The sequence below is a fragment of the Hesperophylax consimilis genome, chromosome 8 (assembly GCF_061612785.1).
Source record: "Hesperophylax consimilis isolate HC1 chromosome 8, BYU_Hcon_1.0, whole genome shotgun sequence".
Classification (NCBI taxonomy): domain Eukaryota; kingdom Metazoa; phylum Arthropoda; class Insecta; order Trichoptera; family Limnephilidae; genus Hesperophylax; species Hesperophylax consimilis.
The window spans coordinates 1,426,532-1,548,427 of NC_142843.1; the positions used below are offsets into that span (position 1 = coordinate 1,426,532).

The 121,896-nt window shown below is 34.4% G+C and overlaps 2 protein-coding genes and 1 non-coding gene across 3 annotated transcripts; 1 reads left to right on the forward strand and 2 right to left on the reverse strand.

Moving 5' to 3' along the window:
- Window positions 1-51,541: 51,541 nt before the first annotated feature.
- On the forward strand, window positions 51,542-121,488 carry LOC149421381 (uncharacterized). Its single transcript, XM_089634369.1, has 3 exons — window positions 51,542-52,216; window positions 110,262-110,457; window positions 118,614-121,488. Exons 1-3 carry the CDS (start codon window positions 52,135-52,137, stop codon window positions 118,789-118,791), a joined length of 456 nt encoding a protein of 151 aa, XP_089490495.1. The 5' UTR covers window positions 51,542-52,134; the 3' UTR covers window positions 118,792-121,488.
- Rsph9 (Radial spoke head protein 9) lies at window positions 106,379-107,188 on the reverse strand. The gene has a single exon (XM_089634674.1). It carries the CDS (start codon window positions 107,186-107,188, stop codon window positions 106,379-106,381), a length of 810 nt encoding a protein of 269 aa, XP_089490800.1.
- TRNAE-UUC (transfer RNA glutamic acid (anticodon UUC)) lies at window positions 113,674-113,745 on the reverse strand. Its single transcript has one exon. It is a non-coding gene; the product is annotated as a tRNA-Glu (tRNA).
- Window positions 121,489-121,896: the final 408 nt, after the last annotated feature.

A 121,896-nucleotide genomic window follows, 5' to 3' on the forward strand; every position in this document is an offset into this window, starting at 1 on the left:
CAGCTAGAGTGAGATGGATAAGAAATAAAGGAAGGCATTTCCTCACATCTGGCAACTGACGGAGGAGCTAACTTATCAGCAAAACCTATAATAATTTCTTCTGGAATATGTTTAGAACGCTGCGGAGTATATGACGAACCGAATTTTTTTAAATTGGACCATACGGATGACTGGGGAGATTCAGGAGACAAGCGTTCACAGAATTTTCGCCATCCAGACCGCTTTTTATTTTTCAAAACGCGTTTCGCTTCTGCCTGGGCGCGTTTCACAGAAAGGTAATTTTCAAAAGACATACATTTACGGAAAATAGAAATTGCTTCTCTTCTGGATTTAACGACACTAGTGCATTCTTCATCCCACCATGGGGTGGAATGTTTTATCTTAATGTTAACATTACGTTTTTTAAGTGTTTTTTCTGCAGCTTTTATTATCATGTTAGGAAATAATTCACATTGTAAACTAGTGTTGACAAGGGTAGACTTAGATGCTTGAACAATGGAGTCTAATTCTGAAGAAAAATTTCTCCAATTCGCGTCTTTCGTTTTAAAATTAAAACTATTGTTTATCGAAAAGGAATGCGTGGAAGATAGATGGTGGAAGGTAATTATTATAGGAAAATGGTCACTGGAAAGGGGATCTTTAAGAATGTTCCAAGAACATATGGGAATCACCGAAGATGAGCAAAGAGATAAATCGACTGCACTTTTCCGATGTTGAGGGGCAGTGAAACGAGTTGGAGATCCGTCATTTAGTATACATAAATTATAGGTATCCATAAAATCTAATAGATTATGGCCAGAACGGTTTGTTAACTCACTGCCCCAAGAAGGAGAATGAGCATTGAAGTCCCCAAGTATCATATACGGGGGACGAATCTGGGATATAAATGTTGACCATTCGTTTTCAACAAAAATTGTAGAGGGAGGGATATATATTGATAGTAATGTAATATCAGATACAACAGCTGCTACTATCTGAAAATTATTGGGGAGAGTGAGGAAAATAATTTGTTTAAAAGGGATAGAATTATGTATAATAAGAGCAGTGCCACCTTTGCCATCCAGTCTATCATGTCTTAGACAATGATATCCAGGAATCTTAAATTGGTATGAGGGTTTTAACCACGTTTCGGAGATGGCAGCAACTGAAATATCATGTTCATCAAGTAACTGTACAAGATCAATTTTGTTGGCGAATAGACTTCTACTATTCCATTGAAGTATTTTGCTCATTTGCGGATACATCGGGAAGGCTAGAGAGTAAAGATTTCATATAATCGGCAGCGTTGGACGGTACTTTATTGTTATTTGAAAGGATCGTGATTAATAGGGTAATTAAAGTTTGAATAAAAGAAGAATTTTCAATCATGACTTTAGGTAAGATATCGGAAGTGGAACAGTTTTTTAAGGCAGTCCCATTGGGAGCCTGGGATTTATTATTCCCATTCGGGTTAAGTAAAAGATCATTATGTAGTTTTTTATCGAAAGAAGGAATAAATTTTGGATTAGATTTTATGGGTTTGAAAATTGTTTCTTTGTGGGAAGATGATAGAGGGGATTTAGGGGAAGAAAAATGAAAGATAGAAGCGTTAGACGTTATCTCTGCAAAAGATTTTTTCGTAGGAGAGAATAATTTAGAAGCCTGAAAGTAGGAAATGTTGTCTGCAGCCATTGACTGTTTGATATTTCTCTGTCTAGATAACTCTGGACAGGCTACACTAACAGCAGTATGGTTGCCCTTACAATTAATACAAATAGGGTTATTCGTTGTATTTTGACACTGTTCAAAGGGATGATCCTCTCCGCAATGGAAGCAACGAGGAGGGGAACGACAAATAGGTTTTGAATGGCCAAAACGGCAACAGTTGAAACATTGGATCGTCGGGAATCTGTATACTCCAACGGAAAGAGCGTTATAATAAATAAATACACGGGATGGTAATGTTTGACCTTCAAAAGTAATAACAACGGATTGGGAAGGTTTCCATATAGTGGTGCCGGTGGAAGTATCCTTGAAATTCAAACGACGTGCTTTTAAAACTTTTGGAGTTAATTGAGAGTCATTAAGAGCGTCTACTATTTCTGTTTCTGATAGATCGGTTGGGATACCTCTTACTCTGCCCATTCTGGTAAAATTGAAAGTAGGTATGAAAGATTTAAATTTATTATTTGAAAGAGAACCTATTTTTTTAACAAAATCATTAGCTAATGTGGCTGATTTAAATTCTATGGATAGTTTGTATCGACCTTCCGGTTTTATTGATCCATTTATAATACCGAGGTTATTGAGTTTTGAGCTAAAAAATAAATTTACCAAAATCCAGAGGATGAATTATTTTCCCCTGTTCAGTCCTTTGGACATTGACAATAAATGGAGCTGAAGATGAAATAGAATACATAAGCTCAATGGCTTTTGCTTCTGGAGGAATGGTATCATTATAACTTCCATGAGAGATTGGGGCTTCGTTTGATTGTGAAAGGGATTTAATTTTAGGAGGTACATTAAGGCAAAGCGGAGGACGTCGTTTTCGTGAAGGAATGGTTACAGAAGTCTGGGTATCATCAGTATCGTAGTCGTCTACAATATTAGAAATGGGCTCAGGGTCCGGAGGTCGATTTTCATCTTCCTCCATTATAACCAATTTAAAACAAAAAATTAAACAATAATTATTATTTTAGAAATAATAAATGATAGAAATAATACACGCAACTTCGTCGCAAACCAATAACACAAACAAAAATAATGAATACGAAAAGGTAACAATAAATAAATCTTATCTGTACGCCGCGCCGCCGTCAGTAAGCCGTAAAACACAGAGCACTGGTAAACACGACTGCACACTACCGTGGTTCGGTGACTAATCCAAAAAATAGGTTCCAACTTTGTGAAATTAGTACAAATCAGATTTGGCCTCCAACGCTCTAAAACCGAAATACTTGAAACTACAAAACCGAGTCTACCCACATCGATTATCGCATTCTGATAGTGGAACACGTTTCGTCAAGTTTAGTTCGCTATAGCGCCTATATTGCATATCTATTTATTTATTTATTGCATCTCACTATACATCAAACACTTTTTATTTCACATACAAATCAACCTCACTAGGACTAAGCCTGTATCGAGGTTAACAATTTACATTTGAGTGAAGCAAACATAAGAGTATCACAAACATAAAGTAATTCTACATACAAACACAAAATATTTCAAAATTAAAGAAAAAATAAGTGTTACCAGATGGGTAATTTGACAGTATATTGTAACAATATTTGAACCATAACTAATCATTAATCAATATTCAAAAGAAGAAGCAAAGTAGATAATAAAGACAGATAGGGTGACATTCAGTTTTTAGCAAATGGGACTTATATAAAATCTTATTATTTAAGAAAGGACAAGGATGAAAAACATCTGTCAATACATAAACCTTAATTAACTTTTTAAATTTAACTAAGGAATTGGTAGACTTAATATGATTTGGAAGAATATTAAACATAAGTAGTGCCTGATATAAATAATTTCTTTGACCAAAAGAAGTTTTAGTATGTACCGCCATATATCTATGGTTTTTAAGCCTCAGCATACGCTGTTTGGAATTGCGATTTGGGTAACACCCTCCTTTTTTAGTTTTCACAACTGCGCATAGGGTTTTGATTGTCGCTAAGATAGCAATTTTATATATTTCACTTCTTGCGTTTGCTACATCTGTTGATATTATTGAGAACTAAAATTAATTTTACCAAAAGTTGGACATACTCTCCAAATTCGCCGTGCATTTAACGGCAACACGTAATAAGGGAGTCCGCCGGTCGTTAGGTATTTGGTACTTGATAAATAAACTTTTATTTCGGTGGACAAATACTAGCGAAGTTACTTGAACTGGACGCGCGCGGGACTTAAAACGTCTACAATTCTCAAACTAAGGATATTACAGATTTAATTAATTAAATCTTTTTTATATTAAATTAAAATGTAACTTATGTATATACTTTTATAAAATTATATACATAAGTAAATAATTACATATTTATATACTTTTATAAAAGTATATACATAAGTAAATAATTACATATTTTAAAAATACTTTTAATGGTTTTAAGCTTTTTATATCAACAGGGTTTGAACTCTAGGTTCCTCCTAAGGACTTGTAAAACAGAAGACTTTTTGTAATTATATATTTATTCATTTAAACAGTACAATAATTTTAAATAGTTATCTAATAAGTTTGCATTATAACATTATGAACTACAATCTACCATTACGACGTATATGTGCTGACGGAAAATCGGCTCTACTCGGAAATAAAATCAACAGAACTCAGACTTAAGGCGAAGCTCAATTAGTGCTAAATAGTGATTTTCCATTAATCTTTATAACGAATTTGTTTACATTATGAGTACCAAATAAAATGCTTTACATAAATTGATGCTTTTCTTATCTTTTCTCTTGAGGAGAATTCAAATGAAAAAATTATTTACTTCATATAAAATATAAATGTAACCTACTAAAAAATGTATTTATTCAATAAAAATGTACGAATGCACAAATGAATCAACTTTTAAAAAATAACATATTATGTGTAAGATTATTTGTGACAGTTTCCTTTGATTAATTTTTTGCGTACTTATAAATTTTTATACAAAATAAATAAAAACCACTTTTGCGCATGAAATCGAGTGTTTCTTGAATCCATTTTCCAAGCGATTTTAATGCCTATTACCTGTGTATTCGTCACGAAATAAGGCAAACAAAGAATATACATATTTTTGGCTTGTAGCTTCCTCTTAAGACGCGGCATTCTGCATTTCGAATTGTAGATGGGCGACGACCACCACTTTTACTTGTCATAGAGTTTGTATAGGGTTAACAATCCATTGTGTTTTTTTCCTATAGAACAATATTTTTCCATAGAAAAATGTTTATTTATCCTTTAGTTTATTTACTTACTTACCTGAAATCGACCTTAAAGCGTTGGAATTTCGAAAAATTAACATTTTATTTTTTACTTGTATAATCACGCAGAATTAATTACCTGCATCCTGTGTGGAGTTACGTAACAAAAACATCATCATCATTTAATGGCCAATACAAAACAAACTTACTCGGTTTTTACAGTTATCAATGCATTAAATATGTCTAAATGGACGCAATCTAAAAAATAATATAAAGTATAAAATTATAAAAACAACTTGAAATAGTTGAATATGTTTTGTAATACAGAGTTGTCCCTTGAGGATAATTTCTAATACTCTATTTTTTGCTTTACTTCACTTTTTTCTTTTTTAAATAAAAATTGAATTTCATAAAGATATTTGTAAATTTTATAAAAGTATACGTGATAGATACATTTTAATTAAATATGTTATTCAAAATATTTTTTGTTGTTGTTTTAAACCACTTTATTTTGCTATACACCTCGACCGGTTTCGTTTGATCTCAATCTACTACTATTTCTAATGCTTCTATATTATTAAGGCGTATTCCTATTTTATTTTTATGTACAATTTTGACTCCTGTATTTTTATCAAAAGTATGTTTAGTATTAATTAAATGTTCGGCAAAGTCTGAATAACCAGTATTTGTTAAACACCTGACGTGTTTTACTCTAATATTTCCAGAGTGGCAAAAAACGACTGCGGAATTCATTCAAGAAATAATCTCACAGTTTTAGAACAATCAGCTTACATCGCCTTGTGGCAAACGAATTTTTGGCGAATAGTACTTTTGTACACAAGCCGCGGCCTTGGGACATTTAATTTATGTTTGTTAATTATTTTTCAATTTTGTAAAACAATATTATTTAACCGATAAATGCAATATTCACGTTAAATAAGCTATTCAAATTAAATATTATTTACAGTAAATCACGTAATTTTAGATGCCAAAAATTCTGACACACGTCCACTATGCCTGCCGACTGCGCGGGACTGATGAATGTTTGAAATGGTCTTATGTAAATCAGAATGTTAGAGAGAGCGCGCTAATATTTAAAAGGATTGGAACGAACAGACGTAAGCGACTGCTGTGAAAATATTTTATGAAACACGACTCATTTGAAATAAAGCAAAAATCTCTCTCCAATGTCTTTAGTTGCATTTAAACATACACTCTGAATTTTTTCGTGCTTATAACATATTAAATAACAGAACAAAACGTATTTTTAATAATTTTCGGAGCTTACTTTGCGATTTTTTTCTATCGAGGGAATTTCAAATAATTAACGTTTCGGCAAAACAAATGTATGGATATTATCTTCAAAAACAACATTTTTTTTTTGGAACTCCAAGACTTAAGGAGTTAGCGAGAAACTTGATATAAAATCGGTAGAAATTGAAAATGCCGGGTCTTAAGAACGCAGTTATAGAATTTTAATTTGCGCTTGGATATCATTTGCTGATTATTCTTTAATAAATTATTATTTAATCTGTATGTGAGTCATCAGTCAATGTCATCACTCATCAGACCATAAATGTATATTGAGGTAAGTACCTATATCTTTCATTGATTTGATGTACGTTTGCCAGCCATATCGAATTCTACAATGCACATACAATCGGGCTGCAATTGGACCCCAAATAATTTGATGTGGTCCTTTACAAAGCTATTCAACACATTATAACAGCAGTCGTTATTGGTGACCTCTGTAGCTCTGTGCGGTAATTGGGATTCACGGATTACTGCTATTATACAAAATAACAAAACATTCAGGGACAGGAAAAAACTGCAGTTGATAATAAAATCCTAACTGTTCAAGACTACACAATCAATTTACTAAATGTTGTACTGTCGTATTATTTACTTATCATTTTTATTGATAGATGTATTTAAACACTTTTTTTTCTTTGACTGAGGATTGAACTGTCCTCCTCAGGGACAGTTCAATCCTCGTGAAATTCTAAAATTAAAAAAATATATACATATATTGCGACTGAGGGTTGTACCTTCTTCCCAGGGACTGGATTAAACCGCAAACAACCTCGCCAAATGCCGATCAGGTAGGACTGACATTTATTTCGTATATTAACTACTGTGATGTCATCCAACTTCAGAGAAATGTGATTGCCACCTGCATGCATTATTATCGACAACGAGTCTATCTGCCGTGTTACAGCTCGATCGGATATTGGGAACTGGGTTAATTTTCGCTTCCAAAATTTGCATTAATTAATTCATTCATTCCCAAAATTAAAATTCCTCCACTCCGAAAACATATAATAGATTTAGCCAAAACCTTTTACTCCAAATTAGAATCAAACCCGAAACCCTCACACTCCAACTTCGGCCGCTGGAACCCCAGCACCACCCAGCACCGAACCCCTCACACTCCAACTTCGGCCGCAGGAACCCCAGCTCCACCGAACCCCTCACACTCCAACTTCGGCCGCTGAAACCCCAGCACCACCCAGCACCGAACCCCTCACACTCCAACTTCGGCCGCTGGAACCCCAGCACCACCCAGCACCGAACCCCTCACGCTCCAACTTCGGCTGCTGGAACCCCAGCACCACCCAGCACCGAACCCCTCACACTCCAACTTCGGCCGCTGGAACCCCAGCACCACCCAGCACCGAACCCCTCATACTCCAACTTCGGCCGCTGGAACCCCAGCACCACCCAGCACTGAACCCCTCACACTCCAACTTCGGCCGCTGGAACCCCAGCACCACCCAGCACCGAACCCCTCACACTCCAACTTCGGCCGCAGGAACCCCAGCACCACCCAGCTCCGACTCCGCCCGAATTCCATCTTATACCTTCCCTTACCCCAGTAAGTGGGCTTATATAAAAGATTTCCACAAACACAAAAAACGGTATATTTCGCTATAAACATTTTAGTATAAAATAACATATGTACAAAAAAGCCCTACAGTAGAAAAAGGCAACCCGCTCACCGGCATAAATATACCACCTCACCGGGTAGAAAAGATTATCTCCTCATTTATGCACCTCTACCCCCAGCTGACGCAGGAAGAGGGACGACGCGACATCATGACGACATGTTCCCTGCCACTATAAATTTGCTGTAAGTGACAAAATCACCTTTACGTCAATTTCAAAAACGTTTCGATATTGGTCGTGGAAACTTCTACATTATTTTAACAGATGGCAGTGTCGTCTAAAATCTAAAACGGATTGCAACATTGTTGATGCGACACATTACGATAACATTTTAACTGAAATTTGTGAACAGATGTAAAGTATTTTCGTATTATAAAAATACGTATTATATTTTATATCTCCTCTTGAACTGTCGAAAAATACGTAATTGTAAGTTGTGTGAGATTGCATTATCATCTTTCTTTCTTGATGCGATTCATGCATAATTCCATACCGGATGAATAAATACTGTCTTTAGTTTACTTGCTTGTTATTGTTTTTTATAATAATTTGTTCACAGAAGTCAAAAAACATGCTTAGGAGAATTTATAATATCATTGGGTTGCTAAAACGGTTTATAAAAACGTCTTTAAATGTTTTAGTTAATTTAAAAAATTCATTTTTTGGAGGTTCTCATACAAGTTAGGAAGCTGATTTGATTCAGTATCCCGGCCTTATTGTGATCTAGGAGGTTTTGGTTGGACCCGGCACCTGTATCAATGTTGATTGAATATTATTGTTTAATTTCATCGTTCAGTGATGCTTTTGAATTATTGAAGTTAAATCCAAAGACGTTGATTTTTAAAAAGCTAGCATAGTATGTATTTCTACACAAAAGGTATCTCCATAGTTACGGATTCCAGTGTCGCGATAAGCCTCGCCATCGAATGCATCTTCTGTGGGGTTCACTTTGTGTGCAACGGTAGTCTATTGGGTTAGGTGCTAGGTATTATCAGCGCCTTGACAATTCGGCGCCCGAAGCGGAATGCTCTAATGGCGCCAGCACAGGGCCGGCCCTGCTCATAAGCAAGGACAACTTTGCCCTTATGTATGACGCAACGTGGCATTTCATAGATTTAAAAAAGCAGTATCAGATTAAATTACAATTACAGTAACAACAAAATAAATATTCAAAGTAGATATAAAACTAGCCTGACCACCATAGAAATTGTTCAAAAACTCATAATAAAAATAATACTAAAAAAACCTTCAGACTTCCCCACTGAACGCGTATTCGAAGAATTCAAAGTTACTACATTTAAAAACTTATTTATGAAAAATTCAATTATTCAAATTATAAAAGAAAAAGATAAATACTCATTCAAAACTGAAAATCTAACCAGACTTAAATATATATTTGCATGTCCTAAATTACACATTTCTTTTGCCCGGTACCATTATACCCACCAAGGAAAACATTTCTTTAGTAAATTACCAGAAGAAATCAGAAGCATTAATGATAAAAAAAAAACAAATATTGAAGCATATAAAAAAATATTTTAGAGAAATCATTCACAAAAAAACTGATTCCCCTAGTATCACTTGAAAATCTCACGAATTATCCTACAATACTCTATTTATCCTCCATAATATTTTGTTTTCTTCTTTCCAAACACAACAATTTGTATGGATTTTAATTTCGTAATTATTTTTTAATTTGTAACCTAGTTATATTATTTTTCGCAAATGTACACGCCTCTTCCATCCACAAGCAAATGCTTTTAATGGAAGTGTAGTATAAATTAAAACAGTATGACTTGTAAACATTGTATAGTTATTGTACACAAACATAAATATTAAACAATATAATAAAATAATGAAAAATGCAGGTAGGTAGGTACTTAGGTACCTAAGCGTAAGCGCCTAATTTTTTAAACAGGTTAGCTCATATTCCATGTAACAGTAAGTAGGTAGGTATGTGATAGTTTTTTTTTAGCTGCTAGGTTTCATAATATGTATTACTGTACAAAATGTGAACACAAAATTTGTTATCCATAGAGCCGTATATAGTGACCCTAATCTACTGGGGCATGCAGAGGGCCCGTAGCATTAGGGTGGATTACATTACAGCACAACTTAAAAAAGCGTATTTTCATAACGTTAACCTTTAGGTTAAACTTAACGTACGTTATAATCTACGTGTTCATAGATGGCGTTAACTTAATTATTTTATGAAAATACACTTTTTGCAAGTTGTGCTTTATGTGATTGCGCTCTTACATACGCAATATGAATATGAATAGTTTTGTCCGTAAAAAAATCAATTCTTTTAAGAAAGGCATACAAATACAATATTGTATCGGTGATTCAATCCAATATTAATACCTTTCTTGAGAGAATTGAATTTTATATACCTAATTATTTACCAATTTAATTCAGTGGATAGTAGGTAATTAATTACCTGAAAAATTAATTTAAGAGTCCTGACTCCTGATATTAAAAAAAAAATTGTCTGATAACTTTAGAAAAAAAACCATCTCCTCGGTCAAACTAAGAAACGCTCTCGATTTTTATCTGAAATTTTAAAGAATATGTTAAGAAATGTTAGTAATTTTTGGCGGCTGATTTAAAAGTTTGAAGACAGGTAAGTAAGTTTATCGCGACACCCTTTCGAAAACAGAAAGAAAACTATTGATCATGACGCAGCAATAAAAGAATGTTGTTGATTTATAGTCCAGTCAGTGGGGAGTTTTACCTTGCAAAAGGTTAGGTAGTAGCGATTTTGATATATGTTGTTAAGATTGGGACTCTAAGGAAAAAAAAAAGTTTTCGACCTTGGGAGGGTCGAGCTCGACCCGCCATCTTGGATTGAAGGTGCCAAAATTTGTTTTTTTCAAAATAATTGTGAAGTGGTCGTTTTTACAACCAAATTGTCAATCGCAAACTTAAAGACAACTAAATTACCTACATTTTTTCTATAAAGTATTTTTTTGTAAGTCTAGTAGGTAACGAGTTACAGTGGCGGAAATGTGAATATTTTTCTAAAAAATGATGAAATTCCCAACTTTGTAATTTTTTCGGGTTATTCATTACATAATTATAATAATTTTGTAAACTCATTTCCACACCACCATGAGGTATAGAACATGGCGCATTTTTTTATTGTGGTATCTCCAGTAGGTCTACTCCACAGATATACCAGCGATGGTAGATTTCGAAATTATGTTACATTACTATGAATTATGTTACTATAAATTATGTTACTTAATAACAGTCTTCGTCACCAATGTCATCATCTAACTCATTGCCTGTGATACTGAGATTCTGGGCTTTCATTGACAAAATCTCTTCTTCTTCGTCCTCGACATCGATGTGAACCTCTAGCGAATTTCAGCATGTTTGACCATTACAGCACCCACATACAATAGAACACTTCAATCCAGCTTTCGTGCAGCTACATGCAACGCCGCATCCTTTTTTACAATTGCATGAAATGAATTTTAATAAAGTCTCGGGTGCTGGTTCCTTTGTCATTCTTACTGGAACAAGCCCGTTGGTGTCACGTTTCCAGCCCCAGTTTCTGGATTTTTTTGGATTCCATACCATTTTTGGACTTGATGGTACGTTCTAAATGCATGGTACCGTGCAGCGTCGTTCGTTGGTGGCAAAGAGGCAAGATTGAATTTGCTTTTTGTTGTCGACTTTGCGAAACGTTTGTAGCGGACTTCTTCCAAGGTTTTCTTATCCATGTCACCCCCGTACAAAGCAACAAGAAAGCGTGTTCTTGCAACTGCTATGTCTTCTGGTGTTGCATCATGTTGTTTTAAGATTCCTATCATGGCATTGAGTCTTGTGTCGTTTTGCACAAGCGAAAAAAAATTTGTTTTTCCTTGGTTGAAGAAGGACGATGTTGTATCGCAGCCGCTAAATGCCTTAAATGCCATGAAGAAACAGAATATTCTCAGCCGCCTCTTTGTATTTCACACTATTCGCGGAACACAGTCTTTCAAAAGTTTTGCCTCTCCCGGGTTTGCGAATATATATACTACTTTTGGGTGGTGCTAATGCTGTCAGCAGAACTAGGAGATCAACGTCTTCGCCAATAATGAAAACAGCGTCATATAATGAACACAAGGAAATCGCAGTATTGACAATAAACTCATCAGCATCTTCTTCAGCCTGCTTAACCTTTCCTCATCTGTGGTGTGTATTTACTACACATTGCTTCTAATAACTTTAATAACTCTATAAATATAATAAATTCTGGGTTCAGATTTTAGGTATTCCTCCGTTATACATTTATGCACTGAATTAAAAAATAATATATTACATAGTTTTCAAATTCAATTAAAAATCAGAGTTTTTTGTTAAAAATCGGGAACCAATACACCAATACAATCAACCGTGTGATACTAAATACGCGAAGAGTGTGCGGGTAAATGACACGCTATTGATGTCCCGCTTTAATTCGCTATGCGGGAATATGAGATATCCACACGTCTGCATTTGTCTTTTCATTTAGTTCATCGATACCTACGACCGCACAGCTGTGTTTGTGTTAGCCAGTTGCCAGTCGCCCGCGAACCGTCGTTAGATGTGGACCCCTCGCACGTTTTTTTAGCATCTGCCGATGGTTTTTTCATGTTTTCAGCAATTTACTTACAATTATCATCACTTTTGATATAAAATATAATATACATAAGCGATAAGCTATGAATATTCATATTTTTCCGATATTAAATCGCTTATTTTGAGATGTGTATTGACTACACAGCACCGTAACGCGTGTATTTTTTTAGCACAGTAAGGGAAAGGTTAACTGTAAAATCATCCTGTACAAATTACTTTGTAAGCATCGAAATCAGACGGACTTTGTTATTTTCATTGGCTAAAAATCTTTCTTGTGAAACTTGAACTGGCATTGTTTCATCGAAAAGAACATCTGCAGACATGAGCATCCAGGCAACGTCCTGTAACCAGGACTCAATCAGTGTTGCCAAGTCAGCTGTAGACTAGGATCCCACTATAACAAATCAACGTCATCGAGTAAACGGATGATGCTATATAAGTATATTGTAACGTAGAAATACGTTAAAATGATATTGTGTAATATGTTCGTACAAAATTTATCAAGAAAACTGGAGTTTTACAATTTTTTGTCAAAATTTTCTTCTTTCAACCGCTGTAACTCGTTACCTATTAGACTTACAAAAAAAAAATCTACAAAAAATGTAGGTAATTTAGTTGTCTTTAAGTTTGCCTTCAACAATTTGGTTGTAAAATCAACCACTTCATAATTATTTTGAAAAAAACAAATTTTGGCACCTTCAATCCAAGATGGGGGATCGAGCTCGACCCCCCCAAGGTCGAAAACTTTTTTTTTTCTTTAGAGTCCCAATCTTAACAACATATGTGAAAATCGCTACTACCTAACCTTTTGCAAGGTGGAGCCCTTTTTTATCCCCCACTGGACTATTACAATATTTAGTGAAGTTAGTGGGCCGCACGATAGTTTGTTGTGATTGTGTATCACTGGTGTGTAGCAAGCAAATAATAGGTACATATTATAAAATTTGTCGGTTGCCACCGTTACTCAGCTCAATAGCTTGTGAAATGTAATTTTCTTGCATCCAATCAACTCTGCACCTTTCTCCGCATTATGTGAGAGCAGACAGCAAACACGATTCTCTTCTTAACCAATAAGCCAACCATTACTACCTGTTGCAAACTAACTTGACAGATGCCGGCGACATGGAACAGAACAGGCGAGAAAGTAAAACGCAAACTAAATTCTTTCTAGGCTAATGTAAATTCTCATAAATTTATTTATTTTTATCATCATTAACGCTTTTCAGCTTTTACATAATTTAACTTACAGGATAAGACATAAACTAAATATGAGCGTAAGGATCTTTTTTAATTCAGGCTGCTTCAGGCCGTGCTGTAGAAAATGAATTGACAGTTAAGGCGATGCACTACGTCGTGTAATGTTTAAAATTGAGCCGCTATTAATAACAACCCTTACGTAGATAGCAATAAGGTTTAAATTCCCGCTTAACATCATCCACCTGTTTTCATTTAGGCATGAAAAAACATGGCCAAAAAGTGCCTTTTATTTTATTTTGTGGATGTTCAGGCATAAAATTTTTTTTTCGATCATTTTATAAATAACTTAATTTGCTACATTATACAATAAAATCATAACCGAAAATGGGTTCGTAAGTAGGAGATTTTGAACTTTAAAGAAGTTTTCATAGGCCTTTACATTATTTTTTTCTTGGCTTATAAATCTAAAAAAATACTCGATTTCTCGACTCAAAGCCCAAGATGTATTCTACTCGCAGTATTTAATTAAAGCATCTGAAACATTTCTAGGCGACCAAATTTTCAAACCAAAAACAAATGATTTTGCATTACTACGTATGGCATCCCCTTAAAGAGGCCTGTTTTCGGACTTTTACACTGGATTTCGCAGAGTTTAGTACCTACCCCTCCTACTACCCTATACTAACTAGGTTATATGCTAACTCAACACAGTGACTATTCAACACACTTTTAAAAAGTGATATAAAGTCATTAAAAACGATGAAATTTTTTTAACCTAACCTAACCTACTTAACTCAGTTAATAAAGTTTTTGTTTCATCACTTTCCATGACTTTATATAACTTTTTAAAGATGTGATGAATTATCATTTTGAGCACGGCCTGTATTAATAAAGATGGCGGTGGCGTAAGTAACATAGTTGTGAGAGTGTGTGTTTGTTGTTATTTTTGTGTGTGTGTGTGTGTTTTTTTTTATTTATGAAAGTAAAGGAATATAATTTTACTATGGATTGTGTGTGTAAAAACGCGCTGGAAATATTATCTGTGATTAGTGGATAGATTTGAATAGCAGGGTATTTCCCGACCTTGGTCTTCTTCTCCTCATTTGTTCTGTCTCACAATATTTTTCAAATTGGGTCTCTAGGGTGGTAATCAGAAAATAAAATAAAGGTGACACAGAGGGTTGGTTTTCGCGTTTCCTTAATTAATTAAGCGCTTAGGCTAATGAAAAATAATTTATAATTTTTTGAATGTTCGATTATTCGAAGGAATAATTGCTAATTGAAATATTGTTGCAAAATGAGCGAAGGTATAATTTTTTGGAAACATTTTTTTTTGAGATGCCGTTTAGTGTACGTATGTTTTTTTAATCTCCAGGGGGTGATTAGAGACACAGTTTTAGTTTTAGTGAGAAGAAAAAAACAATTATTATTAACCCTTAATTCGAAACATAAATCATTAATTAGGTAGGTACCTGATTAAGATCGTTGACTATTTTTGAGAAATTTTTCACAATTCAAAGACAAAGTATTCAAAAACTTTTATCCCTGTGTAATCATTATTTTTGTATCATTATAAATATATATTTGTAAAAAGTTCTATCTAACAATATAGAACGAGTTCAGCACATTTTTCTTAGATTCCTAAATTTTAAGCTCAAAATTCCAATTGAATACATTAACAACTTAATTGACAGCCCTGCCATCGTCGCCACTATTAAATTCCACGTACGGAATTGGAACTCAAGACAAAATTTAACACTCTTCTGCAATACATACACAACAAACTATCGGACACACTCACTAACCGATGGGATTCCTGGTCTGGGCAACAAGTTTGGGGGGACTATTGATATATTTGCTGACTCCATTTATAGAATTAAGCACAATCTATACCGGCACTTTGTTGAATCCTACAAATTATTTTTATTTTATTTTATTTATTTGAAAAAATCAACAGATTATTTACATATATAAGAGTAAGCTAAATAATAAAGATAAAATCCAATAACAGATTTTCACTTAAAATTATAATAATAATAAAGAATATTAAAAAAACTAAGAGTTCTGTACCCGTGGCCTGAGAGATTTACAAAAAATACAATATTGTAAATAATAAATAAAAAATAATAGTAGATGTAAGAACACAAATAAATAAAAATTTAAAGTTAACTGATATACTAATAGCCAGCTAAATTTCAAAAATTTAAATTTAACTGATATACTAATAACCAGCTAAATTTCAAAAATTTTAAGTTAACTGATAGCTAAAATTCAAAACATAATGTATCGTAAAATTTCAACACAGCAGCAATCAATAAAAGCACTACACAATACAATATAATAAATGTATACCTACAACTAAATTGAACACGAGTATAAATTGGAAGGTAAGTAACTGGAAAGGATTCAAAGCAACAACATGATAACTTCCAGTAGAATATTTTAAATTATTTAATGTTAGTTATTACATATCTTTTAAATGTATATTAGGTTGGTAATCTAGTTTTAATGATTGATATATGTTGTATTGTTCTAGATTCTATGTTATTTTATGTTACTGTTGCATGTTTTTCTTGTATGGTTTCATGTTTAGTTTATCAGTTGATTTAAAAACTCGTGTATAATTTTCAATAGGTCACTAGGTATATTTTGTTCTTATAACCCATGTAAAAACCCAGCTGGGCGTAAAACCAAATAAAATGATATTATATGCTCGTGGAAATATTATTATCACGACTAGTGTTTAATGGGTGTTAACAACGAACGCCCACATAAAGCACATTTTTCTCCATTGTTTAAACCAGTCTTTCTCAGAGTGGTCGATAACGCCCCCTTGTGGGCGCTGGAGGCTTTCAGGGGGGTAGTAGAAGGCTCAAAGATAATTAGGGGGCGATGGATGGCAGAAAAATTTATCTATGTAAATCCGACGGAATCTCGCTGTATTAATAATAATAGTTTGTTTTACTTTCTTATAACAAAACTAGGTATTCGCCACTTTGTTAGTTAGTTTTAAAAAAAACTTAGTATTTGTGTGAACGTGGATTTAGTGCTGTAGCAGCGTTGCTAAAAAAGAGAAATCGGATGGAAGTTACTTAACGCGGCGACTTTGGCTGTTTTTGTGAATCCGAACCTGATAATAACAAACTCGTTGAAATGCATCAGATGCATCCATCACATTAATTAAAGCCTTATTTTAACATTAGAAAAAATTAAATTAAAAATTCCCTGCCCAAATTCAAACGTAGCATCATGTCAATAATTTAAACTGTTTAATGCGCATACATATACATACACACACTCACACACACTTACACATACATTACACACACACCTATATACTACACAGGTCACCTGGTAATTAAGAAATAAAAATACCACTTAGCAGACAAGGAAACATATCACATGTACCCAACATGAAGTATCTTATATCTGTATATTGTTTCATCTATGTAAATCATGTACGGTTTGTTTCTATAACATAAAATGAAATAAAAATGCTTCTAAATATGATTAAGTATGAGTTTCTCCTCTCATCGAAACATTCTTTGAACTCAGAAATAGGATATGGGTATAATACATGTTTAAAACATTATATTTGTGTTGGGAAGTGAGTAAGCTAAGAGCTTCATAGATGCACTCATAGAGGGCAGTGCAAAGAGCTTGCTTGGAAGTCCGTAAGATGGCAGCTAGTAGTCAGTAGTCGCTAGGGCCAGTTAGGCTGCTTCCAGACAAACATGGTGTTTGCAGGTTTCATGTAGCCAGCTCCTAGTTAGGTCGACCATCGAAGTCACTCTTGTAATACGCGAAGTATTGATATAAATATATTTAATATAAAGAACTTATTCACTAAAATCTCCTTCCACGACTAGTTGGAGATAACCGTTTTTAAGATACGCAACAGATTGAAATGTAAAAAACTAAGTCCTAAAATATGGGGGGCACTAGATTTGAGAGGGCGGTGGCCGCAATAAGTTTGAGAATCTCTGGTTTAAATGTTATCGGGGAACTGTATACGGTGGAAGCCACATAATGATGGAATATTTCATAAAAACCTTGCAAACGTCATTATCATTGAATCCGGTAATTCCGCGTTTCATTGTAAAATCCGAGCGGCTGCCTGTGGGTGGGTTGATTCAATGTGCATAATATCATTGTTATCGAATAGCCTGCTTGTCGGTTCATAGCACTCACTAGCTATAGCCAATCAACTCAAGAAGATTAGTTCAATTTAAAATTAAGATTAGTAGAAACTTACTTACTGTAAAATAAATATTTATTTGGAGAAATCAATTGCAAAAACATTAATTGTAGATTTCCTCAGTATGTCACTACTCAATTAATTGGAAGAAAAAGTTTTTGAGGTAACTAGAAGTAGGTAAGTACCTAATTTAGGTAGTTACTCGAATATCTCCGATCTAGGAACTTGCTGGTATAGGCAGAGGCGGATTTGCAGTCTTGGCCGCCCTAGGCCCCAGACCATGTAGCCGCCCCTTTCTCAGTACCCATCATATTAACCAGGAGTATCCAAACTTTTCAGTAAGTTCCTAGGGTCAAAACCGTTTTAATTTTCCTGCCATTATCACTCATGGTTCATGGGGTGAGATTTGTCCAGGTCTTGGCGGCGGATACGTCTGCCCACCTGCTGCGTGGCGGGCCGGATCGAGAGACACTGGGTGAGGGAGGCCTTTTGACCTTTCCAACCTGACTATCTTGACCCGTCGCCTTGCACCGCAGTTGGAGGGATGTATTCATACGTATCGTCACTCCTGGACACACTAATCTCCAGATTCAGTCCCTAGCGCAACTGTATCACGGTAGGGATTGGAAATACGCGAGCGGGCGAGCAACGGAGCATGATAGGTGTGGCGAGGGCGGCTGCGGGGCGTGGGGGCGCGCTGTGTGCTGTGTGTGAACACGCTCTTGCATATCTCTATTTCGTACGTAGAATATTTTGGTACTTAGGAAGTAATTTCTTGTTATCATCTGTGACTTTTTTGTCACGATTGGCCGCCCCTAATATCTGGCCGCCCTAGGCCCGGGCCTTCATAGGCCTAAGGGCAAATCCGCCTCTGGGTATAGGTGAATAATTACCATTTAACTATCTAAAATACATTTAAATATACATAACATACCGTACTTGTATTTATTATTCAGCAACGGGTCGAGTATCGTTAGGTACTATATTTACAATAGGTACAGTCCATCTGGGCCATGCCCCTAGTATATGTTGGCCCAACGCATTGGGCCAATGTTGTCGCCAACCCGGCAACGTGTGAACGTTGTTGGCGGGTTGGCTCCAAGATTCTTTCATGTGTGCTCGAAAACCTACTACACGGGTTGGCCCCGTGACCGGTCAGCGTTGGCGCCAGTTGTCCTGTACACGGAGAAAAATGATTATTCCTAATTTATTAAGAATCTCTACAAATTATTCGTAATCCGGCTAAACACGGGATTACAGGCCTTTAACGAATGAATTAACAGGTTTTCGGAAAAACTTTTAGTAAAATACGAATGTATAGGGTTTTCCAATAAGAGGTGTTATTTTGAGTAGCCCGCTATTTCAGTAGATGTTACTTTTGAAGCTGTCATTTTTTGACATTTGACAAGTAAATACTACGCCATTAATAAAAATGGAAGGATACACTCTTCAACAAAGCATTGAAATTATTAAAAGTCACTTGAGTGAATCAAATGCAAATCATCTTGAGTGATGAGGCCCATTTCCACCTCGGTGGCTTCGTCAACAAGCAAAATTGTCGCATCTGGGGCTCGAATATTCCAAAAGTTATTGTTAAAAAGCCTCTCTATCCTCAACGTGTGACTGTTTGGTGCGGTCATTGGACCTTACTTTTTTGAAAATGAGGCTGGAGCAACAGTTATGTTGAATGGATTGCGCTATCGAGAGATGATTAATGATTTTTTATGGCCGGAATTGGATGGTATTGATCTGGACAACGTTTACTTTCAACAAGACGGCGCTACGTGCCACACAAGCAATGAAATCATTGATCTTTTACGATTGAATATCAAAATAACACCTCTTATTGGAAAACCCTGTATTATCACGATGTCGGAACACGTGTTCAAAAAATTCTAAAATGTTTTGTCATTCTACATTATCAAGTCAAATGCATATGCTTTAACAATTGTTTCGAAATTTTGTAAAAGTATATTAGGAAACCGTATGAAATGTTATTTTTAACTAGATTACCATAATTTGAATAGATTTTTAATAGATTGTGTGAACGCTGACGGCTTGTTGGCGGAGAGATCTTTAATAATACCGTCAATAATCGGGTTGGCGGCCAACGCGTGCATAAGCCAAATGGTCTCGTACACGTTGGGCCAGCGCATTGGCCCAACGGTCAACGTGTACTAGGTCATTTAAGAAGGTATACGCGTGTATCAGATAAAGCAATAAAACAATGAGTTATTGTCCAAATATCATTGCTTTAAATATTGTGTGTATTATTACCTTATCATTGACCCCAATAATGTGCTAATGAAATGGTTTGATTTTATTTAATTAGTCATTTTTCAATATAATAAAACAAGCAACAATTTTCAACGTGATTTTTTAACTAAGTTATTTACATGATATGATTTGAGATTTTCACGGCCAAAAGTACTACAGTGAATTATTTTTTGGGATATTACGCCGTGTTACGCTACCTTTTTTAGCTAACGTTTCGGACAGTATTACAGTATATATCATCAGGGCAGACGTGCCAAAATAATCACTATAAATCTCACATCTTCGGATCTACTGGATCTGCCCTGATGATGGACACTGCAACGCTGTCCGAAACGTCGGCTAAAGAAGGAGTTAGCGCAACACGGCATAACACCCCAAAAACAAACAACAAAAACTATAAATGTTATCTATACATATAATGAATTACGACGAAAATTTGAAAGTTTTTTTTTAGTGCCATTCCAAGTCGACAAAATTTAGTTAAAAATAATAATGTGCATTTCATGATACTACATGACTGAATGGCAGAAAAGTCGGGGATGCCCGAGGAAGATATGAATCAAATAATTATTTGTAGTAAAATTATGAACGAGGAAAGAGGAGAAAGGAGAAGTATGACTTGGAAGTGAACGGTTTAAGAGATCGAGAACGCCCGACGAAAACATGGCACGATCATGTAAAACAAATACTAATTACAATACAATAATATTATTTCTAACTTAAAAATGTACCCAGCTGTCAGGAACTCTACAAATCATAACCTCAAAACATTACCCCAAACCATCTATTGCGTTGCTGTCGCTCAGTCTGTCTGTACAGATAGAGAAACAATATGGCGTGTTGCTTTTACCTCCAACAGATAGTGCTGTTTTTCATCAAAGCACATTTGCCCTATTTAATAAAAAAACATATTTGACAACTATATAATATAGTTATGTACAAACACACTCGTATTCAAATGCAACGTTGTTTAAAAAATATCAAATTTTAAATCAAAGCAATCTGTGAAGAACTTTAGGAGATTTAACATTTTTAACAAACTAGATAGATACATAAATGTTGAACTTTATAAAGCGCCGTTTTGTCATAAAATCAAGCCTTCTTCTGAAGAGACATGTTCTTTTTTATTTCAAAGATACTTTGCGACCTCGAACCAAATGGAAGGTCATTTTTTCTTCATATTTTTTTACAAACATACAAATTTTTTTTGCAACATAGTATTATTATTGATTTAAATTATAACACAAGGATAATAATAAAGGAAAACGATTAAATAACCTAGAAGCCTTAGAAATAAAGAAATCCCTTCAAAATGTCCATTATCAATAAACAAAGAATATTATCTTAGAGTCCTTTCTTCAACATGTTCCCCCCACTCTTCCATCCCCTTCCCCGCTATTCCATCCCCTCCCCCCCGATATTCCACCCCCTCCCCCCAACCTTCACTAATCGCTAATCACGCCCCAACCCCCACTTCAACATCCATTGTTTTGTAATGTTAAGTTAGTATATGTTGCCCTGAGGAAAGAACGGTTGTTCCGAAACCGGTCGGCGTTTATTATTAAGAAAATAAATATGTATATACTGGTTCAAACAAAGTTACCTTGTTTCATTTTTTTATAATGGAAAACTACGAAGCTATGGCCATTTAAAAAGTATCAAATGTTTTAAGATAATATTCTAAAAAAAATAATTTGCTACATTATACAATAAAATGATTACCGAAAAGGGGTTCGTAAGCAGAAAAATTTGAACATGAAAGCAGTTTTCATAGGCCTGACACTTGATTTTTTTTTCTTAGCATCTTATTAAAAAATGATCGTTTATTTCAAAGGTGTATTCTACTCGCAGTATTTATTTAATTAAAGCAACTGAAATATTTCTAAGCGATGAATTTCCAAACCGTAAACACACGATCTTGCATTAATTCACAGTTAATTAATTACTCATTATTTATGACCCTCCCTGTTTAGTTTTTTGGTATCATAATAATCGTGGGAATACTTTCAGTTTTTCTCATTTACGGTTACAAGGTACCTTTGTAACATTTGATAAGATAAAACACTTTTAACCTTCAACTCGTATAAAAATCAAACAACTTAATACCGTACCTGCCGGTGCTGGGTACAGCGGCTGTAGTCTGCACGTTTACGAGGAACTTGGCGTTTTTCTTCCGTGGACAACGTTGAGCAAGTTGAACAATGTTGGACAATTTGCAATATTATAATAATTTATTGCGGAAGGCAGGGGAACTATGCCGTCACCCGGTTGGGCAGCGTTATAAGTCGGGTTAGGGTGGGGGCTGTATGAAGAGACATGCTGCCGGCAGGCGGGCGGATTTCGTTTGATTTGTATACAAATCTAAAATATTATTCCGAGATTGATGCAATTTTGCACACTTGACCTTCAAAAATAGAGGAAGGTCACTGTTTAAATCTGATTTCGAAAAACTCTGTGTAAAGCCAAGGGAACGACGCGCGAAGAGGACTTCCAACTAGTTGTTTATTTTTACGTAAAAGCCAATGAATTAGATGGTTTGAATATTAGCACGAAAAATTAAAACATTTAACCAGATATTTATTTTCAGAATTACAAATATGAATTGCGCAATGGCAATTATTTACATAACAAAATAACCAACGAATAACTTTTCTTTATTTAATTAACAAAATATTAAACAATAGATACTGAACTTATTATCAATTTATGTTTTATTTTACATAATGGAATGCGAAAACCAATAATGTTTTAGTAAAACACAACAACTACCTACTGTTAGTAGTACGCAATAATTTCCACTGGGTGATAAGCCCGCCTATGGCAAATATTATGTACAAAAATGTAAAATATATTGTATTTTGTAAAAGACTAATTGAAAGTAAAATCGGCCATGTTGGTGAAATCGAAGTTGAGACAAATTTTAACTTAGCGTTCGCTCAGCGTAGTTTGTGAAAGCGGTCGTCAGTTTCTTAACATAGACTTGCCCTAACACGAAATCTGGGTATAATTTCGACGAGCTGGAGGTAAACCACGTGACCACATTTTTCACACCAGAAGAGTTCGACAACGCTTTGAATAAACTCTAACATCATTCGTACACTGACCGCCGAAAAGCGCACATTGAAGTAACCAGACAATGCGCAGAAAGGTGAAGTTCGCCAAAGTAATAGAAAGATTTGCAGCGCTGTCCATTGCGGGACTTTTCTGCGAAAAATATGATCGCCTCGAAGTGTCTCACTAAATAATGTAACAAAATATTACATTTTGGAAACAAGCCCGAACATTTGTTATATACCCGATTTGGGATATGTACCTAAGGCCCCGTAGTAAGCGTTCAAAGATGGTTTGAAAGGGAGATACGAAAATACTAATGTTAGAGGGAGCGCGCTAATATTAAAAACGATAATAATTAAGCGAAAATGGTGGAAAAATTTAATAAAACACGATTCGTTTAAAATAGAGCTAAAATCTCTCGACAAATGCTTTAGTTGCATTTAAAGATACACTGTGAATTTTTTCATGCCTAGAACATAGTAAATAACAGAACAAAACGTGTTTCTAATAATTTTCGAATCTTTCTTTGCAATTTTTTTCTATCTAGTGAATTTCATGTAATTAAAATTTCGTCATAACAAACGTATAGATATTATCTTCAAAAATATCATTTTTTTGGAACTAAGAAACATAAACATACGAGTTACTTGTTATAAATCAGCAGAAATTGGGTAAGCGGGGGTTTAAGTTTTTTAAGCAGCCCGCAAATCGCGTGTCATTGTAAAAATAATTCCCATTGTAATATGAACGAATGGTGACATTACAATGCGAGTTGCCTGTATACCGTCAGATTCAATTATTGACAAATCACCGAAAGTGGTTCGCCCGCTTTAATAAAAGTTTATTCCAAAATGTATGAAGGGGTAGTGCAATGCAATACATTCCATAATTTGAAATAACAAAAAAAATATAGATATAATAACAATACATAGAAAGGTACCTACGTAAAATAAAAGACAAAACCAAAGAAACGAAATGCGGAAAAGAAATGAAAAATGTATGCAATAATAAAAACGTCAATTAATTTGGATATCCAGGGATTTTTAGCAGAAATTGCATACATTGATTTTATTCACCAGTAAGCCAATTTATATGCTCTTTTGGCACAGAAACATTGGTATGATTTTTAAAAATGTCCGTATTGAATAATATATTTTTTTAATTCTTCATATGTTAAAAACCTTTTTATAGTATTGTTTTATGAATAATCACTTAAGGCACATTACAATATTAATTAAATTTCCGAGTAATTTCCTAAAGAGACCAAAAATAATTAAACTTTGATAAGTAATTATTTGATTTCAGGTATTTATTTTTGTAGGTACCAACTTACATAAATTCGTTACAAAATAAATTCAATCATAGAATAGATATCGCATTGCAAAACACATTTCAGTACAAAATCTATCATTTGGGACTAGTATTATTACAACCTAAAAGTGAGTCGTGTTATTATTAATGTAGAAATGTTTTATTGAATTTTGTGTTCATTCCATAAGATGTGGTGAAAGTAGATCAAACGATTTATAAATAAGTACTTTATTATATAATTTAATCTATCTACCCAGGCACCAGGGTACTTATTCGGAACAATCTCATTTGTGCAGTCGATAAGTTTTGTAGTTCGTTAAGGTTACCTTATGGTCGCATGTGCAGAAACATTGTAAAATTACAAATACAAGAAAGTAAACAAAGTTTTGGATTATTTTTTAATGATAAACTAATGTTTATAAGATAAGGTTTTTATGCATATCTCTATGCTATGCATAAAAATCTTGTCTTATAACCATTAGTTTATCATTAAAAAACAATAATATTTGACATGTCAAAATATTTCACCAACAAATGTAGATATAATATGTCTCGACGCCATCTAGTGGGAAATTTAGCACTAACAAAGCCTTTCCTACAAAAATAATTTTGGTTATTTACAGGTGAAAAAATATAGTAAGCAGTAATTGTCGATTGAAATACTTGTACATATTGAATTATTTGGCGGGTTGGAAATAAGCCGACGTAGCTCAATGGATCAGAGCACCTGACCGGACATCAGAAGTTGCGGGTTCAATTCCCGTCGGCGGCATTTATTTTTACTCGAGAGATATTTTCAATTTATATAAATATTTCAGGCGAGTAATTAATGCTTATAATAAAGTATTGAAGGTGAACTGGAGTACTAAATTATATATTTCCAATACTCAGAGTACAAAAATAGTATTCCTGAGAATTTTAAAGAGATATACAAACAACACGACCATTGCTATAAAATAAACAACACGACGGGAAAATTCCGCGTATGTGTTGCCGCTGAGAGCTTCGTTGCAACCTCACATTCTATTACAAGCTTCGTTTATGAGAAAGAGGAAGATGCTGCAATGAAGCTATCAGTGGTATGTCTGTACATTATCAAATGCAAAGCAGTGTAAAAACTTGTAGATTCACTTTATTGCAAAATAAATGAAAGGACGATGTCGGACGTGCGGTATTTTTTTCGTTTTTCTTATTTTCCAAGAACATTATAATATTATTGACTTGAACTCTTGCTTTAACTCGACCGTTTGGAATTTCATCTACCTGTAAAATTATTTGTACATTCCATTTCCGGTTTAAAAAATCTGCTGCATTCACTTTATTATTCAAGCAAGCCTAATTTTACGAAATGACTACCTTTGATTGATCTTTTCAATGTTATGGTACCTACCCCACCTGCCTAAATAAAGTTTGAAACAAGAATTGTCATTAGTAATGACATTATTTCTTTTAATAAATTGTATCATCCCTTATATCAAAGTTCGTAGAAAATGTGTAAAATACAATTTCTACAAACCTTTGCATAGTTTGAAAAAATTGTACGTAAATATATATGCTTTATAATTAAGTGGGTAGGCATTTAAGTACCTACTTAAAAATCTTATGATTTCAGTGGAAATTTTGGTTTGAATTTATTAAATAAGAGAGAATTACACGCAGAAATTTGACTTTAAAAATATTGCTAATTTATTAAAAACCTCTTCAAGTTATTCGTATTCCTGTTAAAACGGGACTGCAGGCCTTTAACGAATTAATTGACTGATTTCCTAATAAACTGTAAGAAAAACACAAATATGTTAAGGCGATGTCAGAACACGTGTTCATATATTTTGTTATTTGTTTTTGGGGTGTTATGCCTCCTTTTTAGGTAGCGCTTAGTTAGCGCAACACGGCATAAAACCCCAAAAACAAATAACAAAAATACTTTTGGCCGTGAAAATCTTAAATCATATTTGACGTGTTCATATATTCTAATATTTTCGCATTATATAATAACAGGATAAACGCAGCTGCATGAACAAGTGTTCCGATATATTGTGAAAGTACTAATGGTTTGTTGGGAAATTGCATGCTATTACCTTTTAACATGATTTTAATAAATCAGCAATACTTTTCTCCGTGTAGAAACAAACATTTTTGAAAGCGAGGTTCATCACTGTTTACAGAACTAGTATATCCCTATTGCGGATACCAGTTAATGGTTGCCAGTAATCTGTTAGCAGTTGGATGGTTAGCTATAGGAGTTTGTTAAGCATGACCAAGAACTCGTTTGTCCACGTTCTATGTAAAGCGGGAGTATTAACTCTAGCCCCTTCCCTTCCCGTACTTCCTCTGCATTCCCCGGCGACGACTTTATCCATCATTAGCTGTTAACTTTCTATACGATACGATGCAGCGGAAACTAGTTATTGAAATACGCGCAAAAGTCTCGTTCTGGCGGATAAACCAAAGCACAAATGCGCGGAAATTATGAAATGCTTAACAACTATAATTATTACTACCAGCAGTTAACGGCCACTTTGCTAAATCAATAGTTCTGATATAAATTGTAAAATATGTATACATATACATGGAAGTAGGTAGGTATTTATTTAATTTTTTATTTAAGAGGAAGCTACAAGCCAAAAATGTGTATATTCTTGGTATACCTTATTCGTTCGTGTCTTACGCTCGTAACGGCAGCCCGTCCCACGGAACTGTCTTCGCGCTTTCGTTACACCGCAACGTAACACTTTCATGACGGTAGAAGAGTTGTTGAGTACGCTAAAAAATGAAGTTCAAAAAATACAAACCGTTAAAGACTCAAAAACCAAAACAAACATCGAAAAAATTATTATCGATCTTGACAATGAAGTGAAATCTGAAATATTAAAAATGCAACAGCAAATAATTCAACTACAAGACAAACTTATCGAAAAAAACGACCAGCTTGTGGGAAACTTTGAAAAAATAATGAAAAGCGCAACAACACCATCATATGCCCAGAAAGTATCAACAACCAAAGTTACTCCTCGAGAAGAAGAGAGATTCTCAATCATCATTTCGTCGACCAAAAATAATGCTAAAGCAGAAGAAATTGAAAAAATAATAAAAAAAGAAATAAATTTAAGTAACATAAAGATAGGAATAAATGGTTTGAGAAAAACAAAAGAAGAAAAAATAATAATATCATGCCCAAAAAAGGAATATGCAAATACCTTAACAGCCGAAATAAAAAAACTGAATATCGATTTAGTGGTAAATGAAATTCAAAAGAAAAGACCAAAAATAATAATAAAAGGATTAAAATCCAATCTTACTGAAGACGAAATAGTTTGCGGAATAATTACCCAGAATGAAGGAATTGAAGATGTTTACAAGGAAAGTGAAGACAACAAAATCACACTTATAACGGAGATAAAAAACACAAACATAAACGAAAAGCAGCGCCAATTCACTAGCTACATCATGGAAACCAGTGGCAAAATGCGAAAAAGTCTCCTTGCACTCGGTAAACTAAATATACAGTTTCAACGAGTAAAAATTGAAGATTGCGATCCATTAACTCAATGTTTTCATTGCTGTATGTTCATGCATACGGCTAAAAGATGCCTACACCGAACCAGCCCTCCAATTTGCCCACACTGCATGGGCGACCACATCCTTTCAAAATGTCCGGGAAGAGAAAAAACAGTACCAGCATGTGTAAACTGCACCAGACAAAATTCTAAATATGGAGAAAAAAACACCACGGACCACGCAGCCAACAGTATTAGGTGCAACTATAGAAACAAAATGCTGAAAATTGCGAGGGATCGCATCGATTACGACTAATGATGCATATCATTAATTACAAGTCTAACGAAAACCTAAATAAATTGCACAATATTTCAAAAAAATATTGCGAAAAGCCCTCCCGCAAAGTGTTAACACGCAGTGATAATATAAAAGTCAACACAAGTAATATTATAATTGCAAATGTGAAGTGTATTCCCAGCGCCAACATTATTGTTAATTTTTATTACTACCTCAAAATGAACGACTTTATAATAAACGCAATAGATAATTCATATAAAATAGACGTAAGGATTTTTGACACGGTAAATAATACAAACGATTTTATAGATATAAAACCTACAGCCAGCCTAATAATAATACACATGAACGTTAGATCTTTGGAAAAAAATTTCGAAGAATTTCTAATAACTATTAAACAATTAAATAGACTTGACTGTATAATATTATCAGAAATGCATTCATCGAGTGAAATTAATTATAATATACCAGGTTACTCGTACTATACAACAAAATATAAAATTAACAGAATTTGCGGCGTCGCCATATTTGTATCAAATATTTACGCTGTCACAAGTGTAAATGAAATAATGGTGAACAATGTCAATATATTAAACTTGGAGATAAATTTTATGAATTATTCATTTAATATCATTGCTATTTATCGGACACTTAAATTATTTAAATATGTTAGCAGAATTAAATTACATTTCATGTATAAATTCATACATGAGATTCATAAGAGATTTTGTTACCAATTTATTTTTTGTTACCATTGTGTTTTTTTTTTTTATTCTAATAATTTTGTTAATATTTATTTTCTTGCTGAAACTAATGTTTCACTCGGCGAACACTTTTTCTCCTCAAATACATTTTTTCCTACAATTATATTTCAACAATACAATAATGTCAAAATCAAAAATTTATTTTTCTATACTCTTAAAACACTACCATGTCTGACTCATTATTTGAAGAGATAGACTCATCTTTTAATATTTCGGAAAATATTTGTCTAACTAGTGTTGAATGTAATAACACATTATTAGAAATAGATTCTCTAAAAGCATTAACAATCCTTCACCTAAATATTCGAAGTGTCTCGAAAAATTTTGATCATTTTACACTTGCATTAAATGAACTCACTCATAAACCGGATTGTATTGTGTTGTCTGAAGCCAGAATTAGCGGCTACTCAGGTACCTATAATTTACCTGGTTACAAATACTTTGTCACAACTTACAAAATAAATCAAAACAGCGGAATCATTGTTTTTGTAAAATCTATTCATGAGAATATTTCCGTTAATGAAATTCATATCGATCTTGTAAATTGTCTTCATATTCGAATTATTATAAAACACACGTTTTATGATATAATAGCATTATATAGAACACATAACTCGAGCATTAGTAATTTCACCGAGAATCTGAAATCTATTATAAATACTAATTGTTCTCAAAATGCATTTGTTGTAGGCGATGTTAATATTGATATATCTAACGAATTTGAAAATAATAGAAATAATGAAAAAACTGAATATATCAACACATTAACGGAACTAAATTTTAAACCATGCATAAAAAAATATACGAGAGAATTTCATGGTCAAAGGCCATCATGCATAGATCATATCTGGTGTAATTCTAATGAAACTGAAAAAATAAAAACAATTATTTGGAAAAATAACATTACTGATCATCACACATGTATTGTAGCTTTTAAAACTGACAAAATAGATGTGAATAATTACTCCCGCAATAATTTCCCAAAAACTATTATTAATTACGAAAAATTACAACAAAACCTTAATATTGAAAATTGGGAAACTGTTCTATCCTCCAATAACACCGACTTATGTTCACTAAATTTTGAAGCAATCTTGAATAAGCACATCAAATCTTCCTCTTCCATTATAAAATACTCTCCAAAAACTAAATTTAAAAAATTAAAACCATGGATCACTCAAGGAATCATAATTTCAATTAGACATAAAGAAAAAATTTATAAAGAACATAAAAAGTTTCCAGAAAACTATAAACTATACGAATACTTTAAAAAATTCAGAAATAAACTATGCCACATTATTCGGAAAACCAAAGAAGATTTCTATAAAGAAAAAATCAATATTGCTGGCAACAATAATAAAAAGATATGGCAAACTATAAATGAAATTATCAATAAAAAACCAACAAAATCTAACATAAACAAAATCACAGATATTGATAACAAACTTTACGATGTAAACACGGATCCAACGAAATGTGCAAATATTTTTAATAGTTATTTTGGGTCAGTTGGTGAAAAATTAGCACTCAAAATAAAAAACACTGATAATAATGAAAAATTAGCACTTAAAATAAATAACTCTGATAATAAAGATCTACCGTCACCATCCAATAATAATTGTAACAACTTGAGTCAATTTCAACGAACTAATGTTGATGAAATTAAACAAATTGTTAATGAATTAAAAGGTAATTCTTCCCCTGGTTTTGACAATATTTCTGTAGAAATACTTAAAAAAAATTCTGACTCACTCTGTAAACCATTGGCTCACATCATAAATACAAGTTTTGAAAATGGCAACTTACCCTTTACCTACAAGAAAACTATTATTTCCCCAATTTTTAAATCTGGGGACCCCAATCTAAGTAGTAACTATAGGCCAATTTCTCTCACCTCAAACATTGCCAAAATATTTGAAAAAATTGTAAAAAAACAAATATTTAAATTTGTTAAAGAAAATAATATTTTAAATGCACATCAATATGGTTTTAGAGAAAATATGAGCACTCAAGATGCTATCGTTGACTTAACATCTGAAATTTATAAATCTTTAGATAGTAAAAAAAAATGCATTGGAACATTTGTCGACTTAAGAAAAGCATTTGATAGTATATCACACTCTAATCTTATCTCGAAACTAGCGAAAATTGGTATAACTAACAATGCTTTAACGTGGATTGAAAATTACCTATTTAATAGAGAGCAATTTGTAAAGTTAAATGGCTCTCTGAGTGATTCGCAGACCACAAATTTTGGCATCCCGCAGGGAACTGTTCTAGGTCCAATTCTTTTCATCATTTATGTCAACGATATTTTTAATCTCTCAATTATGTCTAAACTCATTTCATACGCTGACGACACAGCAATTTTAACTGAGGGATTAACTTGGAATGAAACCCAAAGAACAGCAGAGTTAGATATAAACATACTAAAAAAATGGTTCGATAATAATTTGTTAACACTTAATACTGAAAAAACTTTTATAATACCTTTCACCATTAATAAAAATTCATTCCCTGATAATTTAAAGATAAGTATACACTCATGCAATTGTAATAGAATTTCAAATTTATGTAAACCTGACTGCTCTGTACTTACTGTTAAAACTAATGTAAAATATCTAGGTGTAATTATAGATAGTAACATAAAGTGGAAATTACAAATCAATGCAATAGTAGAAAGATTAAGAAAATTATTGTACATTTTTCTTAGAATACGAAACATACTCAATTTTAAATTATTAAGAACCATATATTTTTCACTAATTCAATCAGTATTACAATACGGAATTGTTGGTTGGGGTGGAGCATTCAAAACTTCTCTCTTACCTTTAGAAATCATCCAAAGAATATTAGTAAAAATAATTTTGAAAAAACCGTATGATTACCCCACAATTAGATTATTTCAAGAATTTAAAGTCCCTTCACTTCATATTATTTATAAAAAAATAACTCTTCTTCAAATACATAAAGATTGTTTCAACATTGACAACTTAATAACTTTTTCGAACAGCAATAGACAAAGTATTCTTGGCTCTATAACTATCCCGCGCTGTAACACCACCACAGCCCAACAATTTTATAAATATTTTGGTGTCAAATGGTTTAACCAATTACCTCTTAACTTAAGATTGGAAATGAATTATAAAAAATTCAAAAGCTCAATAAAAGCACTATATCAATAGCATATTAAAATCGTTTATACTTGTGATGTTTTGAATATCCACAAAAATAAACGATAAATAATAAACGAACGTGCTCAAAAAAATTTATTGTTTAGACAACGACGGAAGATTTATTGACAGACAGGCCTGGAGTAAACAGATTCCCACGGGAAAGGAGAGACCGGAGGGACAGTCGAGTTTTGAACTTGGGTGCATTGACAGCCCCGAGAAATGGATACAAATCAGAAGTGTTGTTTGAAATTACAGTTAATTATTGAATTCAAATGGTATTAGAGAATATTGCGGAATATTGAATTAAAGTGAAAGATTATTGATCCGGTGTTTGTGTGAAGTGAAAGTGGTCCGACTCAGTGGGAAAACAATTAATAATAATGACAATAATAATAATTGGATAATTTGTAGAGCGCCGTTTTGTAAAAACCCACCTCAGGGGCGCCAGGTGTTGTGCAATCGCGATTGTGTTATAAAGTTGTGTTGATTTAAACGTGATTTCGTATACAGTTCGAACTAGATTGCTTGTCTTAAAAACATGAAAATAATAAAATAATGATTGCGTTTTTAAAACAGAGTGAATGTACTTAAAGGCAGGAAGTGTTTAATCGGGCTAAGTTATTGATTTGGCGAGATGGCATTCTATCCACGGAGACCGAAAACCAGAGAATCAAATAGATTATTAACTGTGGGTTCGAATCCTAACAGATTAGGGAGGTACAATTTTATTTACAGGAATATTTAATTACCCTTTTATATGCGTAGGGAGGAGGTCGAAAATTAAAGTGATTTAGCTATATAGTGTAACCAGGTAAGCTTCACGCTGAGAATGAGAGGTGCCTAACTGGGTGAGTTTTTTATATTATTTATTAAATTTCAGAGGACCTTTTTAAAAGACGGATACAACCGAGGTACAGGAACTAAGTTTACGACACCTGCCGCCCAAATAATGTTATCATTAACAGGGATGTGCTAGGCGAACCGTCAATCAGCTGTGAGCGAGAGACGAGTCAACGACCTTTTCATATATAGGACAAGGCGCGGTGTACAGTCAGTCAAAGGGGAAGTTTTGCTAGCGTATGCCGTCCCAAATTGAAAGCGATCGGATGCAACCAGACGGAACAAAATGAAAACTTTTCTTCTGTTATTTGACTTTCTAATTTAATACTTTTCATCTATTGTTTGACTTTCTAAGTTACGAATTGGGATGCACAAAAACAAATCTAAAGTCAAAAGAGGGAGATGGTAATCTCCGAAATAAAACTACCAACCGAACAACTTTTCTCAACAGGTACCTTTCGAGAGGTAGGCAGCCTCTTTAAATTAAATGCAAAAATCAAACCAATTATCCGTTTATACCTACCTGAGAGGATAGGTATTCAGTAGGAGTTACCCATACCTAATACACGAGGATGCTAGTAACCTCATAAAATAATTACTAGAACCGAATATTAAAATACAGACAGTCCTCATCCTAAATTTGGCATTTCGAGTAGACCTTACATATATCTCACATGATAATTGGCTGAATGGGTAGGCACACAACCTATCGTTAAAAAGCGGGCTAAATGTCGACAAGATCGTCGTGTGTTATCTATGTATTGACCTAGAAAGGGATGTAAATCCCCGACGGCGTGGGAGTTACAACGTTTTCTGGAGGTGGCACGTAACTTAGGACCTTGCGTGTCACATTTTCGCGACTAGATTCGTGACAAGGGATGTCATGGTTTTCCCCTTCTACACTCAGTAAAGTAGATTTTCCTGGAGGTGTTTGAGATTGGGGCAATTCTGAAATTGGTGATGAGACCTGGTTTTCTTTATTCTGGCGTGAAGGTTGCCGATTTGGAACAAGGGGAGACCCGGCCGGTTGTGATATCCAGACACGCAGATATCGATCGCCTTGCTCAAATTATCATCCATCAGTTTTGTTTGGTAAGAGGAGGAGTCAATCTTAGCTTGAAAAAAATTCATTTCCTTTCCTCTCCTTCCCCTCCCAAAATATATACATGGATGGCGCCGACAACTAACACCATAAACTTATCGTATGTATATCACATATATAAAATCTAACACTTTATTATATTCACATTACCCTACGATAGGTAGAATCGAGTTTGGTTAACACACTGTTTTTCTTTTTACAGACACTGTAAGCACTCTTATATATTTGTGTTTACTAATTATCTCTCTTACTTTACTTTGTTATCTTATTCAATACTTACTGTCCTCTTTACAGACCATGCAGATCTTATTTTTACACTTTTACTTTTGTTTTTACTTATTTACCGTTGCCCTTATGTGGCACTTTTTGGATTGATTATTGTTTTTCATTTTTCCTCTTATTTTCTCTTCTTTTTACATGTATTTTTTCCGGTTTTCTTTTCTTTTTTTTTTAGTAACAGCAACGAGTTTACAGGCGAGAACTGAACTCCGTTGTCTGTTTTGTTTTGTTTATTTTTCCCATTAGGGGTTGGATAACGGGCCTCGTCCCCGCATGCACGACTGGAGCTTCTTATTATTCTTTCTTACCGGGGGACTCCGCCAATCACCTGCGCCACCCCTGATGAGCGTTGGTGGTCAGAGGGGTGACTGTGCGGGCTGGGGTAACCTCCACCCTGCCTCCGACCTCCTGACGCTTTCCTTTCCTTAGGTTCTTTAGGGTTTTATCCCTCTTTTTCCAATACTTATCTTCAGGGCACCACCGGGTGGTCGGCTAAGGGGTGTGGAAGTCCTGACCTGCACCAGTCGCCCCAACCACCACCAATTTCGCAACAGGACTGCCAGTCGTGGTTCGGCGAAACTCCCCCGTCACTCTATTGTTTACTTTACTTTTATGTGTTTACAGGTACTGGAGTGTGGGTCCCCTCCACCAACTATCTGCCTGACACTTGAACTTGATTGTTTTGTTGTTTATTTTTCTGTGTTGTCCTTAGTTTAGTACTTGTAAGCGCTTGCATACCGCTTCATAACACCGTATGCGGGGACTTTGAAGGCCTAGCTTCATTTATATAAATTGTAGAGCCGTTTATTCAAAAAAATTAGATTCATGCGAGAGCTCCGAAGGGGTGACCATAAGTCACCTATACCGGGGTGGGACAGGGTGGGTGTACCTTCAAAGGTAGAATCGAGTAGCTAGTGGGGGGGGAGCAGGCGACTTAGAAGATAAGGTTTATAAAATGGTTTTAAAACACAGCGGTAATGGATTCAACTCACTCTATCTCAAAAGAACCAAGGGATACCACACATACATAAATAACTAGGTTCCTAAACCGAGAAACAAAAAACCAACACAACGTTCGGTGAAGCCTTTTTATACTGAACCGTCACGTGAAATGAGTACGTTCAAGGTCGTACGTCACGTAGACAAACTAGGATGTACACTCTTGAAGGGGTGTGTAATAAAGAAAAGACGGCAGGGAGGACCTTCCCTCCCCGGATATATATATAACCAAAGCCTTATGGAAAAGTTACCTACGGGACTTAAGGAAAATTATCGTAGAAAGAAGAGAAGGAAAAGTTTGAAGTAAAAAGGGAAGATCATTACATACTTAAAAAGACAATATAATCTCTCAATTATTATTATATTGAAATCCTTTTCTCTTATTTCTTATTCTTATCTCTTTCTTTCTTTTACATCCTTTTCTCTTTTCTATTTGATAAAATTTTGTTACATATAAAATTTTTATTATGTTATATTAAAAAATAAAAATTCTTTTCATTATCATTACACTCTCTGAAAAAATATGTTAAATTACTATTTACACGCGTTTCTCCGCCTTTTTAACACGAGAATTTGCTCTAAAAAAAGGTGTATCACGATGTACTGTAATAAAAAGAAAATAATCTTAATGTAATGTAATAACATGTAATTGTAAATTTAATATTAAATAAAAAAAATATCGTAGGTAATAGGCATTAAAATCGCTTGACAAACGGAGTTTAGAAACGTTCTAATTCTGTAGCAGTCATTTCCTGCCCGCTACAGAGCATTAGCATCATTCACTGCCCATCTCTATTTACAACTTGGCATCTATGGCAACTCTGGACAACGGGAGACGGGGCTCGCAAGCTAGACGCGCACCTCGACAATTCAGTATTCAACTGGCTGGCCTTCCGGAACATCGCTTAGCAGAGAGGACACGAACCGCACCATGATGAGCTGACAAAATTTACGAACGGTGATGACGCCTCAGTTTAATAATTTACCTTGGTCATCCTTCGTTCTACATAAAAATAACAGCAATGCTCACCGCATCGCTTGGCGCCCATTATTACTTTCATCAGGTTAGTTTATAATAAATGTCACCATCCTTTTGTCAATTTCAATGCAATATTTAAATTAGCAATCGTGCTCTCTACCTTCGGTAGTAGCACACGCCTGAGATAAATGTCACTAAATATAGAGTTCTCATGTTATTTAAAGGTTAATGAAGTGTTGTAGAAATAAATGTTGTGTCATGGAATTCATTTCCCTTATCTTTTATTTAATACACTGTTGTTACATACATTCCTGAGGCACTCACGCCCAATGTGGCAATAACCTAACGTTACAATTCAAGCAAGAAACTGGTTTTTATTTATTTTGTAAATAATTTTATAAGAAAGCAAAAAAGTAAATCAAAGTGAAACTGTCACAGATAATCTTAGCTATAATACTGTATTTTTTTATACATTTCTATTGAAAAAAAATATTTTTTTTAGTACTTTGCATTTATATTTTTTATTGAATAATTTTTTTTTATTTGTATTCTACTCAAGCGAAGCGATAGGAAAACCTTCAATTTATCTATAGCATATTTTTTGGTATTCATAATGTACACCAATTCGTTGTAAAGATTAATCAAAATACTGATTTGGCATTAAGATGTATCTTCTTCCTCACACATGTAAACAATATCTCTATCTGAGTTCGAGAAGCAGGTTACCGACACTATCACACTCACTCATCAAAAAGTGCACAAGCGCCTTCCTGAAACTGTCATATTTGACAATTGATTTGAGGAGCAAGAAAATTATATTGTGACTGTGCCATTGAGGTTCTTGTTCCTGGAATAATATAGTTGGATTGGTTGGAATATCTTGTGTTAATGGGTGATTCAAATTTTTTTTTGCGTATGTTTGAATTTTTAGTAGGAGGATAAGTGTTTGATGTATAGGGATTTTATATTGAGTACTTTGAAGTCCTTAAATTAGTCCTTTCGTGGGGTGAATGTAGTGTACTTTGTAGATTGTCCGCATAATCAATTTTTGACCCTAAATTAATTAATTATATATACGCAGACTTGATGTCCTATCTACTCAATGTATTATTTATTATCTATCTATCATCTTTAAATGATGTCACCACGACCGGTGTTTAAAAAGCTACCTTTCAAACTAACAGTGTGCTTAGTGCATTGGGGTATAACTCCGACCGTAAATTGGAACCGAAATATTGTGACGTCATAGGATTGCCTAACTATATCCACCAATGAAAAACTCCGAAAGTCTATGGAATAAGCTTTTAGAGTGTTTCATTGGTGTATAGTATAATAAGTAGGCTCCGAATGAGAATTTTACTATCTATATATTGGCATATCTATGGTTATTTAAGACCAATTGGTTTCATGCAAAAGAGACAGAAGATATCGACCAAGTGAATGGTTTATTTATGGCTCAGTGTAAATTAATGCCTCAGACAGGAAGGATTGATGTGTGATGTAAAGAAGACCGCGGATAATATGTAATTTAGCCATCATACACATGGCATACTTTGTGGCCCCAACTGCGACGGGTGAGTCCCGTTTTCTCCTATATCCCAATCTGGGCTTATATTATGTACCAGAAGCCCAGATTTAAAATATTGAGGAATTCTACTGTCCACCGAGCTTAGCGAATGCGTACAAATTAATTTTCCCATGTAACATAATGCCAGTTGACATAGTTTTGATCCTTCGAGAGTGTTCCCAAGGCAGAGGCGGATTTGCAGTCTTGGCCGCCCTAGGCCCCAGACCATGTAGCCGCCCCTTTCTCAGTACCTATCATATTGACCAGGAGTATCCAAACTTTTCAGTAAGTTCCTAGGGTCAAAACCGTTTTAATTTTCCTGCCATTATCATTCATGGTTCATGGGGTGAGAGTTGTCCAGGTCTTGGCGGCGGATACGTCTGCCCACCTGCTGCGTGGCGGGCCGGATCGAGAGAAACTGGGTGAGGGAGGCCTTTTGACCTCTCCAGCCGGACTATCTTGACCCATCGCCTTGCACCGCAGTTGGAGGGATGTATTCATACGTATGTCACTCCTGGACACACTAATCCCCGGATTCCTACCCACCCCTCATACATTTTCCTTTTCAGAACTTCCTATCCTTCCCTTCCTTAAAAAGACCCTCCACACAGCATCACCTAAGATGACATAGGTCGTGAGGGAAAATATTTTCCTCAAAGCCTCCTGTGTGGAATTAATGTAAAAAAATACGCTTGCTAAATTCGCTAGTTCAATTACTGTATAATTGTCGATTGTCGCAGGCCGTTTTGATGACATTGGCGGGCCGTTGTTTGGAGACCCCTGATATAGACTATAGACTACATAATGAATTTACTTTATTGACAACTTTTATCGAAATCGATTCAGAAATTTAGTTAACTATAATAGCTGCTAGTTTGTAATACTTTCTAAGGTTTCAAGGATTTGAATAAAACATTTAAAACAGTTTTAGGTTTAATTTATTTAACTAGTTTCAGGTTTATTCTCATACAATAATATATATTATAAGTGTTTCACAGTTACAATTAGGGTTGCCAGATACGGGCTGGATAGAAAGTTATTATTAAGTCTCCAAACAAATAAAAGAAATCAGCACCTCTTTTAAATAAAAAACCAACATAAGGTACATATTCGAATATAATAACTAAACTTAAAATACAAATTAAAACGTTGGTAAAAAAATTTACGTAAAGCATTATCTAACATAAAAAAAAACTGAACTCAAAACAAAAATCTGGCAGTTACAACTCTCGTCTGCACTTAAGTGCAGCAAAATCATTAATTAGATCTTCGCAATCCAATTTCTTAAAAAATCTGCTTCTATGTTAAGCAAAGCAAGATTGTTCAGCCTTTGCTCCCCCATTGTTGTGCGTAAATAATTTTTTACACGTCGTAAACAAGAAAATGATCGTTCTCCAGAACAGTTACTGGCGGGAGTACACACACACATTCGAAGAGCAATATCCACGTTTGGATAAATAGTTTGAAGATCTTCAGTTCGTAACCATTTTAACAAACTGACAGCATTGTTTCGATCCTTATTTTTCACACTGCAGTGAGCACGAAAATGGAGACATTCTTCTGAAAAATGGGCTTCTAAATCACTAGAATAAATCATTTGTAATGATTTTGCCTTTTCTTCGACTTCAGACGGGCTTAGTTTTGTCAATTGAGTAATAAAATTAAATTTATTATAAAGTGATTTGTAAGCACCCAGTCGTTTTTTTAGTTCTGCTGATAAGGAATCGATTATTACTAAAAAAATAGGGATTCTGAAATTTTCGCGGCCGTTTTTTTGTTGCATCTCTTCACCTGTATTATTCTCGCCAGGAAGTAGCTTAGGCTTTCGATTGCGTCGAAAATCTCTTTCATATTCCTGTAAAAAGGACAGTTTTTTGGCTTGGTTTTCGAAATCATCGAAATTATTATGATGTCACAAATCCGAACTCCGTAGGCTACTTATAACAATGCTAAAAAGAAATAAAAATCCTTTGCCTCTTAATCCTATTCCTACGTTCCTCCAACCCCCCCCTCCCCTTTGTCGTAGATTTTAACTAAAAATATATATTTTTTTATTTTTTAAAGAAAATACCTTTATAATGTCACACTTTATTATTCACTCATCATCATCAGTGGAAAGTTCATAATTGGCATAAATAACATCTTATTATTGTATTATTTTATAATCTCTGATTTATTTATTTATTATAGCTCTGTGTGAACACGCTCTTAGAGCGTGTTCACACACAGAGCTATAATATGCGTGGGATGGCGTATTTCGGCATATCGCTCGGCGTACATTCCAAATTGGAAAGTATGGCGAGCGATATGCTGAAATACGCCATCCCACGGATATTATAGCTCTGTGTGTGAACACGCTATTATGCATAACAATACCTAACGCGGTTCAGTCACTAGCGCAACTGAATCACGGTAGGGATTGGAAATACGCGAGCGGGCGTGCGACGGAGCATGATAGGTGTGGCGAGGGCGGCTGCGGGGCGTGGGGGCGCGCTGTGTGCTGTGTGTGAACACGCTCTTGCATATCGCTATTTCGTACGTAGAATATTTAGGTACTTAGGAAGTAATTTATTGTTATCATCTGTGACTTTTTTGTCACGATTGGCCGCCCCTAATATCTGGCCGCCCTAGGCCCGGGCCTACATAGGCCTAAGGGCAAATCCGCCTCTGTCCCAAGGGCTTCCCTACGCAGCACCTTCTAAAACTAACTTATACAGAGAAATCGCAGTTTGGCTACAACAATATTAATATTGCACTATTATTTATCCAAAAAGTGACAAAAAGGAGGAAGCGCAACACGGCAAAATAACCCAAAATTAATCACGATAATACATTCTTTTGACCATGAAAATTACAAATCACATCCGGTAACGAAGTTTTACAAAATAAAAATAAATTATCTTAGAATGTAATTCTTCTATTCAATCGAAATCACAGGTAGACTTACATACTCGTGATCCTCAGATGTATCTACGTTAGTGAGATAAGAATTAATTATACACGAAAACTTTAATTAATTTTTTAATTATATTATTAGCCTCGCGTTTGCGATAGCGTCAATTTAGATTCGAAATGCAAGATTTCACAATTTTCCACCATTTTCAGATTTTCTGGTAGGGACATATTTTGAAATATAATATGATTTAAATAATTCTTTGTCATATTTTGACAAGTTTGATTTTAAATAGGTACCCAATTTAATATTATTTAGGTACCTAATTATGTACTTTTTAAATCAACCCGTGAAAATCAAAATTCTCACTACGATAAATCTATTTTATAATGTCTTTAAAAGCTTTTTTTTGGGATTGGCTGAGGATTAAACCTTCCTTCCCAGGTACCGACAAATCATGTAGGACTGACATTTATTTCGTATATTAACTGCTGTAATAATAATAATATTTGGCTATTCATATAGCGCCGTTTTCGTGAAAAATCACCTCAAGGGCGCTGTACAAATATATTTCTTAAATAATTAATATTAGAACTAATGACTTAAACTATCTTAACGACATATATCTTAACATGTGTAATATCATCCGATTTCTTCCGAACATTTGTGTGTAAGTGATTACCACCAAAAGTTGATAAAATGCATTGTTCTCAACAACGAGTCTATCTGCCTAGTTTCAGCTCGATCGGATGTCGAGAAGTGGGTTAATTTGGTCTTACAAGATTTGCAGTCACTCATATCGAACGCAAAAGTGAAATTGAAATAATGTTTTAATAAAAAAATATTACTAAAAAATTGCTGCCGACCTCCCAAAAAGTTAATATAACATCGCTTTTATTGCAAAATAATATCGCTTTTCATTAAATTTCACAAAAAATAACTAAAATATTCAGGTTCAAATAAGTATTTATTATGCATAAAAATAAAATAACCGATTGAAATATTTTCGTATGATTCATAATCCCATCCAAGAAATACCTCCTCGCCTTCTTTCAGCTTACTTCTAAATGTATACGCGGAAACTGAGCCGTTCCAGAATTCATGGTATTTGGTGTTGGTTGGCTTTCCTAGTAAACACGTCAGGGCAGACGGTTCGTAACAGACATTCTCGGCTCAAATTCATGCATAACCACCAACTACCATTATATAATACACAAATATACCATTATACTATAACATCGCTGAGGACTATCGCCTGTATAATTCGCTTTCTAACATCTACCTGCCTCCCAGAATACCTTTGATATTACATATTGCACAGCGGATATATGGATACTATACGGACTAAAACTAAAAGATTGGCGTGGCTCATTGATGTATTTTGTCTATGGCGTGGCTATATCGACCGGTTCATGAACTCATTGTACATTGCATGCCCCCTCTGAGCCTAACATAACCTAACGTATTATAGAGTATCTGGGATTGACCAAATAGGGCATTCGATGGTACCCACCAGTTTACGGAACCGTTTCAAGGATCTGATGGGTCCCTCTATCGGTTCCCAGGTCAAAAATCTACTTTAAAAAATATAAAGCTACTATTACATAATTCTAAAAGCCTGTCTCTACACGGTATAACATAAATTTATAGATACCTACCTACCAAAAACGTTTACGTGTTTTCAACCAAGGCAGTTTTTTTATTTATTTATTAACCAATATGTATAATACATAATATATAATATTAGTGGTAACAATACCTCCCTAATTGAGAAATTCTCGTGTTTAGGGAGGGAGCACTATCCAATTGACAGTACTATACACACTTATCAGTTGTTACAATTTGGATGCATGAAGGACTACTTTTTTTAAACATAATGAAAATATAAGTTGAAATTACAAAAAACTAAAAAAAAACCCTAAACACAAATACCTCATCGGGAAATGAACTGATATCAAACAGAGCAATTAAATATCTACTAAATGAGCTAATCTACCCACTGACGTACCTTGTAAATCTTTCAATAAGAAAAGGTATTTTTCCCACATGTCTTAAAATTGCTACGATTATTCCAATATATAATTATTTAAAAAAGCGGTCCCAAAAATGATATATCTAACTATCGACCAATTAGTCTATTACCTACACTATCGAAAATATTGGAAAAAGTAATAAAAAACAAATGGTTAAATTTTTGGATGAAAATCTAATATTATCAACGGAGCAATACGGTTTTAGGGAAAACCTGGGTACTGGTGATGCTATAGCTAAAGTAACAAATACAATTATAAAAAAACTGGATGAAGGTAAAAAATGCTTGGCAGTTTTTATTGACCTTCAAAAAGCTTTTGATACAATTGACCATGAAATACTATTTTTTAAATTAAAAAAAAATGGAACAACACAAACAACTCTAAATCTAATTAAAAGTTACTTAACTGGAAGGTATGTACAAATTGGTAAAAAAAGCAGCAAAACTCTATCAATCAAGTACGGTGTCCCTCAAGGAAGCGTATTGGGTCCAATACTATTTCTCATTTATATTAATGACCTTATGAGTCTTCCCATTGAAGGAGACATAATGAGCTTTGCAGATGACACTGTCATTATATTCTATGAACAAAATTGGACAAGCACACATAAAAAAGCGGAGCAAGGTCTGACTGCACTCCAAAACTGGTTAAAAGCAAACTCCCTTACATTAAATGTGAGTAAAACTAAATATCTAACATTCTCTAAAACCAAAAGAGGTCCACCAACGAATGAGCATACACTCAAATTACATGAATGTCTAAACAAATATCCGCAATGTTCTTGCCCGCATATAGTCCAAACTGAAACAATTAAATATCTTGGGATCGTAATTGACGACAAACTTCATTGGGATGCACACATCGAAGGAACCTCAAAAAAGCTAACAAAACTCATCTATTTCTTCAAAAAATTACGAAATATCTTGTCAACTACAGATCTAAAGAGAGTATATTATGTTCTATGCCACTCTCTACTGGAATATGGCATAATAGGATGGGGCTCAGCATCATCAAACCATCTTAAACAACTAAAGAAAACTCAAAATTGGATCATAAAGACCATATTAAAGCTCCCCGTAAGGAAGCCAACTACTGATATTTTTAATCTGTTTGATGTTCCAAGTTTACAAAAAATCTATGCTAAAAATATTCTAGTTCATCACTTAAAAAATAAACCAGAGGCAAACCCCTCTCACGATCATGAAACCAGAGCCAAGCAAACAGACATGCTAAATATTCCTAAATGTAATTCTACCTTTGGACAAAGAAACTCTGAATTTTTAGCAATAAAATTATATAATAAACTCCCTCTCAACATCAAACAAAGGAAAACGAAAAATAACTACATTAAGGACATCAAATCTTGGCTTAAGGAAATATCGGAAGGAGAACTAGCTAAAATATTTAAAACATCATCTTAGTCGCTGAAAACGTATACTAACATATATAGTCCCCCTCAGCACAGGATCTCCTAGTGAGGAGGACTTCAATCATCTGTTTTAATTTTATATATATATTTTATTTCATGTGCCATACAAAAATGTACCTAATTATTTAAAAAGTAACTAAATATATATTTTTTTTGTACATAATGAATTTTTTTTATACACAATGAAAAATATAAGATGGCATTTGTTTTGCACATAATGGAAATATAGGTTAGCACATCGTAACACATACTTAGAAATTATTTAATAGTAAAATGTTTTTTGAGTTTTTGTTTAAAAATTTCATAATTCCTCTCGGATTGTATTTCTATAGGGAGTTCGTTAAAGCATTTTATTGCCGAGTATGTGTAATGATGTTGGGCTGTTGTATTAAGTTTAGGGATTATTATTTGTCCTAAGGTTCTCCGTCTGGTGCTGAATGACTTTATTGTTAGTTTGTCTTTACGGATTTGTAGTAATGCGTTTTTTGATAAATTTTATTTATTGGTAATACTTTGAATTCATCGAATAATTTTTGGGTTGAATAGTCTAATTGTTTCTTTAGAATTATTTTGATGAGTCTTCTATGTACTATTTCAAGTGGGGTTAAGTTGGTTTTATACGCTCCTCCCCATCCTATTATTCCGTATTGCAGAACTGATTGGGCTAATGCATAGTAAACCTTTAGTAGCAAAGATTTATGTAATATATTTCTCAGTTTGAGGAATACGTAATAAAGTTTACGTATTCTATTTACAGTTTGTTCTACTGTGCTTGAATCTAGTGGAGTGACAACATTTATAAAGAAGAACATACTACATTAGAAGAGGAAAGTAGAAAGGACAAATAACAAACATGTTCCCACGGCAGCTTACAACACAAGAACAGCAGTTACAGCTTCTGACAAGCCACAGGTAGTCCAAACGAGAAACAGTAAGCAGTGGAACGGGAAGATGGTCATTGGAATCCTTCACAGGCAGTACAGTGGCCAGATGTGACTCCTATAAAAAACGGTGGGATAGTGAAGAAGATACTTCTGAAGAACCCTCGGGACTAAGTAAATAACTCCAGCCGTCAGGACCACAAGAGAACGGAAGATCAGGATCGAAGAGAAACATCCCTTTGACTGTTACCACTACTTCAAGGGTGGCGCAGTGGATAGTGCACGAAACTAAGCGCTTACAAATAAACATGTTGCAATCAAATAGTTACACACATATCCAGCAGGTTATCGTTGCGAATTTCTTTCTATTTTGCGGTTTTAACACTGTTTATGAGAGAAACTAGACATTAGTTTGTAGAAAAACGATGTGGTTACCTACAAGCAGGCCCGGACTTATTCATAAGAACTTAGATCAAGTAACTCCGAGCGCTATCTTTCTGAAGCGCTGTATTTATCAAGATATTATTATTTTATTTTATAACTATCTACAACTGTGCTAACTTTGTAACGCGCCCAACGACCTTACTCGTATATTCGATTAAATAAATACCCACTCGAGCGAATTTTGACATATTATGGCAAGTTTGGAAAAAAGATTTTGAGCAATCGCTTGTGCCAAATTTATAGAACCTAAACATATGGGAAAACCGGTAAAATCTTGATGGATTTATGGGCTTTAAATCGCAGTGGGTAGTTTGAATATTTATATATTAATATTAATTAAATAACTTGGTGAATGAGTGGATATGTGCGAATCCAACCCGTAATTTTCGGAATCATCACAGTCAAATTTATCGACCACTACACTGTGAAGGTAAACCCTATGGAGGAGACCATTACCGAAGAAGCGGCGGCATCAGCGAGCACCTCAGCGCCCCTCGTATACCTTTATCTATTGTGTGAACAGCAATATTCATCATACTGCTTTGTGAAACCGTGCAAAGCATAATACAATACAGTACAATACGATTTAGAAGTTACAACTGTACGGAAAATAGTAAATATATATTTATATATCGTAATATGGGGCGACTTTTGAATCGAGAGAAAACTTTGATCATCGCGGGCATCAATCTTAGCTACCACTCAGAAATTACTCGCTTCTTTCTAATGATTTTTTTCGGGCAACGTGAACACAATGATGATTAAAAAAATCGTGTAAAATTAGTTAATTTCTAGTTACAAAAAATATTAAAAATATGTTGGGTCAATGGGGTTTCTCACAAACTGTCTTATTAAATAAAACTCCGGCTCCAACAAAACACTTGTACTTTTAATATGATAGATTGACAACGGGCTCTAATATCTTAATTAGCAGGCAGTTGGAATAATATTGACCCCATCCTCGAGGTTCCCACATTATTTACTATCCACTCGTACTCTACAATAGTCTACAGTTAACGGCATATATGGGTAACCTAATAGACTACCACTAGTGCCATCTACGGATTAGATCTTACATTAATATGAGTGATATTAAAACATCGATGATTGAATTGTGAAGCTGTTTTTTTAATGTTTGCGGACAGAGAAATTAAAAATACAGTTTATAAATTCCTCGACGATTATAATAGTTTCGGTCACATAAAAAGTATGAAGTGCACCAGTCTCTATCGATATATTTATACAACTACTTGAATATTCGAGTTGGCATTTTTTGTGGTTTGGCGTATCGTAAAAAATGGTAGATATATCAAAGTCACCCCACTCCAAAAGGAAACTGTGATGACAGTTTTTTTTTCTATTTTTATCACTTGTATTTTCGACAAGTGTTAAACATACTTATTTATGTATTTAGAATTAACGGTACAAGTTCCATTTACAGAAATCATAGTTTTTGACAGTCATCTATCTTCTATCTATCTGTCTATGGTGACCGGATAAATCATAAAATTTATAAATCATCAAATTTAAAAAAAGTTATATAAAGTCATGGAAAGTGATGAAATAAAAACTTTATTCTCGGTTAAGTAGGTTAGGTTAAGTTTTTTTTTTCATCGTTTCTAATGACTTTATACCACTTTTTAAATGTGTGTTGAATTGTCACTGTGTTGAGTTATCATGGAACCCTGGCTATATAAATAAAAATGTAAATGTTGTTTTGGTTCGCTCCGTGGTCGAGGGGTAAAGTTTTCGACTAGCAAGCCGAAGATCGCGGGTTTAAATGCCTGCGGGCGCAAGTAAATTTTATTTGATTCATTTTTATTATTTCAAAATTTATTAATTTAAAATAATATATAATATACTTGTGGCACGTTTCGGAGTGGAAGATACTCTCAGAATCGACCTAAAGACGATGTTCAGAATTGAAACGTTGCTTGAAATAGCTTTAGCCGTGTTTGGTGACCAGAACTGAATTGCCAGATACTCCCACAAACTCCTCTTCCCCGTCTCCTTCCCCTCTCCAATAACCTTCAGCCTCACAACATACCCAAATTTGGGATGCCATAGTCTCACTGGCTCTAGAGGGTTGGGAGCAGTTTGGACTCTTGTGCGATATTCATATTAAATATCCCGCAGCCAAGTGGGGGAGTAGATAGTTTCCAAAATTACTATCCTCCTTATATTAGCTTAATTACTTGACAAATCATTTTAGTATAAGTTACCATTAATAATTGACTGAATAATTGGGATTTCTATAGTTTAAAAGCTCATAAGACAGAAAAATGCATGGGGTCGTCGGAAGATCCACTGGGTTACAGACGTTTTGTTTGGCATCTTGGCCTGTCAAGAGTTAGAAAATTGAGCAAAATCACCCTATTTTACGGTACTTACTCTAATGTAGTTGATTCCCAAAGGCGCTTAAAATCTAATAATTGCTCGAGGCGCCATTAATTTGGCTTATGCCGGGACTGCGTCCTACGTGATTAGAATACTGACTTCGCTGTGGGACTGATTTCACATTATTAGATAGATATCAATGGTGATATTTGACATAAACCACACTGCTAGAGCTAGAAATGAAAAGGAAACGCCAATCTCCGCAGCTGCCTAGAGTGTGAATGACACAGATAAAATGTTTTACCTAAGCTAAGTGCAAATATGAATAAGACTTTAACAGTTCATAACTTACCAGCTCATTTACACTGTTGATGATGATTGCGGCCAATATAGGAATTAAAGCCTTTGTTCGTAATTCGTTCAGTTATCATGATCACAAAGTACACATAATTACCATGATATAAAAACGTGTTTGATTACTTTTCTAAGACAGATAAAAACAAACTATGAATCAGTTAATTATATACCTAGCTATCAAGATGTATTATGTCTCTAAGGAATGTGATAATCGGAAGTACAAGACTCCGACGTTGATAGTGTTTGATACAACGTTATCAGTTTGTAAGACTGCCATGAAAAGGGCATGTTTGTGCCAGAAAAATGTTGACTTAACCCAAATGACTAATAAAATAAAATAGGAATAATTCCGAACGTATCCGAAACTAAAAACATTTTTTTGAAATGTGATGAAATATGTATATAAATTTTATAATCAAAAATCTACATAAATAAAAGTGTAAATGTTGTTTTGTTCAATATCTTAAATATCCAAAAGTTCTTTTCACCGATTGCTTTGCAATTTTAAGACAATGTTGCATTCCATCTGTTGGACGCAAAAGCAACATACGCTTTGTGTCTCTATTTGCACAGACAGAGACACTGCAATGGGTGGCGGGGTACAGCTAGTAATAATATAATTTTTGAAATATTAAAATTTTGAAAGCAAACATAAAAAAGTACGTTATTTCGTCGAAACTCTGAACTAAAATTACTAATAACGTAAAGAAAAAATATTTTACTAGGCAAATATATTAGAAACGTCATTGTTACCTCTTTTTTTCGTTTCATATGAATATAATTAATAAAAAACTAAGGATGTTTCGTAATTTTTTTTACTAATTGCGGTCGAAACCTTTGGTTTTATTGAGATGTACATTTGATTAATTCTGTGGTTAACTTATAATTTGAATATAAAGCGTGGTGTTTTCTCTTTCTAACACGGTTTAGATCATATTTCTAACCATAAGAGTAAAGGAGACACAACGATTTCTATGAGACCATATGAGCTGTTCCTAAAAGCGAACAATTTAGCCCGAGGGGTTAAATCTCAAATGTAATCGTGGTCATTTCAAAGATCAATTTCTAATTATGTTGTCGCTGATACAAGCATTATGCATTACATACTATGTAACAAGCCTGTAAATGTAGGTACAGGAAGTATATGTTAAATTGAGCGATTCGTTGCGACAAATGACTGAGCGGCGACCAGAACCACCAATGTGTTTTAAATAGTACCGTAGTAGTATTTAACACCGTGAAATCGATAACTTTACAACATCTGATCGAAAGGCGTAACTATCGACGATCTCGAGCACGGTAGCGCTGTTGATAAAAAACAGATATTGATAAAGCAATAAATCAGAAATCAATATACGCTGGCAACACTGGCGCATCTCTCTATGAATTGACGTCCTTAAACGTCAGACGGCCATGTCAAAGTTAAATATACTAATAAATAATTGGCAATGTTGAATTGAAAAATTAACCTTAATGTGCATTGGCAGTCCGCGTGTACTTTTCGACACTAAAAATGGAGTTAATTAATTCATGAGGTCATTAGTCACAAGTCACAACTTTCGTTTCATGAAGCTGGAACGGAATCAATTGATAGATAAATTAACGAAGACGGTGTACAGATTTCGTTCAGTTAGTTCATCTTCATTCAATAATAAGTCAGTTATTTTGCATAACGAAAGTAACGAACAAAAATGAAGGCATGTTGACAGCTTATTGGAGTAGGAGGCCCCGCTAAGAGCAGCGGCTTTTGTCTACCAACTGACGGAATCACATTCTGACAGTGCTCACAAATATCGCTAACTGACCACAGACGGATTTTGTCAATATCGTATTGAGATAGGGTTTTTATCGATCTACCGTACTAGATACCCAGTTACTGAATAATATTATATAAAGTTAAGTATTTAGGAGTATGTATTCGTAGATACATTTCATTGGTTTTTTCTCATTTGTAATATGAAACGATTAAAGTTAATTTAACCAGGTATTTCCCATGAATGTGTTGACTGCTTAAGAACAGGTATCTAAAACGAGTCGTAAAATTTCAATAGATTCCGAGTTCCTAGAAATACTTGGCATTGTTTTGAACAAGGAAATTAATCTACCGCTATTCTGGCGCAAAAATGAGATATAGATAGGCTAGGAATATATTTTTTTGAATTTATCAAAATAAGAATGAAGATGAATTTATCAAACGGAATCAAAAATACTAATTTCGATTGTATGTGCGTCCCGCGTAACGCTGGTTCAATGAACTTAAATTTTCTTTAAATTGAAATGTTATTTTAAAATTTGATCTGATTCTGTGAAGAATTCACACACGCGTTAAAGTACTTAACTATAATACATTATTTTTAAGAAAAAATTATTTTAATTATAATTTTAAATTGCAACTGATTTGTCTAGATTTCAGCCTATTCCGTGATTACTCACGGGCCTGCGCTGGCAGATGGCATAAATATCAATTGCGTTTCAATGAGTAATACCTTAAATTGTAATATTTAATAATTGAATACAATATTACCGACTCACAAAAGAAAATTACAAACAGAAAATCAGACAAAGATTCGGTCGAAACAAAGAATTGAAGCTCAGTCTAGCCGAGGCTAAAGCTCTTTTTCTGTTTCAAATTTTCATTTGATGTCAGATATGAAAATATCACATTGAAGTTATTTATCAGCTTAAGACAGTAGTTTTTGTAAGGTACTCGTGGAAAAGTTTTCTAAAACCTAGAGAAGATTTTCGATGGTCAAAAATTTCGCAAAAACAAAAGATAATAATTAACACCACCAAGCGTTGGCTTGAACAAACATTGGTTCAATACATATTTGCTTTACAACAACGTGCAATATGTGGATAGTTTCAATCATCGATATACTAGGTCGATGAGTTCAATGTAATATATAGTATTTGTTGTTGGAATTTATAGTTTTATCAAGAGTGAAAGGCGTGACGATGTCAGATAGCTATTATAGGGCTCTCCCTTTGTTAGTCGCCTGCCCGGGTACTTACTCAGTACTCTCTGTACCACGTACCACCTGACCTAGCTGCTTTCTCCTCGTCTAACCACACTAGCTAGTAGCTGCTACCAGTCACTCCTCGCAGTGCAGCGAGAACCAGAACCTATACCACCACACCACTTGTCGCTTCATCGCTTCTCCGGCGACCTCCACACTCCGCCCGGCGCCCGCAGTGGACTGAGGACTGTAGAGTATTGTGGACCTATCACAGAACTGGTAGCTCGTAGCGCCTACCGCTTTGTGTCAACTTTAAAGTCAATCACCCGTAATTTGATAATATCGCGTATGGAAAGTATTAGATTGAATCCCGCCTATCTACGCGTATATTAACTCTCCGCGCGCGTCAGCACATTTTATAAAACAGCGTGTCATTAAATTAATAACCGTGCGTTGATAATAATACTAGTGTTTACCAAACAATAACAGCTGCCAAAGGCTGCTTGGAGCACTGGAGAACGCGGAGACTGCTGCAACAGTTGGCTGCCAGAACTCAATGGGAATACAACTAATATACGTCTACGTTGACGTTATAATGTAACAGACATTACGTGCACTTTGCGAGACTGCAAATAGTTGATACCTGAATAGTTTATGATTGATTTAGTGGGTTACTACCATAGTACCTACTTTTGTGGCGCGCTATAATAATTCAGTGAGAGTGACGTGTTGCCGTGTTGTGTAAATGTTATAATTGTTGTTTTTGGTGGAAAACTGAAGTTATTTGACAACTTTCCGTTTTTGTGAACCTCTCTAATATGGATACCATCCTGATGAAAGACGTGTCACCGAACGGAGGCTCCTTGTTGGAAAATACTGCAGGAAATACCTGGGAAGATGGTAATTATTTATAATCATTTTAAACAATCTTTATATATATATTTTTTTTCTAACTAATTGGCTACAAACTAACGTTAATATTGACAAGATGATAAGATCTTTCTACCTTATCAATAATACGCTACGCTTGTTATTGATGTAAACAATCAGTGTTTGAAAAAAATGTGCCTAAAATCTTTTAAATCTTTTGCTTTTGATAAAAACCTACAGTTTTATTCCGAGATTAGTGAATTTTTGCCCACTTGACCTTCAAATCGAGAGTCTGCACTTCTCTACACTAGAATTTTAATAATTCTTGACGAAATTTTGCACACTTCAAAACAAGAGAAAAATCAATTTTAAAAAAATAATGTTTTTTAAAAACTATAAAACATCTATTTGAAAATATATTTTAAAACTTTAAAAAAAGGTTTGACTTGAGGATTGAACCTAACTTCCCAGGGATTGTAGTCAACCGCACTAAAACTGAGTAAAATCGCAACGGGGTAGAACCGACATTTATTTAGTATATTAACTGCTGTAATGTTATCCGATTTCAGAGAAATCTGTATATGTTCGCGTGTATGTATGTGATCGCCACCAAGAGTTGATAGAATGCATTGTCATCGATAACGAGTCTATCAGTGTCGATTACAATATTTGAATTCAAAAACCCGAAAATAAAAGTGAAATTTAAATAGATGCATTAAAAATGGCGCGAAATTACTGTCTGTCTACATCTGATGAAAAACTCTGTGTAAAGCTAGTGAATTATATAATATATGATGTTTACTCATCTGCCCTGATGAGTGACAATGTTGTCCGAAACTTTGGCTAAAGAAGGAGGTAGCGCAACACGGCATAACACCCCAAAAATAAACAACTATAATGCTTTTCGCAAATCTCAAATTATATCAAAACCTTCAAATATTTACTCGGTAATTTCGTCAAACCGAACTTCTGCAAATATTTACCCCTTATTAATTATCAGGTTGAATAATGACATCACTAAACATAGAACTCTTTAAATTGCCCTGTCGATTTTATTTGCAAATCCTTAGTGTAGTTAGTAGTAGTAGTTTATAGTTTCAGCGTTTAGAATAAATAGTGTTGGGCATAATCGAAAAATGTTGATAAACGAGACATTTTTATATTATAAATATGTTGATGAATAATCGATACAGGTTGACCACCTAAACATGTTCATAAACGTGTAGATGAATGTATTTAAATCACGTTAGTACTCGTACTATGTTGATAAACTATCACGTTGATAGCAGATAGCATAAAAACATGCGAATAAACGAAACATGTTGATATTTCAACCACGTTAATAATCGAAACAATGGTCAGTTATTCCGCTAAGTATGTAGCGCGTGATTCCGAGTATCTACCGCCTAGTGATAAAGCTACATCAATTCGATTATTTTCCCCCTGTAACCTGGTAGATAATTCCCAGTATTGAGGACAAGTATTTTATTTAAAAAATCAATGTAGGTATGTAACTTTTTTTTTAAATTGGTAGGTACCTACTTCGTCTGCTTCACATAAACTACAAATTATTTTAAAACGTTTCAACATAATAACTACAAGAACCAACTATTTCCTTGGTTAAGATGGTAAAAATGCAAAAACCATTTTTTTCAATCAAAGTTCAAAATTTCCTGTGTTTCGGCACCATGTTTGATCTTAAGATATGCCGTTTGCCGCTTCAATGTAATTAAATATGCAAACTTTATAAATAACCCAAACTAAGAACCTAACAATTTTGCGCGTGTTTTTCCGTCTACCTGACGTAAATAGTTGTTTCTTGTATTCATTTTGTTGAAACGAAGTATTATTTCAATAATTTGGGCGTAGAAACATGAAAAAAATATTATAACATTAAAAGTTCAACAAATAAAAAATAAAACATTTTTATTTTTAAATTGTAAATATATTTTAAATGTCATAATAGTTTTGCATTGGAAAATGTTTCTATTTGTTACAAAGCAATGCAAGCCACTGGTTGTTACCTACTAACTATTCAACCGAATTACGAGTAATATTAAATGGTAACTCTGTAATATCTTTCGATATTGTTGTTGTAAAAAAAATAATCGATCATATTGAAAGTGAATTTATAGGTATATGCCAATCGCAAATTTACATTCCTTCACTTTTAGCTATTGCACCTGCACGGACTAGTACACCTATTCTAATGCCGTGCATAAGTTATTTATCTGCATTGTGTTCGCAGATAACGATGTCATTATTACCATTATTAAAGGCAACCATTATGCACTATTACTATTGCTATGGTACTATTATACACAGCACGGTGACGCTGATAAGAGGTAAGATAAGTATATGGTTTTACCTGTAAATTAAGGGCTCGGGTGGAAGGTGGAAAACTGGATAATACCACGTCACCGTGCAAGAATTGCAATGGAGTTCAGTTTGACTTACTTTTACCTTAATATTTTGCACATATTATATAGCCTAAATATATTTAGACCGGGCAGTAGGTTGCGTTGGCATCGCGTCTGGGTCTCACCAAGGCGTCGAGGCAACACTTTCCTCTTACTGTGGTGGTAGTAGGAGGTTTTCAAATATTATTATTACTATTCGTAACCCGGGAATGTTTGTATTATTTACTTATTTACATTTCTTTTACCGATGGCGGTGCAACTCTTCGTAAAATCTTATGAAATGGAAGATTATCGGCAATTGTTATAGTTTTTGTTAATTTGTTCGCTTTTGGTCTCATAGAAATCGTTCTCTCCCTTAGAGTCAAGGTTAGAAATATTATCTAAACGGTGTTAGAAATAGAAAAAACTACGCTTTATATTCAAATCTAGAAGTTTACCACAGCAGAATTAAAATGTAAACTTCTACGAAACCAAAGATTCCGACCGCAATTTGTAGAAAAATTATGAATCTTGATTAATTATTTTTATACGAAACGACACAAAAATGAAGTGGCAGTAATGTTCATAGTAAAATGTGTATTTTTCAGTGTTACGGCGAAAACACGTATAAAGTAAGGTAAACGTAAAAAGAGAATTAAAACATATATATTTTTACAATGAAAGGAAAAAATGAGGTAGCAATATAATACATTTGCCTAATTAATTGTATGTTACCAGTAATATTAGTTCAGTGTTTAGACGAAAAAACGTTAAAAGCCATTTAAAAAAAAATTATGTTTGCATTCAAAGATTTAGTACATAAAAAAATAAGAATATGCCAGAGGCCTGAGGGGTTAAAATTAAAATACATCACTTTACATGGATTTTACCACATTTATCGAGTGAATTATAATTAAAAAAAACATCTAAAAAATTAAGAAACATAAACTACGTTTTTTTCTCTTTCAGCCCCTTGCTTTTAAACTTAAATCTTAAATATGTACCTATAAAATTGAATGTTTCTTTGTCTGTCCAGTAAGCTTTTCAATATCATTCATCCGAGTTCGTTCTTATTAGTGCCAGGAGTGTTTAGAGAGTTTGAATGGTAGGAAAAGTCGGGGACGATCGAGATATGGCATTATGTCTGCGCTGGAATGAGATATGAATGAATGTTGTTTTAACAGTGTCAATGTGGATTTTGATTCTACACGAAATGAATGGTAGCAAAAAGTCGTGGATGCCTGAGGTCATGCATCAAATAATAATTTGAACGAAGAAAGAGGTAGAAGGAGAATGTATGACTTGGAAATGAGGAATACATGGCACAATCATGTGAAATAAATACTCAGTTACTCTCACAACCTCAAGACTTTACTCCAAATCATCTGTAAGTCACCGTGCAACGCCGGGTAAACGCCACCTAGCGAGTGATTCACAAAAATTCAATGAAATTGAATCAGCTGAATTCAATTGGAAATGAATTGTTTGTTTGTTTGAGCTGACGAAGCAGTGTTCATTGTTCACGTCCTTGGCGGATTGCTGGCGAATACTTCCCTGTAGAAGTAAAGCAAAGGTTGGAGTATCGCAATGAATCTGATTTGGAGGTTGTTTATATTTTTTGCACGTATTGTTGATCAATTCATCGTTACGGACAATCTATGAAATATTATGTGCTCGAGTATGAGATTAGTTTTATCGCACCGGCATTGAATTAATAGTTACGAAATGTAAATAACTGCAAAAATACATTTGGTTTTCAATATAAAATAGGCGAGTTACACACATCTAGGTATTATAATGATATTGGTAGGTAGGTACATCATTTAGGATTTTATTTAGCTATACATTTTTAAAACTTCTTATACCTATTCTATAACTACTCTAATAATATTCTATGACATGCGTACTAAAATTTGGACAAAATTGAGAAAGGAGGGAGTTATAGGAATATGAGTAGAATAATAAATTATTTATCCAGAAGACATATATTTACTATCCAGAAGATGTACATTTATTATCCAGAAGATGTATTATTTTCAATTGATATACATTTATTATCAAGAAGATATATATTTACTATCCCGAAGATGTACATTTACCATGCAGAAGATGTACATTAATTATCCAGAAGATGCACATTTATTATCCAGAAGATGTACATTTATTGGAATGGTTAAAGGATAAACAGATTAAAGAAACAAGGACAAATACATTTTGTCATTTGAATGTTTTTTTAGTAGTAATACAAATTAGCAAATTTTATTAAATAGTTCTAGTCATATTACACAATAAAGTAAGATCTAATCTTGAAAAACAAAATTACAAAGGGGACTTACTAATAAACGTAATAATTTAAACGTTTTAATTTTATACAACTGATAAACATCCATATTCAGTCGTATACGAGCATGTTGTAAGCTTAGTTCTAAGTTTGTCAAAATTATCCATTCTGTTATATTTATGTGAGTCATAATATATAAATGTTTTTATGTTTTCGTTAGGTATACCTAACAAGTTTCTATTTAATGCGACAATAATGACTTGACGAAATGTAACGTTGAAATTATTTTCTTCAAATGTTTTTGGCTTTCACTCTGTTCTTGGCCATCATTTCAAAATTATGGAGAGAAAGGTGTAAGGTGAATTTAAATATTAATTTTGTTTAAATTGGCAACTTTCAAAATTATATGGAAGATTGGAGTCGAAATTAGAAGCAATAAGATGTAGAATGGAGGGAAGGTAATTTTAGATAGAAGATAGGGTATATGTTTAGAGAGGGACAGCAAAAAATAAGTGCTCTAAAGTTCCCACTTCTAGACCACAGAATATATATATATATCTGAGGAGTCAAGCATATGAATTTTAAAAAGGTGAGAAGGAACCGAACAATGTCCAATCCTCATTCAAATAAGTGAGGAGATGTATTTTTTGGAGAAATGGGGGAATTATTGAAATCAAGGTTTTGATGGTATAATCGTTTGTATCGAAGCATAGCATGCTCTCTTGGATTGACTAGCAATGTGCAAATACTCTGCCCAAACATTGCGGGATCTATTTTTGAGAATGGAAAAAATGTCAGATAGGGGAATGTGGTTTACGAGGGTAACAATAGGGTTGGATGCTCCTTATTTTGCTGAGGGGTCCGCAATATCATTACCCACAAATAATTATAAGCAATAACAATTATTTGCCTGAAATATCAATACAAATTGAAAATATCTCAACGGGAATTGAACCCGTGACTTCTGATGTCCGGTCAGGTGCTCTGAAACCACTGAGCCATTTCGGCTTATTTCCAACCCGCCAGATAATTCAATATGTACTAGTACCTCAATCAAAAATTACTGCTTATTATATTTTTTCACCTGTAAACAACCAACTTTATTTTTGTAGGAAAGGCTTTGTTAGTGCTAAATTTCTCACTAGATGGCGTCGAGACATATAATTATCTTCATTTATTGGTGAAATATTTTTACTTGTCAAATATTATTATTTTTTAATGATAAACAAATGTTTATTACACAAGGTTTTGCGCATAGCATAAGGGGTAACATCAATACAAATTGAATATATCTCCCGAGTAAAAATAAATGCCGCCAACGGGAATTGAACCCGTGCCTTCTGATGTCCGGTCAAGAATTCTGAAACCACTGAGCGGTTATTAATAATTTTCATTTTTTTATTCGTTTATTATTTTTGATTATATATTTGAGAGATAACGTTGTATGTTATTAATCTGTCTTTTTATGGCTTTGATATCTGAAAGTCATGTTCCGGCTTCTATTCAATATTAATTTTATCATCGCGTTTTGTTTCAAGTGTAATTATTAAGTAAAAGTGAAAAGTGGAAGTGGGTTTTCTGTCTGGTTTCCAATTGAATAAAAAAGTATTATGATCATAATATAAATTTAACAATATAATTCGCGTGAGAAATCTTTCATATTTTCGGATTCACTGCTTAAAGTGACAGACTGTTATCCAATAATAAAGCAGAAAGAAGAACGAAGAGAATGGTAGGTACCTATCTAGCTACACCGGAATAAAGCAATGGCAGATTGCACTAAAACATAATCAGTAGCATTATGATCAGTAACATAATTGTTTATATTTACAGTGTAGCACAGCCCTGAGGAATACGAGGCCGTATACAAAAGTAGTTATATTTTAATCATTTTATTTGCATCAATGCAAGTTTATTTTAATTTAAATATGTACAATTTCTAGCTAGGCAGATTGTCTGTTTTAAGGAACTCATTAATCTCTTTATTATAACTATCTACCAAGTTTAACCATACATACATGCATAATAAAATAAAATTTTACGTCCCGACCAGAAATACGAGGCAAAGTCTTTTTTCTGAAAAATTTAAAACCAACTATGAAGCTCATACACCTATAAATAGACTACATCATTTTGGCAATAAATTTGGGAATATTGTAGACATGTTTAAAGATTCCGCATTAGTTATAAAACGAATCCTTTTTAATCACTTTACTGATATGTATGAATTAACGACTCCGTAGTGAATACACTTTTATTTTTATATTTCTATGTTTCTTTATATATAATTTAAAATTTACATTAATAATTTACCTTAATTTAATCATAAATCATTATTTATTGTTAACTATGTACCGAACACAACTGTATTACTATTTACCAGAGATGTGCTTTATTTAAAATAAATCCATTTCAAATGGAAATGCAAAATGCAAAATGGGTATTTTCCATTTTAAATGCTTTTCTAAAAACCATTTTGCATTTAAATGCTTTTCTCAATGCATTTTCCATTTTAAATGCTTTTTGCAACATTCTTCCTACTTTCTCCACTCATCTTTTTTTCATAAGCCCCAAATATCAGTCGGTCCTCAACCTCGCTATGAGAGATAATTTACATTTGTCAAGTTGCTCCCTGGTAGGAGCCCTGGCAATTGAGTGATACCATTACAAAAAATACTGATTCAAATACTGAACATGGGGCCATGACGCTGTAATATTAAATGTTAGATAGCAGTTTCTATGTTTTTACGTTGGCAACATTAGTCCCACGCAAATTTTTTGTGGTTTCATAATCTGTAGTGGTGTTTTTGGATTTACCATCATGTAATATGTTTGTTCTACATTGATGTCCATTGTTAAATGACAAAATTGTTTAAAAATTCTATAATTATTTTAATTGTTTGAACTGAGAAACCATTTTGCATTTTCAATTCATTTTGAAAATAGGTATTTTGCATTTTGCATTTGAAATGCTTTTCTAAAAACCATTTTGCATTTTGCATTTTCAAATGGAAAAGTTTTGACCCATTTCCATTTTGCATTTCAAATGGTTTTGTGTACCCATTTTGCACATCTCTGCTTGTTACCTATCTTTGTAAAAGCCCCTTAGGGCGTAAATAAATAATGTAAACTACGTTATGCTATTACTCACATTAATATTGATCAAGCCAACCAACACCTCTGCCAAAGGTCACCCCAAGTAGTTCGCTACTTTTGGTGATTAGCAGGAGTGCCCAGGTTCATCGGACGAGGTGTGTTCAGGATGCGCCTGCCCTCCAGTTGCTTGGCGTGCCGGATCAGGAGAGGCTGGTTTAAGGAGAACCTTTGACTTCTCCAACTGGTATCTCTTGGCCCATTGATATTTTTTTCAATTTGCATTCGTAACCTGTGGTTTCATAAAAGTGCACATTTTAATTATTTTATGGTTTCCTTCTAGATTTGAATATCTCTCTCTGGTTTCAATCCTGGGATTGGTTTGCAGCAATTTCATCTAATCTCCTCTTCCATTCTTCCCTGTCTTGTGCGGCTCTTTTGACTTCTGCACGTCCACCAGCAGGTCCTCCAGGTACTCTCGGCGTGGGCGTCCCCTAGAGTTGGTCCCCTCGGTCATACCCTCTATTATGACATGCAAGAGGCCTTCTTGTCGTATAACATGGCCGATCCATCTTGCACGCCTTTCGGACAAGGTCCTGACCAGGTGCCTTCTTCCTTTGATTCTTTGGAGAACCTCCTCATTTGTAATATGGTCTCTCCAGGAAATTCCTAACAGTCTTCTATAGGACCACATCTCAAAAGCCTCTAGTCTCCGTTTATCTCTTTCGGATAGGCACCATGTTTCGCAGCCGTACATCAAGATACTCCATACATAGGTCTTGATGAGGAGTATTCTCAGTTTTAGGTCTATATTATTCGATTTGAATATAAAGCGTGATATTTAACCTTTCCGACACCGTTTAGATCATATTTCTCACCATGACATCAGTAAGGGATTTACAAAGATTTATATGAGACCGTATGAGTTGTTTCCAAAAGCGAACAAATTAGCCCAAGGAGTTAATACTTAGAATATGAGTGTTATGGTTTTATTAAATTATAATATATTTTATTGATTATCTATAATTGCTAGCAAATACCTCGAATAATCAAACTCTGAGATTTTTTTTGTGCATACAGATTGCTGTAATCCTATTACAATACACATGAAATATACAAAACTTTAAATGAAACATTTTACAATAACCGATATTTTAGAGTTCTTACCTAAAATAACTTTTGGAATCTTCAAGGCCAATGTTGAAAATGTCAAGAGACCTGGAGGTATCATTTAGCAGCACCATACTTCTTGTCATGCTATGCTGGGCCAGAACGTCCGTTTGGAATACATAGCAAGTCGTGGCGTCGACCCTGACGGTAGCTGTTCGGTACAAACAATTTGGGCAGTCATTTTTTTTCAATTTGTTCATGATTTTAAAAGCTTTTACTTTAAGGATCCCAATTTTCCTAGATTGGAGACTTTCGTAGTGCGTTTCGGAGAGCAAATATATCTGATGCATATTCACCATGCGTATAAAGATATCTTAGATTTTTTTTTTGAATTTGTTCTAATAATTCTATGTATTTTTGCTGGTATGGGGCCCAGACAGCAGAAGCGTATTCTAATTTAGATCGTATAAGGCAGTTGAACATCGATGTCATTGCTTCGGGCTTGGATAATTGTTTGCTTATTATTATCACAAATCCAAGAAGTTTTATAACAAGATGATACCAATCCCACTATATGATCTGAAAGAGTAAGTTTAGGATCAAATGTAACCCCGATGTGCCTTATAAATTTTACTGATGACAGTAGATTGAAAGGAACAAAGCAAGCCCTTTGTTATTGGAAAATGCGGAAAAATCTTATCTCCACCATAATTTATTAATGAACTTTCTGTTACTACCAGGCCACAAGGACTGCAGGATTATTGTGGCATTTACTGTGATTACATATTATGCCATTTGATGCATTCTGTGCAGGGTGTAATGCGCTGTAATTAGCACTTACGCGCAGCCAAGGTTAATTAATATATGCAATTATAAATTATGATAATTACTACTACTAATCTAGCTGTGTCAATGTTGATAACGTTATATTAAGATAGGTGATTATGAAATCAGAATCAATAAGGCGTTTCAAACAATGATAATTAACCCTTCATTTATTAAAGACCCATTATTGAATATGTTGAAAGAAAGGCATTGATCGTGTGAATGGTACATAGAATATGTCAAAAGAAAGGCATTGGATCGTGTGAATGATATATTGAATATGTTGAAAGAAAGGCATTGATTGTGTGAATGGTATATAGAATATGTCGAAAGAAAGGCATTGATCGTGTGAATGGTATATAGAATATGTCGAAGGAAAGGCATTGGATCGTGTGAATGATATATTGAATATGTTGAAAGAAAGGCATTGATTGTGTGAATGGTATATAGAATATGTTGAAAGAAAGGCATTGGATCGTGTGAATGATATATTGAATATGTTAAAAGAAAGGCATTGATTGTGTGAATGGTATATTGAACGACGATAGAACGGTAGGATCGAATTGTATGAATAAGTTTGTAATGATATTATTTTTTTTTTTTTTTTAATTTTATATTAGCTCCACACAGGAGGCACTGAGGAGTAAAATGATCGCCCTCTGGAATAATAAAAGGGTATCATGCCTCTGTCTGGAAATATAACAATAAATAGTGTACAATCAATGTACAATTTTTGTATGCTGCAAGTATTTCCGCCTAGCCTGTGGGGCGGCTTTTAGCTTTGGCTTACATGCTCAACCCAAATAGGTATAATTTCAAACAGGAAATATGTCATAATTATCAAAACAAACACGTCTTTTGCATTTGATTTCAAAACAGATTTCGTTTTAATCGACAGGACAAAGATTACCGACACCACGCTGCAGCGCGCTGATCGAATCTGTAGAGATTACAACGTTATTGTTCTGATCACGTCTTAACGACATTTTTAAATCTGAGTTGAGGACTTTCCAGTAGAGAATTATGTGAGATTATTGTGAAAACAAAACAGTGGAGTACACAACTGTGTCTCCGTATTGGAGTTGTCGCAATAATACGGTAGATATTGCCTCGATGTTTTTTTTTGTTTATAATTTTTTTTAAATTACAATTTTGGTGATTTTCTCAACTACTAGTCTCATGCCCATATTATGGGTAGTCCGTGTTTAAAAAATGAGACTACGGCATTCATAATTGGAGTATGTTGTGGGGCTGAAGGTAGTGTGGAGGGAAAGGAGACGTGGGAGAGGAAGGTGGGTGAGTGCCTGGCTATCTGGTCACCAAACATGGCTAAAGCCATTTCAAGCAACGTTTTAATTCTGAATGGTGGTCTTACACCGAGGCGATACTGAGAATATCTTCCACTCTGATACGTACCGCAAGAACACAATATGTAAACGATATTTTTTTTCAACCTTTACATGGTCAAATCACGTCATACGCCGATGATACAGTATTAATAATAAGTGATAAGACTTGGGAAAAAGTAGAATTAAAGGCCACAGAAGACATCAACACGCTCAAGAATTTTTTCGACACCAATTTATTGTCACTTAATAATGAAAAGACATTTGTAATTCCATTTGCAATCCATACAAATGATACTCCTAAAAATTTTCACATTGTCATACATAATAATACTAAAATTCACAGCCAAAACTATTGCAAATCAAACTGTACAGTACTAAAAACAACAAATGAAATTAAATATCTAGGAGTAATTATTGATAAAAATCTGAAATGGAAGGAACAAATATGTCAAGTAGTAAAAAAAATTAGAAAATTAATATATATATTTTTAAGAATTAGAAACTTTCTGTCGATAAAAAATCTATATTTAATTTACTATGCCTTAGTTCAATCCACTTTACAATACGCTATTATTAGTTGGGGATCCGCGTATAAATGTAACCTTCTTCCAATTGAAATTATACAAAGAACAATTATTAAAATTATATTAAAAAAATCCTTTGACTACCCAACAGAACGCCTGTTTGAAGAATTTCAAGTACCTACATTTAAAGACCTATATATTAAAAACTCATTAATCCAAATTATAAAAGAAAAAGATAAATATCAATTTTTAAATGAAAACAGAACGCGACTTAGACATGTTTTTCTATGCCCAAAACTAAATACGTCTTTTGCACAACATCATTATACTTACCAGGGAAGAACTTTTTTCAATCGTCTACCAGAAGAAATCAGAAGCATTAATGATAAAACCCAAATACTGCTCTCTGTCAAGAGACACTTTAAAAATATTCTGAAAAAAAAAACTACTGTCACTTAATTAATCTCACAAATATCCTTAGTTTTCCATAACCTTCTTTCTTTATTAAAATTTATTATATTAATATATTATCCTTCACTACTATCAAAAAAAAAATACTACAGCAAACATACATTTATGTACAATGAATTATCTAAGTACTAACTAACAACAACATTTATGTACACTCCCCTTCCATACACAAGCAAATGCTTTCAATGGAAGAGTAGTAAAAAAAACCCAAGATGTAAAATGAATTATGTACCATGTAAACTTATTATTAAAAATAAAAAATAATTAAAAAAAAAAAAAAAAAAAAAAAAATATATTATTTTTAACGAATTATGAAATAACACAAATAAATCAAATAAAATTTACTTACGCACGCCGGGATTCGAACTTGCTAGTCGAGAGCCTTACCCCTCGACCACGGAGGGCGACATTTACGTAAGAATAACAAAATAATATTTTGTAGAACAAATAATACAACACAAGGGAAAAGGACGTGTTATGGTAAAACAAAAATTAAAAAAATACATTAATTATAGAAACCTTATCAGAAATAAAAATAAAGATTAAACTGATAAAACGATAATTTAAATAAAATAGAAATACATATCGTAATTTCAAAAGATGATTAAATAAATGCAAAATTATACCTATTTCTCTTTAACACGGGTTAATCATGATACGTACTTATCTACAAATATGCCTGTTTATATTGTCCCATTTGAATTTAGTGACATAAAAATAAAAATGAAATAGTGTAAAAACTTTTTTTGACCTATGTCTTTAAAAAAAGCTCGGCGAATATCTAAGACCCTAATTTTAGCAAATAGTTCGTTTGAGGGGTGAATAGGTTGGCATTTAAATATAATTCTCAAAATTAGTTTTTGTACTGTAATAACTGGAGTGATAACATATTCAGCACAACCACACCATCCTACAATACCATATGTTGCTACGAATTGGAAAAGAGCAAAATAGACGCTTATTAGAGTGTCCAAGTCTAAGTTTGACCTTAGATAGCAGAATATATGTATGGTTTGCGAGGTATATGGGCATAAATCAAGTATAATAGTTCAGGGCTATCAATTATTGAATTTATACAAACTAGTAAAGTCACTACATGTTCTAGGTTCGGATAATTTGAATAAATTCATTTGACACACTAGATAATCATAATTGACACATTCCCTTGTAATACCCATACTGAAGTTAATATATAGGTATCTTAAGAATTTATTTTGAATTCTTTTTTCGTGTATCTAATTATCTTTAGTTAATAATAAGCCCTGACGAAGCTATATATGTGTGTGCCTGTATCTAATTATCTTAAGTTAATAGTAAAGTGGTGTATTACAAATTGTGTTTTTTCATTTAATGAATATATTATGTTCATTGATGAAAGTCCAAAATTTTGCTTTATATATTTACAAGAAAGGTAGAAGGCCTCCCCCTCAATATGCTCTCACCCCGATCTACCTTACGTAGCTAATGGATTATCTGTTTTTATTGATTATCTTAATAGGTGGAGAACATAGTTTACCTGAATAAGAGAAGGTTGCCTCAAGCAGAAGTAGATAGATCTCACCTCTCCATTGAGGGCAGGCACAATCACAGGTACTTAACTAAATTAAAGAATGCCGCTCAGAATTGAGTGAAAGTTCCACATTCTCCAACAACACTCAGTTCTTCTGAGAACTTCATGAACTGAACAATTCGAGAAATTTTCTAAACAATTATCCACTTAAATATCTCATTAAAACATTGAAACAACTCAATTTTCTGCAATCTGTTTTATTGTGGTGTCAATATTGTTTTATTAATGAAATGCCGCATTTTTCTACAAGTAATACATTGATTAAAAATGTTAATTTATTTTATATTATTAAATGTGATATTTTGACCTTGCGTCATTAAATGATAGCAAGCTAATTAAAATCATTAGTTAATTTATTCAAGTTTATAAGCTATTGAAAGAATTTTATAATTCACATTTAAAAATATAAATTCAACGTCTTCAAGGATATTGAACTCTATCTGTATACGCCATTCAACTTTACTGCGTAGTTTTGGATATTGGTATATTACCATATTTTTGCTAAACAATATTAAATTATTGGTGCAGGATGTATCTATTTATTGATCACGCCATAATGATGGCTGGTGGTGAGAAGATGATGGCATAGAGAAAGGAAACCAAAGACATAAAAGATATTTTATAAGATAATGTTGACAATCTTACACTAGCTCTGCGCCGAAGTACCTGAGGAAAATAATTTCTCTCATGGCATGTCATCTTTGAGGATGCTGTTTGGAGGGTCTTTTACAAGTAAATAAAGAAGATGAAGTTCTGGGAAGGAAACAGGTATAGTCAGTGTGTTCAGGAGTGACGAACGTACTAAACCATTTCTCCCACTGTGATGCAAGGCGAAGGGTCGATAGAGTCCTGCTGGAGACGTTAAAGGGTCTCCCTCAACCAGTGTTTCCGATCTGGCCCGCCACGCATCCGCCGCCAAGACCTAGACAAACCAACCACTTGGGGTGACCTATGGCAGTGGTGTTGGTTATCCAAGAAATGGATCCCCGTCTCCCAAATTGAAAAAAAGGATAAATTAATGGAAGATTTCCATTAATTCAATCAGCTCTCCACAATTGGTGTATGTTGTGAGGCTGAATATAGTGGGGAGGAGTAGGAGATAGGGAAGAATAAATTGGGAGAGTACTTGGCTATTCAGATATGATCACAAACTACGGCTAAAGCCATTTCAAGCAACGTTTCAATGATTTCCATTAATTCAATCAGCTCTCCGAGGAAGTCGATGTTCATTGAAAGGTACTTAGCGAATACTATTTTTTTATATGCATTGACGATTTTTGCAATTTTCATTATAGATATTCTGTTATAATTTTGAAAGAATTAGGTAATCTAGAGTGGAAGAACTTCAACACTCTGCGTGGGATAATTAGAAAAAAGGAAATGATACCTTGTGAGTTTTATATAAAATTAGCTGACGAGGTTATCAATGATTTGGAGCAAAGTTTTGACGTTGCGGTTTGTAGTGTACAAAACTGTGCTGGGTGCATTTTTAAGGTGGAAATAATATTATTGTAAACAATTGAAAAACTTTAATTTTTAAGGATTTTTTAAAATTTTTTTAATGTGTTTATTCAGTTTTTTTATTTGTACAATATTTTATCTTACTTAAATCCTACAAAACTGATCAATCAGTTTAATTCTAAGAAATCTCTCACTTTTCATATTTATTAGCTTATAATAATATATTTAATCTCAACTTGATATCTTGATCCTCAATATTATTTGGTTTCATGTTTCACGGAGGTAGAACGATCTAATTATCGTTTTGATTTTTCAATAAGATGTCTCATTTTTAATGTCTTCTGGTAATGCGTTAAATAATTCCGGAATTCTATATGTCTTTTTGTTCTATCTCCGTATACATTTTGCGATATTTTAATAATAAACATTTGTGCTTCTCTATGCCTAGTAGGGTAGTTATGGTTTACAGGTTTTTTGAATTCTGTATTCCAGAATTCATCTAGCGTTAGTTGGTAATCTACCCTACTATGTATAGAAAGCACATTACACAAAGAGAACATTTTTTATAATCGCCTTTACATAATTGTTTTTTTTTTGCCTGATATCAATTTTACGAAACGGATTTGTGGTTGTTCTATTTTATTTAAGTACGTTTTATACGTTAATTTGAAACGAGATTATAAAGGTGAAGGGCATGAGTACCTCAGGAATGGATGTAACAAAAGTGTATTAAATAAAAGAAAGGAGAAAATGAATCCCATAATACAACATTTATTTCTACATCTTATAATTAACCTTTAAATAACATGAGAACTCTTTTGATTGATGACAAATAACTCAGGCGTGTGCAACAACCGAAGGTTGAATGCACGATTGGTAATTTAAAAATTGCATTGAGAGCGACAAATGGATGGTGACATTTAATGTAAAACTAACCTGATGATAAGTAATAATGGGCGCCAAGCGATGCGGTAGGCAAAGCTATATTTATATGCAGAACGAAGGATGACCAAAGGTAAAATTATTAAACTGCGGCGTCATCACCGTTTGTAAATTGTCAGCTCATGGCGGGGTTCGTGTCTTCCCTGCTAAGCGATGTTCCGGAAGCGCAGCCAGTTGAATACTGAATTCTCGAGCTCCTCGTCTTGACCGCGAGCCCGACCCTCGTTGTCGCGGAGTTGCCATAGTTGCGGCTGTAAATCAGAGATGGGCACTGAATATTGCTAATACTCTGTAGCGGGCAGGAAATGACTGCTACAAATTGAGTCATGTCTTCCTCGGGCGTCCCCGACTTCTTATACCAATAACTTACACGCCATAGATTCTCCTTGCACCCATTTCTTCGTCGATCATGTACTCCTAATTTTAGCAAACATAAATATTTAATTGATCGTGCTATGTCTTCTTCGATAGCCCCTAACTTCATCTACGATTCACTTGCACGTCATACATTATCCATACACCTCTTTGTTCGTTCATCATGTACGACTCATTTGTCCACAAATAATTATTTTATTCATGTAATCCTCGGGCATCCTAGTATCATGAAATATCGTGAAATCCGCAATGTTAATTAATATTAAAATATCAATTTCATTTTTTCAATAACTTAATGAGTAAAACCTCAAATTGTAATATTTCATTATTAGCGATAGAATATTTATCCTAGACATGCAGAAAAAGTCAATAGATGTCGCACATTAAAATTAAAATAAGATATGTTTATCTAAAGACACTGTGTAGATTGCATTTAGTTCGGGTTGAATTTTGCGATCATACATAGAGATAATTGCAAATAAAAATGTGCGGTGAGAAATATGCAGACAATGTTGGTAGTTCTTATTTGAAGTATGATTCATTTAAATATGACCAAAGGAGATAGGGTCCCATGTCCCATTAGCTCAGTTGAAAGGGTCCTGGGTTCGAGTCCTAGATGTGACCGTATCATTTTCTAATTTTTCTGTTTCAGATGTTCGTTTAGGAATCGCTAATATTGTCTTCAATAATTAAATATTAAAATATCTACATTATATCGACATTAATTCGAATCTCTATCTCATTCCAGTACAGAGATAATGAGTTAAGTCTTCCTCGGACGTCCCCAACCTTCAAACCACCCTCTAAACACTCTAGGCACTAATAAGAATAAACTTTGAAATTTTTGGCAAAATCTGTCCAGTAGTTTTTGAGACTTAAGCGTACTAACATTATTAAGAAACATTATTTTTTTAAATATATAGATTTGAATTAATTCCACATGATGTATCTTTTGGACTTGATACAGTTTTTTTATCGATAGTAAAACAGCCTCTGTCTCTGAAGGGTAATTTGTTATTTTTTAGAATAAATTAAAGATGGGCTAATGTAGCATTGACGAAGCGTTTGCTTTAGGAGTCCGCGCGATCTATTCAAGGTGCAAAATGTTTTCCTTGTAAACATGGTAATTACATACATATTTCCATATTAATTAGACCTTCATTCATAAAATATCCTTAATCGGCGGATTTCAGAATGTAGGTTTTTTAGTAATCATTATGTTTTTGAAGGTTCCTGACAAATTAAAGATAAAAAAATAAATCTAGCATTAGATGCTCGTCAGAGAAGATTTTTTGATTTTTATTTTTTAATTTTTACATTTTTGAAATATTACGTATATTATTACGTTATACTGGCATCTGGGGTATGTCGTGAGGCTGAATATAGTAGGGACGGATAGGAGATAGGGAAGAGGAAGGTTTGAGAGTACTTGGCAATTCAGATATAATCACTAAACACCGCTGAAGCCGTTTCAAGTAAAGTTTCAATTCTGAATAGTGATCTTACACCAAGGCGATACTGAGAGTATTTTCCACTCTTACGTGCCACAAGTATACCATATATTATTTCAAATGAATAAATTGTGAAATAACACAAATTGCTAGTCAAGAGCCTTTCCCCTCGGCCACGGTATATATAGAATTATTCAATCAACACATGGGTTTGCCTGAGGTTCCCCTGTTATTGCCATAAAAATATTGTTGGCTTTACCAGGATGATTCAGTACCTACCTAGCTAGCTGTATTTTTTCAAAACCCATTTTCTCTTCTCCACACAAAGTTTATTTTTAGCTAACCAGAGAAGGCATGATTGTATCCGAAATCCATAAAAGCAATGACGTTACAATATATAATATAGACACGCTGTTTTAATTTCGAAGTGGAAAGTCAAAATCAAGTCAATTGTAGTGCTTTCGATTTCGCAGTTTTAGTCGCATAAGATCGAATGCTACCTCTATGTAAATTGTCTTTAAAAAATGCCAAAATACTCTCGTGTGTGTTGAGAAAATGGGTTGATTACTCGGCAAACACTAGTTAAAGCCAAGATATAGGATATCCTTTATAAATACTCACAAATTGTTTTGTTATTATAAAAAAAATACAATAATTTAGATTGTTTTCCGAAGATCAGCGCTGTTAGAGAAAGTGAGATAGCGACTGCAGCAACATAAGTATAAGAAGGACAACCTGATAGCTTTAGGTCATATCATACATGATTCCGTGTTCATCTTATAGTGTAAGCGATTGCGTATCTTGTTATGATGTAGAATGTAGTGTTCGACGAAAAAACGAAAACGCCGCCCGCTATCGTTTATTTCATTCATACGCACATATTATTTGAATGTCTATCTCTGTCACACATGAACAATGTTTGAATTAAGAATTTATTGGAAAACATAAAAGTGTTTCTTACCTGCCACATTTTACCTTGAGTTTGTGAGACAATAGCAAGTCTAGAAAAGATATTGGTGTGTAGATTGTTTGGAAACTTGCAGAATATTTGAAATAATTTTACTGTAATGGTTTCAATCTTAAAAGTACCTATTAACAACGTGAAATTCTTCTCGTTGTGATTGTAACAATCACACGACGATTTCTAGAAAGTATTATTTTGTAAATGAACAAGCGATTTGGCGTGATATCGCCATTTATTGTTTATCGTCAAACTGTACCAAGTCGACATTCTTTTCCGTTTCATTCGCGAACAGAAAACTGCGATAAATAAGTAGATATCTACCAAACATATTGTGAAAGGACTTAGTCACTTCGTTGTGTGATTAATAGTGAACAAACATTAAGCAATTCAAATCGTATCTAAATTTGAAATCTTTGGTATCAGTAAATAATATCTCAAATTTTGTAATATCAATATTTACGTTGCAACTTTTGCGAGATCATATCCAATTGTTTTGATTAAAATTAAACTTACGATCTGCAAGCAATTTGTTTGACGTTACGGACGTAAATGAAGTAATATGTAAAAGCAGATGGTTAGGTTAGGTTACTATTTTCAGTTTTGTTGACCATATTTATTTGAACGAAATTAATATTCAAACTAACTTTTGATTTTGATAACTAAACACACCTTGTTCAGAAATATAAAAAAGACAGACTTGAAAAGAAAGACAGACTTCGAAAGAAAATTATTTGATCTTCTCCAAATTTGTAAAATTAATTATTCAAAGTCAGAAGTCACGATGATTCAATGTAATTGTAACACTAGTAGTTCCGTGAACAGAAGATCTAGCGTAATGTTGATTTTTACGATGTGACAGCTCGTGACGCTCATGTAAACTCTGGCGGAGTAAAAAGGTACTATCCAATACGGCTACCATATTGACACGATTGACCGGACACAGAACACCCAGACTCGAATAACAATACGCATAGTATTTTGCTGCTTACTTTACAGCATTCTGATGATTGTTTCTTTCGGCCTACCGAACTTCCAATAAAACTATCCAATATTTTAGTAAACAAAGGTTTCTTTGTTTGTTCCTTTGATTTGGGTCAAGACCCATTAATATTTACACAATTTATGACTAAACGGTCCTAAAAAGGTCTTACGTCAATAATAAATAAATAAACTATCGAGTACAATGGTGTCGTAAAATAATTTATTATTACTCAACTCGTAACAATCGTCCCCACAATCAATGGTATAATTAAAACCACCATCACGCTCACACCACGAGCAATAAATTTAATAGTTATGAATGTTAATTTTGTGCAATAATTTGTCATTATCTCACTCCGTCTTGTCTCAGTTATATCTTTGACTATTAAGAATAGGAAATAATAGTATCTGACAATCACTTTGTCTCCATAACAATAACTATCGATTGTTTTATAACCGTGGGTTCTGTTCTGAGTGGAAGAAGCCATTTCCACTTGCATAATTTTAAACATTAAAATGCTTCCACTTTTACTGCACTGTCAAGCAAGCTGAAGGAACATTGAAAAGATACAATCACACCAGATTTTTATTCATCAAAAGTCGGAAAAAGATTAAGTTACTTAATAAATACCATGGATGCAATGCAGAATTATTTGTAACTGTAATGAACATATTATGTCTACGATTAACGATTTACCGGATACAATAAAACGTGAGAAAAATTATTTTAAATTTTAAAAAAAAGTTTCGTTGTATTTTTACAGAGAAGATTGACTTATTTTTATCGATGATTTTCAGATACATTCTGTTGCTTATTTTCTGTTGCTTATATTTTTGTTGATTTTTCGTTGATTTTTGTTGATATTCTGTTTCTATAATTAAATGTAATTTTCTTATTGTACAATATTTTGTAGTATTTTACAGTATTTTTGAAAATATTCTTTTTCCATTTTTGTAACTATACATATAATTATCTATATATATATATATATATATATGTTATGGTTAAGGTTTTCACGGGTGTAAGATGTAGAATAATGTTCTCAGTGAGATCTGTCCGAAACGTCAGAAATTAAAAAGTCCTTTTAAGGACTACTTTACGCGGGTAAACCGAGAACATTATTCTACATATATATATATATATATATATATATATATATATATATATATAGGTCCCACAACATTTATTGCGTCCGTGCGTAAATCCGTCTTTGGGCGTCCAGCACTTCTAGTTCTTTTTTTTAGATTGTTTTTGTGAATATTGCACTATGTTTTACTCACAATAATCGCTAATATCATATTTTTTTAATATTCATAATAATGCAGGTTTTGATGTTTATTACACTTTCATACATTTCTAGCGTCACGTACATACTCACGTCCGGGTGTATATTTTTTATATATTGAAGGTTCCTTTTAATATAGGTTTCACGTCCGTTCACTCTAATTCAATTGTTACGTCTTCCGTATATTGCTGACTATTCTAATAAAGGTTTCACGTCCATACTGAATAATTTATTCTAGCGTCCGAGTGTATATTATTTGTTTGTTACATGGCGTTTTGAAGGTCGATTTCATTTTTACGTCTTCCGTATATAAGGCCCTTAAGACTCTTGGATTTGTTTTGAGAGTTTCAAAAGGTACATTTAGGCCGTTGTTATGCCCCTTATATTATAAAACCCCTTAGGATTACATGACTTATTCTGATATGGGAGATATATTTTACCTTAAAAATAATCAATATAAATATTGTTTATTTTAATTCTTTTATATATCTAGACAAATAGACATATATATTTTTTGCAATCTTTTGTTGATTTTGAATATCTACTTATTTGAGACTTCTTATCATTTTTACCAATGTATCTTATTTTATTATACGCTTTTTTGTAACATTTTTTTTTCATTCTATTTTGTTTTCTCTATTGTTTTAATTTTGAAGAATTTATAATAACTGCGATACTCAACTATTAAACTAGAATGTAAAAGTCTATTAGGTGTAATAAATAAATTAACAAATAAATAAACAACACAAAATATTTCTTACTCTTCTAGTGAACTTTTCACGTTCATAGTGAATTAATTAATTAAATACAGCATCTGTGGTTGAGAGGTAAGACTCTCAACTCGCAATCCGAATCCCGTAATCTGACGGTCAAACCCGGCGTGCCCAGATAATTTTTTATTTGTTTCTGTTATTTCACAATTAATACATTAAACATAATATAAAGTGTGTTTGCAGCACGTTCCAGAGTGAAATATACTCTCAGTATCGCCCTGATGTGAGACCACCATTCCGAATGGAAACGTTATTTCTAAGCTTTTGCCGTGTTTGGTGACCAGATATAAATAGCCAGGTACTTTTCTACATTTCTCTTCCCCATCTTCTTCCCCCCCCAAAATACCTTCACCCTAGTACTCAGATTGGGGATGCCACAGTCTCGCTGTTCCAGACGGGAGCGGTTGAGACTCTTGTGCGGTATATAAAAAAATATATGTATATATATATATATATGTTTTATTTTTTTGACATCCAGAAACACACCAGACCTGACAAAAAACTGTCTATTGATAGTGAGAATTTTGAATGAATATCTTGTTGCATCTTGTATACAAAAGTATCTACTGGGCGCAGGCGTGCGACAATCATTTTTACAACGATATCCTGAATAAAAATGTATCATTTCATAATTCGCCAGTTCGCTCCATTGCAGAAGGCGGTCGGACCATTTTAGGTCGGGATATCAATTTACCGTCTACTGTAAACCATCTTACAAAAATGTCCACCCGCGCAGGGTGATTTTTAATTCTGAGTGCTACGTGGCATCGTTGTAAATGAACTGAATGTTGCCAAATCTACCGTTTTGCTTCACCAAAGGCTCAAACAATACATAAAAATGTATATATTCGCAAACTGACACGAGGACGCAATACTATCGACGTAATGCGTGGACGCAGCACGGCCGTCGTTATGTATACAAAATAATATCTACTCGTGATCGGTCACGAGGATACAATACCATCGACGAAGCACTTCCGTCGTTACGTATTCAATATCTGTTTTTTATATCTAACTTAATTAGTTCAACCTCGAATTGTAATATTTTAATTAATGAGTTAAACTTATTACTATCATTAAGTTAAAAATAAAAATATATATATTTTTATTTTTAACTTAATGATAGTAATAAGTTTAACTCATTAATTAAAATATTACAATTCGAGGTTGAACTAATTAAGTTAGATATAAAAAACAGATATTGAATACGTAACGACGGAAGTGCTTCGTCGATGGTATTGTATCCTCGTGACCGATCACGAGTAGATATTATTTTGTATACATAACGACGGCCGTGCTGCGTCCACGCATTACGTCGATAGTATTGCGTCCTCGTGTCAGTTTGCGAATATATACATTTTTATGTATTGTTTGAGCCTTTGGTGAAGCAAAACGGTAGATTTGGCAACATTCAGTTCATTTACAACGATGCCACGTAGCACTCAGAATTAAAAATCACCCTGCGCGGGTGGACATTTTTGTAAGATGGTTTACAGTAGACGGTAAATTGATATCCCGACCTAAAATGGTCCGACCGCCTTCTGCAATGGAGCGAACTGGCGAATTATGAAATGATACATTTTTATTCAGGATATCGTTGTAAAAATGATTGTCGCACGCCTGCGCCCAGTAGATACTTTTGTATACAAGATGCAACAAGATATTCATTCAAAATTCTCACTATCAATAGACAGTTTTTTGTCAGGTCTGGTGTGTTTCTGGATGTCAAAAAAATAAAACATATATATATATATATACATATATTTTTTTATATACCGCACAAGAGTCTCAACCGCTCCCGTCTGGAACAGCGAGACTGTGGCATCCCCAATCTGAGTACTAGGGTGAAGGTATTTTGGGGGGGGAAGAAGATGGGGAAGAGAAATGTAGAAAAGTACCTGGCTATTTATATCTGGTCACCAAACACGGCAAAAGCTTAGAAATAACGTTTCCATTCGGAATGGTGGTCTCACATCAGGGCGATACTGAGAGTATATTTCACTCTGGAACGTGCTGCAAACACACTTTATATTATGTTTAATGTATTAATTGTGAAATAACAGAAACAAATAAAAAATTATCTGGGCACGCCGGGTTTGACCGTCAGATTACGGGATTCGGATTGCGAGTTGAGAGTCTTACCTCTCAACCACAGATGCTGTATTTAATTAATTAATTCACTATGAACGTGAAAAGTTCACTAGAAGAGTAAGAAATATTTTGTGTTGTTTATTTATTTGTTAATTTATTTATTACACCTAATAGACTTTTACATTCTAGTTTAATAGTTGAGTATCGCAGTTATTATAAATTCTTCAAAATTAAAACAATAGAGAAAACAAAATAGAATGAAAAAAAAATGTTACAAAAAAGCGTATAATAAAATAAGATACATTGGTAAAAATGATAAGAAGTCTCAAATAAGTAGATATTCAAAATCAACAAAAGATTGCAAAAAATATATATGTCTATTTGTCTAGATATATAAAAGAATTAAAATAAACAATATTTATATTGATTATTTTTAAGGTAAAATATATCTCCCATATCAGAATAAGTCATGTAATCCTAAGGGGTTTTATAATATAAGGGGCATAACAACGGCCTAAATGTACCTTTTGAAACTCTCAAAACAAATCCAAGAGTCTTAAGGGCCTTATATACGGAAGACGTAAAAATGAAATCGACCTTCAAAACGCCATGTAACAAACAAATAATATACACTCGGACGCTAGAATAAATTATTCAGTATGGACGTGAAACCTTTATTAGAATAGTCAGCAATATACGGAAGACGTAACAATTGAATTAGAGTGAACGGACGTGAAACCTATATTAAAAGGAACCTTCAATATATAAAAAATATACACCCGGACGTGAGTATGTACGTGACGCTAGAAATGTATGAAAGTGTAATAAACATCAAAACCTGCATTATTATGAATATTAAAAAAATATGATATTAGCGATTATTGTGAGTAAAACATAGTGCAATATTCACAAAAACAATCTAAAAAAAAGAACTAGAAGTGCTGGACGCCCAAAGACGGATTTACGCACGGACGCAATAAATGTTGTGGGACCTATATATATATATATATATATATATATATATATATATATATATATGTAGAATAATGTTCTCGGTTTACCCGCGTAAAGTAGTCCTTAAAAGGACTTTTTAATTTCTGACGTTTCGGACAGATCTCACTGAGAACATTATTCTACATCTTACACCCGTGAAAACCTTAACCATAACATATATATATATATATATATATAGATAATTATATGTATAGTTACAAAAATGGAAAAAGAATATTTTCAAAAATACTGTAAAATACTACAAAATATTGTACAATAAGAAAATTACATTTAATTATAGAAACAGAATATCAACAAAAATCAACGAAAAATCAACAAAAATATAAGCAACAGAAAATAAGCAACAGAATGTATCTGAAAATCATCGATAAAAATAAGTCAATCTTCTCTGTAAAAATACAACGAAACTTTTTTTTAAAATTTAAAATAATTTTTCTCACGTTTTATTGTATCCGGTAAATCGTTAATCGTAGACATAATATGTTCATTACAGTTACAAATAATTCTGCATTGCATCCATGGTATTTATTAAGTAACTTAATCTTTTTCCGACTTTTGATGAATAAAAATCTGGTGTGATTGTATCTTTTCAATGTTCCTTCAGCTTGCTTGACAGTGCAGTAAAAGTGGAAGCATTTTAATGTTTAAAATTATGCAAGTGGAAATGGCTTCTTCCACTCAGAACAGAACCCACGGTTATAAAACAATCGATAGTTATTGTTATGGAGACAAAGTGATTGTCAGATACTATTATTTCCTATTCTTAATAGTCAAAGATATAACTGAGACAAGACGGAGTGAGATAATGACAAATTATTGCACAAAATTAACATTCATAACTATTAAATTTATTGCTCGTGGTGTGAGCGTGATGGTGGTTTTAATTATACCATTGATTGTGGGGACGATTGTTACGAGTTGAGTAATAATAAATTATTTTACGACACCATTGTACTCGATAGTTTATTTATTTATTATTGACGTAAGACCTTTTTAGGACCGTTTAGTCATAAATTGTGTAAATATTAATGGGTCTTGACCCAAATCAAAGGAACAAACAAAGAAACCTTTGTTTACTAAAATATTGGATAGTTTTATTGGAAGTTCGGTAGGCCGAAAGAAACAATCATCAGAATGCTGTAAAGTAAGCAGCAAAATACTATGCGTATTGTTATTCGAGTCTGGGTGTTCTGTGTCCGGTCAATCGTGTCAATATGGTAGCCGTATTGGATAGTACCTTTTTACTCCGCCAGAGTTTACATGAGCGTCACGAGCTGTCACATCGTAAAAATCAACATTACGCTAGATCTTCTGTTCACGGAACTACTAGTGTTACAATTACATTGAATCATCGTGACTTCTGACTTTGAATAATTAATTTTACAAATTTGGAGAAGATCAAATAATTTTCTTTCGAAGTCTGTCTTTCTTTTCAAGTCTGTCTTTTTTATATTTCTGAACAAGGTGTGTTTAGTTATCAAAATCAAAAGTTAGTTTGAATATTAATTTCGTTCAAATAAATATGGTCAACAAAACTGAAAATAGTAACCTAACCTAACCATCTGCTTTTACATATTACTTCATTTACGTCCGTAACGTCAAACAAATTGCTTGCAGATCGTAAGTTTAATTTTAATCAAAACAATTGGATATGATCTCGCAAAAGTTGCAACGTAAATATTGATATTACAAAATTTGAGATATTATTTACTGATACCAAAGATTTCAAATTTAGATACGATTTGAATTGCTTAATGTTTGTTCACTATTAATCACACAACGAAGTGACTAAGTCCTTTCACAATATGTTTGGTAGATATCTACTTATTTATCGCAGTTTTCTGTTCGCGAATGAAACGGAAAAGAATGTCGACTTGGTACAGTTTGACGATAAACAATAAATGGCGATATCACGCCAAATCGCTTGTTCATTTACAAAATAATACTTTCTAGAAATCGTCGTGTGATTGTTACAATCACAACGAGAAGAATTTCACGTTGTTAATAGGTACTTTTAAGATTGAAACCATTACAGTAAAATTATTTCAAATATTCTGCAAGTTTCCAAACAATCTACACACCAATATCTTTTCTAGACTTGCTATTGTCTCACAAACTCAAGGTAAAATGTGGCAGGTAAGAAACACTTTTATGTTTTCCAATAAATTCTTAATTCAAACATTGTTCATGTGTGACAGAGATAGACATTCAAATAATATGTGCGTATGAATGAAATAAACGATAGCGGGCGGCGTTTTCGTTTTTTCGTCGAACACTACATTCTACATCATAACAAGATACGCAATCGCTTACACTATAAGATGAACACGGAATCATGTATGATATGACCTAAAGCTATCAGGTTGTCCTTCTTATACTTATGTTGCTGCAGTCGCTATCTCACTTTCTCTAACAGCGCTGATCTTCGGAAAACAATCTAAATTATTGTATTTTTTTTATAATAACAAAACAATTTGTGAGTATTTATAAAGGATATCCTATATCTTGGCTTTAACTAGTGTTTGCCGAGTAATCAACCCATTTTCTCAACACACACGAGAGTATTTTGGCATTTTTTAAAGACAATTTACATAGAGGTAGCATTCTTGTATACAAAAGTATCTACTGGGCGCAGGCGTGCGACAATCATTTTTACAACGATATCCTGAATAAAAATGTATCATTTCATAATTCGCCAGTTCGCTCCATTGCAGAAGGCGGTCGGACCATTTTAGGTCGGGATATCAATTTACCGTCTACTGTAAACCATCTTACAAAAATGTCCACCCGCGCAGGGTGATTTTTAATTCTGAGTGCTACGTGGCATCGTTGTAAATGAACTGAATGTTGCCAAATCTACCGTTTTGCTTCACCAAAGGCTCAAACAATACATAAAAATGTATATATTCGCAAACTGACACGAGGACGCAATACTATCGACGTAATGCGTGGACGCAGCACGGCCGTCGTTATGTATACAAAATAATATCTACTCGTGATCGGTCACGAGGATACAATACCATCGACGAAGCACTTCCGTCGTTACGTATTCAATATCTGTTTTTTATATCTAACTTAATTAGTTCAACCTCGAATTGTAATATTTTAATTAATGAGTTAAACTTATTACTATCATTAAGTTAAAAATAAAAATATATATATTTTTTTAACATCTATTTCTTAACATCTTTAGCGTTAGAATATTTACTTCATAATATTATGTAATATTTATGTAAGTGGCATCGTTGTAAATGAACTGAATGTTGCCAAATCTGGCGTTTTGCTTCACCAAGGACTCAAACAATACATAAAAATGTACGAATTCGCCAACGGCCATGGGGACGCAATACTATCGACGTAATGCGTGGACGCAGCACGGCCGTCGTTATGTATACAAAATAATATCTATTCTTGATTGGTCACGAGGATACAATACCATCGACGCATCACTTCTGTCGTTTCGTATTCTATATAATAATATCTGTTTTTATATTTAACTTAATTAGTTCAACCTCAAATTGCAATATTTCAATTAATGAGTTAAACTTATTAATACCATAAAGTTAAAAATAAAAAAAAATATATATTTTTTTTGTTTCTTAACATCTTTGGTGTTATAATATTAAACAACATAATATTATATAATAATTCAATCACTTTTCTGATAAATCAGATGCTTGTGCTTAGGAGAGGACAACTATATATTTTTACATATATTTATATTGCAAATATTATTACAAAAACTCTTAATAGCCTTACAAGAAAATACAATAAAAGTAATAAAAACAGGTTAGATTTAAATAATACCAAGAAATGATACGCAGAAACATAATATGTGGAGTTTATTAAGCAGAATTGATTTGAAAGTACCTACACGGCACACACGCTCATGTAATCTATTTAAAGAAAAACACTGTAAAACCAATTCAAATAAAAATACTTGTCTTAGAAGAATATGTTCAACATATGTATAATAACATTCTCTCTGATTCTATCTTCAATGTAACCAAAATAAATTTAAAAACTCAATTTAAAATGTATTAAACGTGTACCAAACTGCATAAAATGTAATTATACTATATAATGACTAATGACATATACTATGTTATAATAAGCTCCCTCTTGAATAACGTTATATTTTTTACAAAATAAAACCGTACTTTGTTTTAAACCACTTTATATTTATTTATCACAATATTTGTGTTCAATCCAAACCGGTCAACGAAATATAAATTAAAATAAAGTCTTTTAAAACAAAGTATTTGTTTCATTTTGTATAATGTCAAGCTACAAAGTGTTTGTTTTCTTCGATAAATTTAGTATTTTTTAGTTCTTGTAAGTATAGTGTTTAAATTTTTAGATACATAATAGAATAGTATATTGAGGAAATCTGTAATTGGTTTCTTAGTTAGGTAAATTACACATGTATTAATGAACCACATTGTAAACTGTTGATTTCCCTGAAATAAAATAAATAATATGAAACAATAAGAAAAGTTATGAGGTGGTATTAGAGAATTTTAAATCGATTTTCTTTGCAATTAAATAATAATTTAACAATAACTTTGTAAACACCACTTTTATTTTTTATATTTTGTTTCGACCGGGTTTCGCTACCACCGAATGTTCTTCAAAAAACAATATTGTTTCGTTCTTCGTTCGATAATGATTTCAATGTAAAATAGTGTGTTTGTGTAAACTCCGCTCATACGAGTTTTGAAAACATAGTGTAGAGATATAATATAAAATAATAATCATCCTAGACATGAAGATAAGTCAATAGGTGTTGCATATTAATTAAAAATTGATAAATGTATCCAAGACACTATCCAGATAGCATTTAGTTCGGGTTGAATCCTGCAATGATACATAAAGATAGCAGCCAATAAAAATATGCATTAAGAAAATTAAGATTAAGTATGTTTTATTTTTATAGTGAATATCTCACAAGAGTCTCAACTGCTCCCGTCTGGAGCTAGTGAGACTATGGCATCCCCAATTGGGGTATATTGAAAGGGGAAGAGATGGGGAAGAGAAAGGTGGGGAAGTACCTGGCTATTCAGATCTAGTTACTAAACACGGCTAAAGCCACTTGGAGCAACGTTTCAATTCTGAATGGTGGTCTTCCACCAGGGCGATACTGGGAGTAACTTCCACTCTGTTGGTAATTCTTAGTCGAAGTATATTACAGTAAATATGACCGAATCAGATAGGGACACATTATCTCAGTTGGTAGGGTCACGGCTCGGAAACCCAAAGGTCCTGGGTTCGAGTCCCAAATGTGACAGTGCCTTTTTCAGATTTTTCCGTTTCAGATGTTCGATTGAGTTTCGCTAATATTGTCTTCATTAATTAAAAATAATACCTAATCTAGATCGGCCACGGGTACGCAATACTATCGATGTAATGCGTGGATATAGCACTACCATCGATATGTATTAAAAATAATATCTATTCGTGAACGAACGCAATACTACCAACGTAATGCGTAGACGCAGCACGATCGTCGTTATGCATTAAAAACCACGCAGGATGCTTCTTAGTTCTGAGCATCAAGCGGCATCGTTGTAAATTAACCCAATGTTGCCAAATCTGATGATTAACCCAACCAAACGCTCAAATAATATACAACAATGTACTCGCAAATGGCCACGGGGAAGCAGTACTATCGAAGTAATGCGTGGACGCAGCACGATCGTCGTTATGCATTAAAAACCACACAGGACGCTTCTTAGTTCTGAATGTCAAGCGGCATCGTTGTAAATTAACCCAATGTTGCCAAATCTGATGATTTACTCAACCAAACGCTCAAATAATACATAACAATGCACTCGTGAATGGCCACGGGACGCAGTACTATCGAAGTAATGTGTGGACGCAGCAAAACCGTCGTTATATATTCATAATAATATTTCAGCGTGATCGGCCATGGGGACGCAATACTATCAAAGTAATGCGTGGATGCAGCACGACCGTCGTTATGTATATTAAATAATATCTACTCGTAATCGGTCTCGAGGACGCAATACTATCGACGTAATGCGTAGACGCAGTACGATCGTCGTTATGTTTTGAAAATTATTTCGACCGTCGTCGTATATTCAAAATAATATCTACTCGTGATCGTTCACTGGGACGCAATACTATCGACGTGATGCATGGAAGCAGCACGATTGTCATTATGTGTTAAAAATAGTATATTCTCATGAGCGGCTACGGGGACGCAGTACTATCGACGTAATGCGTGGACGCAGCAAGACTATCGTAATGTATTCAAAATAATATCTACTCGCGAACGGCCATGGGGACGCAATACTATCGACGTAATGTGTGGATGCAGTACGACCGTCAATATGTATATAAAATAATATCTACTCGTAATCGGTCTCGAGGACGCAATACTATCGACGTAATGCGTAGACGCAGCAAGATCGTCGTTATGTATCGAAAATTATATTACTTCGTGGACGCGGCAAGATCGTAGAAATGAATAAAAACATACACTGCTCGATATATACATTGTGTAGCGAACCTGTCGGCAAAATGTCAAACGTTCAATATTCGTTTCCAGACATTCCGAGAGATTTTTTGCTTCCACAAAAATTTTTGCCATACGATTCTACATGGGGTAAGCATCGTTCTGGCCAATTTTGACGTCAAAACATTGCAGCGTCCGTATATCGGACGCTGTAAGTCGGTGGACGCTACAATGCTATGGAGTTTTTAGGGGTCGGACGCAACAAATGTAGCGGGATATATATATATATATAAGCACATAGATTAGCTCCCCAGTTTGACCCGAGAATATTTCTCTACAAATTGGGTAAACAAAAAAGTGATGTCTGATATGAAATGTAATATATTTTATCTCTTGTGAATATTAACTTTTTTTTCTAAATAAATAATTTAAAAAAAAAAAAAACATGTATGAAAGTGACATTCGTGTACGAAAGAGGTGCATGATTATGATTATGCCAACTAGTAGTGGTATGTCTGCTTTATATCATGTATTTTTATCAGTAATCTTCCTTCAGTTAACTTGTACCAGTAGTGCGACAATAAACAGTAATTAGTGTACCTACACGCTATTGTATTATTCTAAGTATACCCATCATTATAATATTAAGAGATCTCATTAAATCTCTACCAGAAGTGACACACTAAAGTATTACAAGAAGAACCAGCCCACCGCAAGTTGGTGCAGTTGAGATCACCCAACGAACAATGTTGAATTTGCAAATCGGTAACAATGTATTAGACCAATGTTGACATTACATATTTTTGGACGGGAATAAATAGCGGTGTTTTCAAAATATCTTAATAATGAATGTTACTCATACATTACTGATTTCCGACTTTCAAAAACAATAAAATATGTAAAGGTACGCGGAATTTTAAACAGCTCTAATGCAAGGTTATCAATTTGCACGCCGACATTGTTCGTTGGGACAATCGTTTTATTCTATCATGTTCCCGATCAACTTCTCTGCTTCCTTCGCAAACCTTTTATTTATCTCCTCTTCTTCTTTTTTTTCTTTCCCACTCCAATCTCCAATACTTCATGACTAGTTACTAATTCTTCTTGTGTTACTTGTCATTGAATAACTTTTGACTTGACGACCGTTTTAGGTGCATTGGTGCATACAATCTTTTCAATTATTCCGTGGTTAATTTCTATATTTGAATATATATGTGTTTTCTCTTTCTAACACCGTTTAGTTAATTTGATGCAACGATTTCCATGATACCATATGATCAGTTCCGAAAAGCGGACAGATTGGCTCTACGTGCTGTTTGTTCCCAAAACCAAACAAATAAGCCTGGGGAGTTAACTAGGTAGACACCGAACTAATATTATTTGGCAAACCGAGTAATGTTCGGGTCTTTTGACAAAACAAATGTTTGATTTTGCACACGGCGCTTTTCACACAGATCCTTGTTACAGCGACCTTGATTCCCTTTCTCAATTGGAAAATTATCCAACCGATGACAATGAGAATAATAATGTCAGTACTTGCCTACTGCGATGAGATCAACCGCATTGTTGTTCTTTCTTGATCCTAGTTTCCAGAATCTAGCTGCACGTAATTATGATGCTTGGCACGATCTCCTTACTGATGTAATATTCCAAGGTAGCAATTATCGCGTATTGCAATCTGGTACAGAGGATGGTGCATTTATTTATGTGTTTATTGAAGGAGAATACACAGGTACAGGCGGTAAAACAAGAAAACAGCGAAGCACTACCAAGTTATACAAAATCATATGTTTTTATAAGCCCAGAAAAAAAAGGGTCTATAAAAGCTGCTTTCAAGTTCAAAATCTTTTCAATTTCAAATCTTTAAATTGTTCATATCAGTGTTTATTGAGAAATGATAAAAAAAGTACACAATATGGAAACAATGTACGTAGAAGTTATTTTTTATGCGAAAACAGCTTTCAATTTTCTACTAAAAGCACCACATTGTGTGGTTAAAAGAACAATGTTGCAATATTATATAAGCATACCTTATTGAAGTTTTTTTCATCAAGTAGGGGAATATTTTGATAAAACTATTTAAATTGACAGTATTACAGTATTTTGCACGTTAACAGTATTTTGTCGGCTGAAAGAAAAAAATAATTTGGATTTTTTATATTTATATTTTGTACCTACATACTGTGTGGATCAAATTCAACAATTTTTTTTTATATATGTGTTTTAAATAGTCATTTCCTGCTCTATTTACGAGTATATTTTTTTTAAATATTGTTATATATGTATGTAAAAGCCTTAACAGGCGTAAAATGAATAAATACTTCAGGTTTTGATTTTCACATTATTCTGATATATTCTGACACCGCTGATAGCTGACAGCTGACAGCTGACACCAGTCCGGGACGTTCGGCCTATGTGGACTTTGGAATGTGTCAATAATTCTGGGCGGTATTAGTTTATGTAAGTCAGGACAGTCGATAAGGTTATTGCAGACTTTATAGAGGGTCATGGGTCAAGTAAAGTTATGTCCACCGGTTAGAGAGAGTGGATACGTTATAGTTCGAGATGGTCTTTATGTATCTCCGTTCATTCCATAATTGAGGCAATTTGCAATTCAGATTTAGTGCTTTCAATATTATCGTCTTTATACAGGGTGGGCAAAAGTAATCACTCGATGTTCTTTTGGTGTAATTTTTTGTATGATAAACTTTGGTACTGCTTGTTATTTTGCGTTCTTGAGGAGTAAACCGATTCATGTCTTTTTGATTTGTATTCTGTGTTTGTTTACTTTACAAATGTCAAAACCGAATTAACATTTGGCGCCATTTGCAAAAGTTATAGCGTTTTCCAATAGGGTGGTTACTTTTGCCCCACCTTGTAGATACCATAGATTGGAGTCCATTCCATATTATGATCTTATCAATATAACTGTATCAGACGTAATCGTGTGACACACAAGACTGTAAGGGGCCGGTGATCCCAATCCGTGGAGGCGTGAGATGTCTTCCTTCAGTGGCGTGGAGGGGTAGAACGGGGCCGTCTCTGATGCCGTTGTAGCTGGTCCGAATGCTGTTTTCGCGTCCTTGATGCTGATTCCGAGTCTGGTCCGAAGGGGTTGGCAAGTCCGTGGTCCAGGGTGAAGCGGGGGTCAGAGTGAAAGAAGGCGAGTAGAAGCAGAAGTCGGAGCGAGGTAGAAGGCAGAGCAGAGAGAGAGGTGTAGAGCTGGTGGTGGTTGCTGGAGATCTCCCGTTTTGAGGGCCTGTTGCCCGTTTTATAGCCGCCAGCGGGCGCGCGACGCGCATACGGGCCCACTTTCTCTTTGATTCCTGGAATCCGTGAGCCGTATTTGCGACGCTATCGCGGCGCCCCGCCGGGACGTCTACCGCCGCTCGGCCGGTAGTTTCGCACGATCCTCAGAACCGTGCCCGTGGGACGTAATGACGGCGTACCACCGGTCATTTGTGACGCTATGACGGCGCATGGCGCACGGCACGGCTTCCCACTACGTGTTGGCACGGTTCTAACAATCGTGCCCGAATTATGAATATAATTTTACCAGCTCTCACAATACTTCTCTGTCCGTATACCTCTAGCCAAGCTCCGACGTTTCGTTTATTGATATTACATTTTGACATTACATACTTAATTTTTGGTTTTACATATTACAACAACAATTTTACAGGCAGTTTATTCAATTTTAACCTAGACTTAAATATGGGGCGACCGCGGCCGAACCCGGCGCAGTACGTCCGTTACAATAACTAAATAAAACTTATTAGAATAACTGCTTTCAGTTCAGTAAAGAAAATAGATTAAATGTAACATATCACGATTCTTAGTCATTCTTGGCATCTTTAGAATAAGATACAATATATTCCACTCAATCTTCCATCGCCTGGTATTTCAAATCTTTATGACGATATGAGCATCATATCTAATAACTTATGCAAGCACGTCTTTTGTGGCGTGTCTGCCTTAGGTACTACCCATTGTTTGTATTTTTATTGAATCGCCACTTTCGCTGTATTTGGATTTGATTTTGGATTCTTGTCACGATCTCTACAAGAACTCATGGCCAAGAAATTCCCAGAGCGGCTAAGGATTTAGGTGTTGTTAAATAACTGTTATTCTGTTATTTACAGACTTTGTGGAACACAATAATTATAACGCGTGTTCCAATATAATGATTTATTAACAATTAGTACGGATTGTCTACGTCTTATCTCTGAGCTGTCGGTTTGGTAAAAGAGAGCGAGTAGATGCATCCGTCATCTTTTATACCCCTATCAGTCATCTCGCTCTTACGCATTCAACAAGCAGGCGTACCACCCAAAACCTTTCTTACATCCTCCCCTACTTAAAATTGAATGCCCCTATCTATATATATCATACCCTATTTCTACATATTTCATTTACAATTTTATTTTATATATTTCATTTACTAAACAATTAACATATTTTTTTTTTTATAAAATTAACTATCATATGCCGCGTTTCCTTCTGTTTCCCTTCTCTTGTCTCGTCGCCCGTCCACTCCTCCTCCTGGACTGCGAGCTCCTCATCTTGGCCGAAGTCTTCCCTGCCATGGGTTAGACCTGAAACATGGAGAAACAGTATTAGAGTCACTTCTATTACGTAACATACCTGAGAGATTAACTTCATCCGTCGACAGTTCCCTAGTGTCAGACGTACCGACTTCCGGCTTATCTCCCTCCTGCCATGAAACATGTAATTTCTTTATTTGGTCTAAATGTCTTTTCCAAACCATATTAGACTTGTTAATTTTTATGATATATATTTTTCTACCTTTTTTTTCAACAATAACCCCAGGGACCCATAACCTATTACCCTGAGCTCTGAAATCTCTAGTCATTACTTTCTGACCTATATTCAAATCTGACTTATTTCTACCCTTATATTGTCTTTTCTGATTGACTTGACTCTGAATAACCTTTCTTATTACTTTTTGTTGACGAGTAGAACTTGAAGTATTCGTTCTTTCCTCAACCTTCCTAGGAATCAGAGAGTCAAATACTGTTCTAATTTTTCTTCCCATTAATAATACAGATGGTTCACACCCTGTTGTTGCATGAACGGTATTTCTATAGTCAGTTAAAAAGTTACCTAACTTTTCTTTATAATCTGAAGGAAATCTATTATTTTTACAAATTTTTTTAAGAAAATTTTTACAGGTTTTAACAGCATTCTCAGCTTGCCCATTGCTACTCGGGTGGTTAACTGGACTAGTCATATGTTTCATACCATTTTTCTTACAAAAATTTTCAAAATCCTCAGAACAAAAACACGTACCATTATCACTAACTAAAGTTGCTGGAAAACCAAATTGTGAAAATAATCTATGAAGTACTTCAACATTTTCTTTTGAAGACAGACTGTTCACTTCCAGACACTCGATCCACTTCGAAGAAGAGTCTATCACAATTAAAAAGTTTTTATTATGTAAGCTACCATGATCAATATGCACCCTGAACCATACTTCAGGTTCATAAGGCCATACTGCTAATGAACTCTTTTGTGATTCTGGTTTAATTTCTAAACAATCTCTACAATTTTCTGTTATTTTCTCCAAATCTAGATTAATTTTTGGCCACCAGACAAAGCTTTTCGCAATGCCTTTAGTCTTAAAAACCCCTAAATGAGATCTGTGTAACATCTTTAAAACTTCTTGTCTTAAAGACTCAGGAATAACAACTCTATGTTGATATAAAATACACCCATTTATCAATGACAATTCCAACCTTTTTTCCCAAAAAACTCTAATAAAATTAACATTTTGTGCCTTTTTTACTGATGCTGGCCAACCCTCGATAAGAAATTGTTTTACTTGACTTAAAATTTCGTCCTTTTCGGTCTCACTTCTTATCACGTCTAAAGACAAATTAAACCCGTTATTTTCAAAATAATTAATGTAACCAGACTCTATATTATCTTCACAGCTAACCTTTTCAATTGGACACCTGCTCAGAAAGTCTGAACAATTATTTTTCGACTTGACGTATTCAATCGTAAAATTGAACGATCCTAACATAACTGCATAACGCTGTAATCTTGACGCCGCAATCTTAGGAATTTCTCTATTCTGACCGAAAATTCTGACCAAAGGCTGGTTATCTACAGCTAAAATAAATTCTCTGCCATACAAATATTGATAAAACTTCTTAATTCCAAAAATTATAGCTGTTGCTTCAATATCCAAAATCGAATAATTTTTTTCCGCTTTATTTAAAGTTCTGCTTGCAAACCCTATTGGTCTTTCTACGCCGTTTTTAAATACATGGATTAACGTTGCTCCGATCCCATTCAAACTTCCATCCGTGACAAGTTTCACAGGAATATTCTCGTCGAAATGCGTTAAAATCCTATCCGAAGTTAATATTTTTTTTATTATCGCAAAACTGTTTTCTTGTTCTGTATCCCACTGAAACTTAACATCTTTTTTAAGTAAATCGTATAATGGTGACAATATATCTGCCATGTTTGGAATAAAATTACGATAATAACTAACCATACCTAACAAACTTCTCAATTTATTTAAATCACTAGGCGCTGACGCGTTTAAAATGGCTTCTTTATTCCGCTGACACGGTTGAACTCCTTGCTCACTTATTTTATAACCTAAAAATTCAATAACTTTTAAATTGAATTCACACTTTTCACTATTCACCGTTAAATTACAACTTTTTAACCTATCTAAAACGAGACACACGTTTTTTTCTAAGTCGACTTCATCTTTTCCTATAACAATAATATCATCCAAGTAGAACGTCATGTTCCGTAATCCTGATAAACAATTTGCCATTGCTTTAGCAAAAACTGCTGGCGCTGGTGCTAACCCAAACACTAAACGTTTATATTGAAACAATCCCAAGTGGGTATTTATTGTTGTGAAACGTCTACACTCCTTTTTCAAAACAAACTGATTATATGCGGATTTTAAATCAATTTTAGCAAAAACCTTGCCTCCATTCACTTTGGTTAATAATTCCTCAATTCTAGGTAACGGATACTTGTCAATTAATAACTGATTATTCACTGTAGATTTATAATCACCACATAATCTAATGCTACCATCTTTCTTAATCACAGGTACGATTGGACTCGCGAAATCACTATACTGAACTTGTTCTATAATACCGTTAGAAAGTAAATTACTTAATTCTTTTTCAACTTTATCCTTCAAAGCAAACGGCATTATTCTGTGATTACGAAATATCGGTACCGCACAATCTTTTAAGGTTAAATTCACTTCGTACTTGTTAAACTTTCCTATTTTATCCGTAAAAACTTCTGGAAATTTTTTTACTAATCGCTCTTTTAATGTGTTCTGTTTTACACAATTAACGATCCCCGTTATCCCCACGTTAAAAAGATTCATGAAATCACGTCCTAAAATCGAAAGTGACGAACTACGCACGACAATAATTTTTAGTCGGTGTTGTAGACCATTATACTCTAGTATCGGTGTGAAAGTACCTACCACACCAATGAGCGTATTGTCAAAACTCCGTAAGCTCACGTTTTCGTGCAATAACTCAATACTGCTGAATTTATTGAGATAACATTCTTCCGGAATTACACTACAAGATGCTCCAGAATCTACCATGAATTTATTATTTATTCCGTCGAGTGAAACTTCTATATAAAATGGCTCAATACTTAGTACATCACCAACCATTCCATCAGATAACAAAATATTCACGTTTTTACGTGTTGTCACCTGTTTACACCGTTTTGCCAAATGACCTTTAGTACCACAAATTTTACATACATAATTTTTGAATCTACATTCTACCGCCGTGTGATTATTATAACCACAAACCGTACAATTACGCTTTGAAACATGACGAATCGGCGAACGAGCCCGATTACAGCTACTGCTTCGCTTGAAACTATATTCATCTCTTTTTTTCACATGCGTATTAGGTGAGACACGACCTCCGCCGACTGTTAAATTAGCTAAAACTCTGTTAACAGCTGATTGAGATTGGGTTGATGCTACAAGTTCAATACACTCTGCTACTTGCACACATTTTTCGAAAGTATATGATTCACTATCGAGAAATAATTTTTCTCTAATCTTACCGGGTTTACAACCTAATACAAAGAAATCTCTTAATTTCTCTGATAAACTATTCCCGAATTTGCAATTGCTAGAAAGAGATTTTAAACGAACAGCAAAATCGCGAACTGATTCGTCATTCCTTTGTTTAGCTGAATAGAACTGTGACCTATCTTCAAAGAAACATTTTGTCGTACAACAATATTCATTGAGCTTAGATATCAAATCTTTTAAATCAACCTCTGTAACTTTTTTTGGAATACACAAATTTACCAGTAAAGAAAAACAATCATCTTGCAAAGCATTTAGGAAAATAGCTCTTTTTTTAACATCCGATGCGTACTTTTCATCATTCACAAGGAGGTACTGCTCGAGACGGACCTTGAAGTTCTCCCAGTTACCGTCACGCAAACTGAAGGACCCCAATCCTGACTCCATGCTTCCTCTACCCAGAAGGTACCCACAAGACAAGAAAAGAAAAACAGAAAAAAACTTCCCAAAGATTTCTCCGCTCTCCAATCTGCTCCTTGGACCCTCTCAGGAAACCGCTCCTTGACCCTTGTTGCTGGATGGCTCTTCCCAGGCCGCTCTGAGACCTGGCAACACCGATCCTTGACCCTGGTGCTGCTGATGGCTGCCCCCAGACCACTCTTGTGGCCCGGACCCCTCCGATCCTTTGACCCTTGGAGATGCTGCCGCTTGACGCCCTGGACCTTCCGTGCTTCCCCCTTCCGAGAAGCTGGCTGGCTCCGGTGGCTTCGTCTTCTTCACTCCTTTCAGTGAAGAATAATTATTTCGGTCCGGCCTTTTTTACCGACCCGAATAATATGTTGCAATCCGAACTTTTTGAAAATATCGCGTATTTCCTTGAGCGAAATCTCGCGCGTTGATTCTTTTAATCAATGATTTACTGATTTCCGCCGGCTGCGCCACTGTTAAATAACTGTTATTCTGTTATTTACAGACTTTGTGGAACACAATAATTATAACGCGTGTTCCAATATAATGATTTATTAACAATTAGTACGGATTGTCTACGTCTTATCTCTGAGCTGTCGGTTTGGTAAAAGAGAGCGAGTAGATGCATCCGTCATCTTTTATACCCCTATCAGTCATCTCGCTCTTACGCATTCAACAAGCAGGCGTACCACCCAAAACCTTTCTTACAGGTGTCAAGGATTCAGATGAAGAAGATTCCTGGCACAGCAGAATAAAAAATGACAAATGAATAAATAGCTAATTGATTCAGCGAATATCACTATAATTCCACATGTCAACGAGAGAATTATCAGCAAAATTCAGCACAAGAGTCTGAATCTGCTCTCAACCGCTTGAAGCCAGTGGAACTATCCCCCAATTTGGATATGTTGTGAGGCTGAAGGTAGTGGTGAAGTACCTGACTATTCAGATCTGATGGCCAAAAACATAGCTAAAGCCATTTTAAGCAACGTTTCCGAAAGGTGGTCTTTCACCAGGGTGATACTGAAAGTATCCACAACTCTGGAACGTGCCGCAAATATAATATGTTTTATGTGACACCCTTCAAGAGCGCCTATGTCTGTATGTTCAATCTATATTGTTACCTGGTTGGGCAACGCAGTGAGGCGGGTTAAAGTGGGGGATGCAGAAAGTGATTTAGATTATTTTTAATGAAGAAATTCTGAAATAACACAATCAAACAAATTCAATACTCGCTCACGCCGGGATTTGAACCGGCCAACTCCGGATTCGTAGCCAAGGTTTGTATCCATTCAACCACGGAGACCGTCAAAGTGACTTATTATAGTTATACTGGCGTATGTATTAGACGGGAACATTAGCATATCATCATACCATCTACATCTACCCAGTGAGGACCCGGAAAACACTGTGCAATAGTTGAATCAATCAGATACGCTAGAACGCCCATTTTCCGGATTAATTGGAGGACATTCAGCCGGAAAACGACATTTCACTATCAGAATTTAACAACCAAACATTATTTATTAATTTAGACGCCCTGATGGGCTTTTACATGATTTACTGCATAATACAGTGCCAACAGAAGGTTTTTATTTTTAAAACAACAACAAAAAGTTCGATTTGTCCGGCAGACAAGTTCTAAAAAACTCCTTCAGCATTGAAAATAGTTTATTTTTCATTAACCAACACAGTAGGCCACGAAGAAAATAATCTCCCTCCTATGTCATCTTTGGAAATGCTGTATGGAGAGTATTTTTAAGAAAAGGAAGGAAGTTCTGGAAAGGAAAAAGGTATGAGTGGTGGGTGGGAATCTATGCATCAGTATGTTCCGAAAAATTCTATCCCTCCCGCTGCGGCGCTAGGTGATGTGTCGAGGGACCAGTAGGAGAAGTCAAAGGGTCTTCAAACCGTCTTCTCCCGATCTGGCATGCCATGCATCTGGAGGGCAGGGGCATCCTGAGCACACCTCTCTAAACGTAGCGAGCCACTTGGAGTTGACCTGTGGCAAAGGTGTTGGTAATCCAATAAATGGTTCCCGGGGCGGCGATGCCCAAACCTGCCTCCCAAATTGATTAGACTGGACTATTGTATATTATTCCTTAAATATACATCCCTTAATTCAGCGCCTTGACCAACCTGCCTCACAGCTTTACCCAATCTATTGGGAGTTAGCAATATATCTTTGAACACAATCACAACATTGAGAGGATCGTTGTGGGTGAAATATGGATTGAATTATTACGTTTAGAATTTCGTCAAATAAAAACCCGACTCTAGCCGGAGTTTGCCGAAGACTCCCGAACGTCCCCCATAAATTGTGTACGTTTACATAAATTCATCTGAAAGGATTTGCACTATCTTTCTCTCTCTCTTGCCTATATTGTAGTTACAAATATTTTTAGTTAACTCGTGTACTTCAATTTAGTTAAATTCCCATATTGTATTGTTTGAGAGCAAGTGAGTTATTTTATTCAAGAATCCACTCCCACAATACCTTTGAACAAGATAATCGTGCTCAACACCTAGCCTAGAACACCATAACTGCCTGTGACACAGTATTTTCTTAAAGCCAATAAATTAACTAACAGGAAGAGGAATAATTACTTAAAATATCGATGGCTTAGAGTTGAAATATTGTATCTCCAATAAACCTAATATATATTAAGAAAACTGAGTTTGTGAGGTTTGCAAACCTAGAAACATTAGATTTTGTGATATAAAAATAAGTTTTTAGTTAAATATTATAGTATCTGCATCTTACGTAAATACAATATTTTGGCATGGACTTTCATTTAGTGTAAAGATACATCTGTAAATGAAATTATTGATCATGGCATAACTCTTTATTCCAAATTTAATTTTCTTTCTCAGATCAATACAATTACAAATGCTTGGCTTCATTCTCCATAATGGCAAAAACTTATGAACATTAAAAATCTTATATTCTTCTTAGTTCTAATTCAAGTATAATTCTTCTATCTGGTCCCCTCACTTTCAAACATACTCCGATTCCATTGAAAATTTTCAGTATAAATTTCTAAGATATATTAACTATAAACTCGGTCTACTAATAGAAACTATAAATTACAACCACTTGATGAAAGAATTAAAATTATTTAAACTCTCAGATAGAAGACTCGTTTTAAGTTTTGACTTATTTTTAAAATTGTTAATGGGATTATAGACAGCCCTGATTCATTGAGCCTAATCAATCACCTTCAACATACCAAGAACTACTCGATCAAAAATTATTTTTAATTGCAATAACGATATCAGGACTGAGTCATTTAGAAACTCATTTGTACCTAGATTAGGTACATGCAGTTTGCAATAATTTTGCAGAAATGGTAGATGTGTTCGACTGCACGGAATTGAGTTTGAAAAGTTACAAGAAAGCTATAGTAACATACCTCAATAACTAAGCTAAACATAATACTATTCTAGCATTGAATTTCTACATAACTAATAGCAAACATAATACTATTCTAGCATTGAATTTCTACATAACTAATAGCAAACATAATACTATTGTTGCATTGAATTTCTATATAACCAATAGCAAACATAATACTATTCATGCATTGAATGTCTATAATGGCAAACTTTTATTTCTTGATTACTGTTGCACTAAACTATAATGTACATTAAATGTTTGTAAAAGGTCGTACCAAGCACCAGCGCGAGCGTAGAATATATAAATACATGTTATTGTTAAGGAGATAGAATATCTGCGCTCTTAAAAATATTGCCTTGATGTTTATATCTTTGGGACCAGTACGCGGAGAAAAGTGAGTATTACAAATCGCTTTAAACTATTCGTAACCTGGTTAAAAACGGGATTAAACGCCTTTTCCTGATAAACTTTCAGTAAAATCCTGATATATCGGAACACGTATTAATGCACCTGCATTTGTTTTGATAATTTATGATGACAAAATACGAAAATATTATGATTTTTATCAACACGTGTTCCGACATCGCGACAATACATTCCTCTTTTATTTTTTAGATTATTTTTTATTAATTTCAACGCCCTGAAACTTACACGATTTACTGCATAATACAGTACTAACAGAATGATTTTTTTTTATTTTTAAAACAACAACAACAAAATAAATAAATAAAAACTTAAAAACCTAAAACTTTTTCCTTTTTACAGGAAATAAAACCTATCAATTCATTCGTTACGGGCCTGCAATCCTGTTTTTATCTGATCTAAATAAATAAGCAATACTCATTTTTCTCCTTGTTGGGTTAGGCGATGCAATATTAGAACCCAAACAAGTATAGGCTATATTGTATTTAACTAATTTTCGACGAAACTTTCGAAAAACGAGATGCAATGTTTTAACTCTAAGACATCGATATGTAAGTATTCGAGTTGAGGCCTTATATATATTTTTTTATTTCTTCAGTATTATACTGCCCTGATGAAGCTACGGTTGTAGCGAAACCCGGTCGGCATTAAGTATTTACCTATAAGTGATGTTTACAAAGTTATTGTTTAATTTTAACTTATATTTTTACATTACCTGCATTACGCGCCACTGTATTAATATACTAACAACAATCAATACGTTTATGTAGCATATTTGTTACAGAGATTAAGAATTTAATAGGCCAGCTCATTCCCAAACACATTCTGTTTTACGTCATAAAAAAATCACTTCCATAATATATAAGTACTTAAGCTTCCAGACCAGAAACATCACATCTTCAATCAAAATTTGATCGATTAAATTGTAATTGCTATCTATATTGCATAATACAATTAGGTATAGGTTTTTGTTTGCAAATATGTACGACATGTTTACATTAAGTGAAAATTAAATTGTTTTAAATCACGTCAAAATGGGAAAGCCAAAAAACATGAAATGGAATAAAACCAAATCAATTAGTAAAAATAATAATTAATTGATAATTGAACAGGGTGTTAAGGGACGTACTTGTCTTATTTTAACCAGTGATTCCTGACATTATTTGGTGTTCAAAATTTTGGAATCCGGTGACATTTTTGATGTTTTTTTTTCAACATAAATCAGTAGGTTGAGGTTGTTACAGTTGGGACCGGGGTGAGGGGTTTTTCGGTTACAAGGCTGGGTGACCAGTGACGACATGTAGAAGTTTTTTTTTTAATTGTTTTGAAAAAAAACATAAAAGTCATCGGATTCCAAAACTTCGCGTAATTTTTTTTAAAGTAAGTGTTTAACACCCTGTATATTAGTAGCTGACGTTTATCCGGAGTTGCTCGGAGGTATGAATGATTTGGAGTAAAATTTTGACGAAACATAGGTATTTTTCACAGACATATGAATATTAATAGACGAGAAGTTAAGGACGAGGGGTTAAAACAAGAGTTGCGGGACGCAGAGAGGAAAGCTGACTGTGATTCGTCAATAAATCAATCTGACAGTAAATAGGCATCTCGCATTATAATATCACCATTTAGTTCTTAAAAGTAAAATCTGCTTTTGAATGAATAGACATTTTTACATGGGAGCGCAAATTACTCGCCATGTTATGAACAAATTTGCGAAGTCCAAATTCGGCAAAATAAATTTCTTCTATTTTCAGAGTCGAATATTTTGTTTACGTATTTAGTTAAGACACTTTTATAAATGTTCATAATTTACTTCCCAGCAACCAACCAGCTTTGTGTTTCGCGTCCAGACGTATCTCGATGTGATAGTATATGTTTCTACAACTGATCCATATTATACGATGTGAATATGCTTAAAATAAAATAAAATAATGTTTATATATGGAATGTAATACGACGATTGGGTTTATTCTCTTTTTCACATCTATTTTTACAAGTTTTCATAGCACAAGTCACCATTTTGCCGTGTTATTTCGTAAAATGCCTCGACCATAGCTCGATGCTAGTTCGAACAAGAATGATGACGTCACATTCTCAAGATTCACGGGAAGCCATACGCGAGCCCAGCCGGCTCCAATGGAACCGGTATGGGGAGTGGGGAATAATACGCTTTTAATCACTTAGGGCAGGTCTACTAATATTCATATGTCTATGGTATTTTCCCGTAATACGTAATTGTTTCACTTGATCGTGCCATGCCATGACTTCTTCTTTTACATCTCTTTCTTCGTTCATCACGTACACCTTATTTTATAATAAATAATTATTTTGTTCGTGTCTTCCTCGGGCGTCCTTGACTGTTTCTATCATTCACTGCTGTATACCACATTGTTTGTTTCTTTAGAAAAACTACATTATATCAACTTTAATTTGACTCCGTATCTCATGCCACTGAAAAGATAATGCGTTAGGTCTTCATCGGGCGTCCCGGACTTATTCTACCATTCAAATCACTGTCTAAACACTCCTGACACTAATAAGAACAAACTTTGAAATTTTCAGTGAAATCGGCCCAGTAGTTATGGAGTCTATAGGGCAAAAACAAAAAAATATTTTTATATAAATACGAGTATATGTGGGAAGCATGGAATGATGTTTTTCGAGCGCGCATATACTTCGGGGACATTTGTATTGTTTTGGGACAGGCTCAAATTAAAATTTTCCATTATATACGCAACGCATGGAATGAGGACAGTTTTTCGAGCGCGCATATACTTCGGGGACATTTGTATTGTTTTAGGACAGTCTCAAATTAACATTTTCCATTATTTACGCAACGCATGGAATGAGGACAGTTTTTAGAGCGCGCATATACTTCGGGGACATTTGTATTGTTTTAGGACAGTCTCAAATTAACATTTTCCATTATTTACGCAACGCATGGAATGAGGACAGTTTTTAGAGCGCGCATATACTTCGGGGACATTTGCATTGTTTTAGGACAGTCTCAAATTAACATTTTCCATTATTTACGCAACGCATGGAATGAGGATAGTTTTTCGAGCGCGCATATACTTCGGGGACATTTGTATTGTTTGGGGACAATCTCAAATTAACATTTTCCATTATATACGAAACGCATGGAATGAGGATAGTTTTTCGAGCGCGCATATACTTCGGGGACATTTGTATTGTTTGGGGACAATCTCAAATTAAAATTTTCCAATTATATACGCAACGCATGGATATAAATTTTAATATTTATTTGTTAACAATACAACAATAAACAGTGTATACCACGATATTTGCTCTACCAATAAAATCATAAAATCTATATTTAAAACCGTCATATTGAAAATTAAATGTATTGGAGGTGATTCCTTGGGTCACATTTAGTGTACAAACTTCAAACTTGGTTATTATTCATTAATTATACAGCGATTACAAGTGTCTTAATTTTCGATCAAGTGACATTTGACAGTGACAGTTCAATCCAGTGTTTATCTGTGCTAAGAACTGTGACTGCTTATAGCAAAACTTTTACTGCCTATTACAAATAACGTAAAATAACAGTGAAACATCATCAACATATCATACATCATCAACATGAATAATACCTGTCAAAAATGTTCCGAACCAACACTTTCAGACGAGTCTATTTTTGTGTGCGTAACCTGCAAGGAGACATTCCATCTGCAATGTGGAGGTGTGACGGAAAGTACCTACCGTCGCCTCTCTAAGGAGCGGCGTGCCCTCATAAAATGTAAACAATGCATTTGTGTCACACCGACTGTCAAACCCAGTGGCAGTTCACTTATTGATAGTGAACTACTCGCCAAACTACTCGAACAAAACACGCAAATTCTTGCCACTCTAGCGGGGATGAGCAAGCAATATGAGGACATTCTTCTTCGCGTCCACGAGCTTGAGGACACTAATAACAAGCTTGAGAAAAAGAACACCGACCTCGAAGCAAGAATTGAAGTATTAGAAAACCAAATGGAGCAAATAGACAGGCTAAATAGGTCTAAAAACGCTGAAATCAGGGGGATCCCGGAAAATAATGGGGAAAACTTAAATAACCTCATATTCAACATCCAAAAAACTACTAATTCAAACGTGGAAATGAACAAGATTGACGCAGCTTACCGCATCTCCCAAAAAATACCTAAAGACCAATGTAGGCCCATAATCATATCATTTAAAACCAGTATTGACCGTGATGTTTTCCTGTCAGACATAAAAAAGTTCAACAAACAAGCTAACAATAGAGAGGAAAAACTCAACACCACCCTCGTCGGAATTGCAGGACCTCGCTCTCACATATACGTCTCGGAACACCTGACGTTTCGTGCGAAACACTTGTGGTTCCTTGCACGTAAGGCTACACGGGAAAACTTATATAAATTCGCCTGGACCCGTGGAGGGCAAGTGTACGTCCGTAGAGATATTGGAACACCAGTCATTATTATCAATGACAAAAACAAACACATCTTATCTCACACACCCAATAACTTGTAAAAGAACTGTAACTATTGTATTTATGTTTATAAAATATTTTTTACTTTACTCAAAATTCATTAACATCACTATTTTAACTATTAATCTCAACCTATTATATGAAACAAAAGGGCACAGGTATATGGTTACAGGGGAATTTAAATTATTTAATTTGTATTTCTCTAGTTTTCTTTTATCTCTTTACCCAAACACTACATTTAGTTTTAGCATTAACCAATATAAATCTTGTACTATGTATCTTCAATTCATAGTTACACTATATGCCTGCTATAATTATGTAAAATACTTACAACAACTAAATCCCTATAACACCTATGTACTTTACATGCTTATGCTTATGTTTTATTTTCTCTATATACTTATGTTTTATATGCTTTATATGCTCGTGATATATACTCGCAATAACTATATGCATACTCTGTATACTTATGCCAATGTTATGCATACTTTTCACGCTTATGTTAAATATCCGCAACAACCAAATCCATATATCACTGGTATACTTTATATGCTTATGTTTTATTTTCTTTATATGCTTATGTTTTTTTAATCTCTTTAAGCTCATGTTTTATTTTCTCTTTATGCTTATATTTTATATTATTTATATGCTTATGTTATGTATTATTTATATGCTCATGTTATACATTCGCAACAGATATAAGTACACTTTATTCACTAATAGACACGATACCGATATAATTATAATAACGGAGCGTAATTCTTTTAATTTAATTCTTCATAGTTTTGGCCAGCTTATGGATGTATGTGCTATCGATTGCTCTAAATGAATTAAAATTAAATTTAAATGGATGATTTTATAGCTAGCCAAATAGAAAATTTCTACAAAATCCATGAATACGAATGTGCAAACACAGAGACATGTAATGAATTTTTCCCACACAAATTTAACGGTTTATTCATATTACACCAAAATATTCGTAGTATGTTTCAAAATTTTGATGAATTTATTATTAAAATCAATAATCTAATATTACAACCAGACTGTATAATATTAACAGAGACATTTACAAATGATGAGTCACCAGCCTTTCAACTTCCTAACTATACATACATCCCAACTAAAATAAATATCAATAAAAATAGTGGAATCGCAATATTCGTTCACACCAAATTCAGTATTGTCACGACTTTAGAACACCCAATATTACTGACTAACTGTATTCAAATCGAAATTAAACTCGATAAATATATTTATCACATAATTGCCATTTACAGAACACACGAATCAAATATTTCACATTTTATAACTCAACTGAAAAATATATTACTACCGCTTAAAAATAAAACCTGTTTTATCGCGGGTGATTTTAATATTAACATTAACGAAAAATCAGAAAATATTTTCAAAAATGAGTTCCTAAATTGTATGACTGAATTAGATTTTAAATCATGCATAAACAAAAATACTAGAGAAATGCACGGACAAAAATCGTCTTGCTTAGATCATATTTGGATAAACATAAAATTACAAAACCTATATAAAATCAAAACAATGATTTGGCAAACGAATATTACTGACCACCACACTTGCTTATTATTGTATGATAATGAAATAAAATCACAAATTAAGGCTCCAATTACTATTAAAAAAACCAAAAATATTGCCACTTTAGAGAAAAAATTGAAAGCAGAAACTTGGTGTACCATACTACAATCTAACGATGTCGAACAATGCTCAAATATGTTTGAAAAACAAATTATGGATCATATTGAAACCTCCACAACAGAGGTCTCATTATACATGAATTCAAAATTCAGACGTATAAAACCTTGGATCACTTGTGGCCTAATAAAATCTATCAGAGAAAAAGAAAGGCTATATAAAAATACAATTAAAAATCCACACGATGAAAATGCTAAGATAGTTCTCAAAAAATATAGAAATAAATTAACAGCTTTAATTTAAAAAAGTAAAGACGACTACTTTAAAAAAATAATCTCTACTTCAGAAAACAATCTAAAAGTTATTTGGAAAACGGTAAATTATGCAATTGAAAATAAGAAAAAAAATAATTCTATAAAATATTTAAAACATGAAAATAATATCATAGATGTATCCAAAGACCCAAAACTAACAGCAAACATTTTTAATTCTTACTTCTCTAAAGTAGGAAACAATCTCGCTGATAAAATCACTAAATCTGTACACACACCAAAAACTATAACAACTAATACCCAAAAACAAAATACACTATCCACTTTTAAAAAAACTACCGAAACTGAAATACAACTTGTAATAGAAAGCATGAAAGACGGATCCTCTCCAGGTTTTGACCACATTTCTGTGAAAATTCTTAAAGAAATGAAAATGTATCTATTGAAACCACTAAACCACCTTATCAATCTCAGTCTGACTAAAGGCATATTCCCAACAAATTATAAAAAATCTATAATATCCCCTATCTTTAAAACCGGCGACCCGCAAAATGTTTCAAATTATCGACCGATATCGCTAATATCGAATATAGCAAAAATATTTGAAAAGATTGTGAAAAAAAGGGTTGTTGATTTTCTAGAAAACAATAAAATATTACATTCCAATCAATTCGGATTCTTAAAAACAAAAAGCACACAAGATGCAATAGCAAATGTAACATCATTTATATACTCTGCACTTGATGAAGGAAATAAATGCGCAGGAATATTCATAGACCTAAGAAAAGCATTCGATAGTATCTCACACGCAAAGCTTATCAAAAAACTGAAATTAAATAACATCAATGATAAAGCCGTCCAATGGATAGAAAGTTATTTGAACAATCGTGCACAATTTGTTAAAATAAATGACCAAACTAGCGACCAAGAAACATCAAATTTTGGTATCCCACAGGGCACCGTGCTTGGACCAATATTGTTCATTTTGTATGTAAACGACATATTTATTCAACCATTGCATGGCCAAATTATCTCTTACGCTGATGATACAGTCCTTATAATAAAAGAAAAAACTTGGGAAAAAATTAATCTAAAAGCTACAGAAGACATAAATAATCTATAAATATGGTTTGACAATAACCTCTTGTCGTTAAATAGTGATAAAACATATGTCATTCCTTTCGAAATTAACACTAACATTGTACCTCCAAATCTTCAAATATTCTTACATAATCATTCTCTCGCACAACACGATACTAATCACTGCCAACAAAAATGTTCACTGAAAATAGCGGATAAAATTACATATCTTGGAATAATCATAGATAAAAACCTAAAATGGAAAGATCACATCGACCATACAATAAAAAGAGTTAGGAAGTTAATTCATATATTCTTACGGATACGAAACTTTTTATCAACGAAAAACCTATACTCAATATACTACGCATTAGTACAGTCTATTCTTCAGTATGCCATTATCAGTTGGGGAGCAGCTTACAAAACTAATCTGACCCCCATAGAAATTGTTCAAAAACTAATAATAAAAATTATACTAAAAAAACCTCCAGACTTCCCAACTGACAGCATATTCGAAGAATTCAAAGTTCCAACATTTAAAAACTTATTTATAAAAAATTCAATTATACAAATTATAAAAGAAAAAGATAAATACGCATTCATAACTGAAAATCGTACTAGACTTAAACATGTATTTGTGTGCCCCAAATTAAACACTTCTTTTGCACAACACCATTATACTCACCAAGGAAAATTCTTTTTCAATAACCTACCAATAGAAATCAGAAGCATTAGGAACAAAATTCAATTGTTGAACTCCATCAAAAAGTATTTTAGAGAATGTCACACTAAAAATCTTACTTGTTTTTCTTCTTACTGAATACATATATGTTTACATATTTTAGTTAACGGGTCTGATTGCCATGTGTCTATATTACCTACACATACATATATATTGAAATACATGATTATAGTAAATAGTAATTGTAATTATATGAAATGTATTAACTGTACCAACTGCATTGTATTAACTGTACACGTGACTTTATTTGTACATAATATGTGAAATGTTAACTCTTCTTCCATCCACAAGCTAAGGCTTTTAATGGAAGACCAGTAAAATTATAATATAAAAAATGTAACTAACTAAGAAATAAATAAAAAAAAAAAAAAAAAAAAAAAATTAAAATTTCAAATTATTTTCATTCCTATTAATTATATATATGGATCTAAATTTGCAAGCTCAAACTAAATATGATGAACCTCGATGGTGGGTTTATTTTAAATTTAATACATTTTGTTAATGTAAAAATTTTAACATATTTTTGCCATATAACTGTTACGAGATTGGATAATAATTAATAATAGATAATAATTTTTATCAGTACAAATATAATTTCCGGAATGTTGTGGACGTATTATCATATCGATTACCTATTGTGACGATGCACTGTTTTACGAAATTGTTTGCAAATAAATTCGACGAATTTATTAGTAATATAAAAATTATACGTATATTTATTATACTGTACTTTTATCATAATAAACAATTCGATTCCGAGGCAAATCAACAAATTAAAAATAGCAATCATAAAAATGTGATTATTTAAAAAAATATTAATGTTTTGCAATGTTTACTGCCTTTCGTATAATTTTGTTATCGGGTGTCAGATGAGGTAGATTGAAAAATACTTTGTCCTAAAATACCAAATCCATTTTCCTCCGAAAGGAGATACCAAAAATGTATATTAATATGAATGTATTTTAAAATATTTAAATTCTAGTAAAAACCTATAATAACTTTTTAATTATTGAAGACAATATTAGCGATTCCTAAACGAAAATCTGAAACAGAAAAAGATACTTTTTTTGTTTTTGGGGTATTATGCCGTGTTGCGCTAACTCCTTCTTTAGCCAACGTTTCGGACAGCATTGCAGTGTCCATCATCAGGGCAGATGTGTTATTTTTGACAAAATAACAAATAACACATCTGCCCTGATGATGGACACTGCAATGCTGTCCGAAACGTTGGCTAAAGAAGGAGTTAGCGCAACACGGCATAATACCCCAAAAACAATTAACAAAAATACTTTTGGCCGGGAAAATCTTAAATCATATTTTCAGAAAAGATACGGTCACATCTAGGAAGCAAACCCTGGACCCTTGCCTTGCCGAGGCGCTGCTTTACCAACTGAGCTAATGGGACCCTATTTCCTTCGGTCATATTTAACTATATCATACTACGAATAAGAACTACCAAGATTGTCTTAATTTTTCTCACCGCACATTTTTATTGGCAACTATCTGTATGTAGAGCGGTAATATTATCTTCAATAATTAAATATTACAATTTGAGGTAAAAACTTTTTGTTTTCCACTTGTTGAAAGTGAAACCCATATGCCCATGAGGGATTTACAATAGAATTGCTCTGCAACGTAGGTCGTTCTGTATATATATTAATAATTATATATATTCTTCTACGTATCTATTCGTTTTGGTGATTATACGTGTATATTCCATATACATGTGTCTATATGTTATATGTGTAAAAAGAAGAGTGTACCGGGAGGTGTGCTTTTGTTTTTGTACAAATCTACAGTTTTATTTCGATTTTGATGAAATTTAGCACAGTTGACCTACAAAACAGGAGAGGATGGTCACTGTTTAAGTGATATTTCGAAAAACCTCTCCCATTCCGTTCTCTTGCCCCTTACAGCAGAATTTTGATACTTCTTGATGAAAATTTATACACTTGACGTTCCAAAATAAGAGGAAAATTACTGTCTTAATCCGATTTCGAAGAACTTTGCTTAAAGCCCGGGCAGGGCCAAAGACTTATAACCAGGGCTAGTATAAAATAAAATAATATTCATGGATCTAAAAATGTTTAATACGCAAATAATATTTAAATTCAACAAAAATACAATGGTATCGGATTAGATGCACAATAAAATTAAAAGTAAAATGGTAAATCAATGTTTCTAATCCCGTCTCCGATGTAAAACCAGCAAAAGTCATCACTATTTATCTTGGCGTAGAAGAACATTCCTGGCCACAGCAAACTCTGCAGGCAAACGGTCTTCTTGTCGTTGTCCGTATGCAGCGCCCAGTGGCCTTTGGGAATGTCTCTGTCAATGGTGTCCAGGAAATCCACGGCGTAATTGAAATCGTCCCTCGTCAACAGGTTGGTATTCCACTTGCTCTTGGGCCTCCTATAGTGCACATAAGACGCAAGATTTTGAGAGTCGTGAAAGTTAAGACCCTTATAATATTTATTTTGGATTATACCACAATTCGGACTTTTTAGAAGGAATCCTCGAGGTACAATTTCTGCTTCTTGTTTGATTGTCGACAGGACATAGGCTAAATACTTTTCCTCGGTCAAACCTGCTAATTTTTCATAATTTTCGTCAGTTAATTTATTGGTTATTGAGATTTTAGAAGTAGGATCGCATTTAAAGTAGTATGATATCTGTTCCATCCCAAATAACTCCTTCCTAGCTCTTGGCAGCATGACCCATTGGAAAAGGTTAATGCTGTAGAAGTACTTCTTGTCTCTTATGACGTCTTCTTTGAATCCATAGGCTATGTAGTAATCTCCTTCTGTGCCAAATATCTTTCCCCAAAAGTAGATCTTCTCGAAGTGATTTTCGTTTTGAAGCAGGCACAAAGAGTTGTGCAGAAGAGATAGTTGCTCGATGTTGAACGTAAAACCCGATGAATTGAATAATCCGAAGTATTCGAATAGTTTGTCCACATCCATTTTTCTCCTTTGGGAAGCAATAATTTTGACAATCTGACAGCGAAAATTATTAATTGTTCACCGTATCACTATGGCTACAGAAATAAAACCAACAGGGCCCATGCACACGAGCAACTTTACTTGGAAACTATTTAGAAATTCACACAAATTCAAAAAAAGCCTGCCTGTTTCTTCGTGTGATTGAATCTTTTGATTTTGAGCTAGTCGAAACTGAAGTCGTGGGCTTGCGTTGGGAAATTCAAAGAAACTACTATTATTTGAAAACAGGTATTCAACGTTATAAAATCAGTTCCTAATATTCACGAAAGGATGAGAGAAACTCAAAATACGTTCTGTATTATTCTATATATTATCGTTATCCATGGAAGCCAAAAAAAAACAAATAAAAAATAAGGATTATGGCATTGAGTAATGTAGACCATTATCCAGCTCTAATGAGGGCCGAATTAATGATTTACGACGTAAGTATAATAATAATGTGTGTCAAAAACATATATGAGTACATTATCACAGAATTATTTTCGACTTATCTCATTAATCCTCATTTCATGAATCACGATTAAACACAGGGCCGGCCTTTATCGAACGGCGCCTGGCGCGAGTAACACGTTTGCGCCCCTTGTCAAAACCAGTAGACCCCGTAGGTATGTGATCACTGTAATCAATAATATTCGCTGAAATGAAAAATAATCTCGAGGGCGATGTGTTAGGACTGTTACGAGTTAGACATTATCAGCGCTTTGGCGCCTTGGAAAATCGGCGACCGGAGCGGACTGCTCCAGTTGCGCCCGCATAGGGCCGGCCCTGACTAAACGTAAACAAAATGATTCATGAAAAGTCAGTCAGTAAGTACTAGATACCTATCCACTTTCATTTCCAACAAAGTAAGTGACTTTTGCACCTAGATAACAATAAGTAGGTACTAGTAATACGCATTTTATTTCGTGCAGTGCTGCACTAAAATCCAACGGACTACTGCAAGTAAATATTTGATCTGCAATTTCTCAAAGGTGGTATTATATGTCCAACTTAGCAACACCTTTATTTAAAAATAGAACTTCGATAAGCTTGCTGAGTAGACCAAATTTTACTGAAAATCCAAGATTTTCATTGCGATTTTCTCCAATACACCTTGTTTATTTATTTATTTAAAGGCCTTACACACCTCCCTGAAATCGGAGGCGATTTAGGGAGAGTGGTGATGGCGGTAAAATTGGCGTCTTCTCTACAAACTCACCCCTGCCACAGTGTGAAACTGGTCGTGATCAAGATGGCGAGAACGCTTTCCAAAAATCGGAAAACAGCAATGAATCAGCCGCTTTCTTGCATGTAATAAAAGGAAAAGAAAAATTTGAGTGATAGACTGATTGGTTAATCGCTGTAATTTTAGCCACGTGAATGTAAAGAGAGCACTGGAACCAGCAGACCTGGAGAACTTTTTATGAATGGACATGAAGTGTCACTGAAGTTAGGCCGATTTGTCCCTCACGCGGTGGCTAAGGAAGCGATCTAGGGGTGCTTCCCACCACTGCCCTGATATTGCCTCCGATAACAGGGAGGTGGGGAAGCGATCTCGGATGCTTCCCACCACTGCCCTGTTATTGCCTCCGATAGAAGGCATGTGTGGAAGCGATCTAGAGTGCTTCCCACTACTGTCCTGATATTGCCTTCGATAGCAGGAAGCTGTGGAAGCGATCTAGAGTGCTTCCCACCACTGCCCTGATATTGCCTCCGATAACAGGGAGGTGTGGAAGCGATCTAGGGTGCTTCCCACTACTGTCCTGATATTGCCTTCGATAGCAGGAAGCTGTGGAAGCGATCTAGAGTGCTTTCCACCACTGCCCTGATATTGCCTCCGATAACAGGGAGGTGTGGAAGCGATCTAGGGTGCTTCCCACCACTGCCCTGATATTGCCTCCGATAGAAGGCATGTGTGGAAGCGATCTAGAGTACTTCCCACTACTGTCCTGATATTGCCTTCGATAGCAGGAAGCTGTGGAAGTGATCTAGAGTCCTTTCCACCACTGCCCTGATATTGCCTCCGATAACAGGGAGGTGTGGAAGCGATCTAGGGTGCTTCCCACTACTGTCCTGATATTGCCTTCGATAGCAGGAAGCTGTGGAAGCGATCTAGAGTGCTTTCCACCACTGCCCTGATATTGCCTCCGATAACAGGGAGGTGTGGAAGCGATCTAGGGTGCTTCCCACCACTGCCCTGATATTGCCTCCGATAGAAGGCATGTGTGGAAGCGATCTAGAGTACTTCCCACTACTGTCCTGATATTGCCTTCGATAGCAGGAAGCTGTGGAAGTGATCTAGAGTCCTTTCCACCACTGCCCTGATATTGCCTCCGATAACAGGGAGGTGTGGAAGCGATCTAGGATGCTTCCCACCACTGCCCTGTTATTGCCTCCGATAACAGGGAGGTGTAGAAGGCGTTTTACTCTTTTGGGGATTTTAAATTAGATGCATGAAATGGTTACAAGTTTTTACACAAGGGTTAGTAGGTAATCAATAATATACAATGGTAGTTAAAATAAACCAATTTTGCTATAGGGATGGAAAAAAAAGTATCAGACCTATAAACAATGCTTTGAATAGCAAAATCTGCTACTTATACGATCCCGATACAGTATTATTGTATAATGTGGCTAATTAAGTTCTTTAGATTATGATCGGAAAATATTTGAACCTGAATTTCACAAAATCGAAAAAAAATGCATTTTGGTGATATTTTTTTTTGCTTAAATCAAAACAAGCGGATTTCAATATTATTGAATCTCCGTAAGGAATACGTGAAAAACAAGGAAGCATTGAAAAAAAACTTCCCTTTAAAAGGAAGCAGTGTTATTAAAATTATATATATCGACAGAGCAAGTTTCATTCCCCACGCGATGCTCTGTCTCAGTCTCTGTGAAAAATAATTTTATCCACATTACATTAGTGCGAGAAGCAACTGCATAAAATGGAGCACGGAGTCTCGTGTTGTATTTATTGGGTTCTTACTAATGAATAATATTCACCAGGTCTGTCTAAATCTCGTCTGTATAATGTGATATTTTGTTATTGCAGAGTTCCTGAGCGACGACTCCCTAGCCGAGGCGGTGACCCCCCTTGCGGGGGCCGTGGCGGGCCTAGGGCTGGGCACGGGGAGCGCAGCGGGGGCGGGCTCGGGCACTATCATCACCATCGCCGTGGTAACCCTCGCCGTCGTCATCGCCATCGTTGGCCTCTTCGCGCTGGCCATCTTCATTGACTACAGACAGCAGTAAGCCTTACATTATAATATGGTCAAATATCTACAAAACCACAATTTTACAGGAGACTCAACGTTTTACATTAGATTAGAGATCATCTCCCACCTTACCTTCCCTACACCAATTTTGAACCAAATTGGTTAAGAACTCTAGAACTTCAAAATGGCCGCCGAAATTTTAAATTTTCACTTTATATTCGATTTGGATTCGATCCGATCCAACCTAACCACATCTGATGGAATTTAAAGATGGCCTGCTGAAATTTTATTTTTTTGCTTTAGTTTCGAGTACATCTCCTTCCTAAGCACATATTATGTACTATTTATACCAATTTTGAACCAAATCGGTTGAGAACTCTAGAACTTCAAGATGGCCGCCGAAAATTTGGCATTTTGACTTTGGATTCGAGGTAAAAAAAAAAAAAAAAATAAATAAACCTAACCTCACATGTAAGTTTTTTAAACCTAACCTCACATATTTCAATTTTGAACCAAATAAAAAATAATCAGATAATGTCATGTGGGTCCCCTCCATTGTAAGTCAATAGTTGTTATAAATCTTAGTTGTAAGTCGCTTGTAAATCTTAACTGCAAGTTATTAGTTATAGTGAGAAGTTATAGGTTAAATAAATTAAGTTGTAAAACGCCTTTTAGGTTATTTTGTTACAAAAACAGAACTATAAATATTATTTATTTAAATTGTCAGTTGGCTGCAAAACTCTTTTCTTTTGTTAGACTATCAATATTTAAGTAAAAGTACATTTAATAAAAATAATTATTAGAACTGTTCAAATAAAGACTGATCAGTCTTTGTTATATATCTTTTAAAAACATTTATATTGCTTGAACAGTTGCTGATCACATATTTACTATTTAATCAGTCCCTTGCCGAGCTGTTTCAATATTAATTTGTATTTCTCTCTATAATATTCCATAGGTTTTAACTTCATTATATTGTGTGCTTTCCGAGAATCGCACATAAGGATCGCCGCGCTGTGTTCCAATTTATAGATTTTTAAACTATGGATTCAGACACACTGGGCCCACGTACGCAACGTATGCATTACTACTTTCCAAGGCCAACGTACGCAACGAAAATTTAAATCGTAGTATCGCGATATTCAATTTATTTAACGTTATAAATGACTTCGTAACATCGTACTAATTTTATTATTTATTTATCTTCCATTTTAACAACGAAACGAGCAACAATGGTCAGTAAACACCAAAACAAACATAACCTTAAAGGTCAAAACAATTCGTAGGAACGCCTTCCACCAACGCCGTATTTCTTTAACGCGTCCCACGGCGATCTGGACAGCGCACATCGGCGTTGGGCGGGAACTGGCGTGATTGGTTTATTTATGGGCGGGAAGCATGGGATTGCGTTCCGTGTGACATGTGCGATTCTGAAGCATCTATTTTCATAGAATATGTATGGATTGTTGTCAGAGGCGGATTTGCAGTCTTGGCCGCCCTAGGCCCTAAGGCCCCAGACCATGTAGCCGCCCCTTTCTCAGTACCCATCATATTGACCAGGAGTATCCAAACTTTTCAGTAAGTTCCTATGGTCAAAACCGTTTTAATTTTCCTGCCATTATCATTCATGGTTCATGGGGTGAGATTTGTCCAGGTCTTGGCGGCGGATACGTCTGCCCACCTGCTGCGTGGCGGGCTGGATCGAGAGAGACTGGGTGAGGGAGGCCTTTTGACCTTTCCAGCCGGACTATCTTGACCCATCGCCTTGCACCGTAGTTGGAGGGATGTATTCATACGTATGTCACTCTTGGACACACTAATCCCCAGATTCCTACCCACTCCTCATACATTTTCCTTTTTAGAACTTCCTATCCTTCCCTTCCTTAAAAAGACCCTCCACACAGCATCACCTAAGATGACATAGGTCGTGAGGGAAAATATTTTCCTCAAAGCCTCCTGTGTGGAATTAATATAAAAAATACGCTTGCTAAATTCGCTAGTTCAATTACTGTATAATTGTCGATTGTCGTGCGCTGTGTGTTGTGTGTGAACACGCTCTTGCATATCGCTATTTCGTACGTAGAATATTTAGGTACTTAGGAAGTAATTTCTTGTTATCATCTGTGACTTTTTTGTCACGATTGGCCGCCCCTAATATCTGGCCGCCCTAGGCCCGGGCCTACATAGGCCTAAGGGCAAATCCGCCTCTGAGTACTATTATAATCTAAGTGAGTCTTTTGTAGTTTTTCTTCGGGATTTCACTGCACAACTATTCTTTGGAGAAAACCGACACTTCTAAGTGGTTCTGAATGCATTGCGAACAAGGTGGGGTAAAGTTGTTGTCTCATTAACGCCCACTTATCAACATGAGTTTTGGCTATATTCGAAAAGTGTTATTCCTGAAAAAAATACACATATATAATACCAACATTATTTACGGAATTTTCGACGTATTTTTTTTTAATTCTTGGGTAAATAGGTCAAAAAAATAAATTAAAAAAGATTACGAGTTAGGTACATCAAAATGATGGAACAATATAAATCAATTATTAAATAGGCTACGTAGTTATGACCGTCCCAGATCTATCCTACCCTTGACATGGATGAAATTGGGTTTGCTGTTATTTTTCTACTAGTATTTCAATGGAAGGTGCTCATTGATCCCCTCGGCACCAGTGCACAGTCCAGAGACTTGTCAAACGCGCGACCAAGCATTCATACGCAGTTAACTTTCTGGCGTTTTCTTTCTCCTGCTATACGGTACCTTCAAGACCTATACAGGGTGTCCAGGGTAAAGTGCACAAATTTCGGGAGGTAATTCTGCATGATGGTAGAAGTAAAAAAAGGCAAACAACTTTTTTCGAAATTCCGTTGTTTATTTTTTCCCATATAAAAATATTATTATTTTCCATACAAAAAATTCAACTTTTGTACCTGAAAACTATCTTAAAACGTAAAAAATTCGAAAAAGTCATTTTTCTTTTTTACTTACACGTTACCCCGGACACCCTGTATATATTCGATATAATAATATCACTCAAAATCCATCTATTTTCAAATGCTGACTAAATAACTCTTCACCTTGTTCCCTTGAACTTTTCTGCTTGTAGGTACATACACACTTACTTATCTCATTGATTACTTGGTAGGTACTTTCGTTGCATTAATTATATAATATAATTTTTTTTTTAATTCTGCATTGTTTGATGTTCATGGTATAAAAAAAACTAAAAAAACACCTTTCAGTATTTCCCGTACCGGGAATCGAACCCGAGCCTGCTGGGTGAAAGCCAGCTATCCTAGCCACTAGACCATACGGGAGGATAATCAGTGTGTGAGTAATGTTCAACACAAACACAAATAGTCCAGTCAGTGGGGGATAAAAAAGGGCTCCACCTTGCAAAAGGTTAGGTAGTAGCGATTTTCACATATGTTGTTAAGATTGGGACTCTAAAGAAAAAAAAAAGTTTTCGACCTTGGGGGGGTCGAGCTCGATCCGCCATCTTGGATTGAAGGTGCCAAAATTTGGTTTTTTCAAAATAATTATGAAGTGGTTGATTTTACAACCAAATTGTTGAGAGCAAACTTAAAGACAACTAAACTACCTACATTTTTTGCATAAAGTTTTTTTTTGTAAGTCTAATAGGTAACGAGTTACAGCGGTTGAAAGAAGAAAATTTTGACAAAAAATTGTAAAACTCCAGTTTTCTTGATAAATTTTGTACGAACATATTACACAATATCATTTTAACGTATTTCTACGTTACAATATACTTATATAGCATCATCCGTGTACTCGATGACGTTGATTTGTTATAGTGGGATCCTAGTCTACAGCTGACTTGGCAACACTGATTGAGTCCTGGTTACAGGACGTTGCCTAGATGCTCATGTCTGCAGATGTTCTTTTCGATGAAACAATGCCAGTTCAAGTTTCACAAGAACGATTTTTAGCCAATGAAAATAACAAAGTCCGTCTGATTTCGATGCTTACAAAGCAATTTATACAGGATGATTTTACAGTTAAGCAGGCTGAAGAAGATGCTGATGAGTTGATTGTCAATACTGCGATTTCCTTGTGTTCATCATATGACGCTGTTTTCATTATTGGCGAAGACGTTGATCTCCTAGTTCTGCTGACAGCATTAGCACCACCCAAAAGTAGTATATATCTTCGCAAACCCGGGAGAGGCAAAACTTTTGAAAGACTGTATTCCGCGAATAGTGTGAAATACAAAGAGGCGGCTGAGAATATTCTGTTTCTTCATGCCTTTAGCGGCTGCGATACAACATCGTCCTTCTTCAACCAAGGAAAAACAAAATTTTGTTCGCTTGTGCAAAACGACACAAGACTCAATGCCATGATAGGAATCTTCAAACAACATGATGCAACACCAGAAGACATAGCAGTTGCAGGAACACGCTTTCTTGTTGCTTGTACGGGGGTGACATGGATAAGGAAACCTTGGAAGAAGTCCGCTACAAACGTTTCGCAAAGTCGACAGCAAAAAGCAAATTCAATCTTGCCTCTTTGCCACCAACGAACGACGCTGCACGGTACCATGCATTTAGAACGTACCATCAAGTCCAAAAATGGTATGGAATCCAAAAAAATCCAGAAACTGGGGCTGGAAACGTGACACCAACGGGCTTGTTCCAGTACGAATGACAAAGAAACCAGCACCCGAGACTTTATTAAAATTTATTTCATGCAATTATTGTAAAAAAGGATGCGGCGTTGCATGTAGCTACATGAAAGCTGGATTGAAGTGTTCTATTGTATGTGGGTGCTGTAATGGTCAAACATGCCGAAATTCGCCAGAGGTTCACATCGATGTCGAGGACGAAGAAGAAGAGATTTTGTCAATTGAAGCCCAGAATCTCAGTATCACAGGCAATGAGTTAGATGATGACATTGATGACGAAGACTGTTATTAAGTAACATAATTTATAGTAACATAATTCATAGTAATGTAATATAATTTGTATATGTAATTTAATAATGATCTACCATCGCTGGTATATCTGTGGAGTAGAACTACTGGGGATACCACAATAAAAAAATGCACCATGTTCCCCACCTCATGGTGGTGTGGAAATGAATTAACAAAATTATTATAATTATGTAATGAATAACCCGAAAAAATTACAAAGTTAAGAATTTCATCATTTTTCAGAAAAATATTCACATTTCCGCCACTGTAACTCGTTACCTATTAGACTTACAAAAAAAAACTTTCAACAAAAAATGTAAGTAATTTAGTTGTCTTTAAGTTTGCCTTCGGCAATTTGGTTGTAAAAACGACCACTTCACAATTATTTTGAAAAAAAACAAATTTTGGCACCTTCAATCAAAGATGGCGGGTCGAGCTCGACCCTCCCAAGGTCGAAAACTTTTTTTTTTCCTTAGAGTCCCAATCTTAACAACATATATCAAAATCGCTACTACCTAACCTTTTGCAAGGTAAAACTCCCCACTGACTGGACTAAAATACCTTTGCCTGTCGATTCAATGTGGTAAAAAAAAACACATATTATTATTTTATAAATAAAGTGTTAAATTTTATGATGTTCAGTTATTACAAATAAATAAAATTTTATATTCGTATGTAAATTTTTTTTTTTTGAAAAGGAAAAAAATAATTGTTTTTCATTTACTTTTGGAGCCGGGTCTACATTTCGACGCATTTTAAATTACTACAAAAGAGCTGATAGTAACATTGACATAATTTATCTACGGATAGTAACTCCGTAGCTACAGATTTTTTCAAAATTTGTCCGGAACATTTCAAACTTCGATTTCGATTGACTGGAAAACGAAAGCTCAAATAAAAAAAAATTATCCCACAAAATCGACTTCAAACTAGTCATGATGAGCTGCACAATTGAGCTAGCTCTTTTTGATGAGCTTATTCGTATGACTCCCGGTAAACCGTACCACGACTAAATTGAATGGTTACTCTTTTTATCAGTATTACATCCAAGTATTAATTGTTAACTGGACTTGGAGATATATACCTACACCTACTAACTAACTAGCATTTTATTTTTCTCATGGTACACGAGGCCGCAGACCTGTACCAAGATTTATATGATCATTCATACGCTTATGCTGAGAGCTGGAAGCCATATCGGGGGAGCACAGTATATAGCATAGCTCATATGCTTTGAGCTCACGGCTCTCGTTCAATTGGGCCTTCATTCAATTGAGTCGACTCTGAGCCATACGAAAATATCAAGCTGATATCGTGGCTCTTATTCTTAATGAAATGAGTCATGAACCATCGCTACTCAAAACGTGAAGTAAATTCACCAGTTTCCCGCTTGTGCCACTAGTTTCCGGACACCATATTATTAGGGGGGAAATAAAAAGGGTTTCAAGCAATTTCTAGTAATTTTCCACCTCCACCACTGAGAAGAAGACGAACTAAGACGAAGAATTAAATTCGTATCTTCTCCCTAAGAAATAGAAAAATAAATTTTTTCTCGGCTTGCCCTCCCGATCGGTAAAAGTTTTTATAATTCTGAGAGCGATTAACAGTTTTTAATTAAAATATTTTATTTTAAATAAAAAAACTAATTATAAGTTACATAAATACATTATAATAATTTAACTTACCATTCACACAGCATGTTAACACGTTGACTGCCACGGCAATTTTCAGAATTCCGGTCTAAAAAGCCAATTTCATTTAATCATATTATATTATCAAAAACTCTAATTTTTTATAATTATATTTTCTGTTAATTTATTCATTAATTTTCTGTTCTGTAAGCCAGCATTGATTTTTTGTTATCTTCCCAGAAGCCATCTATCCATATTAGCACTGATATACTACGAATTTTATCGTATTTTAGCGAATATGGCAAGTAAATACACTACGAGTTATCTCGTAGTCGGCGTCCTAGCAAAGAATGCAATCTACGAGTTATCTTGTAGTTGGCAGTCAACGTGTTAAGCTTGTCGTCCCATGGATCGGTAAGCAATCGACATAAACCGAATGCTGCGAGACTCTGCGCAAAAAATTAAGTTTGCTTTGATAAGGTAACGGTCGGCAGTGCAGTTAGGTGAAGAAATATTCTGCTCAGGGTCTTATAGCATTTGGTTTACGTCGATTGCATATCGACCTGTGGGACGGCGGGCTAACTTATTCTTTATGCAAGTAAACCAAGAATGTACTTGCAAACATTATTGTATTGCAAATATTATTAAATTATTGAAAATAACAAACCATCTATTTCTGAATATTTTAATCAACTAAAGATAATTCACCTGCGTGATAGGAACATAAGATGCATCACCTCATTAGCATCTAAGATAAATGATAGATCACTTTTTTAATTTATATTAAATTCTCTCACATAGTATTATCACGCTATGGTAACAAGTGGCATGTCAAAGCTATGACATAATATTATGTTATGGATTAAACTTTGACTGGTGGAGAGACTGGAGTGAGATTGTAATCAACTGCTGACCGAGGCAATTAAATTCAGATTATGCAGCATCCTGCATAATTATCAGTTTCCTAGGCCTAAATGAGGATCGCTAGAACTGTCAACGCTAGGTAGAAGACATATGCTATAATGGTGCTGACATGCCAGGCCTATGCTTTAGCAGACGGCAGTGAATATACATTTTAGATGCATTTATCAATACAAAATGTTGCCTTGGTGTGAATAGCATTGAAGTGAAGATGTTGACTGACTGAGCTGATTGTTGATTCCAAGTTTCTCCTAATCTTTCTTTTCTTCTCAAAACATTCAATTTGGTAGGCTAGTATCAACCCTTCTGCCATACGTCACAAGTCACAGGGTTCATAGGGTGAGGTTTGTGTAGGCGTTGATGGCGCATGTGTCTACCATTAGTTGCGTGGCGGGCTAAATCGGGAGAGGCCGGTTAAGTAGACCCTTTCACCTCTCTCACTGTGGTAGGGATGGATTGATACATCCACTTCTGGACATACTCACCTCCGATTCCCAATCAACCCTCATACCGTTTGTAATCCCTGAACTTCCTCTCCTTTATTTATTTAGAAAGACCCTCCACACGAAAGATCAAATAGGCCCCGGGGGAAATTATAATATATTCCCTAACACTGAGAGAGTCAATCCAACTGCCGATAGAAGGTATAATATGAAGGTATAAGCACTTTAATTAAATACTCAATTAACTTCTTTGTTTCCAGGAAAGTGGTTGACCAAAATAAACTGAATGCCGCCATTACCAAGAGAAAGAGATATCCAAGACTGAACCTTCCGCGGTGTCGGAGAGCTCGAGGCGGAGACTCCTCAAGCATCACAGCCGATGCAGAACTTCCGGGACATAGCCGACCTCCGCTAGAGACCATCGTGGAAGTCGTCTGACAGAACTACATCGCTGGTCTTGTGATCACAATCATCATTAGTGAATTTATCCTATTATGTGCAAAGAATTAACAATTGAAATATATTTTTATTTAGGTACAATACAAGCTCGATAAATAACACCTAGATGTCCAATTACCGGAAGTGTTGGATTATTGGAATTACATTAGGAAAATGTCACTTGCGTCCATATCAGAAACCATACAATAAAATCATGTACTTTGGTTGGTACATATTGCATTTGTAAAAGCCAAGGATTTTAAATGTATGTATGGCAAATGAAATAACACCAGTGTTTGAAATCCACACAATTGACTTAGGACGGGTTGTTTCGGAGAATTTGAACAATTCATCAAATTTCAACGTTGATTTCCGGGTTCTGTGAAAGTCCTATTCAAGTTCTGTTATTATATCATTATAGGCTAGTTGCTTGACTAAACTAAAATTAAAACAGAACTTGAAAAATCTTTCACAGAACTTGAAAATTAACGTTGAAATTTGATGAATTGTTCAAATTCTCCGAAACAACATGTCCTAAGTGTAATCTTTGAATGTTGAATGTTAATCATAACAAAGAATAAAATATGTTTTGTTTTATTATAAGTTAGGTTGATTTTCGTTATTGTGAAATTATGTTATCTTTTTAAACAAATTGATTTTGAATAGTGTACTAATATTTTTCAGCGTTCAGAGATGCGCCATTCGTAAAAACCAAAGGTGGAACCTTAATTATTATTACGATGCTGATTTTGTTTTTCATATATATTATTATTATATATAAATTATTCTAACAAGGATAATATTAGATGCTCGCATGTTCTCCGGATATCCATTGGCAGTCCACTGGTTAATTTTAGAATTTTCAGTATACATATATACAGAAAATTGGAATAAGAGATATGATTGGATATAAAAGTGCTAGCCTAAATTTTGTATTGCTCAGAATTAGTAAAATTAACCCTATTAAGCCACTGCTTTGTCCAATTCAACGTCATCTATAAAAGTCACCCCACGCCACTGCTTTGTCCCATTCCACGTTATCTTATCAATTTTTACCATTAATTACTATCTACTGAAATACCAAATAATGCTATTGTTTCAGAAATAAGTTTGATGTTTTTGTAATTAGTCAAGACAAATTAAAACAAAATTTATTATATTTCTTTGTGAATACTGTAATACAATGTCACAAATTTTTAACTTTAAAAAGAATTTTTTTGCCTACACAACAACTTATTTATTTGACACAGAATATTTTATTCTTATTGCCACAACAATATTTTTAAAACATAAATTTTATCAACTGTGGGGCGGGGTGGGGGGGGGGATATGGTAAATGAATAAAACAAAAAATCAACTTGTAAAAAACAAAGTATTTTTACTATAATATCCATTTTAAAATGTCTTTTAACACTTAGGGGGTATTTCACTCTGATTATGTTCTGACTAAGCACTAATCCGCGGATTAGTCATTTTTTCGTTTTCACTATATCTGAATAACGCCAACGCTCAGGTTAAAGTTCGATTTGACTAATCAGTGCTCGAACCTCACGTTAGGCGCTATTCCTCGAATCAAAGATGGCGTCAAAACATTCCGAGTTTGACAGCGGAGAAGTGAGTCGAATTTTGTTGCGAATTATTATGGATACCGAGGTTTTTGATTTACAGAAGCAGGTGAAAGGGCGGCGATGCGAAGGCCGCGAGTTTTAAGAGCTCGACTGAATTTGAATGCTTGTATGATCCATCCTGAATTATTTGATTGTGTTCAAAATAAGAAACAATGTATTAATTCGACACGAATCTATCTAAAATGACCTGATAATCAACATAACATAACCAAAAAAATGCACACTTTGCGGTGTGTGGACTGTGGCGGGAAACTGGATGACGGCGTTGACCACAGATCAATTGGCGTTGATGCTAGCATTCCATAGACATTGCGGCAAAACATGACAGCCGTTGCAGTAGATGGGGTAACTGCAAACATTTTGCGATGTTGCCAGACTATTTCGAGTGTTATCTATCCGGAAGCTCGGCAACAATGGTGAAACGGTCGCCGCTGAATAACGAAGTTATTCTGATCTTTAAAGCCAGCCAACGGCTAGCTAGTCAGATATTTAGCCCGACATAGTGAAATACCCCCTTAGTTTGAAAAACCGACATTTATTGCGTACATTAACTTCTGTAATGTCATCCGATTTCTGAGAAATGAATATATCTCCGCATGTGTGTAAGTGATTGCCACCAAAAGTTGATAGAATGCATTGTCACCGACAACGAGTCTATCTGCTGAGTTTCAGCTCGATCGGATATCGGAAAGTGGGTTAATTTCCGGTTCCAAGATTTGCATTCATTCATTACCGAAAACAAAAGTGAAATTCAAATACATAGATGTATTTAACCAGTTGAACAGAACTTGAACAATTCATCAAATTTCAAAGTTAATAGTTAATAATTTACTGGCCAACAACTGGCCTTTAGTCATATAATAATTATTAAAATAAATTCTATTTTACATTTCCCATTTTGTGATTGTTATTTTTTTAATGATTTGACCTAAGAAAAAGTTGTTTTAGATTTTTGTTAAAATATCCATGATGTACTATTATTATTGACAATGGACTTTATTTGTAAAATCTAATTTTGAATCTGTACATGAATTTCAATTATTATTGCTAACTTTTATTTCCAAGTGGAAAACTGTGATAATAAATAATGTAAAATCTTACAATTTCTTTTATTCAATTATATATATTTTTAAAGTGTACGGCACAAGAGCCCCAACTGCTCCTGACTGCCGTCAGTGGAACCACGACAATACCATTTTTGTGAGGCTGAAGAAAGTGGGGAGGGGAAGAAAATGGGGAAAATGAAGGTTGCGTAGTAAATGGCTGTTCAGATCTGGTCACCAAACACAACTAGCATTTATGCCAGCCTTCCAAAATATCAAATTGACAAGCTTCGATCAGTGTTTAATGCAGCAGTGCGGCTCATAACCGGGGTTTCAAAATATTCCCACATTTCAGAACACCTTCGTAACCTTCACTGGCTCAAGTGCCCTGAAAGAATCCAGTATAAATTGTGCTGGATTGTGTTTAAATCCAT

What these genes read in the sequence shown, in the direction of transcription:
- LOC149421381 (XM_089634369.1), top strand. Translation starts at nt 52,135, where the DNA reads ATGGATACCATCCTGATGAAAGACGTGTCACCGAACGGAGGCTCCTTG. An exon ending in AGGAAATACCTGGGAAGATG is followed by an intron (nt 52,217 to 110,261) that starts GTAATTATTTAT and finishes TTGTTATTGCAG; the next exon opens with AGTTCCTGAGCGACGACTCC. An exon ending in TTCATTGACTACAGACAGCA is followed by an intron (nt 110,458 to 118,613) that starts GTAAGCCTTACA and finishes CTTTGTTTCCAG; the next exon opens with GAAAGTGGTTGACCAAAATA.
- Rsph9 (XM_089634674.1), bottom strand. Translation starts at nt 107,188, where the DNA reads ATGGATGTGGACAAACTATTCGAATACTTCGGATTATTCAATTCATCG.